Source organism: Megalops cyprinoides, chromosome 9, assembly GCF_013368585.1.
Source record: "Megalops cyprinoides isolate fMegCyp1 chromosome 9, fMegCyp1.pri, whole genome shotgun sequence".
Classification (NCBI taxonomy): domain Eukaryota; kingdom Metazoa; phylum Chordata; class Actinopteri; order Elopiformes; family Megalopidae; genus Megalops; species Megalops cyprinoides.
The window spans coordinates 11,121,577-11,265,755 of NC_050591.1; the positions used below are offsets into that span (position 1 = coordinate 11,121,577).

The window sequence follows — 144,179 nt, forward strand, 5'->3', positions numbered from 1 at the left end:
AAGTGTTTTTGTTAAATTTGCTCAAATTATGCTTGGGTATTTATTATTTGCATGGCACCTAAATTGTTTAATGCGTACAGCTACATCCCGAGTGAATATCTATTTATTATTATTATTATTATTAGGTAGATGTTGGAACAGACGAAAATGACGAAGAGCATGAGACCACAAAATGCCAAATTTTCACTCTTCTTGTAGTCATTACTGGAAAATGTTAAACACTGGAAACACTTTCTAATTCTGTTTATCCACATACCAAATAGGGAATACATTCCCAATGGTTTTTTATTGTGTCCTAATGGTTTAGGACACAACCTTTAACCTCCTGTGTCTTGAACAAATGTGTATTCAGACCCAGAATATGAACTATAAGTTATCCCCCAAAGGAAAACATGTATGGAACATTTCATTAAAACCAGAGTGGGAGAGGATAACAGACAAATAATTTAATATTAAATGACCCAGCTCACATTGTTGCAATTATCGCAGATGCCATGAATGTTTTAGTCATGTAATGGCACAGTTCCAGCTCCTTGCATACAGTTTTCAGCGTAAACCCTCATGGTCCATATATGTGGCTTTGCTACATTAAATAAGCTACTTGCTTTTTTTCTTCAGATTTTAATTGAAATTTGAATCCGTTGTTCCCATCTGCCTCCAGACCGTTGAATGCACAGCCAGGCAAGCGGTGCCATGCTTTAAGCATGCATGGCTTTAAGTACATGCCTAGCACACTGGCAACATATGCATAGAAAAAAAAATTAAAGAGTCAAAAAAAAAGTTTTGTTCATAATATTTTCATTCTTGAATGATAAACATTGAGTCTCAGTTGTCAGTGACTCAGTACACATCAGAAGAGGCATTTAACACAGTTTGTTAGCACCTCTGTGCACCAACAGCTTCAAGGCTGCTAACTATGACTTTTCCAAAGCATATATAATTCATGTGTTGACAGATTTGTTTTTTTTATTTAATTTTAATATAAAACACAAACACAGCACTTCCCCTTGTTCTAACTCTATTCTAGAAATGTAGATGATGTATAAATACCAATATGCTTGACATCTAAACCAATTGGTTATTTTAGAATGATGTTAACATAGGTGTGTCTTACAGCTCTTATTATCAATTAAAAATAATAATGTATTATTTCTAAACAATAGTTATTTAGTATTAACTCATTTCTGAATAATGTACATACTGTCGCAGCAGTAAGGCAGCCTGAGAGAAGAAAAATGGCTGCAAATAGATCTGGTTTGGACTTAAGGCAGAGACATGGAAATATATTTCCCATGTGGCCTGCAAAAGATCAAAACTGTTTTAACTTGCATGTTACTCCTAAACAGTTTTGCTATGTTTCTTTTAAAGTTGTTTGGTTAACAGTAAGTCTATAACACATGACATGAATGGATGATCCACTGTCCCACTAAATACCCCCTGGTTTATTCCAGGAATATATGAGAGAATAATGACAGTGACAAATGATGTAGTGAACTGTTCATTTTAAGCAAAGAAATTCAGTGAATCCACAGCATTTCCTTGTTGTATATCAAGGAGCCATTTTGTATAGTAGAGCCTTAGCTGACCATGAGAATGCATTGAAAGACAGCATTTGCAGTGCAGTGTAAGAGTTGGGGTGATACATATTGAATTCAAATCAATGTAGACCACAGCACTCATGGCAAGCCCATCTACATCTGCTCCCATTCGGTATCAGATGAACAAAAACTGGTTGCATCTAATAATCAATAACACAAATGAGGGGCCAGTTGGTAAGAATTGTGATGCAAGCTTTCGAGGGGTTCAAACACATGAAATTTAGTAATAGGTTTGATCTTGTGTATACTATACAAAGGAGATTTTTCTAACATTTTCATAACTGTTGGATGTCTCAGTTATGTCACACAAAACTGAGACAGGACTTCTGTTCCATATGAGTTAAGACACATATGAATGCTATTAAAGAAAGATGATTATTGCTATCAACTACTGACATTTTTTTTTCTGAATACAGGTACAAATAATTAAACTGGGGCGGTAGGATACACACTGGTGTTACAGGATGTTAGCTGCATTTTTTTTTTTTTTTGTGAATATGTTGTTAGCTAACAAGCCTGCACTAAGAGAGGTTAATTAGTATCAAGGCATTCTCCCATGTAAACAAGTCTGATATGTGAGGTTAAAAAAAAAAAAAATCAGACATACACCCAGGCATTATAAGGATAGGCTTCACGCTGCCCCTTTTGTGATTAATGAATCCTAATTAGAAATTGCTTCTCCGATAGAGATTAGTGCTTTAGGGGGTTGTTTCTACACATTTGAAAATCTCAGACCAGCAGCACCTAGATCATTATCTGGAGACCAAATCAATACACAGTTGAGGTTTAACTGCATTTTGGGCAATTGAAATAAAAGATAAACACGCCATCCATCTTGACTTTGCCCCTCACTTAGTTAAGTCTAAGTTTTCGCTTGCCTCATTTCTCAAAGGCCTATCTATATCGGTGATCAATACTGTGATTTCATGGTTCAGCCAGGGCTGGTTTCGCCCTCCGCCCTTTTTTTCATGTTTTTCGCGATGAGGTCTGAGACGTGGGCATGCTGGCTGTCGAACTGCAAACATCACCGAGATTGATCCCCTTTGCAAACGTACCCATGTGAAACAGCGGCTCATGCAGACACGTTCCTGCCTTCAGTCGCCGCTGTTGCTATACATCAAGGTCACGTTGCTTCTGAGTCCCTGAATAGTGGCTAAACGAATGCATAGTGAAATGAATGTTCTGATCCGGCTTGTGTGCATGCTCCTGCCAAGGTCAAACCACTGATGTTCGTGCGCATGCGTTGTTACGTTTTCTTTCTGTTTCGGATTGTCTCGTTTCATGTTCCATTTCCTTCTCTTTTGCCTGTGATTCGTGCTTCGGCCGTCCTCAGTTCTGCCCTGTGCAGCTCGACGTTTTTTTTTTAAAGCTGGCGAAAAAGGTAGTTTGCGGCAATAAATTATGTCTGAGGCATGAAGCGGTCCCAATTATCCATTATTCATGGATCTGTTGCTCTGTTTCATAGCAATGATATTTAATAGCTTCGCCTATCAAGTGAAACATCATTCTTTCCCTACGCGTGTAATCGTGCCCGATCACCTTGTAATCACCTTGTTGTACAAATTGTTTGAGTGTCTGGAGTTACAGCCACCCATAGCCACTTTCAAGGGGACACGGCTCAGTGCAAAATCAAAGTGTTTTAAGAGCAATGCGACTGACTGTTACTGACATTTGTGGAAAAATGCACATTATATTAGCTTTTTATTTGAAGCAAACACACCAGCAATCAATTACACACACAACTACACACACACACACACACACACACACACACACACACACACACACACACGCACGCACACATTTATTCATCAGCCTCAAATCAGTCCTAGAATTCTCCCAATTAAGTGCCTGATGTTCGCTATACAGTATAAATATATTTTTAACCCTGAAAATAAGTTCAGTGTAGACAAACCACACATATATACACACATATATATATATATATATATATAGATATATATATATATATATATATATATATATATATATATATATATATATATATACAAAGGACATATATATACCAGTTATGTTCAGAATGGCATAAATTCATGTTAATTTGTAAAAGATGCTTAGACTGACACAATGTGGTTCTTTTCTGGAAGCTGTGGTTGGAATTCTTCACTGGAAAGAAGAGCAGCATTAGTCAGTGCTGATGCTTGACACCCCCGGAGTATTCCTATCTCACAATCACTGAGCACTCCATCAATTAACTCAGGCCCTAATTCATATGATCGTTTGCAGAATATTACCCCTTAATGTCTAGCCTTAATTTGTGTTAGCCTGTTTGCTGAAGCTCTGTGTCTAATGAGAGGGTTGGCACGACACATGGGTGGTCTCTGGTAGGAGAACCGATTGAAAATGTTGTCTTCATCAGTAAGTTCCCTACAAGCTTCAGGCTTGGCACACTGAAGTTTAATTCATGTGGCGAAGGTCAATAAGGTGTGTGTAAATATCATCACATTGATTGAATAAAAAAAAAAATATATATATATATATATATTAAGGTGGTAAGGCAATATTGTGAGTCTTCAACCTTGATTAATCATAACCACATCAACACAGGCTTCATTTATATCCAAAAATGGTGAAACTGACTTAAAAATGTCATTTGTAAACTTATATCCTTTTTCAATAAACTCAAATCAATGTGTTTGCTCCACTGCAGGCTAAAATTCAACCTGCAGGAGATCTCACTATTAGTGTTGGGAGGTTGGAGCAAACATGACCCAATAACTTGTACCAATCCACACCAATTGACTTAATTTGCTTTAGAGAGCAAAGGTTTTGATTGGTTAAAACAAGCCAGCAATTAGGTACATTGTGTTCACTCCCATCACTGCTTGCTCCTCAGATATGTCCATCCCGCCCCAGACATAACCATCGTCTATCCCTCCCTTCCCTCACTCTTACCTTCTGCTGCTTCTCCATCCTGGGTGGGGGCATCCAGCTGTGGGTTTGGCGTGGTGGACGGGTACACAGACAGTCTGAGCCACAGGAACAGAAAGGGTGAGTATGCGCCAAAGCCGGTGGTGAAGGGGTACCAGTGTCAAGAGTCCAGTTGCAGAGCAATTGTTCATTGAGTCCTCAGATCCGTCAAAGGAGGGCCAGTGGGAGGATTCTTGGATACAGTATATGTGAAAATCGGAGGGGAGGGGGGGGGGGGGGGGGGGGGGTAGTCTAGCGGGAATGGTTAAAATGGTCCCAACTTAGTCACCTCCACGATTCCATCGGACCTGGAATGTTCTGTAAAATGACACAAAAGCCAAGGTTAGAGGTGGCTCACGTCAGCGACTGTAGATCCACTTCAATGCAAAGACAGAGTGGAAAATAACCACATATGTTTGATGATTGGATTGCCCCTGAAATCAGCTTGAAGCTGTAATGTATTGCTCTCATTTTTTTCCAATGATGCAAAGATAAGCAGAAGCGTATTTTTTTCTGGTGCTCTGAGTGTACCATTTTGACATAGCTACTGAATCTATGAGCAAGAGTGCATTTCAATTTGGGAAAAGCTGCTGCATGTGCAGATGGAGCAGGCCAAGAGCTGACTGTGGCCGCTGCACAGCTAGAGATGTTTTAGCTCTGAATAAATGGCAGCCCGCTCTGACATCATTGCCGTCGCGTCCCGGGCCGCTGCTATCCATCATGAAAGGGCCCTTTTTTTACAAAGCGGCTGAAAGGAGGGAAACAGAGAAAGGCGCCATTACTCTTCAGAGCGATGGCTGCTTCTTGTGGTGGTGTGGAGGGAGTCATCAAATTTTAAAATCACTCCAGTCCCGATGAACCTTCTTCTCGTCCCCAACCAGAGGCGTTTGAGTGTCTAGAGGAGAGACAAATGAACGTGAAAAATCACCCACTCGGTTAAGCGACAGATCGGAGCCGCCGGCTCCTCTCTCAAAGTCTGAGTCAGGGACACGGTATTCAACGGGGGATGACGGGCTGCACGCTCACGGACATGAGCAAGGGGACTTTGATGCATTCCTCCGTGTCAGTGTTACCAGAATGAATCCATTTTATTTTGCGAAGGGCAGATAGGGAGGTATTTAATTTTCCAGCCCTTATTGATTTGGAGTATAAGTGCACTGTACCAAAGGAGAAATGACTCTGTCAATAACCAGTAACGAAATGCCCAGGGTCTTCAAAAGCAGTCCTTAACAACTGCAGTGTCTAATTTTTAACTCATAATTAGTCATTCAGATTAATTATTGGGTGTAATTAGATCAAATGACAACTTGTTCGAGGAGTGCAGTATATGATAGGTTTGAGGGGTAGAATTTTGGCTCTCAAAGAACACAATTGCTCACCCTTGCTTTACACTGATTTTCTGTAGGGCAAAAGGCTTCAAATCTGGATTTGGAAGAGATACTTGCCACCACTTACCATAATTGGTAATTAAATCATTGGAATCTGAACAAATTTCTCGCTCTTGAAAAGCTGAAGCTATTCAGTGACCTGTATGATGTGCTTGACCACAGCTCTTTTTAGCTGGCTTTGAGAAGATTTACTTGATTGAAATTAGATGAGTACCCTTTTTATTTTAATTTTATTTTCAAACTAAGTGAATAGATCTCATGAATGGAACAGATGCACTGGATAAGACAGTGGACACTTCTGCAGAATGGCTCATTGTGTAAATTTCCAAAGCATTATTGAACGAGATACATTTAATTTGATTGAACTGTGAATTAGATCTGCATTGTGAATCCAGAGAACTTCACAGGAGACTTTCTCTTTCTGACTCACCTCCTAATACCTCTCCACTCTTTGCGTCCTTAGCGGTCAGTGACGGTCGTCTTTTGAGCTCTATGCAAGTCCTGGATTGCTGCCTCTGTGTGGGTGACAGAATGTCCTCGGCGGTCATCTCCGAGATCTGCATGGCCTTCTCACAATCCACCACCAAGGTCATGGTGTTGGTGTCCTTGATGGTGGTGGTTGGGGCGGCCCCCGTACTCACGCCCCCAACCCCCACTCCAGAGCAGCCCAAGGGCTGGTCCTCCTGGCTCTCCGCCCCCTTGGAGGCGGACCTGGTGACCTGCCCTGTCTGCCCGCCGTTGGTTTGGGAGCGGACGTTGGAGATGGAAGCCTTGCCTGGGTCCCCTCCCTGGTGGCTGTAGACCTTGTAGCGGATCATGAGGATGATGATGAAGACGAGTACGGACGCCACGATGATGCCCCCGATGATGATGATCATGGTGCCGCCCAGGAACTGGCTGTGGAGGGACTGGCACTGGCTGTACTCCGTCTCAGTGATAAACTGGACGCAGCCCACCTGCCGGGTGGCGGTAAGGGAGGTGATCCCGTCATCATAGACTGCCAGCACGCACAGGTCGTACTCCCGTCCCGAGACCAGGTCCTTCACGAGGAAGTCTTGGCTTGTGGAAGGAATCATCCTGCAAATAAAGAAGAGGTAATGAAATGACAATCCCTGGCAAAGAGGGACAGTCAGGAAAGAGAGGACCACAAGGTCAGCTAATAATTACTGAGTGAAGTGTGAGCATATTGTGGACGAAGAACAGTTAAATTTTGTTCACTTTGTACACTGAATGAAATGGAATTTGACACATTCGGTCTGGATTCACTAGAGTGGCCAGTGGTTTAGCCCTTTTATCTGAGTAGAATAGAGTAGAATACTTTCTCAAACTATTCCTCCATCTTCACCCAATATTTAACATTTAAGGTGTTTAAAAATCATAAGTTACCCACATCTGATGGATGAGAACATATCACTTTTTCTCTGAAAAATCTGTCTCTCTGGTCAAATCTGGTCAAAAGAGTTCTGAGGTCTGCCAAGTTATGGGTTAGCACAAGAAAATATCTCATACCTATGCAGTATCAAGAGTTGGGGCCTTTTTGGGTTGTCTTAAAGAAATAACTACATTAACCCCAAGATCTGACTCATTAGAAACATTTACCATTTACTTTTTTGCCTTCTCACCTAATTTAAACACACAGAATAATAATAATCTAATAATAATTAAATAATAAACAGCCCTATGTGCATGGTATGTAACTGATATGTCTTTCAGAGCACTGGAAATGCAATCATACTTTTAAGTAACTGAATTGCAATTACAATGTGTTACATTATGTTTCAATTATGGAATATATTTTAAAATTAACACTTTATGTGACCTTCTGAAGCAACATGCAAGCTCCAACAAATTTTGAAAGAAATCAAATAGATGGTGTCTGAATTGTAGCTGCTTCAGTCACAGAAATGGCACATCCAGACATGACAATAATTAATGTTAATTATTTTAATGTGTTTTTCAACAGAGTTAAAATTCATGACGGTATACACCGAACAAGGAAAAACTGCATCAGTAAAGATAAACAGTGGTTGCAAGTTGAACCTGACAGGGGTAGATGGACAGTTAATAGGATAGGTTCTGAAAACCACAAAATTGAATCTACACCTCCTCGCTTCTCAAATAAAAACTGCTGCGAGCTTCATAAGATATTTATAGCAGGCATGCCATGCGGAAACCACTTGTAAGCAAGGCCAATGAGCACTAATACAGAATGTGGTGTAATGAAAACAAAACACAGACATCTGAGTAGTGGAAGAAAGTAGTATGGTCTTATGAGTAACCTTTTACTCTTTTTCCTACATCTGGATGGGTCTGTATTTGTAATTGCCTATTCCCAGCTGTTAAACATAGTGTTGGGTGTGTTATGCTCTGGGCAACCATCTCTTGGGAATCACTGGATCCAGTTATTACTCTGCATTGTATAATTATGGTCAACGAATACAAACGTTGAGCAGGTGCTCCCTATGGTGCATCTACTGTTTCCTCAAGATACTCCTATATTCCAGTATGATAACAGCCCCATACACACCGCTAAACAGAGAGATTTCATGAACACCAGGATAAAGTCAAACACCTTCCATAGCCTCCCCAATCACCAGATCTAAAGATCATTAAAAATTTAATGGAAGTCAGCTGCCTGCTGCCCTGCACCCTTAGAAGTGAGCTCCCTTATAAGGTAGCATCCTAACAGAAAAGGAACCTCAAAAGGCAACAAATTCGGGACACACTTTGAAGGCAGGATGACATCATAGATCATTCACGTCCTTGGAGAGAAAATTAGTTTAACATTCGTGGGACTAAATAACTAGCCACTAGATCAGTTACTTTTTTTTTCAATTTAATTATCATGTTAAGCATTTCAGTAGCTGTAAAAGACTTCACCTTTGTTCAATGGACAACCAAACTTCTGCTATGTTAGGTAGATAGCTAGCTTGTTCTATTGGACAGTAATGTGATTACTAGTAAGCTAGCTAGCTAGTTCACGGAAAGCTCACCGAGGCTTAAAAAACATTACTACATTATTCCAGTGTCTTAAATAATTACAATGTATTTTTTTAGATATAACCTCAACAAATTATTGAGTTCACTGTATACAGACATTTATAATGAGCTCCTCTGCTACCACCGCATCTACCATGGTGGTATTTTCAGCCACCATTAATTTAACGGAAGTTGAGAAGCTTGAGGTAATCGCAAAGACTTATGGGATACCCTACCTGGCGAAGGATACATCGGATGCTGCCTTCAAATCTAACTGAAATAAGGCACCTTAGAAGGGCGCATTTTATGATGACCTCGGTTTGGGACATGCCTACGAAGGGCAAGTGTGCAAAATTGTGAAAATAGTGAAAATGCTCCCTTCAGATGCTGCCTTCTAAGGCAGCTGACTTCGTATTGGGACACAGCCATTGTCTGGTGTTTCCATTAGTTTTCCTACCCCTTTTTGTACATGCTGCTGTAGACTTAGGATAGAAAAGAGCATTATATTAATGTATCCACTTTTGAGCAGTGGCATTGTATTTGTTCCTGTAGGGCTATACTTATTTCCATGCATGTTTATGTAATGTGTGGTGCATACATAATGAAATTCTGAGCTCTCATTTTCATAATGTGTCTTTGCATGATGTCCACCAAGGTCAAGTCACCCCTGACCTGAATACAGACTTCCTCTAAATCAGACTGTGATCTAAATCACCAGGTTAACGGCTGGTACTTGAAGTGTTTTTTTTTTCCTTTCTTTCTTTAAATTGCACCTGTGGTGGTATATAAAGCAGGGACATCACATGACGGAGCATGTGCTTCTTCTCTCCTGTCTTTGCACAGACTGGCTACACCCTGTGTACATTTCCACACTCCACAGTGCTTTCTCGCCAGCTTCCCGCATGTCTGCTTTCCACACGTCAGCACCTTCAAGACAGCCCTCACTGTGCCAACCCGGCAGCACTGGTGAGAAACACTGACTGCAGGACTCCCATAAAACTGAAGGCATAATCCTGCCAGTATAATAATCTTGCCTCTGCAAAAGCCTTTATTTCCATTCACTCTGTGGACCAGCTGAACTCAGGTGAATGCAGACAGGTCTGTCTTTGTGCTGGGATTGCAGTTCTTACAAAATAAATGCCAGTTTGATTTAAATTTACTAAAGTGTGAATAGTGCACCACGTTAGTTTCCATCATTAATTCATATAATGCATTTCCATATGCCAGTTAGCTAAAATGAAGGTATATGCGCATGTATGCGTATCAGAGTAACAGAGCAGGCATTGTATATTGACCTAGCGGATACTACATATTATACAGCGAGTCTGTGTCCCAGACAACACGGAGTCTGTTCCGTGTACTCTGTGACCTTCCCTGACAGTGCATGCTGAGTGAAATCAATTGTGCTATCTTATGGTTTTCTTCTGAGTGCCTCACTAGTGAATAGAATGTCATTTGCGCTGACATTTTGCAATCTAGGGGTGGTATTATACAAGAAAGGTCCTGAACCTTAACAAAGAACCTTCTAAGGATTGCTGTATATTGAGCTACAGTGACGGGCAAAGTTTTGGTCAAAATCTTTGGTCTGTCATTGTAGTAATGAAGGACAAATGTAGTTCTGTAAAATATGAACTAGTTAAATTCAACAATCCACCTAGGTGCTACAGTATGTATATTACGGAACTTCAACTTATGTAACCCTTTAAGCCCAAACGTGTCACTCTGACCCCCAATTCCCTAACATCTGCTTGACGATCTTTCAGGTTCGCTGCACATTAAAGAACATTTCAGCAATAATATCATGCATCTGCTTACAAGGGATTTCCTTTTTCGCATGCAGTGAAAAGACATTAAGTGATGTAACCATATTAGAATGCATAATCTTCGAAGGGATTACTCTGAGCATTAAACTGTTATTTTTTTTCACACAAATTATTGTGTGTCTGAATGCAGTGTGCTCTGCAACCAGGGAGGATTAAATGGTGACCATTTTCATATCTCGACTGATTAAAACCAACTCCTCGGATTGCTCTCTCAAAGTGTGGGCGGGTTGGGGAGGAGTGAGCCTGTAATAAATGCATCTCTAATTGTCTCGATCGTATTTTTTACTTTGTCTTGATGGGATGCTGAGTGCTTTCTCATTTCGTTTATCAGGGGTGACGTTGCTGCGAAAGCCATTCCTGTACGTATCCATAGCCCACAGTCAGGTACGCTTTATCTCATGCTCGTTGTGCAATAGTTGTATATAACACCTTTGAACACTTTCGTGTATCTAATTGTTGCACAGATCCACAGTCTGCACTCATGTATCCTCTAACTCATGTTCATTGTGCAGTAGCTGTTCAATGTATACCTCATTCATTTCTTCCTCATTCCATGTATGTGTCCTGCACTTCTGTTGTTGTTTGGTGTATCACTACTGTTGTTTGGTATTTGCTGTTGCCACTATTGCCACATTATATGCAAGCACTACAAGAGACAACTGAACCAAACTGGAGTCAAATTCCTTGTATGTGTAGGGGCATGCTTGGGAAATTAAGTCTGATTTTGATGTTAATGTTGCTCACGTTGGCCTGTTCATTGCCTAAAACCTGTATTTGAGCCTGACTTGGTTTTGCACCGGTCAGATGGGAATAAAGTGTCTCTCATTAGCCCAATTTGCCACAGTGAAGGCACAAACAGCATTGCCTTGGTCTGCACTGCCCCTGCAATTGCCATTTGCTTGCAAGCTTTTCCCCGTGTGTTCATTAATGAATAACTCATTGGTGCACTTGTTTTGAATTGGCTATCTGACATGAGACGCTTGAGGGATTTCACAAGTTGAGCATAAAAGTAAAAAAAAAAAAAAGGGCAATGAGAGAATAAAGGGGATTAAAATGCTACCACGAGCCAGGCTTCTGAAAGGTCCCCGTGGCAGACATCTCAAATTAAATTATCCATAATCAAATGTAGCTGTAACTGTGAAGACGAGAGCGAATTATTCACTCTCTGACAAATTAGGCAAGTGCAAAACCTGAATCCTAACAAATTACTAGAGTTTGTTTAGTTTTGATCCAGAAAAAGAAATTCAAAAAAGAAAAGTAGCATGCACACAGACAGAGACACAGACACACACACACACACATTTATTCATCAGCTTAGAATCTCTGCTAGAAATCTCCCAATTAAGTGCCTGATGTTCGCTATACAGCATGAAATGGAGGAGTGCATCGAATGGATGCATTATCATTTCAAAACGCACCCGAGCAAACCGCACCAAGGTCACCCCGGCGTACCGTTGATATCTTACCGAGGCGTGTTTTATTCAGAGGGCGCGTTTCCCTGGATAGATCCTGACAGTTTCTCCGTTTACAATTGACAAACTACTGCACATAGTTATGATTTCACAAATCAACAGAAAAAAAAAGACTCTTGCCAGGATGACACGAGAGCACGATCAAAGTGTGGATCTCCAGAACTGTTTCCGCCTGCAGAACCACAGGAAAATAAACACATGGTTTATTTGGTTGAATCAAAAGCACAAAAGTGTATGGCTCGGACCACCCTTCAAACAGTGATAACTTGACCTTTGAATTTGAGATTTACACACAGGGGTTTGATCGTCATTTTACCTGTGCTGATTATGTCTTTGTCACTGAACTGGCGACAAATGGCGTCACAGAAGCATGTAATTATCATTTCCTACCTGTTAAGAGAAAAATTTTCAGAGAACTGCCAGTGAAATTATTGACTTTTAGCATTGTTAATTGAACGAACTGGTGAGGAATCATAGCATTCTCTACTCCTAATTGTATTAGTTTGTATGATTAACACTTATACTCAGGCTTCTGATGTGTAGGGGTGATGTATGGAATGTACAGATATTCACAGCCTATATTGATCTGTGAAAAACAGCAGTATCTGCAGAGGTCAAAGTTGTATGCTTCTGCAAAGCTCCCTCTTCTTACAGTCACGGATTAATTCATCATCGTAAGAAAAAAAAAATGCAGAAAAAAAGAAACAAGACCTCATGCATCAACTGTGTGTTTGACCTGATTTCAGCCTAAACTAATACATGTTTATGTATCGTATGTGATTTGCACAGCAAATTTCAGTCTATGCATTGGAACAAATATATATTTTTTTGTGGCTGAATGACAGATCTGCAAGGGAGATTCTCATGTTCTTAACATTTTGGACACTGAATAATAAGTGCCAGAACACTGCATTTATAAAGTGTCAGTTGCTAAAAATCAAGTGCAAACAGTGCAACTGTTTAAAAAAAAAAAACAGCTCTATAAATATGACAAGTGGGACCAAAGTAATTTCATTTGACTGACGGCTTGTCTTGTGCATATGGACAACTTGGCTAATTTTGCATTCAGAGAGAGAATACTCTATGACCAATGGTTATTACTGTATGTGTCAATCAATTACAGGACAGAAATTCACTTCAATCTGTGCAATGGCTCCTTTGTTCAGGAGACCAGGTGGGTCATGGTTATAGGGTCCACGTACACATATATGTACTGTCGATGCTCATTTTCTGACCAGAAATACCTTTCAACAGGAGCTTGCAGAAGGTTTTGGGGTCTCAAAACCCTTGTATAAGGCAACCATTGGACAGGGGGACACATGAGCCAACTGTACACCTTTGAAGTGAGGCAGCCATTCAAAGATGGTGTGACATTATACAGTACCTATGAAGAATTACAAGAAAAATTTCTGTTTCCAACAATGTGTGTTTTACTTTTTAATGGGAATGTTCTTATACTAGTCACCTCTAGTATTCCTATTTAACTCCTTAAGGTGATGAAACACAATGTCAGCAAAGTTATTGAGACTTCATGAACAATTTAACACTTTCATATTGACAATTATTTTGAATAAGACTGCACAAATTCAGTTAAACGGGCATGCATATCAACACCAAGAACATTCTTTACCTTAGTTTGACACACAGACTCCAAGAGATCCAAACTTCAGTGAACTCCCCAAAATACTTGTGGACATCTTTCATATGCATTACTGATAAATCAGACCTACGCACCATCTATATTTCGCTTGTGAGAAGAAATTTAGTAGTAGCGGCTTTACACTCATATTAATAAATTAAGGGCCCAGGACCATCAACTTTAATGTTTCTAATACCAATATCGTAGAAGGTCACCAATATTTCTGAACAGAATTGACTTTTGATGCATTTTAGCCTCTATGTTGTGACTTATGACTCATCCCTGTTGATCATCCTACCAAAATGTCATAGTAGGGCCATTGACTTCATGTGTGTGTGTGTCATGTGTGTCCATTATGAATCTTTTTTTAACTTAAAACATAAAATCAATTTCATGCTCCAATTGGATGTACATGTTAAATTATAATATGTAAGGTAAATCACTTCTGCATTTTCAGACAGCACACCAAAGACCTTTTTTTCAGCCCTCAAATTCCATTTAGCATGGATCAATGACAAAGTCAATCACGTGAGGATTAAATATCAAGGGTTGTCCATACTTGCAGACAGTAAATTAGAGTATCAGATCAATAGCCAAATGATAGGCTGTGATCTTTGAACCTAATGTGTCTTGCTATGAGAATTTTGACAGGAAAAAAAAAAATAGATTTATTTGAAACAGGGTAGGAATTGAGTCATGTAAACTCAATGTAAAACCCTCCAACCTGAATTTCTCTTTCAGTCCCTCCAAGGCTTCATGGCAAGTGCCCTTCCAGTCTCATCTCGTGTGCCCCCTAGTGGTGGAATGACTTACCAACCAGCATCCAAACTGTGTCACCAGTTTTACACATGTATGATTCTCAAGTGCTTACGTTGCAGGAGTGGCATGTAGATAGCCAGCTGAGAAGGGCCATTTCTTTGGCTTTGAGACCTTCCACCTAATATGTCCTGGGGACATTGCTGTGTATTACTAATGCAGTCAAAGTTTTGCTAATATCTTCTGGCACGTAGTATTCAGTGACATCTGAATTAAGAATATGTAACTGGCCCAAGACTTTGAAAACATACCTCTGAAACGCACACATTTGTAGAAGTCTGGCTGGTTAGTTTGTTTTAGTTAGCTTACATTTTAGGACAATACAGACCATTAAGAGTAAAGACTGTTAATCATGTATGATAACCATTGGGGCCAATTGATCAAGTCTCTGGCTAAACTTGGGGAAAAGGAGAGAAACAAGTAATCCTGTGTTCTGTGGTGAAGTCAAGCCTGTGAAGTCACTAACTAGCTGAGTGAAGTTAATAGAGTTGGGAGTTGGGTTAAAGCATTAAAAAGGGACTTTTATGGGAGTGGTTTGTTTACTTTGGGCTGGAATTCTGTTTATATCAGTATTTGTTGAGTTTACACTTTCAACAAAATCTGATTTGAGCTTTATTTCCTTTAATAAATGTCTTTGTGTAAAATTGCATGGCTGTCTCTTGGGTTGCACTACTCAAGTAACACACCCATCCTTACCCTGGGTTGTATTACATATGGTGGAAACTGCAGGCACCAGAGCTCATTGTGGTAACCTTGAGACAGCAAACAGACACTCCAGCACTTTTTTGAGAGGAAAATAACAAAGGCTGAAAGGCTGGACTACAAATGCATCGATGCTAAACTGGCCGGAAGCAGAGGGGGGCCAAAAACCTGTCAACACCACACAGAAGCTCAGTCGAGGCGATTTTCCAAGCCACGTCCACACTAAAGAATTCTCTTTTTAGCCAGAATGGCTCCTCATGTCACTGAGGCCATTGAAATAGACAAAGAAGAGTAAAGAAGAGACTGATCAGGTACCAGGGAAAGCCAAAGGCTATGCCACTATCTCCAGCGGCTGACCTGAAGAAGACCTTGAGCTGGTGTGAAAAGTAAGAAGTAAAGCAGTGACTGGGGCATCTCTGCACAGCTCTAAAGGAGGAACAGCACAGCCTCAGCCAGTGGCCAAAGCTGGGTGAGGGGAGCTCGCCAATCTTCAAAGTGAAGCCTCTGCTGACTGGGAGACGAATGCACAGCTTCTTCAGCAGCAGTGGAAGAGTGAAGAGGTGACTGCTGCTCTACAGTAACAAGTAAAGGTGGCAATAAAGCTCTGCATGGAGAGGGAAGCAGCCCAATTAACCCTGAGAGTCTCAAAGAGGAGGCAAAAAGGGCTCAGTGAAAAAGTCAGTTGTAAGTCTGGAAACTCAAGAAGATGCAGCAGGAAAGTCTTACTTATGAAGAAGAGTTGGCAATTTTGAAGAAAAGGATAAAGTCCCTGATCGTGCCTGTAACCAGCTATGAGGTCATTTTTTAAAGCTAAAAATAAGATTTGCAGCTAAATACAACTGGATTAAAAAAAAAAAAAAAAAAAAAATCAGTGGTTCAGAACTTCTCCTTCGAGACGAGTGCATGCTTAATTCAGTTTAGAATTGTTATTTAGTGTCTGCTGTGTGTGAGGGTTGTGAGAGAGGGCGCGAGCGCAGCCCCTTGCATCATCAGCACTTCCACTGACAGAAGCAATTGGAATTTACACACGTTGGCAGCACCAGGTGGCTTGTATGTGAACTGGCAGCATACCATTCGGTAAGACAAAGCAATGATCGTTATACCATTATCTGTAAGAAACATTCAAAACAGTAACCTGGTACAGCACCTGGAGTAAAGGCAATTGTATGAAACACGTTAAATATGCTTACTCTGGCCATGATGAAGGCTAGGCTATTTCTTTCATATTAGTAGGCTAGCTAACGTTTCATACAACGCCATTGATTAAAAAACAGCTTATGTAGGCGACGGTATCGATAATAGTAGGCCTACAAAACATTTCAGGAGTATGAAAATTAAGTGGGTGGAATGAAATGGAAACAACAAACAGCTGTAGGAGGAATGTCGGAACCAGCTTCAGATGCAAGAGGAATAAAAGGAAGCAGAGAAATTACTGAACATGGCTTACAAGCTGAATAACCAGCCAGATGGCCACAGTGAGCCAGAGTACCTGCTGCTTGACCCCATGGATGAGTTGACCTGGGACACAGAGGACCTCCTATGGCAAGGTTTGACAGTCTACTTTACCATGGTGATGAAATAATCCAAAATGTGGAGCCTTTTTCCTCTGTCCACTTGTACCAATATGGCATCCTCTCAGGCTCAGGAAAGTAGGAAACCAGTGGCTAGAATTCCAGAGCCTGGGAAGAGACAGTTAAAAGGAACCCACCAAAGAGAACCAGCTTCCTTGTAAGCTTGACCATTCACAAGAATATCAGACCTGTTACAAGGAGCAGGAGGAATCCCATGCAGTATGACAAGCTGCCTGAGAGGACAGACAACCAAGGGGTCACCATGGAGTCTGCCAGCGGAGGGAAAGTGAGTGAGAAACCCCACTGCAAAGATCATAACTCCACGCACCCAACTCTAACTAACGCTACATGCAGACAATGTCCGGGGAAAATGCTATTAAGGAGCAGCCTGAGTCATTCAAAAGCCTGAGGTTTATAACCCTGGGCGGAACGATGGCACCGGGGACAACCAGGGGAACCACAGACACCCTGCTGAGCGAGGATGCTCCTGGGGCTCATGCTGCTTTAGACCCCTAGATGAAGCTGAGGAGGAGGCTGTGTGGTGGCCATGTAGACAGAGTAAGGTAGTGGCTAAAATTCTGCCATCTCCTGGCCACTTGGACAATGTACCAGCTCCTGTGTAAAGTGATTTGCTTATTTTGGGCTGGAATTCCTGTGTTTCTGCCTGTTCATGTCAGCTTCACAGGCTAGATACAAATAATATGCATTTTTACATATTCTCTCTGTCGGCATCTGCATTCCTTATCAGCCTTTAGCATAAGATGGACATGGTTTCTCATCAGGGGAGCTGTTTCAATATATGCATTTACATCTGGCATATTATATATTATTAAAATATATATTTACATATAAATGTATATTATGATAATTGGCCAATTCATTATAAGGAATCTCGACCAGCAGTCCTCCCACTGTGGGTCCAGCTTTAAATAAAATACTGAGCCTATCATAGTTGGAGAAACAAGGTTGCTGCTGGGAGAGATACTGGAGGGTTAGCAAGTGTGAGACAAGAATGTGTCCTCAAGGCAATTAAGGAGCCCATTCCTAAGAGAGGGGGCATAACTGCGGTGTCCTGGCCGACCTCCAAATCTGGATTTTTCACCCGGCCTGACCCTGTTGAACAAGCTAAATTAAACGCTGACTCTCCGCATCAGCTATGGGACACTGAACAGCCTGCACATAAAGACTCCTGTGCATGCCTGATGATTGTGCTAGATGTTCGGCATCAGTGGAAACACGAGATTGTCTCCGTCCGTTAAGCCCTTTATAGCTGATGAAACGTACTTTTCAAACACAATTCATTAATTAATCTTTCATTTTTATTTATTTATCTTTTTTTTTGTTCGGCAAGAGGCACAGGCTGGTGTTTGTTAATGTGTGTAATGCTGCCACTATTTGCCTGCTTTGATTAATTTTGCAGCTTAGCAATCAACTGGAAAATAATTTCTCACTTCGCTGAAACGGCCAACTCTGAATTCCAGTGCAAGAGCGTCTGTATTTTAATGACAGGGATTTGAGAGGGTTGATCTAATCCATCAGTGTTTACCAAAGTGCACAGTCCACAATCCAAGGACCTGCCTCTTTCCTTGACTCATACCAGTGCAGCAGGTATCATAGATCAAATTTTCTGATATAAGGCATGATGGTTTTATGTCACAACATTATAGCAATGGTAACAGTCAGGGAGGACTACAGCAGCTTAATCCCCTGCCCTTTTGCACCTATGACTCAAAAATACCCATTTTATTCAGATAGGGCATGCAACTGGTCTCTGTTTCCTTTTCTTTGCCATAAAGTCCTTCCACGGATATCACGAGAGAATTGCCCAGTGGTTGTGCAAACCTTTTTGGCATCTGACCTTTGATGTCACCTGATTTAAAAAGTCCTTTCTTTGTTCTCAGAAACAGAAGCCTTTCACTTCCTTTTGTCATACAGAGCCCAGGCCAAGAGACAGCTTTCCTGGTACATACAGTTCCAGTCAAAAGTTTGGATGCAGTTTTTATTCTTTACTTTTACTATTTTCCACATTTTAGAATTACAATAAAAAACGAATAATAATAACACAAATGTAATTTGGATCACAATGGAAGTATGCAGTGACCAGCATGTTTCCCAATATCTTAATCAAGTGTGTCCAAACTTTTGACTGGTTCTGTAAATGGGATACATGTCAAAAAAGAAGACCCACTAGTGCCTCAGCAGTGCGTCTGGATTGCGTAAAGGTTCAGTGTCCTTGCGATTCCAATTGCAAGGTTGATGTAGCAATGTTGTGGGTTCAGTTCCCGGTCAGGTCATGCCAAGGACTTTCGTAAAGGGTGACCCCAGCCACTCTGTTCAGCATGCAATTACAAAGACAGGGTGGATGGTAAGCATAAAAGGCTGGCATCCTTGCCAGGGGCTGCACTTACACTTCAAGCCACTTTACCACGCTAAAATCAGGGGCAAGCTCCCACCCCATGAGCCACCCTGGCCCGGACCACAGCTTACTCGTTTAGTTTCATAAAGATCCAGTCGCCTAAAAAAGCAGCGGAGCTCAGGATGTTTCAATTCAGCCCTCCATCCCTTATCTGGGAGCTGAGTTGCAGCTGGAACAGCCTCGAGGTGAGTTTATGGATGGCACTTATTTATTCACACAATTATCTGGGTTGTAGTCTCTCCGTTACCTGACTCGATTGCTAATGAGGTTCCGCAGGGGGAAGGGAGCAGGGCGCTTTGCGGGAGAACATGCAGGTGCGAACAGGTGCGAAAATGCTTTCTGACTGGCTTTTGTCAAGTTCTCCCTGAGCAACTCTCAGGAGAAGTTTAAAGGGAATGCAAAAAAAAAAAATAAATAGTCCATGTCATTGTCTGCGGTTCTTTTGTACAATGTGATTCAAGTCATGTACGGCAAGTCATGTCATCATGTGTAATGGCCATTTGGTTGTGGCATGAAAATAATTAGTGCTTTTTAAACCTGTTTGCATGACCTCACTTGAGGAGCTTAGGGTGCAAAGAGTGGGTTAGTGACTGGAATAATAAAACATACACAGAAGTGATTAATGAATGCATGAGTGGCTGAAAATGTCCTTGTTTTTCATTAAGCACAAGTTTCAGAGCACTCCCTACGTACAGAGGCATCTGATTCATTTCTCAGTCACTTGTGCGTTCTATTTTTTCGATATTCATTATGTTTCTTATGTATCCGTCTGAAATTCAGGATATAGTTTTGCCTTCAGTTAACTAACTGATGCAGTTTAAAGTCAAAGAGCATAATTAAGTTACTGTCTCTCTACTGCTGCACCCATCTGTCAGAGCACTTGTTCTTGGGGATAGAAGGACCAGTTTGTGACTTATTTTGTCTGAGTTTAGGATGTCCAGCCAAGCACTAATACTTGCTATAAACACCTTGAATTAATTTGAGTTCTTCTTCTACAATTCACCTCAAACTCAGTTTGATTCAGATATCATTATGTGTCTCAATTTCATCTCTGGCCCTCTCTACAAAAACCATTAACTCTTTTTGATGGCGGAAAAAAATGCCGTCGGGGCTCCTAGATAGGCGGACACGTTACAGCGTGTAAATTAGCCATTCCCTTCATGGCGGCCAGGAGGGAGCGCCTCGGCCAATCGGGGAGGGGAGGAGCCAGTGACTGCCGCGGAGAGCACCGCCGTAGCTGCATTATTAATGCTGCAGATGAAGCCGCGGAGGGAGCCGGCTGAGGGTGCGTCCAGAGGCCTCTGGGACAGAGCTGAGAGCGGACATGATCAGCCTCTCAAAGCCATCTAAAATGCTCCTGTGCTTCCCTCTGCATGGTTCAGCGGGGAGCACTATGCACTGAGTCTTCCTCAGAGCTTTCCAGTAAAGCTAATTAGAACCACGCCGCATCAACGGTTCGGCAACTGAGCTAAATCGCATCCCCCTTGTCAGCAGCTTAGTCCCACTGATTTCCATTCATTGGGCATCGGTGTGGAATAGTGTGTGGGAGGTGGGGAGGGAGGGGCGAAGCCAGGCTGCTGTGTGGGAATCTGCCCTTGTGTCCTTGAGAGGTTTTTTTTTTTTTTGAATGGGTCAAATGAAATGGCTCCGTGCAACAGTGTACAGAGTATATACACAGAAATGCTGTCATAAGATGTCACCCGGTTTTCAGTTTTCTTTACTGGTTTAATTAAAAAATATATTGCTTTTCCTGTATATTTCTGCATTTCTTCAACACATTTCAGTAGTCTGCCTCCCCATCATGCACAGCAAATGCCCAGCCAAATTAATAAGTTAATAAATTTCCCACGAGGCTCTGCTGCACACTACTCTCTGCTGCCAACTGCTTCCTCACACAAGATCCTATTCTCCCTCATTCTGCCTTTTCTACTCCCACAATGCCCTTCTTGCTGTTCATGCAGATCATTACACTAAATAAGTTCACTGATTAGCAGAAACATGTATCAAGCTGGATTTACACAACTTTACAATTTTGAATATCACCCATTTGCAGAGCTAGATATGTACTAAACCAGCGTGGATTACAGTGGCAGCATGCTGTCAAGGATTCAAACCTCCAGTTGACAGGTGCCTCTCCAACAATGGAAGGATATTTGGCTGTTGCTGGTTTCCTCTTTTACAGTCTTCCATGACTCTATGAATCATAACAGCGTCTGAAAGGACATTCAGTCACAGATATCCATCAGCTACTTGGAGCATGCCATAAAACATACACACCACACCTCTTAAGCACGCCTGAAGATCCCCATTTGATTTTATGTCTTACTGTGTGGCACTGCCTCCCTTCGTTCGCTGCCTTATTTATAAGTCCTTGTTCTGCCCCGGGGACAGAGTATAAATCCTCTGCATCCATAATGGCTTCAAGCTGACTGACGGTATCTTCAGATCTGCTGACTCTTCTGCTAGGCCCATGAGTTTACAGACGGCAGTAGACAGAAGGAAAGTGAAAAAATAGAACCGCGCATCCAAATTTTACATTTTCCTGGCATGACGTCCTCGCAGTTTAGGGCCTCGTGACTCCCGAATGTTGATTATTTCTCCGTCTGTCATCCCAGACAGACACGCACGGAGGTCTGCCAATGCGCTAATACGTGCATGTGCATGGGAGCGCATGTGAAAGATGGGCTTTTGAGTTAGAGCAGTTTACGGGCCTTAAGTTAATTTTATCCAGCGCCAGCGCCATCCCACAAATCATAAAATACTTTAGGAAGAGTACTCGCATGTCAGAAGACAGTGTCTGCCGGAAAGGCCGAGCACAGATGGGCCAGAGCTAATGTGTTTGAGTGGGAAATGCTGCTCTTTCCTCACATCAGGTTTTCCCTCAGACTGCTGCTTTTTCATTCGCTGCCTGACGCACTACAGAACTGAACTTCTCGCTTTGCTTTTCCTTGGCACAGCAAAGAACACGCGCACTTTGGAGCAAAAAAAAAAAAAAAACCACACAAAAAACGACAGACTTGCGACAGACGCATATTTTCAGTGCCCACCTTTTGCATTAGCCAGGAATCCTGGATTGGTACCAGGAGAATCAAAGGTGTTCTGACAGACGCTTTGTTCGGTATCAGCACCGTGCGCTCAGATAACCCTTTGTTTTGGGGATGACGGTGTGTTTTCTCCCGTCTTCTACATAACGGAGCGTGGCGTTTGAAGTGGCGTGACGGGGCTTCCCGCAGAGAACGCCGGCATCCGTAAACAGTGCTTTAAGCACCAGGCGTTCACCAGCCATGGCGACGAGGCGGGAGGGAAGACTCCTTCGAGTGGAAGTCTCCCTGATTGCAGCGAATGGAGGCGTCCCCCCGGGTGACTGGTTACTAATTGCCCTCCCCTTCGCAAACCTTAAATGGGTCTATCTGCGTCTATCTCACACATGGAGGCGTAGGCATAGTCTAGCATAGCGGTGAGGAGCAGGATTAATAACCGAAAGGTTGCTGGTTTGATTCCACATTGGAGCAGTGCTGTTGTACACTTGGACAAGGTGCTTAACCCACAATTACCTCAGTAAATATTCAGCTATATAAATGGGTAACGTAAAAAAATTGTAAACTATAGAACTCGGTCTGGATAAGAGCGTCTGTTAAATGCCAATAATGTAATGTGATGAGATTCAGAGTAGTCTGTGCCCTCTGGAGCGAGAAGTGCAATGTGGGTGGTGACACCAATGCCAGTTAATCAGAAGGGCGATGGTTACAATAAATGTAAAGGCACCGCAACTGTCATCGCTGATGACAGAAGTATCGCTATTTCGAGCTTGATTTGCTCAGGCCCACATACGCACCAAGTTAACTGCATCACTTCACCAGCTGCTGCTTCTGCCCTGGATCTGAACGTGGCATCTCCAGTTGTGCTATCTTCTTATCAGCAGTCAATCAACAGCTTTCCACACCGCTGGTGTCATGTTTCCGGTACAGGCTGTGATTATATTGATTGGGCCGGAAACGCTGGAAACATAACACCACTCGAGCGATCGCCGTGTCACTGTGACTCGGAACATACTGCGGACCAAGGTATTAATCTGAGGGAAAGTGTGAAATAAATCATTTCTCTCCATTTAGATGTGAAGAAACCGTCAACCCTGTTATTGAATTACTCTTGGTCTGCGTATTGATCTTGAGCCAAGTTGTCTGCCCTTGGTCTGCTTCCTTTCAGCATCCCTACAGCATCGTGCTTTTTAAAATTTATTTATTTTTTCCACAGCACACAGACATTTGATTCCTTGTAATTTCAAACTGCATAAATGAGAGATTAAAAAATACACAGCAGGGTTAAAAGACAACAGGGGAACTTTAACTGCTGTCTTGAATTCCAAGCAGCTAATGGCTGTGGGTGGTTGTGGCAGTTCATTTCTGAAGATGCATTTACGTAATGAAAATTACATGAGTGTGTATAATCCAGCTCACGCATCCCACTTTGTGATTAAAATTTCAGCCCTGAATTTCCCTTGTTTTTTGTAACTTCCAGTCACAGAGCTTGTGAGGTCTGTGAGGTGAGCCAGCGAATGGCCTCTTTCAGCCCTGGCCAGCTAACTATCCCCTTGATGTGGAGAGCCTTTGCTCGTGTAGATAAGTACGTGGCTGACTTCACCCTTCCAAGGATGGCAGTCGGACAGATTGTTAGCGGCACTTACCCAAAATTAAAAGCTAATTACCTCAGACCCATCGCATTAATTGGTCCCGTTAAGAACTTCATTAGGCATTCGAGAGCCTGGGGCGGGGGGGGGGGGGGGGGGGGGGGTCGGTCACCAGCACCATAATGAGCAAGATGAAACAGCCGACAAGGAAGATGAAATGGCCGCGCCGAGAGGGAGCATCAAAATGGTAGCTGGACGATCGGAGCCCCGCTTTACAGCCGAACCGACATGTCTGTCATCGTCTTTGAAGCACAGCCTTGTCTCTTGGCAGTGGAGATGGACTCATCGAACATGAAGCCACGTTTGAGAAAACTCCGAAAACAGCTGTTCTGCTAAACAGCCTCTCATCCTGCAAGTTAACACGGAGTGTCCCGGCACCTCCTTAAAGCAGAGGGATGGAGAGGAAGATGGAGAAGAGCAGGTGCCTGTTTTCTCTACGCCCAAAAATAGACCGAAACAGGTGCCAAAAGGCAACGTTTTACCACAAGGAGCCAGCTATCAGGCCAACACTCAGAGAGAAGCATTCCTTTCTAAGTCAATCACCAGCTGCTTTCCGGTTCAATTAAATGTGATATACTGAGACAAATATGATGCACCCAGTCACCTCTTCGAATCTGCCCGATTACATGTTGTAGCCCACGTTTAAGTGGCTCAGGGGTAACGGTGTTGCTCAAAACACCTTAACACATGAAAGTGAAAACCCAGTTATCTGCACCGGTAAAGGGGCTTAGAAATAGGCTTAGAGTGGAAGTCTACCAAGCTTCTTATATGGATCTATTTTTATATAGTCCATGAAAATACCGCTTTTATATTTAATGCTAGATTGTCGAGAACTCAAGGGTATCAGCCTTCTTTCCTGCTCCATTTTCTTATGACAAAAGAATTTGACTGCAATTGTCTGATAGTGATGGATGTGACTGTAAGGAAAAAGTAATACTTCTCTCTGTGAATAGATACAGATGACTTGTCTTTTTTTCCTCATATAGAATTTCAATACATTACCAATCTGCACTAATTACAGAAATGCACATTAAATTACTTTAATTCTCCATTTGGATTTCGAGGAACTGTACCAAAATGAATATGTATTACATGAATTTAAAGAACTAGACTCATCTAGCATGTACAGTAGCAGGCAGTCACACAGTAAAGAGGTACTTGATTGAATGTACTGAGCTTATAAAGATTACACTTATGTGACCTTTAAATTCTTTCTAATATTTGAGTTTTCCTATTACCCAATACTTTTTTTTTTTAATACATGCCTAAAACAAGGGTACATTGTTCTAAAACAAATGTTCGGCTGCATGACAGAAAACCACAAGCATGTGATGCTGGCTAAACAACCATGTAATGCAAATGAATACCAAACATATACTCTGATGAAGCAATCATGTCTACCGTACTTCACAGCTCAGGAGACTTTGCACAGTCTGCCCTTTGTTTAAATGCTACCTGTTGTCAGCGGACATTATCATCACAAACTGGGCAACTGAGTCCCTCGTCGTCTGTCTCCTTTGCACGTCAGTTTAATTAATGCACGCCACGGAGAAGAAGGGGACAATGTTGATGCACATAATTAAAAATTGATCCGGAGCATTCGGGGGAGCGATGAAAACATCGGTTTAAGATGGAAGGAGCGTGACTGCTGTGGACTGCATCTGGCCACAGGTTGGCTCTGTGCGGCGGCGTAAGAGGTTTCAAGAAGACAATGGGAGACAGAAGGACCGTGCAGCCCCCTCACTCTGCTTACTTTAACAAGGGTCATTAGCTCTGCTTCGTGACCAGTGTCCTCTTTAGCTGGAAGCGCTCTGGTTGGACCTGTGAAACGAAAACCACCAGCTCTAAGCCCAGCAAAATAAAAAAAGAAAAGATTTTCCTCATCAAACAATCCCATACTCTGAAGTCCATAACACAACGGTGAATTTGAGCATAAGCTGTCAACATTATTGGCCTCCCAGCCTTTCTTTCCCTACACCAGAGCTCTACACTGAGACCAAACACTTACACAGTGTGTATCTGTTAGCATGTGACAAGCCTTGACATGCAGATACTACATAAATAATGCTAAATTCTAGCCACAAGCTGTGTTTGCTGTATGACTACTATGAAGTCATTAGACTGTGCTGTGATTATTACAGGTAACAGACTGAATCTTGTTGTCACTGAGAGAGAGCCTTTCCAGGGGTCTTTGTTTAATACACGTTGGTAATTCATGATGGATGAGGCATTTGGCAAGAAGAAAAGCCTGGGTCTCTCCACACACTAACAACCTGCTAAGCACTTTCAAATGTACTGCCCTATTACTGATTTCCCATTCATGTGAAGGCACCCCATGCAAGAAAATTGATTTCATATTTTTAAAGCCTTTGAGTGAAATGCAACACGTTGCTAATTTAAGTGTTAATATGACACAGGCCGGCTGGCATAGCTCACACTCTGAAATGTTACCAAATGTATACAGGTGCAGATTTTCTGAAGCAATCCAGGTTACAACAGCAGTGCCCCACCATGGAACCTTAACTTTTGAAGGTTAGGTTACAAGCCCATCTCATGAACCACTACACCACACTGTCTGACAGCTGATAGCAATGTCACCTTTTTGCAGCAACCACTCACCCAGGAAGACCTCTCTGGTGGATACATTGCTTGTTTATCTGTGTGCAATGTGCAGGGGCTATAATGTTTCCATTGACTGATTTCTTTCTTTTTTTTTGCCCTTGAGTTATGGACTGTGTGAGAATATGTGTCCTTTTTTTCCCATTCTGAGCTCTTCCCGGCGACCGATGTGACCAGGACAGGCTTAGTTTAGTATAATTCACTTTCTTAGCAGGCGGCCACATCAGGGAGACCTTACACTTAAAACATTACCATTTGCTTAACACATTTGCTTAGCAGACAGCCATCTCCAGGATGTCTTGCATGTATTACACCCTGCCCATTACCCGCAGGTAATGCAGCTGGATGTTTGCTGAGCTCTCAGGCTAACTCCCTCGCTCAAGGGTAGATGGAGAGGTCCAAGGGATTTGAAAAGGCAACCTACCAGTGAAAGTTTGCTAGTCAGGAGTGCTAGCACATTTCCCGTGTTTTCCTAGAAACAACATGGATACATATGGTGAGTGGCATATATTTAAATGAGATCTACTGAGTTACCCAAGGGCACGTAGCATAGCAATTTAGCGTAGTAGTTGCGCTCATCTGTCACCATCTGTCCTTCCAGTGAAATGCGCTCACATCAAACTGTTTAATTTTATCAAGCAGCTTAATTTACATTGGCAGCAACTGAAGCACCCATTAATATTAAACAAACTGAAATCTGCCTTTACTAATTGCAGCTGATTTCTCTCTATGTATCTGTCAAATGGACTAACAGGTTCCTCTTATCCCATTGAAAGAGCCCCTAAATAACTCGGACAAAGTGTGATTGTGAATTGCCTGCTACAAAAACATTCATACAATTAAACCAGGCTCTCATGCTGTAGTGCTGCTCTTTGTCTCTCATCACAATTTTTGTCTTTTTTTTCTTTTTTTCCCTTTTTTCTGGAATAAGGCAGAAAAAAACATGCTTTTTCAACCCAGAGCAATGGTTTTGAAAGCACACCCCTTTTACCCTCTTATGAAATTCAGAATTTATGTTTTGTTTTTTTTGTTTTTTTTTTGTATATACTGAATTCAGGAGATAATGTATTTTTAATTATTCTGCAAGGACCAATTTATACCTAGAGGGGGGAAATGTTATATAATTAATGGATATAAAAGCTACACTTCCTCACATAGTTACCTAACTTTCATTTTTTCAAACTGCTATACCACGAGAATTAGGCATTTGGCTTATGGGCTGACTACACATAAAATCATATATTTACCTCACACAGATTGTCAGAAATACCACGCTTGCATTTGCACCACATGGCACCATCAGATTTCAACACTGAAATACTTAGTGTTATTGATGAATGCCACACTGAATATGTGGTACTAAAATAAATAATGCAATATGTCACTTATCAACAGTCATTTGTGACATGGCATGGAATTCTGAAGCATGAGCCTGACATGCTGTTGTATTTGACCAGCACTGATGCATCGTCATGTCCCCTCCTTTATCTCTGGTCCTATCCCCTGAGCCAAAATGGCTGCCAGTTTTCTTTTCTTAACATCAGCAGGTTACCACCTGTGCAGATCAGTGCCTGAACCCTCTGAAATCTGCCACTTTGCATGTTTACATCTGATCACCTCTATCAAAAACAATGTCTTTCTTTTACTCACAAATAAAGATTTGTTATATGTGCTAAAGTTGTTATTTTACAACTGAGAAGGACATCATGAAATTCAAACACCCACACCCACCCACATATACACCCACACAGACACACACACACACACGCACACGCACACACACAAATACAGAAACACACAGGCACATGCATAGACACACTTACACTGTATGTTTTCACATTAGTATTATGTGTGTTCACCTCCCCATACCAAGTAATTGGTATGAAATCTGTTTCAAAGTAAATGAAATGAGAGCGCATATTAAACATGGTTGTTTTTTGTCAATAAATAGAGGCCTCATGGCTTAAATTTGCTGGCACGAGAACTTCAAAGACATCTTTGAGAATGGCAGAGGAAGTGCTTTCATTTTATATGCAGCTTACAAATATGGATATGCAAACAGATGAGTAAGAGCGATTTGAAGGTAAGAATTTAAATGCTGTTTATCTGCCTCCGTTCCCAATAGTATCATGAAAACAATCAGCCACAGCAGCTCTTTAAACCACCCTGGTGTAACAGTCAGCTTTTAGTTTTCCAGTCTTTGTTTTTATCTGCGGCTGCACTTAATTACTTACTGCAATTGTCAATACTATAATGTATGTGACTGATTTTCACTTTTACTTCACTGGCACCTCAGTTAGATTTTTCATCCCCTGACATTCAGATATTAAGTACAGCATATATTTCTCAGTAACTGGTTTAGTGTTACCATGTTTTTATGTCACCAGAATACCACGCTATACAATGTATGTTTAGAAAGAAGAATGTGACATCAGCAAAGCAAAGGCATCGAAAATCAAAGTGACACTCAATAGATGAAATAGATGAAAATTGTCTAAGTGGCAACACTTGCTTGACACCAAGAGAGTTACTTTGAAATATTCTAAAACACTTGTTTTGCTTTGTGCTTAAAAGATATATTATATGTTATATATAATCTTCCCAAAGAGATTAGCAAACCCTGAAAGTTAGCTAGGAGCATTTGCCTTCTGTTTTTTTTTTTTTACCTCTGATTAAAAAATAGATAAATAAATAAAACACACACACGCACACACACTTCATTTTTCATAGTAGGAATAGTAGGAATACATATGGAGGACACTGTATATATTTCCCTCTATCATGTATTATCACTCCTATTGATCGCCTGTCACTTCCAGGATCTTGCATAAGGCTCCTAATTAACCATGAGTGCACCTGCTCCCCACATCAATGAGCAAGCATATGAAAGTGTGAAAGCTAATTAAACGTAGCTAAACGAAGCCGCCACGGCTCCTCTGAGCTCCAGCTTGTGGCCCGTTCCCGGTGGCAGCTGTGAAGGCCTGGCATGAGAAGACGAGGGAGAAGAGAGAGTTTCCCCTCTGATGGCTGCTCACTTAGTCGCCCCTGGTGTTTTCAGACCTTCCAGAGGATTACCCAGAGGATTACCCAAAAAAAAAAAAAAAAAAAAACCACCTTCTTCACTATCCCAGCTCTGTGCTGCGCTCCCGAGGTGAATTACACTTTACCATCAAACGACATTGCCATTTTGTTTGAAATAAGAGAATGCATGTCTGTGGCTTGTTTGCCTTTCAACTCACCAGCAAACACACCACTTGAAATCTTGCACCTTTGTGGGAATTACTTCAGCGACATTGCATAAGCTGATAGACACAATCAACAATTCATACGCAATGCTTGGAGCAGTAGAGGGCATTAGGCTGTTGATAGTAGCACAAATAAATAATGAAAAGAATGACAGCTTTACTTTCCAATTTCCTTTTTCCTCCCATACTCTAAGCTTGAGAAACAGATGGCAGTCTGGCAGTGTAGTAGCATTCTCGCAACTGAGCAACTGCCCAGACATAACTTCTGGTAAAAGCCCTTTCTGGGACACTGAGTGCAACAAACATGAGTACAAAACACAAATGTCTACCACTTCCAAGGTCTATGGTAATATTTGCTTGATTCGTGTAGCCAGCTAAACTGCAGAGCCACTTAAACCACAACGAGTGTAACTGTGCTGTGTCATCATATAACTTTCGCTTCTGACATTTGCCAGTTTCACTACTAATCCCAGTAAGACATCCATTAATGCAAATTTTCCACATCTCCTTTGATCTTAACCCAAGAGGTGTTTGAAGAATTTATGCTATCAGTGCATTTGCAGGTCTGCAGGTTTCGCCTGGCCGAGAATCCTTCAGGAAACTGAATGTCAGTAATGGGCTTTTATTATGGTATTCTGTCACTCAACATAGTACCTTATATAATCACGGGAGCACTACCACTGCAGACAGACAGATAGACACAGAGACAGACAGCTGCCATATCATGCATGTCAGTCTATGCTTATTAAAAAAAAAAAAAAAAAAAATCCCACATGCTCTTAACTTACTGTGACACGGACTTTGTAAAAAAGACAAAAGATAAAGGGAGTCTAAATGGATTTTAACATATCATGTATAGGTATGCCACAAGGTAATTGCTTGCTGTTGTCATCAATCATACTATTATCATTACCTTATACCAGCAAGCAATTTGGTGAACAGTTTGCTGCTTTGAAGCCTACACATCATTTAAGTTGCAAACTACATTCGAGTTAATCAAAAGTTAATTCACCACATTTAAATGAGAAAAAAAAAAATATATATATATATATATATGCTGTATATATATATATATATATATATATATATAGGCCTTCCAAAATTATGCGGAAATCCCACTGTAATTAAATGCTGATGGCCATGTTGCTTCACATATATGCAATTGTAACTGCACAATACAAATGAATACTTTGTGGCTATTTTAAATCAAACAACTTCTCTGAGTGGTAAGTAAACTTGAAAAGAATACTAGATGTTAAATGTGGGGGGAAAAAAGCCACTCTTCTGTTTGCCATTTACCCATTTTAGGCCACAGATGAAGTACTATTTCATTAGGGCCTCAAGAAACTAATTTCTAATGGAATCTAGGTTTCACTCAATTTTTCACTCCAACATCCACATTTGATTTTGAGCACGTGTTTTTATTGTCATATCATTCAGCGACCACAGTTCTGCCCAAAAGCAATGTAAAAATGATGATTCTTCGATCCTTTATATCTAATATTCCAATATATATATATGGTTACTCTCCATTGGTCTTCACATTACCATTATTGGGCTTAGCAATGTTAAGCAATTACTTGTACTTCTCTTGGAAGTCCCTGAGTTTCTGACGGGGTAATATCATGCAGCTTGTAGGGGGCACCCATTCTTTTGTGCAAAATGTAAAACCAATACCCTCGACCCATGACGGGGGCATGGTACTGTAATGCTGCTTTTCAGATAAGATGTGAAATCAAGGAACATAGCTCTTGCTGTCATTAGTAATGGCACACTCTGGCAAGAATCAGAGCGGTGACACCTGACTGGATTCCAAGAATTTCTCTTTCATAGTGGCTACCTTGTCATCATCAAGATTCATAGGCTTAATCCCTCACTTGTTTTATCTGATGCGTGGGAGCCATTTTAGAGCAAGATCACCCCAGTAGGGGCACAATCCCTTTGGGCTGTACTTTGAAATATGCCAACAAAATGATAAACAAATGCCAGTTATTAAAATCGAGGGCACCCGATAGCCATTTGAGCTGATTAAACTATGCACAATAGTAGATTATTTTGCACATTTAAACTTTCATTAAGCATGAACAGCTACTAAGAAACACCTCAGTGCAATCCACAGCTGCTACGGCAATGTGTTTTTAATTGCACCATCACAAGAAATGACCTGCCCTGGTCCGGAGTTACCGCGGTTGCTTCCTTGATTGCTTTAGCTTATCAAAACCAGTGTTCGGGGAGAGCTCCAGGGCTCCTGGGCTTTGTTCAGATCGCACTCAGAACGTCGCACAACAGAGCTGCAATGTTCTTTTACACCTTAATCATCCTGTTTAGGGACAAGGCAGGAGTCTGTTACTTTTGACACCTTTTATAATGCGGGTGAGGCTGTCAGATGTGTTTCATTCCTGCAGTGTTTGTGTTTCTTTGTCTCCAAGTACAGGGGAGCTGCCTCCAGTTCATTCATGCAATGTTATCATTCAGAAGTGCATGCAAGCAAAAAAGAAATCACAATGTTTTCTTGCGCTGTATTTGAAGGGCTTCTTAAATTTTCAGTGATTTAATTATCAAATTAGTGCAGATTTTCACCTATTCAAATCCCTAATATTTAGTCAAAATAATCCAGTGTACTGTTAAAGGCATGTAGCATAGTAGTATATAGTATTATAAAATATGTATAAAAATTTTACATTATATACTAAATGAATGTATTAAGGTCACATGTACCCTCGCTTGAGCAAAAATGCAATGTCTAATGAATTCAACAAATCAGCTTTTTTATTCAAGGTGAATCCATACAGACGCAGAGTCTGCACAAAGCACAAAGACATAGAGTCAGCATAATAATGAATTGTTCACAGTCTAACCAGTGGCATTATGCTCGACTGATAGGGGCATAATTCCGTGACAATTAACAAGCGGCGCACCTTGTATCAGACCCGGCCGGCCGCCGCGAGGCCATGTTCATCGGAGATATGGGAAGCTGTAAAAACGGAGGCGGGGTTGGGCAGTGCAAGCCTGTCAGCTGTCTGTCTGCGCAGCGGCAAAAAGGGGAGGGGATTACAAGCGAGCTCAGACAGATCGGATCCACTGGATTTCATCAAAACGCAACCGTGCAGGGAGCTACCTGACCGGCTGGGTTAGGCCAGTTTCCACTGACACTCTGAGTGGCTGCAACATCAGTGCTATCGATCACGCAAGTCTGGTGTCTGCGCAGAATGAAATAAAGGGCCCCCGATTGTAATTGGAGTGAATTTGCAGGTCCTTCCTCTGATAAGGGCATGCTTGTTTTTAATCTTTAATTAAGCAGAGCACTGTTGTCCTACAGCACTGGAACACATAATGACAGTCAATTTCTTATGAAATGAATCTAAATGAAATGAAATATAATAACATACATACATGTATATAGTGATAGTAAATGACAGTAATATATAAAGATCAGACAAATACAGGAAAAGCAAGGCCCAGAAATTTTGCATTAGTTTTCTCTGATGGAAGGCAGCAGAGGTCATGACCTTGTTGTTAATTCCGTTCAGCGAGTCCCGAGACAGCGGCTAAACCTTTACGGCGATTTCCGAATTCTCCTGTCATTCACGCTGGCGAGCTGACACATTCATCTGTGTGGCCCAGTTCCTCTGCGCATTACGCCGATTTGCTGTTGACAGTTTCCAGGCCACTGCTTGTACTGCATGTTGAATTTGGCAGCACTCGGTAGACCCTCCTGAAGCCTAGCTTTTTAAAATTGAGAGGAAATCACAGCTTTGCAGTGCGTTGTTTATATAGCATCCTTTGTGCAGAAGGACTGCCCCTTGTTAACAGCCCCTTTTTTAAACTTTGTTTTCTTTCATGCAGAAAATGGCAGGATGCATAAATTACCTGCAACTTTGGTTAACTGTCATTTTCATAGTTAATAAATATCAGGCAGAGAGTAAACACTGAATATTATTGAATATATTTTGAAGAATGGATAGTGACATGATTTGTGCTTGGATGTTCATGTGTGTGCGCGTGCATGCATGTGTGTGTGACTGTACATGTGCTTCTGCCAGCCCTGTTAAATTGCAGGCATCAGCCAGCAGTAAATTAGGATGCAGAATCAAGGGCATTGTGTTCCATTAGGTAAGATGTATCCCACTGACTTTCGCGCATCTTTGGTAACACTGCCACAAGCTCATTTCTTAAAGCAGGAGCGGTTCTCGTTTGATCGGCAAACGGTATGAGCCACTGCCATGTTGCTGGAACAGAGGCCTCATTCTGTCTTTGTTTCCCACTCAAAAACGCCATCCAGGCATGGCTCTGCAATGAATTTGGACAATTCTGACTCCAGCGCTCACAAATGAAACTCCTGAATATTGGCTTCCAGCGTGACAGAAACCCTGGAGTCTCTCGCTCTTGAACAGTAACAAAGCTCCTAGCGCATAAGCTTTGTATGATCAGATTCTGGCAGGACTTGCTATGCCTGACAGCTGAACCACTCCTAAGAAGAAACCAGCCACTGGAGTGTGTTCGACAACGCAAAACTCTGCTCTCATAATGGAGCCCTTGAATGACTGTTAAGCATGTATCTCCTCTAACTAGGGCAACTTATATTCACAGAAGTGCAGCATAAATTTCACAGTACGCAAATATGGAAATGTAAAAGATTAAAAATTCTTACAGGCATTGGTTACATTCTTACTAACATGCTTTAAAATGTAATGCTCAAAAACTGGGGGCGTTTTACCTGTAGACGAGGGTGTCGTCCGAAGAGCTGTTGTACTGAACCTGGTACATCCTGATCCCAGGAACATGCCTCTGTGAGGGCCACTTGATGAGCGCCGAGTTGACCGTCAGCTCAGCCAACACCACTTTCCGGTCCTGAGACTTAGTTTCATTTCCCGACGTGGAGGTGGACTTGGCGGATGTTAGTATGTCCGACGGTCCTGGCTCGGGCTCCCGGACCCTGTTGGTGCTGTTGGCCAGGTGGGGTAGCGGGTTCACCACCAGCTCCACGGTGCCAGTGGACTCCCCGGCCGCGTTCGAGGCGATGCAGGTAAAGGTGCCCGTGTCCTTGAGCGAGGTGATGTTGATCTCCAAGCTCCCGTTGCTGAAGGTGACCATGCGGGACGTGTTGGAGATCAGACGCCCCTCGGGGGAGATCCAGTGTATGTCCGGGTCGGGGTCGCCGTTGGCCTTGCACTTCAAGCTCACCGGCTGCCCCTCCATGGCGAAGGTCTTCGGGGACTTCCTGGTCATGACAGGAGGGTCGCAGATGAACTCCTCCTCCGGGATGGTCCAGAAGTACTTGGCGGTCAGGTCGGGTGGCGAGGCGCACGTCTCCAGGTCGTCTTCTCTGGTGAGCCGGCGTAGCCAGAGCAGCTCGCAGTTGCAGTGCAGCGGGTTCCCCCCGAAACTGAGGACGAGCGAGGACAGGGGCGAACCCTTTGACTTGGCGTAGACTGGGATCCTAAGGAAAAGAGGGTCAGGGGGGATCTTCTTGAGCTTGTTAGAGGTCATGTCCAAGCGGGCGAGCTTGTGCAAGTTGGCAAAAATCCCAAGCGGAACGTGCTCTATCAAGTTGTGGTCCATATTGAGGGTGTTGACATTGGTGAGCCTGGCTATTGTCTCCCAGGGGATGTTAACTAAGTTATTGTAAGACAGGTCCAGGTCCTCCAGCGTCCCCAGAAAGTCATCAAAGGCCCGGGGGGAGATGTCGTGCAGCTGGTTGTTGCTGAGGATCAAGTGCCGGAGGTTGGTCAGCCCCCGGAAGTGGTCGTCAGTCACCACCGTGAGCCGATTGCTGTCGAGGTGCAGGGCCCGGAGACGGTTGAGGTCCGCGAAGGTGTAAGGCATAATCTGGCTTATGGTGTTGCGTGACAGGGTCAAGTGCAAGAGGCTGGTCATGTTGGCAAAGTCCTTCCTCCTCACCACCGTGATGAAGTTCTCCGTCAGCCGCAGCTCCACGGTCCGGCGGTCGATGACCGTGGGCACGAAGAGCAAGCCCGTCTTGGCACAGAGGATGGCGAGGGAGGGCGAGAGGTTCTGGCACATGCAGCGTTTGGGACAGAGCTGCCCCCTCACCGAAACGGCGAGCACCAAAAGGGAGAAAATCAACCTGTCCATTCTCCAGTCGTCTGTGAAACTGCAAGACAACAAAAGGCATTCATGTCAGGATCTGTCACTTCTCAGTAAATCTCAATGAGTCAGATTCCTGGCAGGACAAAATCTAAACTTGGACAGAAACAAATAAAGACATTAAATAACAGGGGCAGCACTTTCTGCACAAGCTGAAGGCTATTGGCATAATATTGTACTTCCTTCCTCAAAGTTCAATGTAATTCATTCCACTTTCACAAGGGAAGTAGGCTTTCTACATTTATCAACCATTTAAAAATCAATTCCCTCTCCTTTTTACACTATGCAAGTGATGCTGTTTTAAAGTATTTTAAGGCACTGAAGTGAAACTTGAGGTGTTTCTAAATGAATGGTGATTAAAAGGCCCAGAGATGGAACCAAGATCAAATACACAGGGTAAAAAGAAACCCACAACCAGGGGAAAAAAATGCTTACTTGCCATCATAGTAAAACTAAGACTCAGATTAGACCAGTGCCGCTATTTAATAATGATGACGTGAGCCGAGGCCGGCGAACACAATGATTGCTAATGACCAGACATGCCTCCTCAGCCCTCAGTCAGGTGGACAATTACATATAGCGGTTAAAAGTTCATTATTTCATTTCTATTAACAATGAAGTTGATGATAATGTATGGGCTGAAATGTTACATCTTTTAGCAACCTTTGAAAAAAGAATAAGTGGAACGGTCCAACTTAGAGAAATGAATGCCTGCAGATGGACTATACCACTGTTTCCCCACGACCCTGAAACAGCTACAGATACTGCAGAGAACAACAAAGGAGCTCTGTGTGCCTCCCACACCAAGCAGACACCTAGAGGTCCCCTCCTCACTGAGAGCCTGAAGAAGTGTCCATAATAAACATACCCAGGAAGCCTTCAAATGGCTCTCAGATTTCTCCTCTTAGCAAAGGGCTATCATTTGCACCAACGGAAAAGTACTGTTCTTTTCACACTGAAATTGTATGTATTCTAGTTCACCCACAAAGTCTGGGACTAAAGAGCATCAATCACAAGCGCAAGGTTTCATGTTATTTTTGCCCATCTGCCAGATATCTTTTCTCTGCTGCTGCCTCTGTAAACATGCACAGCAAACTGATACAAGGTACATACACATGGAATGCAATGCCCCATGCGCTACCAGTAACCTCTCACTAGACAGGCACTGAGGCAAGATTCTTTGAGAGAGCTGACAGTGACAAGAATGAAAACAACTGAAACAGGGCGGGTTATTTCAGTGCAAGACTACAGCTCAAGCACAGAGGAAATTCAGGCAACTTTATAAAAACTTTATTGTAAATGTATATTCTCTGAATTTATAGTAGTATAGCAGAAGGCATTTTGTCATGGGACACATTTTTTGCAGATAGCACACAGTGCTCAAAAACCTCAAGAGGGTGCTGCCTCCAGGCAGAAAATGTTCTAATCGAACCCCGGTCCTTGTATGTGGATCACTGTATCAGACCATTTGCCTGTTTTCTATGCTCAAGCAAAAAGAACTAAGCATAGCAGATGAATGAACTTCAAGATATTTTCTGAAATTTTGAAGATATTCCTCTACATTTAAAAATATCACATAGATGTGGGCATCTAGATTTATAAAGGATCTCTGCCATTGACCTAGTGCAAAACACACAGAAATAGCACTGACAAACATATCTTTTCATTGGACTTAACCATTTAGTTTGCATTAAAAAGATGCGAATGCATGTAGACAATCTAGCAACCTATATGTAGGTGTTTTCAAGAATAGTTTTCCCTTCATAAACTTTATGCCCCCAACATCGAACATTGGTTGAAATGCAGCCAGAATATGTGTATTTAATTACATTCAATTTAAGAGGACATGGATAGATAACCAATAGCTGGGGCAATTTCTGTGACTCAGAGACTTTGTCTGTAGCTTTTTAAACAGGTTCCTGTCTTTTTGAACAGTGTCACAGTGATAAAACAGGTAACATAACAGTGTAGTGTCACCACTATTCAAGCATACTATTAAGGCCGTATCCTGAGAAGCGAAGTCTAACCAAGGACATACTCCAAAAATGCAAGGAAATTAATTGACTACCTTAACCCCTAGAGGTCTCAGTGAAGACATAGATTTTTCCTCTGGGACTGTGTGAAAATGTATTGCTCCTTATTCCGCATGCATTGACTTTGCGATGGACAACACTGAATTGACTATAGAATACTGCTACACTGTTATTGAAACATCACTCTGTATTTTTCTGTTGTATTGGAGTCTTCTTTGTGATTTTACAATGACTAATTGTTTGTACTGAAGTCTTTGCCATCACTGTAAACACGTGAGACACCACTGACGCACTCCATTGCTGCATGACAAAGCTCTCTGTGTGTATGTAGCTGAACGCAGGTAAAGTTCATTGCTCTGTCTCACTATTAATTGAGAGAGAAATTCTTGCAGCCTGTAGAACCAATATTGTATGAATACTGTGCATACGATTTCCATAGTCTTCTTAGTGGCTTTTAGAGCTACCATAACAGCTTCTGTACATTGACAATATATTCAACAGCATATAGATAAAATTGCATATAGGACACAGTGACAATGCAGTACACAGTACAGTGCAAATGATCAATGAATGTTATCCTGTGCACACAACATTTTCACAAATGTTTATAGTGCATTCTATTTGGCTCCATTCGATCAGCTCAGCACTTTTGCATTCAGCAGACCACCTGTAATACAAAACTGGCAGACAAATGTCTTCTTCAGAGTTATCCACTAGAGGCACTTCCATGCAAGGGTGGTTTATCACATTTCTGGCAGCAATTCTACAGCAAAGATAAAACACCCTAAAAGCACATGCTGGCTCTCTCTATTTATGGCAGTGTTTCCATGGGTGTGCATAACAGCTTCATAACTTAATGCATGGTGCTCCCAGTGAGATTTGTCATACACCATTAAACAAGCCTTTGTTTTCTCTATGTGAATTTCATGAATTACCGAATGGAGATGTTAGCCTCAGATCTGTAGAATTTCATGTAAGGAATGGCTGTTATTATTGAGATAATTAGACTACAAAACAATGTAATATATTGTGTTTGCATACCGGTACCTTGTTGTGATACAATCCAATGCCTAGACTTACAGCAATTAAGCCTAAATTCTGGAAAACACGAGAGTTGAATGTATAAAAGTAATGTATATTGTGAAGGCCATATTCACCTTTGTGTAGTATTAATAGGACCGTGACAGAACAGTTTAGAGCAGATACAAATCAGTTTCTATTGACTTTTCTAAAACATGTGGGAATCTCATCCTGGGACTAGTTAAACACCACTACTGGATGAAATGTATAATTTTGTATGCAACTAAATGTAGATGTGCTGGAATACATATTCTTTCTTTAAAAACGAAACAAAAATTCATGAGAAAATCACATGATTTTGAACATATGTTTAAATTCTGTATTTTCACTTGGTGTCCTGTGGCAAAGCTACTGCTGCGACCTCGGCAAGCCTCTGGCTAGACACACACCAAGAGAGAGCTTGAGGGAAATACTCTCATTAGCATGTTAGCTGTTGCTCATTGACATAGTTGGCAAGGGTTTTGAGAGGAAGCAGGGTGTCGTGCAAAATGCTACGGTACGTTTGCAAGCAGGGAAATTAGTACTTTTGGGTGGAACTGGTTTGCCTTCTGCCAAGAACAAAGTGACCCCGTTTAAGAATCATTAGGAATTCTGAATGTGAATTCCAAAGTAATTTTTGAATTATAAAATTTTGAATAATAAACCCAAAATGTGTTCGGCTGAAATCTTCCACAGGGCAGCCTCGTGTGTACAGACTATATACTTATCCATGTAGTTAAATAAAGCATACTCTAGTGTTTCCTTTGGTACTTTGGTACTTCACACAGAATGAATTTCAATGTCCATTTTTAATGCAGACCTGTCCCACGATACACATACATATTCAAACGGTTGTGTATGTCTGCCATAGCCAAGGGTACTATGCAATGATCTATATAGACAGAAGAGCTGCAGACCATCCTGGTCATAAATATCGCTTTAATACGTGTGCCCTATGGCAGGAATTGATAAAAAGCACATTGGAGGATATTCTGCAAAACATATTATTTCCTTGTGTGAGAACATGTGGGGAGGCACCATATATCTCATGAAAAAGTAATGCGTCACGCCCTATCAGAAGTGCTTGATCTAACTCTCGAGACACGATTAATATCTCCTTGCTCCTTCTCTGCTGCGCTTAAGCCTTTTATCATCAGCCATGTAGCAAGAGCGGAGGGCGCAAGAGAATGGGGGGAAGCTCAGCAGCGGCGCTGATGGGGTTAAGAGCGCAGCGGCTCTGCTAACCAGCCCTCGGCCACGGCCACGGCCAAGGTTGGCTGGGTTTGAAAGCCGTGGCAGGGGACATTGTTTGGGAGCAGTGCTTGGAGCAGGAGCCTCCCAGCGCTGCACCAGTAAGCACAGCTCTGCTCCGGTCCTCTCCCCTGGGGTCGGGGGGGGGGGGGGGGGGGGGGGTGGGCGTTGGTGAAGAGGAGGTAGTTGACCCTTGAGCTTATTTACAGAATGAGCCCTGTGCATCCCTCGCGTTCTGCCTCTCTGCGGACAGAAATTCCCAGGCCCCAGGGCTCCTCTTCAATAGAGACGGATTAGGTTGTCTGCCTCTGACAGGCTCCAGTCGCAAGGGATCGTGGGTTGGGGGGGGGTAAGGGGAGAAGACCATCGCACTGATCTGAGCCTTGACGTATGCCAGGGAGGGGGGGGGGGGGCGGGTATGGGGTGGAGCATGCATCCTCAGACTGCCACAGAAGCGACCACGCAGCCTGTCAGTGTCTGCTGGAAATGCAATGGGCTTCATTTGCCAATGAGACAGACAAATTGGAGGAGGGAGGGGTGTTCGCAGTGCCACGCTTCTCCTGGTGAATGCAAAAAAGGCCCAGGCCAAGAAAATAGACCGAGAAGCAGTCTACCTGAGATCTCAATCAATTGTAAGTGCTACATGTCTCTCTATAAAGGTGCTGTCTTCTTAGCTTGTGAACCATTTGCTTCGTCTTTCTGATTCATAATCTGAACAGAATCAAAATCTGTGCTCTGTGACACAATCAGATAAAGATACATTATATTAGGAATAATCAGAAGACGACGGAGAAGAAGAATTGATCAGTGGATCACTGACCTTTCTAGTCACCAGGCAGCCCGAAACAGACTTAATGTGGCATTTAATTTTATTGGGTTTGGTGTTTTTAGCCATACATTCACATTACTTTTTCATGTGGTATGTCAGCGGGCATTTTTCGCTTGTTGGGGGCAGGGGGGTTTAAAGGGTATGGAGGGCATGTGCTTCCTGTGGGAATACATGTGCCATCTGCAGCAGTTTGGGCACGCAGCTGAGACTCTCAGCAATGACAGCCCCCTCTGCATGTTTTGCCAGCTCTGACACGATGCTGCACTCAAGCATGGCCCATCAGCGCCATGGTTTCCGTGAGAGTCCCCCCCCCCCTCCAGCACGGCAATACATGCGCCCGCTGTTTTCTGTCAGAAGGTGTGAGCGAAATAAGTGCTCCTCCACACCGGGGCATTTATCAAGGCGAGGAGCACGTTACACTCAACACTCTCTGGCAACTGAGCTGGCCAATAGCAGAGGGGGGCAGTCTCTTAGCAACGCCGGCTGAGCGGACGGGGGGGACTCGAGGAGAGAGGGATGGTGGGCTGAAACCCTGCAAACCGCAAATACTGATGCTGGTTCTTCTGTTAATATTTTTCTTTTACTTATGTTTTTCCTGAAAAATCAAAGGTGGACTTTGTCTATAAATTATTGGGATGGATTGACAGACCTCCTCACCCCACCTTGAAGAAATTGAAACCTGTCATCTGTTCACCAAGAATATTACATCTCCCTTATTGTCAGCATTGTGTCCCACTATATATCGTATTATATATATAAAAAAAAAAAAAAAACTAATGGTAACTTAATTACATTTTTGTACCTTATCTCTTGCATTCATACTACATGAGGGTTTTAGCAAGAAGCATTCAGGTAAAATACTTTGTGCAGGGGTAGAACAGAAGTTATTTTCCCGTGCAGAATCTGAACCCACTACTGTGGCCATAAGTCCACTCCTTAATCACACCACCACACTGTGTCCCCAGAGTGCAGCAGATACCAGAGGAAGGACAGGACGGGAAACGGGCGGGTTCCTCCAAACCTCACACTTCACTGTAATGAGAGAGCCCCGTTTCTGTCTGCGCCGGGGCACCGGGTGTTAATTTCTCACCAACAGTTATTCGGTGAAATGTCATTTCTTTTTTGTCGAGTCATCGGCTGGCACGAGTCGAAGCTGGATGCTTGCTGTGTGTCACACGTCACTCCCGAGCTTCACGTTCAGTCGGAAAAGAAAAAAAAAAAAATAATAAATAAGCAGATGTGTTCTCACAAGGTGGGATCCACAAGGCTGAGCTGCACAGATTTTTTTTTTCTCCACATTTCAGAGTCCTACTTGGTATTCAGCAGCTTTGCTTTGCTTCATTCATGATTACTGCATGCCTCTCCCCCTGTGGGGCACTGTCTTTGAAGAGATTGTTTAAAGACACACGCACGCTTTTAATATGTTTGCGTGGATACATGTTTGTAGGAATAACCCCCCCCCACACACACACACACACACACGTCTGATATTGGATATTGCAAATGCTTGAATTGTAGTTGTGTGGTTGTGAGCCAAGCTCAACACTGACTGACATATAAGAATTGGCCTCAGGATCACCATCCATTGTGTGCACTTATTTAAGTGTTGTTAATTTTACTGAGGGAGAAAATCCATAAATGTTTATGTGATCATTTTCATAGTTTCTACTCCCTTTCCCTTGATCATTTTCCCACATCTCACCTTATTAAAATGTATTATTTATTATTATTTTAATTAAAAAACATTAAAATATATACTCATTATGACATTCTCAACCTACAAACATCTCAAATAACGGGTATTTTCTTACATTTTTAGTGCTGAAGCATTTCCAGCTAAGCAATGGGCACTGTGCAAACAAAACTCTGGGAACAATTTCTGCAGGTATGTCAAAAGTTCTGGTTTGTGTAGCACAGGAAAGTCAGCTATGACTACTAGCATTAAGATGCATTCAGAATGAACACGTTGACTTAGCAAGACTTGTTTATTTAGGTGGGGACGCCACTTGCAACAGGCAGCAGGATATACAATTTAAGGAGACAGGAGCAAAACTTCAAAGGGGGAGCAAATTATCTCCAAAAGGATGTAAACTTGTTTTATAAAGGCCCCTGTCAAGCTAACCCAGATACTGTACGTGTTTGTGACATGCTCATCTGAGAAATAAATAAATAAAACAAAATGAAATAAACTGAAAGGATGGGAAGCCCTCTTTTTCTACAGATGGCATGTGAGCTTCAGTGCTGCTTTGTGATCAGGTGCAGCACTCTCTCGACACAAAACCCAAACAAGTCATATGCATTCCAACTGATGGTTGAAGGGGGAAAAAAAGAACAAGTTAGTTGGTGCTCTTGAAACTGCAGGATTGCAGCCCCAGTTGAACTTGTCTGAAGTAGTCTTTGCGGTGTTAAGAGAATTTGATTAAAGCGTCTGATTTAGTGTGCGCCCTGTGACGGAAACTATGCAATATCATCGACAGTACGGTAAATAAATAAATAAAGACAAATCTGGCTGGATGGAAATCAGTCGGCATCACAGAAAAGCACTTTGTGTGACACAACCCAATTTGTTGGAGGGCAATTAACCACACAGAATGATACTTATTTGCACCTGAAACAAGCCTGGCTTTTTGTCACATAGGGCTCATTTGCATAATCAGGGAAGATGAACTAGCTCGATGATTGTCTGCGGTGTAGAAGAGAGGCGAGCTGTAATTGCACGTTAAGTGTCCATGGTAATGAGTGCGTTTAAGTAAGGGGTGGGGGAAAGAGACCATCAAAAGTTTAATGGTGGACCCTCCCATTTCAGTGTAATAAATCTTAAAATCTCATGTAGTGTTATCTGAATATTACAATACAGTCTCGCTTAATGTGGTGGTGATTAAAAAAAAAAAAAAAAATGGAAAGGGGGGGGTGGGGGGTGGTGGTTTCAAGCTAGATCATTTGCGACTGAGTACGGTGGCCATGGAACCAGAGAATGAGGATTCAATGTAAAAGTCTGCATTAAAATGTTTGTTGTAGTTCTCTTTATTTAGGGGCACGGTGGGTTTTGGGCCACCCCAAAGGATGAGCACTCAGTTTCAGTTACAGTATTTCATTACATCATTTACATTTAGGAGACACCCTTATCCAGAGCCACTTACATACGTTACATTTCTTTTTTCATGTTGCCTATTTATACAACTGGATATTTACTGAGACAATTCTGGGTTAAGTACTGCCCAAGGGAACAGCAACTGTGCCCCAGCAAAGAATTGAACCGGCAACCTTGCAGTTACGAGTCCTGCTCCTTACCACTATGCTACACTGTCACCACAGCTATCTGGTGAGGTGCTACTGCCCGATGTGATTGAGCCCGATTCCTGAGCTTGATTCTCTCCTGTCACAGCTTCAGAGCGAGTGAGAGCATAATCATCGGCACCATACAAACCCGCTCCATTTCACGCCCGCTCAGAGTAAATTACCTCGGAATGCGCCGCCGCCCATCTCCGCGGCTCCCCGCCTCTCCCGTCTCCCTCCGGCGCGGCCTGATGGGGGCCGGACTGCTTATGCTGTCAAGCTTCTCCCTGTCTATCGCACATCAGTACGGGCCTCAGCTTATCAGGCCCCTCCGGTCTGACCTATGCTATTTTTTTCATGCTTCCTCTAATTTGATAACCTGGCTAAGATCCTTGCACATATAGCTCGACAAAAGCATGTATGCTTGTGCTAAATCCTTCATTAAAGACACCAACAGCCCAGAACGGAGTTGTCCAAAGATGGTGCAAGGTCGCAATGACCCCACGTCCGACTAGCGGTTCAGCTGCCCTGGGTATTCTGCGAGGAAAGGAAGGCTTGACGAATGAGCACTCATTAATTTCCCTCTCTGGTCTTTCTGTTTTGGTGGATAAGATGCTTCGTCTCCTTTTATCTGATATTAGGGGGGAGATTGGATTGAGGTTAGCATTGAACAAAGGGTTTGATCTGCTGATATAGAGAATGCAAAGTTGACGTCACGCTGTGTTGAATTTTCTTTACGCACCATCTTGTGAGGATTCCGCTGTCTTTCTGCTCATGAGTTGGAGGTTGTGTTTTGATTTTCTGTCGTGATTCTGAAAAACGTCGCCATGGTACGTCAGTGCTGCTGCATCAATAACTGCCATAGTAGGTCACACCATCATTCAGGGAGAAAACTGGACAATGGAATACATTTTTTCGCCTTTCCTACGTGGAAAAAACACGAAGGGAAGCAGGTTGAGGAGGTGACAAGAAGACACCGTATGGCTTGGGTAGCTGCAGTAAGAAGGAGGTCCGAGATTATAGCAAATCTTTTTTGTTAATAATGCGACTGATCAAACCCACTGCCTATGACTCAAGAAAACAATTACATTGCTGAATGTTTTGAAAGTTTTGTATTTTGTTTGGTGTAATAATTGGGCAAAAAAGGCTATGGGCTATGATTGTGCTCTCGCAGTTTGCTGGCTTGTAAATTAGCAGATCTTGCACCCAGCCACTGCAAAACTTCATGAGCTTCTAGGGATTTATAACTTTTAAACTCACGCAAAGTGTATGCACTCAGTCCAAAAACGAGATAATTCACAATGTCCGCGTATATGAGTGGAGGCAGTGCATTGGGGTCTGTAATCCAGTCTTGGGCTGCCAAGTCATATGGATCTATGTTATTTATTTTTATTAGTTTGTCCAAATACCGTCGCTACCGTCAATTTAATTTCTCCCGGTAGGGTCCCTTTTCTTTCTCTTTCCCCTTCTCCATCTCTTCCCTTCTCCATCAGATTTGAATGATTTAAACAACTTTTTAGCCAAACAAAACAAAAGGTATGCAGGTAACCACCGTAGCAGGCACAGGTAAACAGAGCGCGTTCCTCACAAGATGGCGCCCCCATCCCAACATGCAACACGGCGCGACGTATCTTCACATTCTCTGTAGAGCTAGAGTTTTGAGATGTAAGGCTTTCAGATTCCATATGGTAGCATTGATTTGTCTCATTTCAAAATAAGTTTCAACAAGCATCAAAAGCTGTAAGAGGTTTATATTCATTCTATTGCAAAATTACATTATAAAAAGCACTATTTAAAAAAAAAAATCTTAGAAAAATCTCATGATAAGAAATGTCAGAGAGAACCCTGTAATTCTAACCCATTGTGTTAGATGTGATTTCTTTGTTGCGTTCATCAGCAAACATTAATAGTCTCTGAAGTGTCACAAAAGAAACAATTTGTTACCATGGCCCAGAGGATATCTGAGCTCTAAGTTCCCTTCCACCACAATACGATCTCAGTCTCATCCATGGAGGGGCAATTTCAAAGCTCAAGATTGCTTCCTTTTGAATTTCCAACTCCAATACACACAATAACAGGCTATGTGATTTCCAGTAAAAATCACAACACCAATTAAACAATTAAGAGCTGAATTCCTGATGAGGAAAAGCAGACAACACAGCCTTTAGGACATTGTCTGCCTTATTATATTGTAAATGTTAGCATTTTCTGTTGGAGTTATCCTGATGGTTGACTACATGAACATGTGCATTTGACTCTTAACTAAGGAATTAAAATACACCGTACAGTGTAGAGTTTTATGAAAACATAATTGAAGGCTCAAACTGAAAGGCATTATCCTTACATTAGCGAATGGCTTTAGACCTGTGTCATGAGCAAAGCTCAAAAAACATATTTAGTCAGGTTTACAGTGGAAGCTATTGATGTTTCAAGGGATCACTTTATCTAAAAGTATTTACACATTGTTTACATTACATATACAACTAACTTCAAAAGTATTTGATCATTGACACATTTTTGTTATTTTGGCTCTGTACTCATAAACCTTTGACTTGAAATGATACAGTGTGAAATGTGTGCTCAGTTAGACTCATATCAGATGAATTTAGCAATTTTTGGTCCTGAAAAACTCCTTGGTTGCTATGCAGTGTGTTTAGAGTCACTGTCCTGTTGCACAATGAAGCACCATTCAGTGGGCTTGGAGGCATCTGATTATATCTGAGGAGACACAGCGTTCCTCTGCACTTCAGAACTCATCCTGCTCCTACTGTCTGCAGACACATCATCAAAGAAGTCAGGTGAGGCAGTTCCAGTGGCAGCCATACATGTCCAATTCAGAACACCACCTCCACCACCTTTCACGGATGAGGTGATATGCTTTGGATCACAGGCAGATACTTTTTTTTTTCCTTCTGCGTTTTTCTCTTTTTTTTGCAGAGCGCCTTAAGCCGAATGAACGTAAAAAGGCTTTTAGGTAAATGTAAAATGTAAGATCTTTAAGTCTTCTTAACTATCTAACAGTTGATTTTGGCATGCCTAATGTCTCGTCTGTGGGTGACCTATTCTGATTTTTCATGATGGCCAAGTTTACTTGCACTGACACTTCTTTAGTCCTCATGTTGTCAGTCACCAGCAACAGACTGCAAAGGCAAAATCAAGGCTGGAAGTCTGAAATCAAGGCTAAACATTAACAGCACTCTTATGCATGCACTAATGATGCAAACAAACACACTCGGCTCATAAAAGACAGTTGTGAAACCAATTGTTTGAATCTTGGGGCACCCTAAAATGTGGGAATATGTACAAAACCTGCTCTAATTTCTAAATGGTTCATCCCATATGGATGACAACAAAGGTCACTACAGGGCCAAACAGCAAAAATTGCAACACTGTCCAAATATTTTTAAGTGCACTATATATTCATTAACAACAATCAACTTTTATACTGAAGTCTAATGCTGACAACAGTCATAAAAGACGGTAAAGTCACAAAATAACCTCTGCATTAAATTTAGCCTATGCACTGCTAAGGCTTTTCAGCACACTGACTTGATACATGCTATGATACTTTAGCTGTGTTGGGTTAGCCCACAACAATATGTACTCACTACTGCGCAGATTGTTGAAGACTCAAGCTTAATCTCAAACAGCACAATATTTCAACCTCAGAGGAATAAATGGAAACAATCAGGTAAGTTTTTGGTTACTATATTTATTTGTAGTTACTACATAAAAAAATTACCAGGAAATTCATTCAGAAGACTATCTGAGCAATTCTGCCATGAAGTATATGTTCCAGGAGATTTCAAAAATCCCTCTAAGGCAGACAGGCACATCTGTAATTCTAACACAATCTTGTACAGCTATATTAAGCCTTTATAAACTATATTAATAATTTATAATGATCTCTTCAAAGATTATAGCAAGAGACAATGTAGTAAGTAATTTAAACATCTTTCATTAATTATAACCCAATATAAAATCTTATTTGCTGTTTAAAATGGCAGGAAATCTTCCTCTTACAGTTTTGTGTTTCTTGGAAATGACAGTGTGGTTGGGATAAGGCAGTAACAATGAATGGATGAGACAGATTAGAAAGAGTATTGAGAAATGAATGTCTGGATATAGTACAACACTTGATACTGACACAGGCCCTGGGCTCTTCTCTAAAACTAAAGCCTCAGGGCCCCTGCTCATTTCAACATATCTCCACACATGAGTGTTTCTACCAGGGAGATCCAAGCCTAAGATAATGTTGCTTGTAAAAGAAAGCTCCAACAGCAAGCATTAAAACAAGTGTTTTCAGTAAAAAAGTTAATTATTTATCAAACTGAATATATTAATGACAATGATAGATTACAGAAAAAATGTACTCTGTGAATGGAACATATACTTGGCTTCTGTCTTTATTGATTAGAGGGATCAGGTGAGTCAAATCTGTCTCGACTCGGCTCAAAGCAGGGGGGCTATGAAAATCAAAGAGTCTGAGTCTCGACTGAAGTAAAATCAATGTCACATGTTGTGCCTTAGTTCTGCATCACTTTGTCACATCTGTGAGGGGGCTCGGGCGTGAGTATGTGAGCCTTCTAAAGAAGTTGATGTCGCCCCATTGAGTTAGAAAAAGAGTACTTTTTTTGTTTATTTATTTTCTTTTCTGACAGCAGGGTCTTTAGCTCCTATATATAGAATATATATATATATATATATATATATATATATATATATATATATATATATATAAAATATGAAAATGAAAATGAATAAATGCCACATATTTAATGTCATCAGAGTCCATTTTCCTCAACTGAAATTAATATTAAAAGGTATATTTAAGTCAATGCTTCAAGTTATTTTGTACAAATATAATGCCAATCCTTTCATGAATGAATAATCTTGTTGTGGAGTTAACCAGTGTGACAATACCATATTTACTACCATATTCAGTCTTGAATAAACTGCATGCTAACAATTGGTTATGGAAATGTTTTACTGATTTGTTTTTATTTTTTTTTTTCTACAGAAAGAGATGAATATATGATTGTTACTAGATTTATTATGTATCCAAGGAGAATTCACAAGGATTGAGGTTAATGGTAGTACAAGTACATTTTTTTTCTTCATCTTCTTTTTCTGTGAAACTTTTTCATCTGAGCGAGAAAACCGTTTAACCACACTGTCCAACCTAGCGATACCATTACACTCACTAGCTCAAAGACCATTTTGATGGTCTATGGTCTGGGACCATAAAAGGGCTACCTGGCCTACCTATCTGTGTGGTGTTCCCTCTCTCCTTTCCAGCACGCATTGGACGTCTGCTTTGCTTTTGCATCTTACTGCTACATTCATTTAATACGCTATTTTATCCTCTTGAGTAATAATAAACTACTTTAATAAACTACTTTCTTTATAAATTATCCTCTTTCTATTGTCATTCAAACTGGCTCATGTGATTTTTAATTCAATTACACGAAAAAGGAGCAGAAAAGTGGCCAATTAGTTAAAAGTGGACGAGAAGGCCACAACGTAAACCTTGCATGGCCAAAATTTGTTATAACAGCTCCAATCTGCCATTGGGCTGCTTCATTGTTAAGAGTGACGTTACAAATGATTCAACTACGTGAATCTTTTCACTTATCCAGCCTATACCCACCAACTGTATGTTTAATTGGACTTCTGTTGAAAGGACTTTCCATAATTAATTCTGTTTCATGGTTTATTTCATCATGGCTGACCGTGTTCAGTTTGCAGTTAAATTACTTGCTACATGTAATGCAGGTTGGGTAGGTCTAAGGAGATGACACTACTTGGCTATTTAACAATAACAGAGCACACTGAAGGGCCTAAATGTGCTGACAATGTGCTTAAACCCTTATTGCAGTCTTCTATCAGGGGAGACTGTTTGAATAACTAGCAGCTATTTATGTTCAGAGGCACTTTCCTGGGGAGACTGGAAGTAAAGAAAGTTATGAGGGCTCTGTGAAGAACATTTATGTTTGATTCTGAGGAATATTGTCTGACAGATCCCTCTGTGATCTAAGTTTTGTTTCAAGCAAACATTAATCGACAGCACTTCCTCTGCAGTAAAGCCTTCTTCAGTGATCAGGTTTAGGTAGCCTAATGGCTTACTATAAAGCCAATTGTCAATAGAGAATCTCCGAGGGCTTTCATTACTTGCATTATTCATTTATTCCTGTTTGGATATTGCTGCTGGAGGAGTGTTGTCTCTTTGTAATGAGACTGTAATGTTGTTAGAAATGTAGCATATAATTAAGCCAAGATCAGTGAAAGGAAAACTGCTAATCTGAGCTCTATTCTTAGCATACTATTGATGCCTACTATTTTGTACTCAGTACTATTAGAACACAGAGTAATGTCACAACAATATTCAAATATTCACTTGTGGCTTCCTTGAACCGTGGCCTACATTTGAGATCTAGAACTGTGAAACTGGAAACTGCAGAAACTATCACAATATTTACCAGTCTATGGAAAATTAAATAGTGTTCTTTAAGGAAAGGACAATATTCTTTGATCAATTCTGCATTACACTGTAATTGCATCATCTGCTAAATGAAGTGTTTTTTTTTTTTTTTTTTTCAGGGCACATTCATAAAAATTAACCAAAATAAGTGTCAGAAGTCCAAAGGAAACTGAGCTGAAATATTTCTGTTAAAACTTGATTTATCTGGCCAATCCTACCTTCTTAATAATTCAGTTCAGCTTCACTTTGCATTACAATGTCTGATTCCATTCAGACTTTGCAAGGCTAAATTAGAACCAGTGAATATAAACTGGACTGCAGTTGCACACATCACATGAAGCCACATTTGACTTGTATTACATGTTCTGAGGATTCATCCAAGAACTTGGAAGATTTAACTGCTATTGTAAACACTTAGAATTCTCAATTCAAATAAGCAATGAATACCTTTTTTTTTCTGCGCACACAGTTGAGTACTTCAGAGCGAGTAAAATGTCTGCCAAAAATACAGGTTTTAGTCACTCAGATGGGTTAATGGAGAAACCATTAAGCTCCTGTGCCAATATAGAGACTGCTTGTCCAAGATACAGCAAGTTTGAGCAAGCTCAGAATCAGCTGGATACCCAGGTCTTCCGTTGGAGGTAATCATCGGCATCTATGGACCTTAAGGTGTGGGACTTTAGGCTGTAAAGGACTTGAAGGAGTATCTCTATATGCCTTGATACAGTGGCTGCAGGATGCAGTGGCTATTGAATTTGAGGATGGGGTAGAAACAGACCGATACAGAGTTGAAATAAATGCACAAAAAGTCCTTTCACCAGACAATATGTGCCATTTCCTCAGTGGTTCCACAGTCCTTTTTTAGATATGCAAAACATCCCCACTGTTGAGGGACAAGAGTTCTACTGTCCATACTATCATGTTTTTTTTTTTTTTTTTTTCATTTAAATCACTACTGTGACATCTCTATTAATTAATTCTCTGCTGGGGAGAGAATTAAAAAAAAAAAAAAAAAAAAATCCAAAATGTCAAAATAGATTTCTTTGATTCCCTGCGGTTTGCATTTGGTAGCCAACAAATGGAACGAAATCGTTTGTTCTGGTGGTTTTTTTTTTGTTGTTCTTGTTTTTTTTGTCTTTGCAGCGTCCAAATGAACTGTGGCTGAACCCCCTCTTGACAAAATATGAACAGGACAGAGATCTGTTGATGCAGTTCTTAAGACTTCACAGACCACAGCAGGTGCAAGTTGCTGTCTGAAGCTTACGTTCAGTCCTCAGCAAAGCTGCATTTATATTGTCGCAGTTTTACATTTCTCAGTACAAACACCTGCAGGAGTGCACGCTCAGGGTAACACTTAATTACACTGGCAGACAGCCCCGCTCTAAACCTTTTTAGATGAGGAAAGGGCGGTCCTGTAGCACACAATTTGGTTAATTAGCGTGATCAGTTGCATCTGGGCTTGAATATAGCGAAGGGGGAAAGGAACAGAAAAGTGAACCGGGGGTAAAATAAACATGTCAGCTACTTGCTCACGTGAGCCAAATGCACCAGAGGTCCTAAAAGAATGGTGGCTATATTTCTGAAGCTGCATGCAGTGTACCATAGAATCCTATTTTTGATTAGTCAACCACTGGGAGCCTTTGAATTTGAGCCTGTATTACCTGCATGTTGATATGATAATCCTGATGTGCAATGACAAACTGCCAATGCAAACTGAAAATATGACATCTGGCTTTCAGTGCAAACTGATTTGAACATATAGATTTTTTATGCCTCAAATGGGACTATCATTCTCTTTTTGGAGTGTAAGGCACCATTCTCTGACCTTTCTTCAGACAACGATAGAGTAAGTACTGAATTTGAATCGATATGACCCAACAAAGCAACCTAAGATAAGCACGTGAATGGTTAGACTCTCAGTATGGAGCAAACTGTTTCTAAAAAATGAAAACTGGGAAATACATGATCCTTTTCCATGCAGTGGTGACTGTTTGCAAGGCACTGCCATTTACCAGCAAATCACAGTGAAATTTATAGTATGTATGTTGCTAAAAATCACTGATAGAAATGTCCTCTGGAATATTGTAATGTATTTAATAAATGCGACAAGCATAGTCCTGTATTTCATAAATGCAACTATGAGTTTCCCTTAGGGGACAGTTAAAGGTTCTGATTCTACTTTGTGTTGGTCACAAATACCGGGACTCATCAACTGTTAAGGCTTCAAACATGGCCTCATTACGCCTTTATCTTCATATCACAAAATCCAAGCTCTGCCACCAACACCCCCCCCTTCCCTTCATTTGCGATTTGTCATTTGGCTTTCCTGTGTACTCCACTCCGATTGGTCGGGATCGTGCAGTACCTCTATCCGGTGTGGTCTGGCTCGGTGCTGCACCTCATGAACGCCCCGCTGGCAACGGGCGGCAAGTGGAGAACAGTAGACACGAGCAGCTACATAGGGACGGAGTGCCAAACCACAGCAGGTGACGACGATGGCCCAGGAACATCAGTGCTGGCACGGGCTGCTAAGAGTGGGACCGCTGGGAGGAGAGGGTATCCATTGACCTGTATGTGAAAAGAGAGGCAGACATGTGATGCTTGACACCAGGCAACCATAGCTTCTTTGACCGACTTGGACTGCTTAAAAGTGAAATCCACTGAATCACAAAAACATGGTTTTATGAAGTCCAAATAACAGACCTGTGCTTAACAGAGGCAGGTGTCTATGTGCACTCCATGTTCAGATCAGTGAAGTCAATATTATCGTGCCGCTGGTGTGATGATATTATTTGCTATGACATGGTGATGTACAAGAACACTACTGGACAATTGTTGTTTCTAAATGGAACAGTATTACAAATTACCAATTTCCTTTTTCATGTTTTCTTAAATATGAGGAACATCCCTCATAAATTTGAAACTTAATTTTGTATGATATGAATAATATAACCTCTATGTTTTCAAAGACGTAGGTTAATTGCATGATAACTTTGTTTTCATTTTTAGAGTTGGTTATTTATATCCATTAAACTTGCAGAACTAGGAAATCTAAATGGGAATTTCTAAAATTTACATATGCCATTGATACATTTATAGATGGCTAAGAAAGCTGTTACAACCTTAACCACAAGTACTCACATGTTTACTGACTGCAGTACTTAATATGCATTGCTGAATTACACTTATTCCCAGTGTCGATTCAATGACAAACAGTTGCTAGAGGCAGAAGTAGATTAGCATGACTATGCACAAACTAAGATTGTCCACAGCATTGTTGGTGGACTCTAACAGGTTTTTTGCAGACTCAAGAGAAAGGCAGATGATTTAAATTCCCTCCTCAATTAACCTGCGCTCACGGAAATGCCAGCCGAGATCTGACACGGCAGACGAAGGATTCAATTACGCCATTGAAAATATGGAGCACAAGCCCTGAGGAGGAAAAAAATAAAACAAAAAAAGATGCGAAGCAGGAGTTCTCATCTCAGGTAGTTAAAACAAGGCAAACTGTAAAACAGCACTTAAAAGCAGGGAAAATGTCAATGGGTGTGATAATAGCCTCAAATATGTAACGTCAGAACAGGCAGATGCAATAATAAGCAAAACCACAAAGCACAGCCTGGCTTCAGCATGAAACATCCGCTCATCCCAAGAAACTCTGCACATAATGCAATGGTGAGTGTCAAATGCTGGAAATTTTGTGTGTGTGCTTTCAGAGAAGCCAGTTAAGTACTGAAATGAAGCAATCTCATTTAAAGCAATATTTCTGCAAAAAAAAGCCTGCAGTTTGGTAATATGACAGTACTGAAACTTAAAAATTCTTTCTTGCAAAAGTAGTCAACAAGCATTGTTTCGGTAGCATTGAGATGAAAACTGACTTGACGATGAAAATCAATGCTAATATACTCACTGTTATATTAGTCATTGGGATTAATGAAGCTGTAAGCCAAGCAACATGGCTCTTGAGGTTGAACATGCCTTGAGGTTTGCATATACACATCCATTTTCAGAGAATTAACATCTGATGTGTAACAAAACCCGCCCTGATCCATCCCTCTTACGGGTGCCCTATTTGTGGTAGTACTTCAAGAAGCTCTATTTGATATCTATACAATTCAGCGTAGGCTGACTTTGAACTGCAGTGCTGCAAATATCCCAGAGGACTGGATTGCATTTCCATTTCAGGAATGAATAAACACATTCAGAAGGTAAGTCGTTAGAACAGCCAAACCCACTCTGAGGGGGTAGGACAACAACAAAAAGACAATGAAAAACGAAACCGAGCAACCAATCGACAACAAGGTTGGTCTGGATACTGCCCTCTTGTTTTCCTTGCTTCAAATGAGCAGTGCACCCCCCCCCTCCCCCCCTGTCTTCCTCACAAGCCTAATTAAGGATTCTGAGCAACATGCGGTGTGAATCCTAGCATTTATTCATTGGAAGTTTATGTGCACTCAAACGTGTGGCCCAGAAAGCAAAGTGCTGGTTGTCCCTCTCGGGCTGGCACTATCAGGAAGGGCCCAGTTCCGAATCTGAACATTTGCCAAATCACAGGAGGTCAACATCTTAGCTTGTGGGTCTCTTTTTTATTCGTACCGAATGGACAGAAGGTTGCTTTGCAGCGCTCCAATATACCCTGCATCGGCCCATGCCTGGCTGAGGCTTAATCCGTTCTCGTCGTGAAAAGTGTTAGCGCAGTTACAGTTTCTGCTCCTTGTGTGACACACAGTATGCCAGCAAATGGAAATGGACCACGAGTCTGGCAGGTTCTAGTAGCGCCTAACAAAAGAGGTACAGACTGAATTTGGCTTATTTGTACATTTGAATGAGATGGGGGTAAAGCACATTTGGAAGGTGTTGAGACCAGAGACATGAAATGAAACCCAGACTTCCTGAGAATTACCAGTCACGACATGACATTACATGAATTTAGCAGATGCTGTTATCCAGAGCAACTATGAGCACAACAGAAAATAAATTCATGCATTAAATGAGCAATAGTGTCAGACCAGGCTAACAACACTCTCAGATCAGTGAGGTTAAACATAACACCATTCAAGCCCTATCACAAGTTAAGTAGTGTAACCTGACTAAGCAATGGCTTAGAAGGCGATGTAGAAAGCTACAAACTATATTTGCAAAGCACAAGAGAACACAAGTATAAGATGAAAATAATGTTGTTTACACTAATCAGCTTTTGTGAGTGAAACTAACCTGGTCTAGAAGAGCAGTCATTCAACAACAAATGAAATACACTCTTCTGACCAGCGCAAAGATAAGACAATGGGAGGAAAAAACAAAGAGAACAAAAATTAATCCCAGACGCAAACACACACTGTTGACTCATTCCATCATTTGTAGTTTTAAAAGCCTACCATTCCAATGATTTATTTATGAACTCAAAGCTGTAATTCCTTGTCAGCAATGTGAGTAACATGAACAAGGATAACTTCTTTCCCATTTTCTGAAAGACATTGTTTTTTTTTTTTATTTGATTATTTTTTTTTGTGAAGCTGCTAGTTGAGGAGAGTTTTGGCATGGTGAGCATTAACCATGAATGCCATGAGAATTCCTTAATCCTCAAATGAGAAATGCAAAGACGCTATGTAAATGGAGCTTTTCATTCCTTTATGTTCTCTGTAATATTTCATTTTTCATAATGCCCTTGAGGTTTTAAAATCCTTACAGAGGTTTGTTAGCACTGTACAGTAATATTGTAATAGGGCCCAGAATTATTACACATTTCCTTAAAAATCAAAAGCCCTCTGGAAGTAGTCAAATACATATTTTAAATTAAACCTTTTAGCTTTGCTTTTTCATATTGCTGATGTATATATGTCCTAAGGAGCTGCTGAATGAACAGAATCAAATTAAACTTGAAAACATATTGAAAAATGTTCTTTGTGATATTTTGTGGTAGAAGTTTGCCAAATGCGCAAGTACTGCCACAGACATGAATTCCGTAATGCATGCACAAAAAAAACATTAATAGTAGTGATTTTTTTTTTTATTTATTGAACAAATTCAATGATCAGATCAGAGATGATGAGCTGAAATTTCAAATCTTGCTTGTACCCAATGCAGAGCTGTTGCATTTCAAATATTATCCACTTAAATGTGCAGCAGGCAGTTATGATAGCTGACATTCTGAAATGTTTCCAAGGGAAAAAAAAAATCTCCCTGAGGTTACCATAAAAGCTTTATGATTAAGGATTTTTACTTATTTATTTATTTTCAGCAGAAGTAGTTATCCCTTGCCTGTTAAACTGTGGATCATGGACTTTTTAAAACATTTCAAGCTTAATTTCCCTCCATATTCTTTTGCAAGTTTCAGGCCCTGGCAGGCAATTGCATGTAAATATGCCTAAACTCAACCAGCTGAGGTATATATAAAAATACATATTCAAACAGAAGTGTGATTAAGCTGTGATGATGGGAACACCAAGTACTAATTATCATTCTAAATTTCTATTAATATTCTGCTTCAAAGCAGGGCAACAAGTACAGCTGCACATTCAGAAGGCGAACGAGATACTTTGGGAAAAAAATGGCATGTGAAAATAATTAAATTAATCATTCTAACTTCAAGCCATGAGGCAGCTAAACTCAGCCCCCGTTATATGCAAAAGCTCAATGACAGGCTTCTTGCACGGGAGTCTGAAGCCTACACCACCTCAAGACCACTGTTCAGGGACTCCAACATCTGGCTGACATTAGTCAGATGAAGACAGAGAGCCTCCTCTGTGGGACAAGAGGGGGCGGCGAGATGCAGGCTGAGGTGGGGGTGGACGTCACTCTCACCCCCCGCGCGCGTTCATCTGAGCTGAAGGGCTCCGAGGAAAACGGTCATTAGCCAGGCGCAGGTGGCTCGGCTCCCTCTTTTTTGGACGAGGCTCCTCGTCACCTCCCCGCACCTGCCGCGCTTCCAAAGGAGCCCCAGTCACAGATGAAGATGTTCAAAAAAGGTGCCACGGGCCCGGCGCGTAAAGACCCTCCCATCCAGATGGAGCTATAACTCGATGGCAGAATGTTTTGCAGATTTCGGGACATACATGCAGCCTTGGCAAACTGCTTTTCAGCATTACATTTACATTTATTCATTTGGCAGATGCTTTTATCCAAAGCGACTTGCACAGGTTACAGTTGTTTTACAATGTTATCCATTTATACAGCTGGATATTTACTGAGGCAACTGTGGGTTAAGTACCTTGCCCAAGGGTACAGCAGCAGTGTCCCAGCGGGGATTGAACCAGCAACCTTTCGGTTACAAGTCCTGCTCCTTAACAACTATGCTACACTGCCACCCCAGCAAGTTTTGTTGGGTTTCTGCATGAAACTCCCCGAAGTCCATATTCCTCAATGTCTTTTCCTCTACTTTGCAAAGGAATTTTCTAAATTTACCACTAAGTATTGCAACACTCAGAAAAGGCTAAGCTACCCATTGCAAAATTGCCCCCAATTGCTGCCTTATGTTGCACAGTAAACAGCAAACTCGTTCACGAAGTGTCTTCAAGAACTGCAGGCTGTACACGGCCACGTAATTACCTTGAATGAATAAGAGCTTTCCACTGGACTATCTTCCAAGCTGAATACATATAATCTTGTTCACACACCAAACCCTGTGCATTTAGCTGACGCTGAAATAGGCATGCTCAGTTAGAGAACAGGTCTAATAGTTGGTGGACACACTGTTAAATTGAAGCCTGCCCTCACTGCGTACATGACTTTTAACTGTAAGCTCTGACATATCCTATGATAGCAGTTTTCTTTTTTTCCCCTCATTTATTGGTATATTCTAACTTGGGAATGAGCACATTGCACACCTGGCTAGAGAGACGATTTGCACTTTTCCTGTATACATAGCTCACAAGCTGCCTGGTCTGTTATCATCTGCATTCATTTGTATAATGCACTACGGCTTGAATATGCAAGCAAGCTTCTCACTGAATTTAGTTTACGTTATATGTGTATATATATATATATATATATATATATATATATATACACATATGTATGTGAGAACACTTCTCCCAACATAATTTTCAATGTGCAACAACACCTTTATTTCCTCTCTTGACTTTAGAAGGCATGTATGCGGTGGATCCTCCACACTCCCCCGCACCTCCAAACGGTGCAGGGGGCCGAGGCAGATTGCACCGTTCGGGGGGTTAGGGAGCGCACCGGGGGGGGCCCTCAGCGAACGCGGACCACGGCAGCTCATCCACTACGCGCCATTACCGCTTTAAGGGGTCCCGGCGAATGCGCAGCTGCGCCAGGGCGAGACAGGGCCCATCTTTCTCAGGCAGCGGTGAGTCATCCTTGGCTTGCAATCAGTGCCCTTCTGTGTCAGGAACCCCAGGCTCCTCTTGCAGCTGACTCCAAGCAGAGAAAGGTGGCGGGCGAGGGAGCCATTTTAATTCCGCTCGCTTGGAATGCGGCGACGCCGGCCCTGCGTGGGCAGGTACCCGTTAAAGGCAGATTGCCTCATTTAGAGCGGTGACCGTTTTTGGAAAACTTCGGTGTACTCCGCCTAACTTGCGGCACTTGTCTTTAAGTGGAGGGCGGCAGCACTTGCGTTTGGCGAACGCGAGGCGAGACCCTGAGTTAGAGCAAGCAGGGTTCGCATTAAGTTGGGCTAACGACTCCGACTTAACTCTTCATACATATTCAATTCAGGTGCGATTCGTGCTCACCCACGCGCAGCAGCCCCGCCGAGCTGAGAGCCCCGCTGCCGTTCGACTACACCTGAGCCTCTCCACGACGGGCTGAAGAGATGTGAGTCTCCCTCCAACACTCCTATTACGGTCAGGGTCAATACTGCTCAGCGCGGAGAGTCAGGTGGGAGTGGAGTGTGTTTGTGTGTGTGTGTGTGTGTGTGTGTGTGTGTGGTTGGTGAGAGGGGACGGTGATGGTGGTTTAAGCACAAATCAATTCGTGAGTCAGCTATGGGAGAAGCAGCAGCTTTGAATCAGCTGGTCGGAGCAGCTGCCCAAACACATCCAGGGCACACCCCCTGAGGAGAAAAGGGGGTGCGCAATTCGAGGGAAGCCTGCAAGTTGGCCCCCCAGGTTGCATATCCGCTGGTGACTCGGAGCAACATCTGCATGACCCAACCCCCCCGCCCCTGAACAACACATGAAACAACAGTCCTGAATTTGAGAAACATGAATAATTTGCACTTGTGCATTTCTAACTCACTGAGCTGGAAAAGTGGCTGCATTATCATGGCAAGTCAACCGCGTTCATATCGAGTGCTTCTACAGGTCAGACGCCTCGTTGCCATCGATGGACCTGAGCTCCCGAGAACTCAACCGGTGAGAGGGCGTTAGGGTTGCCAACTTCCTGAAATGGAAATAAGGATCAGGGGCTGGGGGTTGGACTGACGAGCTGCGACTACTGTGGACCTATAACAAAATAACGGGTCTTACTCCTGTATTACCCTTCAGTAGTAGACTTACTGTATCTAAAGATATAACATAAAAATGCCCACTTGGTTGTGAGACTTGGTTGTGAGAAGTCCTATCCATACCATACATAATCACTGCAAGGAAACTGCAATGGCTTCAACCATTTACCAGACATGTATCTATAGGCCCATGTATTAAGACAAGCAAACACACAAACCTGAATTTGATCAGTTTTGTATTTTTGAGCGATAGCTTCTTGAATCTCTCATTTTTGACAGTGCTAATGGGAAGCATGTCTTTTGCAATGCAATATGCAATTGCATTTGTGATGTCTTTGTGTTTTTTTTTTTTTTTTTGGCGTAACGCACGGTGCTGGAAAATGCTGATAAGATCAGTTGCTGCTGGGTAGTCGCACTAGGTTCTGGCCTGGTGCTTGTAGTTCATTTCTGTGCATGCTATATAAGCATGGAAAGTAATTATATTGAACATTTGTTATATTTCTATCGAGAATAATTATATCGCGACAATTATCGTTTTATCGCCCAGCCCTACTTTTGAATAAAACAGACCTGGTATTATGAAAGAATTTCAATCATTAGTGCTGTCAGGCGTATCAGGACCAATGAGAAGCACATTCTCTGTTTTTGTAGTGGAACATAACATGACAGACAGGCTGAGGGAGAGCAGAAGGGTTTCCTTCTATCTCATACAAATCGCGCTGTCTTAATAGTCTAACCTGTAATATTTCTCTCCCATAGAGTTGCACTGAATCGTTTCTCAAAAAACAAAACACGTCCCGTATGAGTTCAATACAGAACACGTCTTTTAGTTTCCAATTACGGAATGATTCTGCATATTACGGGACGGTTGGCAACCCTAGAGGGAGTATTGGTTGATGCTGCTGCAATGCATTCTGTCAAACTACGCCATTAAATGGCCCCGTCCCCTCCTTTTCACCTTACGAGGTGTGTGGCAGACGTTAGGCAGCTGATAATTGCTAGATGCAGCCACCCCGGATCTCTGAAGGAACATAGTCATTGTTGGCTGCAGATAAGGATCGGATTCAGAAAAGGGATGTTTCCAGTCACGTTTCGCACAGGCCCCGAAGCTCGCAGCCCCACAAAAGAGCGTGTCTGAGGACTCTGGCGACACGTCGGCAAAGACACTGCCACGGGCATGTCGGTCTCTCTAATTGCATTTCTTTGTCACGGCTCAGAGGTGGTCTCCCATCCCTCATTGGGAAAAACCCGCCATGCAACATTTTGACGCTCCTTCTATTTAATGAATAGAGACCGCTTTCCTGACGTTGCAGCGTCTTGTTTTCTCTCCCAGTTTCTCAATCTCCCCCTGTCGTCTCTGCAGCAGAGACGGGCTGTCTTTACACTACTAATGATTTGTGCTATAAATAGCCTCCCCCTGGCTTGTGTTCGGTGCTGCATTAGCCCGGCCCTTTGGTGCATGATAATTGCAAGCCTCGTTTCACTGGAAAAGCTAAATAAAAGCAAAAGCAGAAAAACAAACAATTCATGGGAAAAACTGGACTAAATGCACACTGTCAGCAGCTAGTAATATGTTCTCATAGCAGCATCAAAGAGGGGGGATCATTGCTCTGTGAGACAAGGGTGGCTTGTTTTGGGGTGCGGGCATAAGCAGTAAAAGAGGATCGCATTTCTGTTTCTCCTTTCCTCACACTTTCAGATTTCAGCTCCACAATTGCTGTAGGCCTCCTTGCACTGGTAAATTTTCTCTCCAATCTATGCCTTAACAGCCCATACTAAACCTTGCAGCTATTTACTAATAAATGATTCATATACTGTGTGATCATATCTTGACAATGTTCCCTTTTTTCCCTCCATCTGTGTGGCATTATCATCTTCTCTTATTCCCACCACATTTGATGTAATCAGCCTCTACATGTGACACTTCACCTCTGGTTGTATTTGAGTAAATCCCACTGACCTTTTGGTTGCTGATCAGCAACTGCTCGCTAGCTGTGGCTTTATTTCTGAGCAGGCACAGCCAGGTAGTTCTAGGGTATGATTTGTCAAGCTGGTCCCTCTCCAGGCTGATTGAGGCTTGCCCGTACCCCCTCATTTTGCCGGGCGGCAACTTTCGTCTCTCTTTTGCTCTCTCTCTCTCTCTCTCTCTCACACTCACGTCCATTCCCTGGCCTAAGCTGTCTGGTGCATTCACACCAACGCGCTTAGGAGGCCGACACACCCCGGAGGGTCGTTGCAGCGTGCTGCAACCTCAAACGACCCTCTCTGCACCCCCGCTCCCCCCCGTCCCGAGCCCTGTCTTTCATCATCTCCGCCAGCTTCCGGAGAGGGAGGCACTGCTCACCCCCCCTCCTTCCCCATCCACAGTCTCAAACACTCCATACCGAAGTTCAATAAACGCGTCGCCATCTCCCCCCATACCCCCCCCCCCCTTCTAGCCCGACCCGGGTGAAGAGCACAATTATCCCTCTAATAAAGGCTCTGATGGACGGAGGATCACGCGCCATTGTGCGGCTCCTTGTCATTACGGGGCGAACATGGACCGGGAGTCCACGGCCATTACGCGTCCCCCTAATAGGGGCCCTTGTTAGAACATCCAATTTAAAATTGTGCAGCTGGGCAGAAGAAAGGGGCACACGTTGCCATTCAGAAGCGTTACACCAGGGCACCTGTGGATTAAATGTATGTACCTCTTCTTAGCAGGACCATTACAATGCATTCATGCATCCATTTTGTTATCTCAGAATCTAGTTAAAAGCAACAGTATAGAGGGAAAGAACTTGAGAACAAAAAAAAAAAATCTCCCTGGACTTGAAATTGGCTTTAATATGTGTTGCACTGAATGGAACACGTTCAATTAAAGAAAAAAAAAATCCTTTTGATGACAGCCAAATAGCACAACCGTACAAAGTGCTTCTCTAAGGCACTGTTGTAGAAAATTTCTTCAACGGTGTAGATCATATCTAATCAAATCTAAGTGTTTTACTATGGTCATCCTCACAGTAGACCAAAACCCATTAAAAAATTTTCCAAATACAATAACCTCCTAAATGTTGGAATCGCTGTATACATTATATTAATTTACATTCAGGGAAAGGTTTGCTGATTACCACAGACATGTTACAGTAACCGCTTAATATACAATCAAATGCAACAATGCAAACAAATATATTTTAATAAAGAAAACTGAATCTGAAATGAATGCTGTGACAAATTAACCTATTGTGCCCACACACGGAGAAAAAGTGTGTACTCCCAAGCAGGGTGTCCGTTAGCTGGAACAGACTGGCGAAGATTGCTTGTTCCATCCCTGTGTCAAGTGTGCCGACTGAAAAAGGCCCTCTCTCAAAGCAATAAAAACAGTTACTTCCGAGAGGAAAAAGTTATGAAATTGACAAGAATTGCTGGCTACTCAAAGGACTTCTAAAATTCCAACTTTGCCAAGGCAACAACACACTTCACAGCTGTGAAGCCATGGCGTAACTAGATTTCCGAACTAGCAGCACCCTAGCCCCCCCCCCCCCTTTTTATGAAATCCTGTGAAATCCGAGTGTATACATCTCACCACAATAATCACTGCGCTTGTGCATAAATGCTAAGACGAGATGAATGCGATCTGCTGATACACTCACACGCAACCAGTTTTTTGCACTAAAAGTCGAACAGCGTACTGCAGTGGAGTAGGAGCTCATTGGAGGATAGGCGCTAATTTGCTGATGTCACGCAGTCAGCTTGAGGCCAGCTGATAAATCGTGGGGGTGCCAGAGAGCGGAGAGATAACCCTGCCAATACAACCCATACTCTGCCAAAATGTACTCGCCCCTATTCCCATTGGAACAGAGCGAATTTGTTCTGCCACTGTAAATTTTCGGTCATCACCCTTGGATAACATGGATGGGATCGAAGCTAGGCCGTAGAACTCAGCATGCACTTTAGCCATTCTGCTACTCGGGAGTGCCTTTGCTTTTAAAAATAGCTGCAACTTTGTTTTTTGTTTTTTGTTTTTTTTTTCCCATTAGCCCTGCATATATTTCACAACTAAATTTGAGGCAGAAAAATATGTCATTTTCATTCATTCATTCAACAGCTGCAATATTTATGTACTCATATTTGTTGGCCTATTTACCTATCTACTTCATCAATGTTAAGGCTGCAAAAGATACTGGCTACATGTGATGTTTGTTGTCGTTTAAATTGGCTATTACATGAAATATTTTTGTAGCAGAATTGTATTTGTCTTAGTTTTTACATGTGTATAAAAATGAGTTGGCATTATGTATGCAATCCATGTGTGCTATATCTGGTCGATACGTTTTCCATTTGACTGGTAAATTGGAATCTTGCCAGCCATGTTGACCAGCACCAATTACGCCTAGCAGAAACTATGCATTCCTTAGAAATATTAATTTATTTCAAAGTCACACAAAGCTGAAATCCTTATAGGAAATAAATTTTAAGCTGTTTTATAAATTGAAAATACAGCATACACAAATAGTATCAGCATGCCAGCATCATTTACTATGAAGAGTACATTGCCTTGAACATTTTGCAATGGAGCAGAACATTTTGACATCTTTTATTTAAAGAGTCACAGACAATGGATTAGTGGATTATGTTCAATTCAGCTATTAGCTGTTTCTAAAAAAACAATTTATGATATAACCCAATTCCCTCCGAGTGATTCCTGTTCATTTTCCATATGGCTTGCTACCACTACTGTGCCTTGCTATATCTGCATATACATGTAGGGAAGGATTCTCTATTGGTTAATGATTTACAAAATTCTGGCACAGAGCAGTTATTCCATGTCATTGTCTGCCTCTGTTTTTGCAAGATCATGATCATGAATATGGTGTTACAGAACCTTAGAGCTCTGGTTTAGAGCTTCTCTTTAAATCCCTACAGAACCTTTTGAAGAGGAAACCTGGTTCTCGGCAGTGACCCTAGTCGTAGCCATGTCACAGATAAAGATGCATCTGATAATGCTGTGCCTTCTAGAAACAGGCTGCTGGTAAGTCCAACATCAACTAGAAATGACACTTCCACTTTAATAAAAGTTAGATAATATTGATAGAAATCCCTTTTAACTGACTTAGTTAAATACAGGTCTAAGGAAAACTACAGAAGCTCTCCAAAACCATAGACCAATGTGGTCCAACAGACAAACGATGGCTGGTTTCATAAGTTATCCATCATATACACTTGTTTCTAAAAACGGAGCTTACCCAAATCATTAAGGGGTGATTAGATGCTTATTTTGTGCAGTGTTTCCTCAGAGACTGCCCCTAAAGCTGTGTGAAATCCAATGGGGTTTTGAGGGAAAGGATCATTGGAACAGTTTATTGCAAGCTACTGTGAACCTCATACAAAGGTGGCCCTAACTATGCACCAAATAGCAAGTTATTGCGTACACAAAAAGTATAAGCATTACTGACTGGACATTTAATGTACATGATTAGGCCACTGATCCGACAGCGAGGCAATCAAACTAAGCCAGACATTTTCCTAGGGTTTACAACTGCCAAATACTTGATTTTTCAGAGATCTTAAACTGAATTATTCATCTAATTGGAGATTAACAAAGGATAAGATCGACCATTTTTCAAAACGCTCTGCGCCTTTTTGCTCATCATTTGTTAACAGTGGAATGACAAAGCTGTTTTTTTTTTTTTTTGGCTTGGCGTGGAAAACGCGGAGCTGTGGTAGATCATCAGCAACTCTGAGTGAACTCAGAGGACGCGGCAATGATCCGGGTCCAAACGCACCCCGGAGTGCCGCTAATGTTCTCTGTGTATTATAAAAGACCTTCAGAGGAGTTGCCACCGCTGTTTGAAGGGAGAACCAGTCTTCATTAATGGGGGAGGGGGTTGGGTTGGGGGGGGGGGGGGGGATTGCATTAGCCTGGGTCTGGGGAAAAGGCAGAGCAGAGTCCCAACCCTCAACAATTTCAGAGCGCACAGAGCTCAGCCACTCAAACCAGGGCAGCAAATGATCCAGAACATCTTGCGCAGTTTCTGCAAATAACACCCATGTTTTACATAATGTATACAGCCTTTTAGTGGTCTGTATTCAGCTTGAGACACACAGGGTACATATTTTTTTTAACTCTAAGAAACCTGAAACTACAGGTTAACAAAGAGATCTCCAAGCAAGCTTCTGCCTAGGCAATAGGCATTATGCTTCTCCACTGACTGATACAGAGAGCATGTGAAAAAATCAGAGCTGCCCTAGCCCTGTGCCTCCGCCCCCTTGTGAAAGTTGGCTTCAATTCCAACTCAGATTGCAATTCCCCAAGCATAATGAGCTGTTGACAGTTCTGGAGGATAAATGGACCATTCACAATTCCTTGCGAGGCCAAACCATGTCAAACAGAGATCTGTATGTGGGTACCCTGCAGACAACTGAATAAGGACACACTATTTAAGGCTCTTTTATCCGCTGTTTGCCGTTAGACAATTCATGAATCTGTTTTATCTATTTTGTTTTCTGCAAAATATTCCAATGCATGTGTACTAGTATTGTATTACAAGTCAAGTACAGTATTGAATAAGTGTACTGAATAAACAACAATTTCACTGAACATGTTTAATCAGATTTTCCATTTACCCCAAAACAAAAAGTCATTATCATGTTTTCCACCAACTTGGTCAGGAGCAAACTGCCTTAAAATTTAGACATATTCTAGTGCTGAGGCACATTTGCAGTACATAGAAACCTTCATAGAAATCACACACATCACTTCCCTTTAAATAGGGACTTCAACTGAATGATCAAATTGAAAACATTATTGTATACTTTATTTTAAATGCTAGAAACAGCAAAATCAATGACTGTCATAATAGATTAAATATGCATTCAACATGTGGGATTAGCACATCTGTTTTGACAGATGAATGTGTAATTTGATAATTTTCACTCAACTGAATACATTACTTTGAATTAGGTAACATCATGACCCAGTAATGTAATGTTATATTTGCATAGTTTGTTGTGCTTTAATCTGGCATGATGTCTATTGACAATGAGGTTTAAATGTTCGCTATTAAAACAATAGGTAAATAAAAGGCTACTTCAAGAATCATACGTTGGCTGGAAATCATTGAATTTTCATCTGTTGAAAGTAGAGAGTTCTGTATCTCTATGTACAGTGTTTGATGCAGCAACCCTGATTAGTATATAATTTTAAACATGGACTGCATGTTGATAACTACTCTACACCAATATGTGGAATAACCTCTGAATGTTTTCATGAATTTTGTGCAGCTTTCCTGGTAATGCACACTAGTGTAACACTTGGTCTTCTAAATTCACTGAACACTGCCTGTAGGGAAAGCCACTACAAACATTTTGGAGGGTTTTTTGTGGTTTAAGTCCATTCCTAAGTACACTATTCAAATCTATTTTTTAATAGATTCACATCCCTCTTTATTAATACAAGATTAGTTTACTGAACCCAAACAACTGCATAGTTAATAGCTAGGAGACAAAGCAAACAGCAATGTTCCAGGCCGTCTGTCCATTCAAATAATTTCAAAGACGAGATGCAAGAATCTGTTTAAAGTATGTTCTGGTTGGCTGTAACCAGGAACAGGACATACAGGAGTGGGGTCTAGGACAAAGATTGGTGAGCTGCAGACAGAGCTCCTTTTTGTACGCTCCTGAATTTTGCAGAGGCTGTTATATCTGGGGTGCACAGCAGGAGAGCACAGTGTGAGCATCATCTCTCCCAGAATAGGTGTTGTTGCCAGCCATAGTGGGTCCAGTGTTTCAGCGCTGCTGAAAAACCGGGTGAGGGCTGGTTGTCTGGGACATTAAGAGACCAGCTACTTCTCCGTATCATTAGCGTGCGGCCGGCTGTCCTCCTCGCTTGTTTCATTGTCTGGCGGCTCCGTGTGGTTCATGTACGTATCACTCCCCTTTGCGCGCTGCTTTGTTCATTCCTTTTTTAATTTATTGATATTATTATTATTTTTTTCTCAGAGGTAAATCTGACAATGTAGACAAGGGAGAACCAGTCTTCATTAATGGGGGAGGGGGTTGGGTTGGGGGGGGGGGGGGTGGGAGTGCATTAGCCTGGGTCTGGGGAAAAGGCAGAGCAGAGTCCCAACCCTCAACAATTTCAGAGCGCACAGAGCTCAGCCACTCAAACCAGGGCAGCAAATGATCCAGAACATCTTGCGCAGTTTCTGCAAATAACACCCATGTTTTACATAATGTATACAGCCTTTTAGTGGTCTGTATTCAGCTTGAGACACACAGGGTACATATTTTTTTTAACTCTAAGAAACCTGAAACTACAGGTTAACAAAGAGATCTCCAAGCAAGCTTCTGCCTAGGCAATAGGCATTATGCTTCTCCACTGACTGATACAGAGAGCATGTGAAAAAAGACCAGCTACTTCTCCGTATCATTAGCGTGCGGCCGGCCGTCCTCCTCGCTTGTTTCATTGTCTGGCGGCTCCGTGTGGTTCATGTACGTATCACTCCCCTTTGCGCGCTGCTTTGTTCATTCCTTTTTTAATTTATTGATATTATTATTATTTTTTTCTCAGAGGTAAATCTGACAATGTAATGCATGCAAAAGTGTTCCATTCAGATATTCTTTTCTTTTTTTTTTGTTTGTTTGTGAAGAGAGACTACCCAGGCCAGTCCGACTGAAACAATTACTTTCCTCCCTGCAGTTCACATTCTGAAAGATATAAGGGGCGGTGGTGTTGGGGAGGGACATCACTGGATAAGCTATGAGTAAATGTACACATATGTAAGCAATGGCTCTAAAGTAGTTGTCATTGCTGATGTAGCCTTTTGGGGCTCGCTGATAAGAGCAGATCATTCTTCTTGATGTGGAGGTAGCATAAGAAAGAAGTCGATGCACAAACGTATGTGCCTTGGGATTTGGACCAAGCCCTTCTCTCAAGCATGTAATTAGACTGTCATTTAAAAGATTTATGGTGCATTTCAGTTAATACTTTCTCTTATATCATTTTTAATAGGCCTGTTACAGATGATATGTTGACAGCCCAATAGTTCGTAGTGTGTGTGTAAACATAATTTATAAAACAGAATAATGGAGGAACTAATACATTAAACTGTTGACCTTCTTGGTGAGCTGGGATGTTATTTGCTGCCCAACCCTAGTAGGCTGTTGGAGTACCAAACAGCACTGAACAGGAGTGTGCCAAAATTGAATGGATACACTTACGTTCTGGAAGTCTCTCAGGATAACAGCGTCTGCTAAATGCATGTAATGTAATCTAATGTAATGTAATGTAAAATACCTAACAAACCAGGCTGTTTACCCAACCAGATGTGGGTGAGAAATGATTTTATTATCAGTCATGTGTTGCCATTGATTTGCCAAAGCAATAGAGCTTCCAGTCACATGAACTGGGTCTGGATGCATCACCATGACCATAGTTTGCTTCAGTAGGTTGTATGACTACCCAACATTCCCAGTTATTACTCCTTTCTGTGGGCACGCCCCAAAATGGTCTTTTTTTTTTTTTTTTTTTGGGGGTAAAAAAAAAAAAACGGCAACAGTGGTAAAAACACTCCTTAACCCCAAAGAGATTGGAAATACAAGCATCAAATACTTGTGCAGATTTTCAGCTGATAACCATTACTTGATTGTACAAACCCTATGTTTTAATGTTTTCAATTTTTTGGGCTCCTGTTAGTTTTAGGCACAGCAATCCACACATGCCAATGTATCAATCTGCTCAGAACTAATTTATCAAATGCATTGCCATCAGGGACCCCCACCATGACATGAAGAATTTGATATGCCACTGTTTACTTGAATGCCCCTGCAAAACCAAATACATCAGCTCAGGTACCTCTATAGAGACTGATAGTCTAGATTGGCAGGTATACATGCCAATGATACAATTCAGACATCTTATTAGTTTATAATTTGATAAAGTATGTCAGGTAAAAACATGCTCAGAAATTTGAAATTTAGATAAAAGAGAGAAATTTGAAATAATCTGATATTTTGTGTGGTCATCTGAGCTGACTGCACTGTAGCTATCATTAGGCAGAGATTACATCTTTGTTGTATATACTCTTTTTGTTTACTGATTGAACACCATGTAACACCCATGTTTCTGGTACATAACAAAAAAAGGAAAGTGTTTCTCTGTCCTGAAATGATCTGGATGCTGAACAGAGATGAACTGGAGTTCTCTCTGAAGTAAATGCAAGAAACGCTGGTCACGCAAAATATAGGCCCACTTTGCACCACTATTGCGGAGACAGTGCTACATTTTCTGATGACACATTTGACGCATTGAAAGTGACAAGCCTCCTGTAGACGACAAAGTGCAAAATACACAGGAAGCCTCTGCATGGAAAGGTGAAAGGGCTCTCTAGCGGAGAATGAGGTAAGCTAACCTGTGGCTTTTGCGTTCTAGGTGCTAATTTCAAAGACAGAAATATCATCCTTGAGTACAGCTTGTTCATATTCCTTTCAAGACTGTTGAAATAAAAAGGCACCCTGCGCAGATTATTCACTCTAAACCCAAAGTAATTAAATTGGAAAAAAGATACATGTACATTATGCAGCATTACTTGTAGGTGCACAAAATTATAAATGCGTAATCCCCATATGTTTTGTCTTGCCTTTTGTAGACCATGAATAACAATGTTGGTGAACAGTGGGCGACCATCATGAGACTCTCAATGGGGAGAGACTAATAATCAGTGGGAAAATAACTGACTAAACAATAGGTTGGTTATGCTACCTCCTCACCTGCCTCCTTCCAGTGCCCCTAAGTCTGTGCGATATCGGGGTCCTGCGGTTCAGGCCTCCTCTCAGTCCCTTCGCCTGCACGTTTACCCTTTTTTGCGCCTCACTTCGGGCCATAATCCGATCGACAATGGAACAGAAATCCGCCAAGATAAAGTCTACTCTAATGTCACCTGCTCCACACGTGTCAACAAGCAATTTGAACTTTCGTCCTCCTCCGTTTAATAACGCAACGCTCCAGCAGCATTAGATGCTGCTAAAGCTTTTTCTTTTGGAGAGGTCAGTTTGCAAAGATTTTAGTGTGAAGAATCCAGCCAGGCTACATGAACACTGAGAGAGGATTTCTGTCTCTGACAGACTATTACTCACTCATTTGCCCTTGAACATGGTTAGTGCAGTTTGAAACACACACACACACACACACACACAAACACAGATGTCCCAAGGTGCTCCAGTTATGGCTTATAGTCCTTTTGGCATTGTACCATTATTATAGTTATTATTATTGAAAGCGCTACTGCTACAGCAATTTCTGTAATAAAAAAAATGTGTATATATATATATATATATACATAACTAGGAATTAAAAAACAAATTTTTAAAAAACAAATTGATTCCATTTAGTCAAGAAATAAATGCATTAGAAGTAATAGAAATGCAATTTAAAAGAAGGGGGCTGGGACAATCGTGCATAGTTACATGGCAATTACAAATTGTAAGCGATATACATATACATATATATATACATGTATATATACATATATATATATCGCTCCGGTAAGATTAGCAATGCATAGTTGTAAGTGGCAGTGAGATTAATGGAGTCTGAAGTGTGTGACTCTGTTACCACGGGGACCGTGAGGCAGCATAAAGAACAAAACGAACAGGTTTTGATGTAGAGGGCCATTTTTTCACTCCCTCTAACAGTGCATTAAGAGCAAGTACAGCTCCCATCCACTGATCTCCTTCAAACACAAGTTGTGCAGTGTTGGTTATCTATCTATTTATCTTAGTTTACCTGTACATATCCCTTAATGTCTCATTATATCGCAAAAAAAAAAAAAATAAATAACAAATTAGAATCCCATTGCAGGTTTCCTGGTCATCTCACAGTAAACTTACTCTATTCAACAGATTGCATGCATTCTGCTTCTGGAGATTAGTATCTTATTTCCAGCACTGCCCTTTTCAGTTGACAGATTTTCTATTCCACTGACTCAAGCAGAGAGAAAAAAAAAAAAAAAACTCTGGTTTTGCCCCTGCAGACTTGAAATATCTGCATTCAGTTAGTGTTATCATCAAGAGAATGATTCAGTCACTTACCACCTGACAAGGCAAGGCTCCCCTAACGAACCTGACCCTCGCTCTGAAAACCAACTGTCACATATAAGCAGGGAAATCAGTATGAATCATGTTCTAAATCGGTAAAATAGACTCTTGTGCCATGACTTCAGTAACTTGCAGCCTTGCATCATTCATTTTTTCATTATGCTTTTTATTTGTATTTTCAATAGATTTATTAAAAATTGAATTCAATATTTTTTTTTTTCAAAGATCTGTACATTCGAAGATTGCTGATAACCATCACAAATGGGATATAAAGAGAACAGTTGTGAAAAGGGTAAATTCAACACCGATCTTCAAACTAGCACGTTTGTTATCCATCATAGGGCTCTTTCTATTGTGTTCTTACTCCATTAAGATGTTTTTTTTTTTTTTTTTCTAGTGCAGGATGCCAAAGGCAGTGAGCACAAAGCTTTCATATGCTGTACTCAGGGCAGCAGGTTTGCATTCCACAGAACTTCCCACTGTTTGTGCGTTCGAGCAGGCTTCCCTATGTCTCCCTGCTATATGAATGACTGTCAGGGCACTTGTCTTGGAAGACGGCGCAAGCCTTGAGGACGGAGAATCGTGGCGCCCCCTCCGCACACTCAGTGAAGGGTTAATCGCCCGCTGGGTCCCTCTTGACGTCATGGCGGGAGGAAGGGAAGCTCAGCCGAAACGAACGCTGACAGATGGGAGCAACGGGCGCCGGCGGGCAACCAGCCTCCTCCGCACGCCACGCACCAGCACTCACAGAAAACGGAGCTGCTGCCCCCCACCACTCCCCCCCAGCCCGAGGGCCGCCTGCCGCGTCGCTCTCAGACGTCAGCCGCCCGTGGGAGCCGCTGCTCGTTTGGCTGCGTGACCATGCCACAGCTGTCTGCCCTCTCCACACTCTGTTAATGGACGCACGCAACCCCTCCCTGTCCTCCTTGGACCGACAGGTCAGCCGTATCCGAGCCTTGTCACCCCAAGATGGCGGTGAGAGGGAGCATCTCGGTTTCCTAGCCTCCAAGCCCTGTCACAGCATGAACTCATCTCTCCGGCCTCCCGGGCTGTTTTACTATGAACATTTGGGGACACACTTATAACAGAACTGGAGTAGGCATATTTTACGTAGTGTGGTACTGTGACACTCCGCTGAGCCGGCATGTTTTGACTATTAATTCTGTCCGGCCATAAAATTGGCCAGACGTGTTCATTATTCTTTTAATCAGGTGTTTAACCAGATATAGGTTGCTATTTTATCTCACTGTGATTTCTCTGTTTTACTATGTCTTAGCTGGAATGCCTGTGCAAGGTCCTATGTGAATCTATCTTTATTAAAAAGCTTCTCATTTTTCCAGAATGCTTTATTTTAACTAAAATCACTCGTGAACTCTGGGAAAAGAAAAAAAAAAACTAAACAAATGACTAAGAAATTAATAAAATAATATATTCCTGCCCTGTTCCTTTGGGAAACACTGCCAACTGGTCTATTTTTGGACTGACAGATCTCATACATGAACTAGATTTTCAACAGCTAAGACCTGAATACCAATGAAGCATTTTCATATTACTATTTTTAATCAAATTGTTTTTTTTTTTTTTCTGAAGGTCATTTCACCTTATGAATATTACTTACAGACTAAGGGAAATAAATTTCAAATTACTAATGTATACAAAGGGGTTTGTGGGGTTGAAGTCAGCTTACTGTAAAAGCATTCATTGGATGGGCATGACATTTCAGTCAAAAATGCCCCATTTCCTGTTGTGACATTCAGAAGGTGAATGCTATGTATCTGAAAGGCTGTATCTAATAAAAATGACAGGACATCCAAATGCAATTTTACCTTTGTACGTCTGTACCTTGCATTCTGGATCCTCTGTCCAGTCATTCCAAAGATGAGGCATGCGTCACATTTTTTGACAAGCTGCTGCAGAGATGCATCACCTCTGACGCCCAGCACCTTACAAACACCTGCTGATGCACATATGTCATTAAACAGATCATCTTGCAACTCGGCCCACCTCAACACATGCGACTCAACTGTCCTGTTGGAGTGCCACAGTGTCTGTTCGCTTCAAGCCAGCAAACTGATCTCCTGATTCCCCTAATAATGATTCTGATTTGAACTACTGTCACCAATCAGTACCATTCCTGCAGGTTCTGAGACTGTCGCTGGTTTCAGTAGATCCAGCAGAGTCACATATTGTATCAAAGACTTTATTAAGGCTTTGATAAATGGAATGGAAAGCTGGGGTTGGATGCAATATGGGATGTATCAAGTTAGTGATAAAAGCATAAATATCTTTGGAAGTAGGACCCTTCTTTATAAAAAAATGAGTTTTTTAATTGTGCATTTGTTATAATGTTCAATTATCTATCTCACTTGTCCTTTTGAAAATTAAATATGCTTACATTCATTATGACTCTGCAGTATGTCCTTTAGATCAAACCCACCAGATGTTTTTTGTTTTAGAATTTTCAGAGCCCCTGTAAACCAGGCCTTTTTTAACACATCAAGTGGTGGCAGCTCAATTTCCACTGATGTTAGGCGTTCTCTTTTTATGGCATTGAGCAGCGTTACTCAGCTAGCTCCGTTCCCGTCGGGACCGCAGTATCTGCGGGCTGTTCCACCCTAGGCACACAAAACCACCCGAGTCAACTATTCATTGTCTTGAGTGAAACTCTGAAGTTTTCCTCCCATGGTCCTGAGAGCATTAGCAGTTCAAAGACAGGAAAGCATGCTTGAATTGCAGCCCTGAGTAGCCCTGGTGTAAAGTTTTGCCTGCAGTCCCTGAAAGCAGCTGAGTGTGGGAGCACCGACTGCCACACTGACGGCCACACTCACAACTGCTGTCATGTAGGAAACTGCAAACTGTGGGAGATGTCACTGTCTCACCTATGTAGCGGAAAAAAAAAAAAAAAAAAAACTACTCTGAGACTGCATATAACACCCTACACACTCCCTTCCCAGCTCATCACTGTAATAATTACAGTTCCCTCCACATGTATTCAAACCCCTGACTGAATGTTAAACATTTTTATATCGGATATCTTTTTGTGCTTAAAAAATGTTCCAATGTTATACTTTAATCTTAATAGCACAGTACAGAGGAAACTCAAATAATTCACAAAGGTTGCAGTTTAATCCAGAAAGTATGAGTCACATTTATTCATACCTTTAAGGAATCTTTAAGGCAATATTTGACAAAACAAACCTGCACCAGAATTTTGCTTACTGGACATTAAATGGAAGCTTATGAGAATAAACAGAGGCATGGGAAGATTTCCTGTTTGCCTGCGGTCTAAAGAGAGATACCACACAGAAGAGACTCATCAGTGCTATGCATTATCATGGTCAAAGGCAGACAGCCCTTTGGGGACTGCAAGTAAATGGCCCACACAAGTTCGAGGATGGCTATACAGGGACGTAACATACAGGAATTCACAATGTCCATTGCTAAAAAATGCCAGGCTACCAGTGCACCCACAGTTCTACCAGGAAGAGAATGCATGTATCTTGACACCATGGGTTGTGAGACAAGCCATTCAGGAGGCAAGAATAAATCCAGGCAACAGTCAGACTTCTCCTAAACAAAATGTTCTCTGACACATTGTAACATTCATGAATGCAACGTGGAATAGGATCTTCAGATTAAATTCACAGACAGGTTACAAGGAAGAAACCTCTTTTGAAGGTAAGCCAGAAAAAGAGGCAACTCAAATTGAATGACAATTCAAAGCTTGCCCCATGGGCAGATGAAAAAGAAGAAAAAAAAAAAAAACTTTTTGCATATGCTCATTAGCTTTATGTGTAGCACACAAAGATAAGCCTGTTTATAAAGGGAAATGTTCTCAACTCATCTCAATCACCAAACCTCAGGTCAGCTGAATCTGTGCTTTGTTTTCAAGAAAGATGTTCACAACAAAACCAAAACATTTGTAGGACCTACAGCAATGGGAATGGCCAAAATCCCCTTCCAATAGTGCCAGAACCTCATAGCATATTACAGGAAGCATATTATCAGTGTAATCAATCCTGTTTACTCAGGAGTACGAATGAGTATGGAAAGCACTTTATTCTGTGTAGTCTTTAGTAGTTAATTTTACGTAATGGAAATGAAATGAAAAACAATGATGTTTGAAAACTATTATATCTAACTGTTAACAAACATAATTGCACAGCCAGACAATAATAATAATAAAAAAAAAATAAAATAAATAATGTACACAGCACTAAATATGAGACAAGGCTAATAATTCTGTGGATATATCTATATTGCATATAGATTTTTTTTTTGTTCAAATTCAGATAGAGCATACCTGCTATGTAAATTCCAACCCTTGTATCAATGAAAATACTGTACATTGACCAAAGAAAATAATGCAAAACCCTGCTCTCCACTTAAGACAAATGCAGAGTATGGCCTAAAAAATAAATATCTCACTAATCTTCCAGATTCAAACTGCGAGGGTGTGGGAGCTCATACATCCTTCTCAGTATAAACTGTAAGTGCTTTTTTAACACAACATAAATTGTCAAAATGTCATATACTTAGTCATGGCTGCACATTTAATGTTGAATGGTGATTAACTGATGTACTTTTTTTTCAGCAAGTTTGAAGAGCGGCATGACAACATGTCACGTTAAGTGAGAGGATATGGGACAGCTGTCAGAATGGTATATTTTAATATTTTTAACTGCTGATTAGCAGTTAAAGGAGGAGACATGAACTGGGTTTGGGTGCCATCAGTGACCATAACAGGCAGCTGATACCCCAAGAGAACAAATCTATGCACCTCATGCATGCAACCCCTGCAAATGCTGTGAGTGCAGGGCTTCGGTCCCTCGTTCACATGAAGATTGTGCAATTGCGCGTGTGCATACCTCACGTGTATTTTAAGTGTCTTCTGGTTCTTCAAAAGTAGTCGATCCCTTTAACCACATACAGCTGAGCGTTTCGCCACATACAGTACCTGAAAGTTCACAGGTGCCGGTATGTAATGTGCCTGCAAACCCACCTGAAGATGCTTTCCTACACGCTGACCTTATTAGATAGGCAGCTAGCTATGTTGCAATAAAGTTGCTCTGAAAAGCCACGGCTCCAAGAATTCCAGTACACAAGCTGTCATCTTTCTGTCTTTCGCCATATATTGTGTTGTTATATATGTCGCTACCACATACAGTGCGCGTTAGAGACGTGTAGATACTCTCAGCTCCACTCTTTGGATCCTGGCCTGACAGACTATGCAAAATACTCCTGAGTGAGCAAAATGATCAGCCGTGATGATGCCACGCAGTACTGCACGCTGTCGTTGCATAAACATACGGTGGGATATGCATGCTTCTTTTGACATAGGCTCTCGCACATCCACTGCAGTTTCACTCCCTAGGAGCATGTTGAGGAAAGACAGTGTCTTCTGTCCTTGCATAACATTTCGCTTTTTTTTTTGGGCATCTTATGCAACAATATGAGTTTGGCAGTCAATTCCATTGCAGCAAGTGGGAATAAAAAGAACTGATGAAGTGGAAAATACAGTATTTGATTAAGTTTATTACTCAAAGTAACTGCTAAAACCGATCTCCAGTTAGGATCTTTAGAGACGTGTATTTCGGAGCTTAATATCCCACTGACAGATCCCTTTGGTGAACCTGCCTAGCAACCTTTCAAATTTAATCATCTGATCGGTGGGCAGAGTTCTCAATCCCACGTGTACACAGCGGATGATTTCTTTCTCAACATTTTCCGCAGCAGAGAATGTCCTGTACTTATCGCCCTCATTGTAGAAGAAGCCCAATGGGGATTCTGTACATTCTGGCGGCAGTGCTGGCGGCAGACTGCCAGGGCCACTGTTCGCTTGCAGAGAGTAATTGCGTTTTCGGCCCTGTGTGTGCTTTCTGTGTCTCCAGCGTAAAACTGAACACGCCGGCCGCATTCCCACATTCCGTTCCTTTTCGATGTGGTCTGTGTTTTTTTTCCGTGGAGAAGGCAGCGACACCGCTGTTGCACGGGCACCGAATGGTAAGGGCACACGCTCACCCGAGTTCCATCTTAGAAGCATGGCTTCCATTTGGAGCACTCACGTTCCCCTTTCTCCAATGACTGAACTGCAGATGTCCAATGCATGCTACTGATGATGACACAAAAATGCAGCATGTTTTATTTGGATGCATACCCAGCCTTTCATTTTGTCCAACTACAAAATGCAGTGCTTTTTACCCTACATAGCACTCAACAGAAAAGCATTCTGGTCAGACAGGAAACCAGAGTAATTGCCACATCAAAATGAATAGTTTTTTTTTTTTTTTTTTTCTAACATGAAATCAAACTACAGGTCATTAAAATTAATAACCAAACAAAGGAAATACATTTGAGTCTGAGGATTGAACTTTAGAGGTGATGTTGGATGTTTCTCAGAAGAACGTTAGCTCATTTCCGACAGATTTAGCTGCAAAACGTGCTTCTGACGCATTTTCCCTCGTAGAGTAAGAACACAGTCAAGAGGGATGACTTTTCGGAGTACATCCATGAGTGAATCGGATTGCTGTCGGAAAAGGCACGGCAAACGGGGAACATCTGTCAGTCTATGACGTCGATCCCAGCTGAAACGGGAGGCATGAGACCACGGCAGGCAACGCCTGTCAAAGCGCAGCCTCCTCCTCTCGGAGTTCTCGTGTCAGCTCATCCCGCGACGACAGCGACCGCTAGCCTCACTCGCAAGCGCGCCGCGTGACATCGACGAACGCGGTTCTCAAGCCTGTGATCCGAGAAGGAGAGAGAGACAGAGGCGCGTCTCTGAGCAGATGCGCTGTCAGCGCTCTCCCCTTTGATCTCCCGACGGCGCGGCTTTTCACCGACTGTTCCTGCGCGGGACCTGCGCGAGATCCCAACGACACCAGCCCGCGAGAGAGAGCGGCATGCTGTCGGGAAGTCGAGCGGAAACGGTGGGGCTCCATAAACGAAAAAAAAAAAAAAACATCAAAAAGAAGCTTCGTTCCTCTGTGCAGACAGGGAGTTAGTTTGCGGCTTTTCACAACCTCCACCCCCCCATCCCAGCTAGAGTGTAGATCGCAATAAAGTGTTCGCAATATCTGACCTGGGACGTCTGAGATGAAATGTTAGTGTGCAGGGTCTTGGCACTGCTTTTTGGTTTTCATTGCAAAACTACCCTGCAATTTGTCACAGTGGGGTGCTGTGGTGCAGAAATTGACTGGAGGAGTGCCGAAAGTCCCCTGTTCAACTCCCGACACTGTGCTGGATTAGAGTTGGGGGGAAAAAAAGAAAAAAAAAGTGAAATAAAATATATAAAGTGCACTTACATAACCCCACAAAAGATTGGGTGGTAATACTGACATGAAGCATATCTCATAATGTGTGGATTTGGAGCAGTTCATGTTTCACAATTTGCATTACCCACAGGATTAGATTAAACTACGTTGCCATAAGTAGAAACTCAATTTAACACAATTTTGTAGCAGATGCAAAAAGGAGACGTGACGCATTACTTTATTGGGTCAGTATTGTGTTCTGTGGTTTGTGGCTTAAATAAGTAAATGTAGTGGCTACACATGCCAGGCAGCTTCTTGGGGGAAACAGTACAGAAAAGAAAAGAATAAGGAATACCCTATGCCTTTTGGCTTGGGAGGATACACATGCAACGCAGCATTTCTGACTTTCTATCTACCACTCCTGAAATTCTCATTCGCATTATTAAACATTGCGTTGTTTGCTTAGCAGTAGCCCTTCAGCTTGACTTACATAGTATGCATTTTACACATTTTGCATGTTATAGAGCTAGGCGTTCAGTGAAGCAACACTTGCCCAAGGGCATCACAGAATGGGCCAGCCAAGCTAGAGGTGTGCACTACTCTGGCTATATGCCCAGTTTGCTAGCTGCTATGCCACACTACCGCTGGAGAGAAAAGCTATTGAAAGACTCCCAGGACAAAACCACCTTTGACACAATTCTGTCACATCCTGCTTTTCACATTGCATGCAATGGAACATTTCCGGAAAATGAACTGCATAGAATCCATTACTTCTGTTACAAACACAGTCTGGTCCCCCAGTGGTAAAATGAGCTCCCCAAAACAGTCAGAACAGGCAAGACAGTGACCGTCCTCCATCTTCATATAACTGTATATCCTCAGAAAAAATGGGTAAATCCTCAGATCTCTTCCTTCACCTATTATGGCACTTAACAGAATGTTGTTTGTTATGTAATGCCTATCACTATCAGATTGTGAAACTTCTGATTTAGTCTTGTCTCTGCTTTTGGTATGCACTTTTGTGAGGCCCTGTGGATAAGAGCGTCTGCTAAATGACTAAATGCAAAATGTAAATAAAACACAGTCAATGCACACAGTTCATGAATGTTATGAAATTCAGCACAGAGGATTACATGTCTAATATATGCTAAAATATGTGTCATTACAAATGCAAATAAAAGAAATACAGGTTAAATATACACAAATCACTGCATCCATATTATGCCATTTTATATTTCCAACATGAAGATATGGCAAAACACAGTTTAGATTTTAAATTTAAATGTGTATGTTTCCCATGAGCCATTTCTTTCAAGATGGACATAGCTTTAGGATGAAAGGTTTAACCGTGTTATGAGAGTGGGAGTAGCCTCAGGGCTATCCGTTACTCTACAGAAGTAAATCAATGGTAAGCAGTGCAAACAGTCTATTCTGTAAGGCAATGCTTTCACATTAGCAAACGCGATGCATTTCAAAGAGCTGTATGAATAAAAAAGATCCTTTAGTATAACCACTGGCATATATTATAGATGGCCTAAACACACAGAGGTTGTAAAAAGCCTTTAAAATACACAAGAGACCTGACCTTTCACATATGCGGTGACCTGGGTAAGTGTGTTTCTGTATCTTTAAAGAGGTTCACAGAATGGTGCTCTAAGATAATAAAACAATCTGGGCAGGGGATACCTGAATGAATGAAGCACTTATGAGACAGTACTGTGAGGCTGGCTTCATATATCCTACTAAACACTTTCCCTGGTTACCATTTTCCATTTTCAAGTCTTTACACTTAGGGCATGTAAAGTGAATAAAGTAGGCATTAGTTGCTACTTCAGAACATCCCAGTCTCATCTTTAAAATAGAATTTGTACCTTCCTTTCAGGTTCTATGAATGCATTTTTACCCTAATGTAACACGCTAACATACATGGATTAATGTTCAACACTGAAAATGATGTGAAAAGAACTAATGTTCACCAGGACCAGTGAGTACTGCATCAGAGAAAGCATATTCCCTGGTCATCAGGCATTAATGACAATCATGAACTGTGTTTCGTTTAAACTCATTTCCCACTAGCGCTTCCATTATTCTAGACATTCACTTTTCAAATTCACTTTTCAAATATCAATTTATATCTCATGTCCTTCATGTACAATTGTGCCCCTAAAGAGGCTCATGAGCTGCCTCCAAGCTCTAAACCAATGAAAAAAAAAAGAAAACTTGCAGCTAAAAACTTGCTTCATCTTCAGTGTTGAACCAGTAAGCAATTAAGAGAAGGCAGTGTTGTCAAAATGACCGCCTGCAATATTTTTTAACTCTCTAAGCTGCCATTGTCATGTATTCATTCAATTTCTATCCAGATGAAAACATTTTGTCTGGAAAACTGAAAACCAAAAAGTTAGGGGCTTAAATCTAACAATAAAACTCCTCTGCCACACTGCACTGCACTACTTCTGAGCCTGAATATTTTTGTGTTATTGTGTGCACCCCTCCCTTCACCCGCTGGCGCATGGGCTGCCATGATAACACCTCACCTGTTAGGCTTCACAAGCTCCGTAAACGATACCTGCTCCACTCCACCGGTAATTACTTCCCCCCTTTCATCTCAGCTCCGCATATCCCAACCAAAGATTTTACAGGAAAACAGATCGAGCCAACGAGAGTGTTTTTGCATTCAGGAATTTACGCCTCCGGTGAGATTCTTGACAAATAAAGAGCTCCCGCGGACTGCTTTGACATTGAGAGTTGAAATGTCCCACGTGTTTGGGGGATCTCAATGGAAATGGAGACTTTGATCCTCTCGCACAGGACGTGCGGTCAGCAGGGGAGCCGAAGGGTTCGTCGTGCTCAAATGGAGGGCCAGTGTAACACAGCACCTCTTCACAGGTTGTGGATTCATTCAGTTTTATGTCAGTATTGACATCAGGGGAGCGCAGTACAGCATCAATGTCAAAAGGGCTCAGAAGGAAAGGCTTGCAGATGCTGCCATGTTTGCTGCAGGTTGGCTTAGCATGGCGTGTGCTCCCTTTGGTTTTGTACCCTTCGGTCAACTCAACTTGTTTATGAAGGGGAGGGTTCCATACGCAATGCTCAGAGGGAATGGTGCTTGGAGCAGCCATGGCAGGACCATACCCCCCCACACACACACATACACACGCACACACACACATACACAGACACACACACACACGCACATACTGTTAATGAATGATGAGGCAGCTCTGACAGTGGTGAGAAAGCTCTAACACGGTCACGTGACCGATATTGAGTAACAGTGCCCGGCAGGATGTGGGACATGATGGGAGAACAGCTGGTGGCCCCTCATCCTTTGCAGCTCACTTTTAAAGCAGCCACTCCGTTTTCAGATTACGCACCGGGCCAATCTGGCACAAAGCCCTTTTTGAGGAGCCGGGGTTGATCTGATTCTGCTTAATCCTCGCCGCCAGAGACCCCCGTGACAGAGCCCCCGCCCCCGCGCCTTACCCGCTGGCCGGGGACTCAACCTCTGCCCCCTTTTCTCCTCAGGCATTAACCCCATCTCGCTGCGTTAATATCGCATTGTGCAGGCGGGACAATCAAAGAATGGGCTTAATAAATATGTGTCACCGCGGACTGCACAACAGAGAGCCGGCACTCGCCGGGGCCTGATTTTGTAATCTGATAACACACATCGCGGACAGATGCAGAAGGAAGAGCGGAACGCGGTTATTTATATCATCAGCAAAGACTTCCTGTGGCAGGGGGGAGAGCATGATTACACCGAGCTCAGATTTCCACTCAGTTCTACAGAACAGGATCTATTTCAAAGCCTTTGATTTATGTTCCCAACGGTAAGAAGGTTGAGCTCAATGTTAATCATTATTTATTTGCTTAGCAGACACCCCTATCTGGAGTGATTTATGTCTGCATTTTGCACATTCTCCTTTTTTATGCTTCTGCAGCTTCACTGGAGATACTCGGTTCCTCAGGCAGAGGTGGAACTGCAGCATCCAGCAGTGGATTTGACCCACAGTCCCTGTGATCCCCGGTCTACTATTCTTCCTACTGGTCCACAGCCATAACGCCATAGTTCTCTGTGATGCAGTCTGACATTCTCAATGGTGCAGAGGTTGAGCCCTGTGGTACCTGGCAACTTCGAAGGCACTGCAGCTGCAGCGATCAGCCCTGCGGTGTTTGAGCTTTTCCGCAGTGCGAGGGCTTTTCCACAACACACGGCCCCGGTGACTTAATTAGACTTGATCGGGATCAATTGAATAATTAAATGCCTGCCGATTGCAAAAGGTCCATTGTACAGCACTAAGCGGGATGTGTCGAGAGTGCTTAGGCTTGCACTCGGCTATTACTGGTGTCAGGTATGCGGTAGCTTGTCGGTGTGGTAGGAGTGGTTGGGGAGTATGGGGGGGGGGGGGGTGAGCACCACAGAGAGCACATGAGCTGGAACGGCAGCACAATTAACTGGGGCGTGCAACAGCTGGCCCTCACTACTGAGCATAATTAGAAATGCTAACCATCTCAGCTGCAAACATACGTCTCCCACAGTGACTAAAGAATTGGCTGAGTAATAACCTCTGGTGGTCTGACTTCTTTAATTCACTCGGAATGAGAAGTTTCACCTTTCCAGCCATTTCACTGCGATTGCAGCATACCTGACCCAGCCACTTATGTTAATTGACAGAGAATGACAGATATGTTTGCATGGCGTTCTATTTACAATGTCACACTGACAGCATTCTTCATCTCAGGTGACACAGGTGTCTGGGATAGACAGAACAACAAGAACTGCAGAGGAGTTTGTCTGTGTAGCAGTCTCCTAAAGCCAATTTCAGGTTGTGACTTTAGGACACACCAGAGAATAACACAAATTGCAACCAACAGTACCAGTGAGAGAGAACACATTTCCATTTTTTTCCTCTCTCAACATGAGTAACAATGTCAATTTTACATGATAAATAATACGTTTCATAACTAAACATAAATGGCTATGTCAGTCTGACTTTGGTGAATGTCATACCAGACCACTGTTATGGTTAATATAAATTGACACTAATGTAATTTGACAAACAGGAGAATGTCATTTTGGCATGAAAAATGAACTTCACTGTTGCTTTATGCCAGGAATGGCAATAAATGTCTACAAATGTTTATATCAGGTGTCATTTAGTGTTTATGTAGGAATTATATATACATTATACATTACTCTTCAAAGATTGTGTTACAATAACTCCTTTGTGAAACCCAAAAAGAGTGATCTGTACAGAGTATGCAGTCCTTCAACAGTTAAGTAGTATGGCACACTAATCTCTGTACAGAACATCAAGATTTGATAGACTTCCATATACATCCTGAGGTTTACAGCACCGTGGTAAGATACAGCATTGCTGTGCTTTAAAGACAAATTGCTTTGCTTTAACTGCACAATTTAGCCAAGCTATTCAATAAAGAATGACACAACCAGTATATATCGTACAACCAAAATACAATAGATACAGAAGAGAATCTGTAATCTGCATGACCATTCCAGAGTGTCTCTCATTTCTCCCTGCAGTGAGCCTCCGGTGAAATTTGAGTGTCACGATCCATTAATCCATAGACTTCACAGGGTTTTTAACAAGCCTGTTTGCATGAATGTCACCATATAGAAGGTGAGGGGACAGAGATCATTCAGCAGCTCTGTATGGCATGTTTCAGCTGTTCCATGAGATCACAGGAACATTCTGGAAGACCTCAGCCGAGGAAAGTGTACCAAAAGATCAAATGCTAACAGGCCCTGCAAACTAATCAATAGGCACATGTCCCGGGGCTTTAGCTGCGTTGCTTCAATGAAAAGCTCAGCCTGACAGCAGCGCTGCTCTCTTTCCTTGGAAAATAAATAAAGCAATTTTAAAACAATTATGTCTGAAGCCTGCGAGAAAGCAGCTAAAGCCTTTATTCAATCTGACCTCGGTGTGCTTTATTACGTTTGAGTGCCAAATTTAGGTGACTTTTTTATTTTATTTTCTCACTTCTTGCACACCTAATTTCATTGGCCATGAGCCTTGAATGTTGTGTAAAGGGTGGGGGGGGGATCTTACACTTGCTAACAAATGTTACTCAAAAATGTTACTCAAATGTATTTACAAAATCCAAAGAAAAGAGGCAAGTCATGAACATTGAAACTGCATGGGAAATATTTACCGCCAGTTACTGTCATTACTGTGTACTGAATGGATGCATTAAGAATTTTCCACTCTCTTCCGCATGATCTCACTTACACACAGAAATCTGAAAGAAAAACTTGCATTCCAGCTAAGATACCTTTTATCCGTGTGGAACCATGGCTGGATGTTCACATACAATATGCAAAGGAGTTTGATGATTGGTGAGTTGAGTGCCATTCCATTTCAATTCTAGGTGTGTATATACGTGATCATGCCTAAGAAATCCCTTTAACAAGCTTATGGGGTCTTTCTTTTCTGGGAGTGAAAAGTTTTTGGATGCACCAAACTTTCACAAATCAGCACATTAAGGCCATGGCCTTGATGAGTGCTTGGCACATCCAACTGAACACTACCTGGGTTTCACTGTCTAAAATGTCTTGAGTTTTTTTTTTCCCAGTTAACTGAATTTCAAGCTCCTATGCGTGCACCAATGTAAGACACGCAGTAACAGTAGAGTGAATGACTATGGCAGTGATCATTTTTCAGAGAAATTTCCATGATGCAATTAATTCACTCTATTCTGCTTGACTCCTCAATGTCTGTCCCTTGAAGCGTGAGGCAGGTGGGGGGGGGGGGGGGTTGATAGCCTTGTGAACACATCCAGGTTGTCAGGTCCAGGCAATGTGCCAAAAACGCTGACCTGCCATATTACATCTCACAGCGGCGTTCAGCATTCAACCTCATATCTCTACCACACAAACCCCCACCAGATGTTCCTCTGATTATGCCACTCTACCATCATTTCTAATGCCCCCTGGTACTTTGAATAATTGAAAATGCATATATGATACAGGATAGCCACAGAAAAGAACCTCTATGGGGATGGTGGGTTTTGGAAGGGAGACAAAGATGTAATCCATTAATGTTGTACTGTGAACAAAACAAAATCTGGGAAAAATAAAACAATTTTGGTAATCATTGTGTTATAAAACCATCAAGTCCCACTGCATTAAAATAAAATAAAAAAAAAAAAAAAAACAAAATTGTTTGCTTTGTACAATACCATGTATTGTATTAAACTACCATTGTATTGATCTGGACTGCAATTTAATATAACCACAAAGAACTGTGTCATAAAATTCCATGAATCACTTTCAGCAAACAATTTAATCTTACATATTTTTTCATTTATTTCAGTGACTGCTGAAGTGTACAGTATAAGACAAAAAACAGCCTTTACTGAAAGCTAATTCTGTTGTATTGAGGCCTTGTCCCCCAGTCCAATGTTTTCCTGCAGCTACTACTGATATCTGTGGTTGCTGCACTCTGTTTCTTCAACAAAATCGCATAGCATACACAATTGGGAGGAGAAGTCCCTGGGTTGATCTTTGTGGCAGCTGACACGTCCATATTCTTGTTGGGCTCTAGCCATCAAACGACATGACGAAATTCAGTCCAAGTGGAGGGATCGTGAGAGATCATCTCTGCTTGCCATCAAAGGACAGCCAGACAGTGGGAGCCAAACTGGCAGAGGAGAACAGAACTAAACCTGCACCATTTTCTTCCACTGGCCCGTGCTTCCAAAGCCAAGCTCTCTGGCTGGGACTGTTCACACACTTAAATGGCGATCTCCTGAACAGATGGCCTCGCCATGTGCCATTTTACCAAAACGTTGCAATACCGACAGTAACATGGGCTGAGCTGATGTTCACATCAGACTCACAGAATCTCCGCTAGCGACAGGCTGCCATTTTATGCATCTGGGCTAGCTCTTTCACCGAGCACAGGCTGAGCAAAAAAAGCTAGCTGTCAATCCTTCATCGCTTAGACAGCATGCCAGACAGCGTGCGTACATAATCCCCAGAGATACCGAGCTGCGTGATATGCATACAATGTGCGCCCGTTTCCCGACTGTGCAACTTTCAAACGTTCAGACCTGTCATGTCAACTCTAACCTCTGACCTTTCTAGAAATTTGACAGAAGGAAAATCGCAAAGGCGGGACACATGCCAAAGATGGTAGACTAATAGGTCACTGGTCAGTCTGAGGGAAAAGAAAAGTTGCCCCATAACAAGCTGCTATCCACTATTCACACGGCATAAAAAGAGGACACATTACAGACAAAGAGACGTATATTAAGAAACCTTTACAAGACTGATCGAATAGACGGATAAAACGGACAGCCTGCATCTTTCAGCACAGCGGGAACTTATTTTACACAGACAGGAGAGAAATGTCGTGTCACTCGCATATGTGAGAGCTCGTGGCTGGAGGAGCCGCGATCGGTACACCACAGCCCCCTACCTGTGACAAAGAATAAGACATTCTAGGGCACTGCAGTTTCATATTCAAGATCATACTTGCTGATCTGCGAGTAAAAAAAAGGACATAGGAAATTGCGTTAGTGTACAACAACAACGAAGTACAACTAACAGCTTGGTTCTGAGATACGGGCTTAATTCAGGTAAGGTAGGTATTAATTTCAAGAGGCACAGAAACTGTCATGTGGAGCAATTCTAAACAAGCTCCCTAGTATGCATACCACAAGGAACGCGTTGATGTACTAAGATAGGTGCACGGCATGTGCATGTAGCACAGGATAAGCATGTAGGGCAGATTTGTGTTCGAGATCCATAAGCGTAGCATGCTGGCTAATTCTCACGTTTAAAGAAAAGATTACCATACAATTAAATGTTACAAAGTGATCCATACCTCAGTGGAACTTCAATTATGGATGTATTTGCATCGAACTAGTAGTCATTATCGACCCCACTTTTGCCACTGCCCACCTACAATGGCAAGCAAAACGTTGTTTCACGCTTTACCCTGAGAACCTGAACACACACAACCGATATTCTTTTTGTAGCCTGTCGTGCAGTACGTTGATCATTACGAAATCATTCCCGAATACAAATTTATTAACTGACCCGGTAGGCATGTTTTAAGTGATACTGGAACAACCCCATTTTCCTTATTGCGTCGCATTTGTGATTCGTCCCTTGAGAAATTCTGAATACCAGATGGGCGCTTCATTTTGGCTGCAACAAGTATTTAATATACATGATAATATTCAAGTGTCCTACGACTGCAGTAATTTAAAAAAAGTGGGCATTTCAATGTTGAACAAACAGTGCATGGGACAGTACTGGTACTCTTGCATGAGCAGCAAATTCAAACCGAGTGGCCTGGGTTAGGTATTCACGAGTGTGCGACAGAAATGGTGAAGTTTAAAGCATTTTTCCTTCCGTTTTTGGGACATCTACACTTTTCAAGCTATGAATCCACTCTGGGTATACAGAACGCACACAGAAACCAAGTCTCGCCCTTTTCTGCTTCAAAGGCATCCGCGACTGAAAACGTTACCTCCATTTCATCTAAACACCCATAATGCAAGTAAATTCTTTATCCATGACAATGCCCTTGTCATTGGAACATGTTTCATGTCCACATTATCTGTGCACGGTTCGGACCAAATGTATAAAAACAGCAAGCTTCACTTAGCATAACATTTCTTAAAAGTCACTTACCAGTGATACCCCATTCGGGAGTCATGGGCTATATGAGACGAAGTCTGCACTCTATTCCAAATTAACCGTAAAACGGCTCCTAATAGGAAATCCACGATTTCTATACATTTTCGTAAAATTCCTCGACATATAGGCGTCACACGATAAAACAACGTTTAAGGTAGCAACTTCACCAATACTATATTTAGCAAGCCCGCTTTTTGGATCAAACCCGATGCTCAGTTTCAAATGGCCAAGATGAGTTCTTTGCATTAGATAGCTACGTTAAGCAGCACAACCGCATGATGCATGGCAGCACGGCTATTTCGACATTCTCTTCGTTTGTGTGAAATGAACGGGGCTGGGCATAGCTTCATGCTACAGTGCATCGCTGACCAATGTGCTGCAATCAGTTTGTATGTGGACTCCTACATGCCATACCCTATTTCTCTTTGCCCATCCCTCTCAATATTCTTTCATTGTGTCCCAATGTTACATAAAACTTGAGCTTTCAGTGGCGCCTCTTTGCAGAGCATACTGTTCAATGTCGCGACGTTTCTTTACAACATAGCAAGACATTTAAATGTGTTCCACACCCTTGAAAGTCGCATAATGCAAAGATTACCTGCGTGATGGTCCTTTAGTAAACAGCTTTAAATGGGGGGAACTGATGGGGACTTCTCTCTTCGTTTAGGTTCTGTTCCCTCTCCTTGCGGTCCTCTCACCTACTTTAAATCTCCGGTGCTCCGTCTGTCAGCGCTGAGGTGTAATAACGCGGACCCGAAAGAGTGTAGTAGACGGGGGAAAGCGCACGAAACCGCCACCTTGTCGTTTCCAAGTTGCGAAGAACAGACGTACGATCCACAGCCTCTTTCCGTACAGCTGCGATAGTGAGCTGGGAACTCTCAAATACGTCTTGGGGATTTATTGCATTGGAATTAGTCCCATTTAATCCGATATGTAATCGACTCGTTCAATATATAATATGTTTTCATGGCTAACGTTACTATTGGCATGCACTGGGTGTCAAAAATCATTAATGCACTGTATTAAAGCTTTTTCTCGATACCTTCTGAAAAGAAGGTATAATTCCCAGAACATGCAGCTGAAATCCAATATAAAGAATATATCCGTGCCTTGTCTCCGGTGTTGTTTCCAAGCAGGAAAATCCTTTTCAGGTGTATATCCTCGAAGAGCGGAAGCCCTGTAACTGCATTCCGTCTTTTACGTTGCGGCAGCAGCAAGCATTTAACAGCTCTCGTTCCCCTTACTCAGTGATGGGCATTGTGGGGATAGATTAACGCTGGCTTGCAGTTTTCCCACTTTTCCGTATGTGCTCGATATCCCTTCGTCCTTCAAAGTCGCACAGATGTGAAATAAGTGCCATTTATTTGACCGGCAACGGGTATCCGTCATCAGTGATGTTAGAATTGGATCCGCAAACTTATTTGCACGGGATTTCTTAAATGACAAATAAAAGGATATGATTTTACCACAGCGGGAGAGAGTATGGGATCAAGAGATCCCGCGCAGCAAACCTCGGTATGAAATCAGCTGTAATGTCATTCTTGAAGGGTGGGTGGGGTCCAGCCGTAGTTTTCACAGCAAAACGACAATCAGTCAGCCTCGACGTTAATCAACGGCGATACAGCGTCCTCTGTGAAACCAACCTCGGGAACCGTTTTAGCGTCTTCATTCCGTTTACACAAATGAACGGACCACCGGGGTTATGCGTAATTAGAGGATTAATGCAATAGCTCGTCAGCAGAAAAAAAATGAATTATGGAAAAATGGCCTTGTCCGAGATATGGTCTGAGTCAGCCTACTGGTGCAAATAAAAACGTGACATTTATAACGCCATCCACGGTGTTGCTTAATCATTTAAACACGGATGTGGAAACATTCATTTATGCGTTTTTAAAATTGTTGTACTTGTTTACGCGCGTTTAGAATTAGGCACTCAAGTTTGACGTTTTATTGTTTTCAAAAATGTGTAGGCAAATTGCTTTGAGATAAAGAAGAGGAAACCTGGATTAGTGGCCTTGAAGGGAGGGAAAGTTGTTATCCATTGGAAGAGGGTTACCCTTGTGTTTTCTTATATGTAGCTGTAAAGACATCGCAAGGAGGAATGTGTCCAGTGCTTTGGTGCTTTGGTCAGCTAGTCCTCTATCCAAGCCTTACAGTTGATCAACACCTATATTAAAACTAATTTTAACATCCCTGATAGCATTTATTGTGGGCACATAACTGTATCTAGGTAATTGGCTGACACGATAACAGGATGACCTGGAAACACTTACAGTCTTGTTGAATGTTACTCTTTACAGTACACACAGAACTGTAGAGTGAGACGTCATAACGTGTGCCTGTTTCCCGTCTTCTGTGCAGAAGCGTATCCGTTTTTATTATTTATTTATTTTTTATTACAGTTGTAAATATGAGTCTCACTTCGGAAAATGTTATGAATGAGGATCGCATTTGGAGGGATTATTTTGGAGGTTTCTTGTTTAGTAATTCATAATTTCCCAACGGCTGCCGAATGTCTCTGTAGCGCAGTATTTCTCACTGCTCTATTTGAATTGCTTTATGTACGGGAAGCTGACATGAGACGCTCCTTGCAGCGCGCATGCTCATCTTTCATCACTTCAGAACCACGGACAGCGCACTTTAAACTTAACAGGTACTGGAACATCCTTGCAGAGGAGGTGCTTGAAATTAATTGCAAATTCGGATGTTAAAAAGTAAATCTAGCTGATATGGCATTGGCCTAAATGGTATAAATATTTGTAATAACCATAACACTAAGTGAACTTCTAACAAAGTTATTCCTTGCTCTTAAGAAACTGCTGATCATGCAGCATGTGAACATGTCCCTGATAGCAGACAATAGACAACAACAACAACAACAACAACAATAATAATAATAATAATAATAATAATAAAAGATTTGTAAAACATCTGAATCAATGATTATCAGGCAGTTGATACTGTTTAAAGTGGGTTACTTTGAGGCCTTGTCTAACTATTCCTGTGCTAACCTCACATTAACATCTACATTGGTCTGCACGCTGGAGCAAGAGCAGCCTGCAATTAGAGCAGGAACACAACCTGTTGGCAGTAATTTTATGGCTTCGTTTCTGAGTTTCCTTCTTAATTTTGAATTACTGTATCATTATATATCACTAATGCCTTTGGTCATTACTTTGTAGTTATCCTTGTGACTTAAAGTTCTGTCATTCAAAAACTGTTAATAATTCAACTGAGTTGTTTCATACTTCAGGTTATATGGAGTTATGTAACTTATCCAGGTTGAGCGCACCATTATTTTGTGGAGATGAGGATGTTGAACAGATGGTAATTATGCAAATATGGAAAACTCACCTTCATAAAAATAACGCTTACCTCACCCATTTCCTTACCTGCAGTTATTTGAAATTTATTGTTAGATATTTCAAATTGTTTGCAGTGGTAGCCATGAAATCCATGGTTATTTGCCTGTAGCCATTTGCAATTACTTACCTGGACCTAAGCTTGTCCCTTGGTGTGCAAGTTTGAATTTTAATTATGTAGATGAGGCATCGTTCTGTCAGTAACAAAGCCGCTTTGCTACATCTCTGAATAGTTAACAATACTCAGAATCCACAAGATGGCAGAAAACGGAATGGCCATTGAAAAGACATTGTGAGGCAACGTAGTTACTTGTATAGAATTCAGAGTTTGTATGCTTTGTCTCAGATGGGACCTTACCTCTCTGAGTCAGAATACTTACACAGAATATGAGAGGAAATTATATGGCTCCAAGAATATACAGCTAGAACGAAAAAAAAATGAGAATGTGTAAAAGAATATTTTTTTTAGAGGCTCGAACTAGGCCAACGATGCACTGACTTCCTACAGACTTCCTACAGAGCATAATTAAACCCACGAGAGAGACTACGGCTTGTCTTGCATTGTATAAGAATGACCGATGCAAATGGATGAGTCAGACCAAGGTGGAGTAATTTCATTGCCAAAAAGAAAAAAAAAATGAATACAATTTTTTATTATGCTTCTCACCTCGCCTAGCTGCTGTTTCATTGTGGATGTGTAGACATCACCTGAGACTCAATTTGACTGAGACTGAGCTCCTGTATATTCCAGCCATGTCTTCTCCATTCAAGGACCTGACCATCACCCTGGAAAACATTATGGTGTCATCCTCCTAGACTGCTAAGACCCTCGGGGTGACACATGTCATTGAGAAATGTGCACTATATACAGGCAGTAAGACCTCCATATTCTTCCCTTACAACATCAGAGGAATCCATCCCTTCCTTACCTCCTGCTTAGCCTAGCTCCTGTCTCAAGTCCTAGTGTCCTGTGCAGCTTATTCACACTGGTTCTGCTCTGTTAGTCCATTATGTCATCAAATTGCCCCATGTCTCATCCATCTTGATCTCCCTTCATTAGCTACTGGTTAAGCCTCCCAACCGCTTCGAAACACTGGTGTCATCCTACCGAGTGGCGCGCGGAATGGCTTCCTCTTACCTTTAATTTATTGTCAGACCCTACACATCGACAAGGCCATTGTGCTCATCTCCTCTGGGGCACTTGCACTGTGTTGCACTTACATGTAGACCTAGGCACACACTTTTTATCTAAGCACTCTCGCTGGCTCTGACACTTTTTCATATGTGGTTAGTGGAGTTCTGTTTGTGTAACTTTTCATACCACTTTATTAGATGCACTATAAAAGTGGTTATGGATAAGAGCTTTCGATAAATAATTTAATGTAGGGTAATGCATTACAAGGAACAGGATTAAGTATTAGTATTTGCTCTTGCTTGTGGTTGGGTAATCCAAATTAAAATTAGGTCAGCAGCAACTTGTAACCAAGTTCCATCCACACACTAAAGATATTTACATGAGGCTAGTGGGTGGGCTAGGGCTAAGAGCTTCCCGAACTGAATGTGGAGTTGATGAGACTCGTGCCAGCTGGTCTCAGATTAGGGAGGCACAAAATCAATGTTTACAAGCGTGCCTAATTTTCACTTTGTGTTAAATGCAAATATGTTTATATGTATGTAATTATAAGCATTTAGGACCCATTCATTCATAATTACATTAATTTGCATTGAATTTTGATATATGCTCATTAACTGAAAATTAGACTCATTTTGTTATATCTGATCCTGAATATTGAATTGAATTAAATATTTACCTTTAATCACATGGCATCAAAACACATCCTGCTGTTGTTGCAGGTGTAAAGCCTTCACACACTGTCTTACACACAACTACCCAATTTTACTCTTTATTTTGATATTGTCTCACATCCCATAAATACATTTTTGCCCTCCTCACTGACTGTTTAATGCAATTACTTAAGATATAGCTTACACACACACACACACACACACACACACACACACACACACCATTACTGCAGAGTTTCAATTTGAGCTTTTCTAGTTAGAATTCTAACCTCTCTCCTACCTCTAATATTACTTCAATATGTATTTTAGACAAGCGTGGCTAGACAGAGGCTGTCAGTAAAAAAGAAAAGGAGAAGGAATAGGGAATACAAAAAAAAAAGTGAAACGAGAATATAGTCAGCCAGAGAGCAAAAAGCAAAGGTGGAAGAAGTGGGTTCTAGATATGAAAATAAAACAAATAGGAGGTTTAAATGAAAAGGAGAAGAGTCATCACAGAAGGGATGGAGACATTGGCTGAAAGAGTCCAGAGAGCACAGAAATATACAACTAGCAGACACCCCTCCAGATAGCCCACTGGACCAGAGCATAGAGTCTAGAATATGGAAGATCCAAGTTGCAGCAGATAGTACCTTGCAAGTGAAGCAGAAAGGAGGAAGATACTAATAGGAAAAATCAGCTTTGTAAGCAAAACTTAAGAAAATGAGCGAAACAAATTGGGAGCGCAAGCATGACGAAGACATCATGTTCCAGATAAATCGGCAATGAACTCACTACGGACAGAGACTGAGACAATGGCACAAGGAAGCAAACTTGGAAATCCTCTGATCAAGCAAACCCTTCTCTTCTACAGTGTTCTCACCAGACACTTTAATAAGAAGAAACTGACTACTGTCTCATAGAGTCAGGCACCTCAGGAGTAAAGGAGCCGACCACTGACATTGTCAGGCAGGATTCTGAAAAAATGTCGCTTCCTTCATAAGATCTGACAGTTTGGGTTAATGTAAAAGTTAGTGAGAGAAGAAACAGACAACACAGAAAAAGGCAACATTCCTCCAGGGTATCAGCTAGACCGTTCAGAAGTTATTCCTAAGCAGTGCATGCATGGCTACAGACAAAAATGACACAATCACAAGGAACAAGCTTAAACACCAGAGAATCATCCTCACAGACTCCATGATGAACCTCCATAGCGATCTCATCAAAAGAGTGATCAATCTATTCTGTTAGTGTTATAAATGTTAGATGAAACATTCCTTATGTGTTGCAAATGGTGGAATACAATTTCTAGTTCTTCAGAAAAGAATTTGCTAGTTGTATTAATCTGTTGTCTCCTGTGTCAACACTGTCAGTAATGGCCACCACTATCAGATGCAGTTTTCAGTTCAATTTCAAAAAACTATTATTTCTTTCAGTTAATATTGTTGATCTATTAAAGCACCAACGTATCTACATCTAAGGATGTCTTCTCTCCCTAAGAATACTGTTTCCATATTCTACGTATTAAAAACAAAGAAACTTAGGAATTTGGAAATTCCAAGAAAAGAGTGAAATTGGAATACTTGATACTTGAGGGCATGGAACTTTTTATTGTGTCTGACAGAGTTGACACAAATCAAGCTGTGAAGTAAATTATGTTTTTCTTACTAGAAAAAGCGTTGTAAGCGTTGTTCCTTTACATCACGGTTTGATAGCTGAGCTATACTGTATAATATATATTAGTATGTGTGTGGGCTATACATGAATTATTACAGTTTACAGTCACAGTTGGGATAACCTCTAATCTCTGAGGTGTAATAAATTGCTTCATTGTGACACGTCCTCAAAGTGTTGCGATCCATTGGTCCCTCCACATCAATTTGATCCAAAAGCTTTGTTAATAGGTGAAAATACTGTTTAAACACAATACACATAAACCTTCTTCAATCTGTACTGTTATTGTACAGATTCAGCCCCTAATGTATACTACATCTGTTTCATTCCTTACAATTCCTCCTTCAATAATGAGCACAGGAACAAAAACATCTCTTTACGGACTTTACAGACAGAATGTTATAAATTAATTAAATGGATCAGCCATAAAAAACAAAACAAAAACAAAAAAAAACAGTAGTTTGAGTCAGAGTAACATCTGCCTGCCCTACACTGTAAAATAGCTCTAATAGCAAGTGTTCATTATGTTATTTCGTAATAAAGTTTGTAATGCCTGTAAACGATGCATAATGGCAAGATTGCATTATTCTTTACCACATTTTAATGAATACTATGTCTAGATGTTTATTTTATGAACACAATGCAAGGAACATGAAACTGATTTACTGTATTGGCTCTTATGTGGGATTTCCTCCCTAATCTAGTCTCTGTAACAACAAATTAACTGCACCTCTGAAATGTGTTATTGCCCAGTAAAAATTCTTATAGAGGGAGAGAGAGAGAAAAGAGTTTATTTATAAACGGTGCCTGTCCTTGTGTCCACAGGGTAAAAATACAGCTGTAAAAGAAGACGGTGTAACACAAGAGTTTTAGCTTGACTTGGGTGTCCACCAAATTGGATCTGCCAAAATGTCTAAAATGAAGTCGTAAGGAGTAGGTTGTGACCCCATAGTTTGCTGGTTCGATTCCCTGCTGAGGCACTGCTGTTGTACCCTTGGGCAAGGTATTTAACCCACAATTGCCTTAGTAAATATGTAGCTGTATAGATGGATAAAACTGTAAGCTACGTGAATTGCTCTGGATAAGTGTGTGCAGAATGACAACAATACAATGTAATGAAATGTATGTGTGAAGAAGTGTTGGGCAGTGCCAAACTAGAGGTATGGTCTCCCTCTTTTCTGCAGTAATGGAGGTGTTGCAGCACCATGGACAGCACCCACTCAACCTTTGCTTCAGCACCACAAAGAGACCCAGCCTTTCTCCTGCATGAGCATCCAGCCCAACCACTTATTGAGGGGAAATAAAGGGCTCTTCTGAGCCAGCCTCCCTGGATCTGTGTAAGATGTCAAAAATGAAGAGGTAGGGAGTAGATTGTGTAGGTTTCAACCATGCAGTAGATACATGATTGGAACTACAGTAGAGATTTCCATGATCTAAATAAAGTAACAACAACCATGATGATTATGATAATAATAATGATAATGATAATAATAATAATAACGGTGTGTAGCAGCTGCCTGGGTGATGTATGGCAAACATTTTGCCCACCGCAGGGTGTTCACCACACATTTTGTAGGGTAGAAAATGAGAAAATGATGGAATGATGTAGACAGTTCACTTGAGGGCTTATATAAAAATAATAATAATATTAAATAAATGAATTAACAAATAATAAATACATGAATAAATAAACAAAATTCAGATAGTAACCCCATATTCTGAGCATCAAGTACCATGGGATGTTTAATGGCCACAGTAGGTCAGAACCACAGTTTAACTTCTCATTTGAAAGATGGAGTCTCCTGTTGCACAGGGTCCCTATCGATGTGCCGGGGCATTGATCTCCTGTTTGATTCAGAGGGAGACAGCCACCTACTTACCTACAAACACCACTTCCACCAGCAACCCACATTCCCAAGAAAGTCTTTCATTTAACTACTAACCAAGCCCACAGCTGAACGGCTTCAGTCATTAAGGTAGGGTAGCATAGCTGCTGGCTGAAATAATGTTAACAAAATCAAGTCTTCGTCACTGAAATGAATGAGTACTGTGAAGTCTAATTCCCATACGCACACTCATCTGGGATATTGCGATTCAAAGAGACAATAGGTGCCAGACACAGGTTTTCCACGACACGAAAAAGAAAAAGGTTTTATTTTTAGAGTACAATTTCTAACTCCTACAGTGCTGTAGGCAACTTTATGCATCAGTGTCAAGCTTACAGACAATTTACATAAGAATCAAATTTACACCAGTTGTTTACCTTGGAGATGGTTGCACTCATTTGTCTTTGATATAGTTTTAGGCAATATCTTTGGTACGAAAGCACATAGGACAATGCAGGTCATGTATCCATCATTAACTGGGTGTGTGGGCTCATTAACAGCCACGGCATATGGAAACAATGCTGCAATTTTTTTTTTGACCAACTTGCTTATTGTATAACATTATGATTATTATTTTTTTCTTTGTTCTGAACGAAAGAACAGCTCTCTAGCAGCACAATCAGGTATTTCAAGCATCTATAAAATAACACCTTTTTAGTCCAATTAAACATTTTAATCTTAAAAGATCTCACATAGCTCCATCCTAAAGTAAATAATTTATAAAATAGCATGCAGGCAAAATGCGTTGTTGGACATACCAAGCATTTATAGAAAAAAAGGTCAAAAGCAAAATGTATAATTAGCAGAGGAATAATGGAAACAGTCAGAATGCAGTGATACATATAATTGGTGAATTTTATGTGGAAACCAACATCTATGTACATGTAGTAACCAAACCAGTCTTCAAACCATATGTACCGCCCAGATCACTACGCTCTGCAACCATGGGGAAACTAACTCTCCTTTCCCAATGGGAATGCTCCTCTCAGACATGATGCTTGTCTGTTCTGTTACCTTAGTGGGACCATGGAGATCAGGACAGTGGAATCACTGGCTGTCTTCTAATGCAGTCTGAACACCCACCTCTTCAGACTGCATCTATCTCATTTCCACTTCATTCCCCACCCCCTAACACCTACTACTTGTATTACTTGTATTACTTGCTGTTCATATTACCTGTACTATCATAATGTATTTCAGATTTTGTAATATAGTGACCGTGATGTATGGTAGTGTGTCTAGTTGGCTTCCCTTAGTTTCTAAGCTGTCTCATCAGGTTTGTGCAAGTTAACTTGTGGTAGGGCTTGAATAGTGTTATGCTCACACTCACTGGCCTGGGAATGTTGGTTGCCTGGTCTAACATTGATGCTCATTCAGCTTGAATGGATACACTTCTGTTCTTTTGTGGTGGACATCACTCTGAGTAACAGCACCTTCTAAATGAATGTGATGTAACGTAATATTTCTACCCAGATGAGTTGGCCTTAAAACAACAAAGCTAATAACAACTGTGCTACAAGGTGCAATGAAAGTAAGCCTACCATGAGGTTGAGCTTATAACTAGTTTTATTAAAATTGAGAACTCGTTGGCTCAAGACAATGTCCCCAGTGCAGATTGGATTAAAACCTCTCTGTATTCTGTGTCTGTAACCTGCAAGCAACTCCTGAACCATACAGGTAACAAGGGAGACAGAGATTGGAGGGAGTGACAGTGACATACTCACTGGCAAATCCTAAACTTGTAGCCTAAGCATTTTATTTCTTTCTGTTTGATCACATCAAGTTTATGTGTCTTATGTTTAGGTGCAAATTCAGAGCCTGTGTGTGTGTGATGCATTATGAAAGCAATAATATATTTGAGGATGTGTGTTGTGATTATTGGCATGGTGATGTGGTTGCTAGGTATCTGGTGAAGCCAATTACCATCAGCATCACTGAGTGCAAGTAATCACAAACACTTAAATCTCATATAAGAGATACAGAATTCATATTAAGATTTATTGATTAAACAAAAATGTTTATATTACACAAAAAAGTTTGATGAAATACCAGTTATGCCTAGTCTTATGATAACTTATCCAATCTTTATAAATTGTTCACAACAGAATAGATATCTAGTAACGATACTGAAATGTATTGGTTAAAACATGACTTTAACTAGCAATATCTATTCCACTGTCAACAACTCATAAAGGTTGAGTAATTATTAGGCAAGCAATGGAGCTAGCCAGTCAGCTGACCTTTTAATTTCCATTATTAGGTAACTCTAAACATGACACATTCCATCTGTACCAGCTAGCTAATGACGCAACTGATTTGGCTAAATAGGTTAATTCTCCCTTTCACACAAGCTTATTTGCACACTACCTTTAAAGGAGTACTTTTTTAAAATATGAAACCATTTCCTGGCGAGACCCGTTCTGTTCTTTGGATGGTATGGATTTATCACTGTTTGTTTCACCAGCGGTTAGTACATTGCTGCACCATTCCAATTGCTCTGAAGGGAGGTCTCTGCCTTGTGGCCATTCACATATATGATGACTCTTTCTTGTAAGCCAGCATCATAGATTATAGATGCCCCCAATTTTTACAAATGCCGGGCAGCATAGTGTCCAGATAGCTTATGCCGACTTTATATAGACTGTATGAATTCTTTGATTTGTGGTAATCACCCCCCTCTGAGTGCAGGCAGAAAACTTTGAGATTATTTGGTAGTTTGCTGACATAGTATTCAAATGTGTGTAGAAAGTAGACATCATTTCCAGGTGTGTTGAACATAAAGGCTATTCTGGTGATCCCTGCCATTGCCTTTTGTGGTTCTTTGTCTCCGCATTATAGGTCATGGTCACATACTTTGCACGTATTTGACAATGAACAAAAAATTTATATTAACGTTAGCTAGCATATTGCATCATTTTTTTTCATAATTTACTGAAATTGGGGATATCCTGTATGTTCATATTATAGTGTAAGGTATAGCCCTACTGGGTGTGACCAATTGGCCCTTTCCTTGAGTATGTGGGAGAATATTTGGGGTGGAGGTTAATGGTGTGCTCCCTTGAGAAAAGGGACAATGTGGACTACACAAATGATTACTGTTGTTATACAAATGACAATGACATGGGAGTGTAAACTCAACATTTCATTCATTTTATTAAAATCTACAGCCACAACAATTATTCAGCTAGGCACTAGTACTCTGCATGGTACAAATCATTAGAAATTTTAAGAGTGTACTAGTCAGGAAATTGCTGGGCATTTGAGAGCAAAGTTTGCACTGATGAAAATGCTGAAGTATTTGTCTTGTTTACAAAATCTACTCCACAGAATTTTATACCAGTAGTCACAATTTTTTGCTTGTCATGGTTGGAGCAAATGTGCTAAATCTTGGCAAAAATTAAATGGCTGAGATATCTGATGTTGAATTTTGCCAGTTTGAATGCAAGGCTGGTTCAAACTTAAAATATATTGAAAGTTATTACTATTAGCAACTATAACTACAGCAAAAATGATCAACACAGACATAGAAACTGTACAATTTACACTCTGCCTATGTTATGGTGAAATATTTCCTTTCACTCGGTCCTGTTCACTGTCTTTGTTGGCAATTTTTGTTTGACAAATTGGTTTACAAATGGATTACAGCTCCATATGTTGTACTACATTTCCTGATAAGGTAAGCGCTCAAGAATAAAAATGGTTGGCTTTGCATGATGAAATAAAGCAAGAACATTGGTTGGCACTAGGGAAATTTAGGCTCTGCCTTCTTTTTTATTCAAAATCATGTGTTCCCTCTGCCCCAACATTTTGTAGAAAAATGACACCCCATAACTGTGCCATTGATTTTAAATCCTTATAACAGTATATCCAAATGTATCCGTGCCACAGAACATATTCTGTCATGAAATAAAGCAGGACATAGTGTCAGGAAATGCAGCAGAACCACAAGAGAGAACAAATCTTTGCTTTGAAAAAAAAAGTATAAAAAGCACAAAGAGTGTTTTCTCTTAAAAGCTTGACTGGAACCCACCCCAGTGGACTGTGGAATTAATCTCCTCAGTCTCTTTTTACACTTTTGGACATGTGCTGTGCTTCACCCTGTGGGGTACAGAAGTAGGTCACTGTCTGCAAATCTTTAATAGATCACAGTTTCTATTTTGTTACCTGAGTTATTTTAATAACCCCGTGTTGGTTTTGGGAACACACTGTATTAGGTATGAGAGCCATTTTAGTTACAGGGCAAAAAAAACCTTACCCATCACCATTGTCACTAAAATTGAATCACTAAAACTGATAATTGGTTTTGGTTGGACATCCTTTTTCGGCATGTGTACTTGTGTACATTCTAATTGCACAATCTATGATGGATGTAAAAAAAAACATAGGCCATATGCATAAATATTCATAAGTGTTGCACATAAGTATAATCAAGTCTGAATAACTGGCAGCTCATTCTGTCTAAAAGCATGTCAGTTCTGTAACATTTAACAGCACCCTTTACTTAGAAAAAACACTAGGCACCAGGTCTGTGTGCACCAGTACAAATAATTTCTTAACACAGTGATTTATGAAGAGATTTTCATTTTTAATGCTGGTCTTGGTATCCTTCCATCCTATCTCTGCACTCTGCTAATGTATGGAAATTGGGCCTGCAAGCTTCACTCTTAGAAATGGTTTCTTTCTCAATGGTACCGCGATGATGAAAAGAGCCTTTGAGTTTATTGCCCCACAGTCCTAGAACAACCTCCAAAGCACCTTATAATTGGGTGGTTTCATCCTTCTGGATAACAACAAATTCAGATTATCAAGCAGCATTTTCTTCTGAGGTGTTTGCATATGGTTATATCTTTTACATTTTACATCTAAGTGATATATTTAAATCATCCATCATCAAGATGATTTTAGTGTTAAAATTTTCAGTCTGCACACATCATTTTATAGACATAATTATTATTTAGTTGCAACTCTTGTCCCACAGATGTATAGTTTTTTTTTCTCTCTGAGAAGCTTTAACAGTTATTGCCTCCTCAGTCATGAATGTTTTTAAACGAGTGCCCTGTTTTCAGCCACTGTAGACTGTAAATCCCCTCAACAGCAGGGGTGATGGGTGGGCCTGGATGAAATCCCTTAAAATGGTAATGCAGATGGAAAACGTATCACAGATCAGAACAGAATTCCAGGTAAAGTAAAACAGCCAAATTTAGAACCTTACAAGGGTAGCTGAACTTGTGAACTTTCTGTGTTCATTAGGTGGAAATATGGGCTAGCTATCACACTTCCTTCAAGTTTCAGGTTAAATTGAGAATACCATTAGCACACAGCCATATTTCCTCTCTTTTCAAGACAATCCCCCTTTCCCTTCTAATGTCTACCTTTTTTGTATGCACATTTAACTCTAAAGTAGACTGGTGAATATATTATCCATGCTCATTTACTGCACTGTTAGCGTTACATTTAGCTAAGATGCAGTGTCTTACTGTTACCCACAACTTATTCACTGCCATTACATTTACAGTTAAACTTTAAGTGTAGCTGTAGTTCTGTTAAAGTACTGTAGATATAGTATTAGTTTGGACCAGTGGGAACTGTAGTGTTTGCACTCTGATGCATGACACAGGACGGATGAGGCTATATTTGTGTAAGGCCTATTAAAGCATAGAAGTTTTAACATTAGCACAAATGTTCTTATCCCTGTCAATTAGCAAAGCTTGGGTATATTTGTAAAGCATGCAAAACTGCCAGGGAACTTGAAGCTCTTCTTAAAACTGCTGCATTCAGTGTTGATGTTTAGATGTGTCAACACTGCTCTCTGCATGATGAACTGATGGGTAGTTGTTTCATGCATGGATATTTGCCCCTGGATTAGATAAAATCACCTGTTCAGCTGGATTTGTAGCATTTGATATATTTGTACCATTCAGACTTTTTACTTTCAAGTGAGACAATGGCACACATATAATAGTATATGTACTATTTTAATATACCATATATACCATGCATATATTATTATAAATATGCATTGGAGTCGACATGGGCCAGCATCCATGTGCCACAGTTTTGATACCTTGCTGAATCCATGATACTCTGACAAATCCAGACTGTTCTGGGGGCAAAAGTGGATCACCTCGCTATTATATAAACGTATTCCATAGTCTGTCTGGTAAAATAACTATGTTTATAAAATGAAAAATTGATTAATTGGGACAGGGGTAAGTGTTTTTGTGGCCTATACCAGAGCCATCTTGCTCACATGACTGCAAGGATGGGAGATCTGCCGTGGCGGCTCCTTGATGGAACTGAATATGCCAGACTGATGGCAGACTTCTATCACAGACGCCATCGCAGCTCCATTTCCTCTTGACCGCCTACTTTTTATCACTGAGGGGAAGAGGGACCTTTTGTATTTCAGACTCTATTACTGTTAATTATCACCCTCCAGAAAAAAAGAGAGAAAAAATCCCATTAAGGAGAGCTTTCACCTGCACTGAGAGAGAGAGACAGAGAGAGAGAGAGAGACAGAGAGAGAGAGAGAGAGAGAGAGAGATATTTTCAATCTCACTCCTAGTTTGTACAAGCAGTGGAGTGCTGAGGCTTTATCCAGTACTGTTATCTCTGCAGCCTGTGGATGGGCAAAAAAAAGAAGAAAAAGAAAAAAAAAACAAAACACTCTGAGGCAGAAGCTCTCTCATCAGGTGTCTGTGGTTAAAGAATGGTGGAGGTTATTCTTTGCAATGTGCACGTGCAGCAGGCCAAATCTCTAAGCAGACCAGGGTATAAGTGAAGAGAGGAAAAAAAAATATGAATTGAGCTGCTGTCTGGAGAACAGAAATTTGAACACTGGTAGATAATTTCAATACTTTTATATCTAGTTGTTCACTATGTGTAAAACCATCTGAGATGCAAAGTACATGTTTGGTTCTCTCTCCATGTTTGCTGTTTTCTCTGACTGATGCAAAATGTATATTATGCCTATAGACATACTGACATAATTATACACATTCCTGCCTCCATTATTGTTCAACGCTTCTATCTTTTAATTGGTAACACTACATTAAGTTAACCTTATGCCAGCGTAATTATACTGTAATTACTTTAGGAACGAGTGCTCGTAGCACATTGTAAGATAACAACCACATTAACTAATGGGAACCCGGAGTCGTGTGGATTATATAGAATCACATAAAATGGCTCATTAAATACTATACTAAGATGCGCAAATGGAAACAGAAATGCTATGAAGAGTACTGAAGTAGTACATGGCAGTGTAGCATAGTGGGAAGGAGCAGGACTCGTAACTGAAAGGTTGCCGGTTTGATTACCCACTGGGGCACTGCTATTGTACCCTTGGGCAAGGTACCAGAATTGCCCCAGTAAATATCCAGCTGTATAAATGGATAGCATGTTACAAAAATAAATTAATAAAAAAATTAACCTACATAAGTCGCCCTGGATAAGAGCATCTGCAAAATGCCAATCATTTAATGTAATACTAGTAATGTACAGGTATATATGTGTTTGTGTGTGCGTGTGTGTGTGTGTGTGTGCGCATGTGTATTCCAAATGTGTGGCTCTCAGAATCAAAGACACCTTTAATACAGTTTATCTTTTTTTCATTAATACTCTTTGGGTCTGATTAATACAACCAAGCATGTTTTTTCATGGTAAATGTTACTTAGAAGAAGTCACATGTATTCATGAAATGTGCAGAAACAACAGAAATTTTGTTCTTACCTTTGATGATGATGAATCCCAGCTGTTCTTAAATCAGATTCTCATGCATGTAACATGTAATTAGCATAAGTAAATGGCACTAAAATCCCATGTGGGGACATTCTGTCTTCTGAGATGCAGGTGCACTCAAAATGTTGCCAAAATGGAAAAAATAAAAATATTTAATTGGATCGAGTCAGAGATGTAAACAATTCTCACAAAAGTGGATGCAAAAAAAAAGACAAAAAAATTACATCAGCAAATCATTGGAAATAAATCATTGAAATAAGCACCATTTTCAAAAGACTACAATTTCTAAATTAATTTTTTGATCAAAAGGCCTGCCCTTATATTGTCTTGTCCAATGACATTTGTATCCAACAGATAGAAATTACGTGGGAGTGGCCTTTACAGATGAAGCCTGGGTGTTAAAAGGTGCATAGTAACATGTAATCCATACCTGGAGCCAAAGACACTCATTAATTTTAAGGGAGACTGAAGCATGGCCCTTTTCCCTGCAGTGGCCTGGGCATAGCCATATTGTGGTGTACACAACAGAATTGCACGCATTGTTTGCTGTGTACAATAGCATGGCGTCTGCTGCCCCAATCTTCCACAGGAATTGTGATTCTGACCATGTAACTTTTAGCTGAAAATGTGTATGTTCCTATATGTGACTGTGTAAAGTACATTACATATTTTGGTCTGCCCTGTCTATGACCTCCTATGCTCCGTGGCTCAATGGACATTATGCAAATTATGACAGTACGGAGAAGAATAAACACCATGAGCTGGAATTACTTAACAGTTTGTCGCACTAAGGTGGGAAAGCTAAACCCAGCAAGTGAATCTCACTGTATATATCACAAAGTTCTGTGTTGAGTCCTAGGAGCTGTGGATAGCTTCTTTACTCCTGGGGAATGACGACTGACAGCAAATCCAAAACACCGTTCAGAATCTTCTCCAATTAGGCACAATACACTCCATTATACCTGTATTTTTAGCTTGCATTTGATGAGGGAAGTCAAACAAACAAAACAACAACGACAAAATCCCATTGGTGACACTTGTTTAGCCAGATCAGAGCCACAACATACTTTAAACATACACAGCCAGAGAATGATTGACAGACACAAATGACTTTATCAACTTTAATGTGAATACACCGTAAACACACAAGTTCAGAGCTGGTTTATGTTTACCCAGACATTAGCATGGGCATCCATACCAAATTATTACTGCTGAGCACTTAGAGGAGAAAAATCAGCAAGCCATTGCTCCTTAATGTAATGTCAGTGATTCTGGAGGGTGTATTTACCCAATTGATGTGCTCATGCCATAGACATTGGGCTTAGCTTTTAGCCTATTGATGCTATTTTAAGAAACACAAGAATGTGCTATTCATGACTTAAAAAGTATAATTTAGCTATCTTAATTGTACATGACCAGATTCTGTGATTGGAACTTCTGAAAAAAAAAAAAAAATAAAATAGTGTTATTTTTGAATATTGTCAAAACCTTAGAGACAGCTCCGGTTTTATTTTATGTTAACCACATGAACATGTGAAGTACCATACCTGAGTGCATTTCAATCATTTAAATAAACAATATAATCGTACAGTAGTTCATTAAATATCCTCAAAGTGTTACAAGCAAATTAGTAGTCTTAAAAATTGATCCATTAATGATCTGGAGATGATAATGATACTTTTAACTAACAGAATGATTAACTGAGATATGTTTTCTATGGGAAGATTGATGATAATCAATCAAACGGCAGCTTAATGAGGACACTCTATTGGCATCTTGAGGCTGGAGGAATAAAACACACCCACAAGACATGCAAAACGCAGGGCTGTACATATATAGTGAACTACTTAGAAAAAAAAGAGAAATAATGATTTTATATGTAAGTAATGATTTTTACATTTTTACAACATGTGTTATGCATTTTACAGGCTTGTGTGCCTTGAAAACCCTAATGTTTTCATAATCCTGACTGTAAAATATGTAAGCTCTCATTATTAGAATATTTAATTGACATGAACTGTGAGCTTTAAATTTCAGTTTGAACAGTACTTTCCAGAGATCTCCTTGTTTCTTTATGCTGTCAGGGAGAGCCCCTGGACCTCAGGACTAACCTCAAAGTCAGTTTTGGGTTATGCATTGCTTCCTGCATGATAATGTCAGGGGTTTGAGTTTGTAGCTAATCCTCCTATAATTAAGATGGAAATATGAAAGGTTTATGAGGGATGTCTTGAACTGATACCTGGCCTCAAGTGTGCTTCAAATGTGCTTCCAGGAGGCCACAATGGGTAGGATGCAGTTCATACTATGGGAGCGTCAGGAGTTCAGTGCTCTCAGGCTAGAATTGTTGAGAAATGAGCCGTGATCTCCCGTGCCACAGGCAACTGATATTATCACGTCCCTGAAAGGTCCAGACCCATTAGCAGGTTCGCTGTCGGCCCCTGCCTCACACTACAATATGTTGACGGGCACCTCATCATACCGCTGGGGAGCTGAAGGAGAGAGACAGATTTATTAATGAAGAGCTGGCAGAGATAGTGTCTGCCAGGAGAAGATCACATCAGGGACAAGGGAATGCAAAAATGAAATGATTGATTGAAGATAGGGAACCAACCAATCAGGGCAGAATAAAAGAAGAACATGGGTTTTTGATGCAAGTTAAAACAGCAGCAGAAAGCTGATGAGGGATATTGAGCAAGGAACCAACAAGAGAAGTGTGGAAGAGAGAAGGCATGTGGAGCAGCAGACTCCTGTATGAGCTCGAACAAACAGATAATTTAAAAGGATGGACCATAAAGACATAGTGGGTAACAAAAACACATTATCACTTTAAGACATGACTTAAGGGTAAGAAAGCAAGTTTGCAGCATATAAATAGGACGTGTTCTGCACATAATAAGTGCAAAAACAGCAACACAGCTGAACAAATATTAATAAAGGGTGTGAATGAAATGTGTAGAGGGAGAAGCTGCAAGTCAAACTTGTTAAAACTTTCCTCTTACACTCTTCACATTTCATCTACATACTGTATGTAATATCATTTGCTGTCTCACTTGCTAGTCTTGCTACATAGAAACAGGTTATATAGGTTAGTAATATCCCCCTTATACTTTCTTAAAGTGGAGAGAAAGGTCTGGCTGATCTTTTGACAAAGCCAGGCAATTAACACCCTTTGAAGGGAGGCATCTAGAACCATATGACGACATTTTTTGGATCATAGTTTTATGAAAGACCTCAAAACACTCATCTTTCAAATGTTTGAATGGAAATTCTCTTTGGCGCAAATTGCAAAAATTAACAGCTGCCATGCAGTGATGGTGAATCTCTGAAGGTACATCTATTCACACTTTTCTCACTCGGTGACACGGCATCAACTTTCGGGCTTTTTTGCTGCAGGAAGTAGAAAGTAAGCATCACATTTTGAAATGTGAACGATACATTTCACCTGATCAAAGCTCCATTTTCTCAGACATCTCAGGTGCAAAGTAATTTCAACACTTTAACAATGACAGACAAAAACCCAGGAGTATGGCTACAATACAGCACTCTTCCACCTCTGTCACAGTACACAGCATATTGCCTGATATTGTGCACCCTAATATAGCCTTTCCATCTCACTTTATGGAGATGGTAGCTGGACTGATACTTTGTAAAAACCCAGACTATAACAGGGCTAGGCAATCTGACTCCTTTAGGGGGCATGCTTTCTAATTTTGTCTTTTTTTTTCAGCTCCCTTTGTTAAATGGCTTATGACCTTGAGTCATGTTTTGGACAAAAAAAGTAACTTAACTGATGTGCGGGGCATAAATACATTTCCTAATTGAAAGATGGCTTAAAAACCAGCAGGACTGAGGTCATTGAGGACTAAACTGATGCAGTGAATGATGGCGATGCTGTTATGGCTAGATAAAGATAAGAGGAAGGCATGAACAGCTTTTTTTTTTGCAGGAGTACTACCATTCTAACTGAAACTTGCTTTATTTTTGAACCCGTTAAATCAATTCTATACACTGTTGCTCCCACTAGAAGGGTGTAAGCAGCATGTTTCACTCTGCTCTTTAGTAGGTGATATTAGCACTATAAGCATCATCTTATCCTGACCACAACCTACTGTTAATATGGGCGACGTGGCTTTGACCCTCTGTTTTAAGTTAGTTTGGCCAGAAATCAAGCCAACATCCGCATTCAGCTCTGTAGTGGTGCTGCAATACAGTCTTGAAATAAGTTCATAGTTGTCATATTGCATGGTTTCCTAGCATGATTTAAAATATATATTACAATTACAGCTACCTGTTAAGGGGTAGACATTATTAATGATTCATTTGTCTTGGGATTGTTATGCGAGCAGTTTGTTAAGGATGAAGGGGAATGATGCCATTAATAAACAACTTTATCCAAAGACACTGTTGCCTTCAGGCTTCTGAAAGACTCACCTTGGCCAGCTCCTGGGACACAACCTCATATTGTCTCCACGGAGGGTTTAGAGTTCGTCACAATTAAGTCATACACTGTGTGTGTACCTGCACACATTACAATGGTACTCAGCAGTGGCTTAGAGACCATGATTAATTGACAGCATTAAAATTCCATTTAACGTCTGAACAAACAGGAATTGCCTCTAAAGTCAAAATGCTAAGGTTTTCTCATGTTACTGCAACGAACATTGTTTGCATTTATGCACAATAATAATATTAATATTCCTGTAGCACATTAATTATTCCCAGCAGACTTCTCAAGCATGAACATGGATGTTAGTGGATGTACTGGCTTCTGAGAAAGATAAGCAATAGTACTTATGAAGCTAAGACAGCATAACAACAGACTCTGTGGGCAAATGGGCTCAACTTGCTCTGCTAGTACTAAATAAAACTAAGACTGCTTTATTTAATACTACTCCGACTACTATGGCTACTACTGCTAATATCAATAACAGCAATATAAATAATGGAATAGATATTGGACCTGTAATTTAAGTGTATCTTAATAGGAGTGTCTTATCTTTCTCATCCTGGAGTTATTGAGATCTCAATAAAATGAATAAATGAATAAATCCAAGCAAGTACAAAAGGGTACTCTCTATAACTTATTGGAGTTGGTATAAAAAAAAAAAATCACAAAAGAAAAGAAGGAGATTCTGAACTATTAAAAGGTAAGTTTTTTTTAAAAAAAGTGGGTTCTCACAACACCTTTAAAACTGGCCACAGCATCTGCTTCTTGAAAGTATCTTGTGAAGGAGTTCCGTGGATGAGGTGCAGCACTAAAAAAAGCCCTGTCTCCCCAGGGGCAAACTTTGATCTTAAAAGGCACAAGAACGCTGACATCAGCTGACCAGAATTTGCGGGCAGGAATGCACTCCTGCCCAAGGTCAGACAGATACAATGGGGCCAGTCCATTCAGAGCCTTGAAGGTCAGGAACAGTGTTGTAATCTATTCTAAATTTGACAGTAAGCCAGTGTAGTTTCCGAATGAACAGGGTTCATATGCTCCCTGGAATGGGTATGGGTGAGAACCTGGGCTGGAAATCATGGAAGTGGAATTTGGAAATCATAATGCAAATACCCTAAACTTGAAGTGATAAAGCATGGATCAGGGTTTCTGCATCCATAACAGACAGAGAAGGCCTCAGGTAAGCAATGTGATGAAGGTGGGAGAATGGACCTTTCCTTGAAGAAATGTGCATATCCTGAAACATTTTTTTTTTTAAATGGACAAACATAAATTTTGTTTGGAAAAAAAAAGTGTACTGAGAAGGATGTCTCTACAGGGAACAATGTCAATGTAATGTGAAACATTAAGATGTTATTCATCAATTAGAGCATTAATTATTTTATTGAGATCTCAACAACAGGGCATCTTTGATGTCATTATTGAATTAGTATTGTTGTGAATGATGCTCTTATCCAGGGCGATTTACACAGTGCATCTTAATGAAGTGGCTTGAAAAATTGCACAGGACATACATGAGCAAGCATCAGTGCTAAACATAGTGCTGAGATGACAAACATGTGCCTAAATTGTGCAAAGCAATATGTAGAACTTAAGGACTATATCATTCCCAGATATCATGCTAACACATACTACTTGCCTGCATGTAAACCTCCACATACCCATTTATGTTAAGCTGTGAAATACACTTCCACATGTATAACTGCACTTTACATTTACTTGCACAGAGGGACAAATGATCACATTTGGGTAGAGAAGTTGAGATGTGGCATGAATGGGTGGGTCTTCAGTCTGTGATGAAAGATGGGCAGTGTGTCAGCAGTTCTGACCAAAAGGAGAAGCTTGTTCCACCATGTAAAGGCCAAGACAGACAGTGGATGTGATGTTACGAGATAGAAGAACAGCCAAGTGTCCTGAAGAAGCTGAGTGCATGGTCTGGTGGGTATGTAGGGCCAGGCAATCCACTTTAGTTAAGAGGGAGTCATTCCCCTTCACTGCTTGGTGGGCTAACACCAGCGTTTTGAAGCAGATGCAAACTGTCATTGGTAGGCAGTGAAGGGAGATCAGGAAGGGTGAGACAAGGAACAATTTGGGGACATTGTGGACCAGTCGAGAAGCAGCATTCTGTATAAGCTGCATGGATCTGATCACATGCGCTAGGAGGGCTGCAGGGAAGGAGTTTCAGTTATCTAGATGGGAGAGAATCAAGGCTTGCACCAGGAGCTGGGATAAATACTGTAGGTTGTGGAGTGGGGGGGGAATTGTTCTGTTGTTTTAAAGGTAGAATCTGAATACCTTGCTGACTGTGGTTATGTGGTGGATGTATGTCAGGTCACTCTAAGGGTGTTACTCTATGAGTTTTGACAGGCTGACACTGTGGTGTTTTCCAGGGTGATAGTTCATTCAATGGAAAAGGCTTGGCTGGGTTGTCCAGATGTATATTAGAATACACAGGATGTGATAATTGACTGAGTAAATGTGAGTTGCAAATGATTATTTATGGTTCCCAAGTGTCTCAGCTGGTTAAAGCATTCATTCTAAGTCTGAGTCTGAACTGTGTCAGTCACCAACCATCACAGTGGAGTCCATAGGAGAGGAAAACAATTGGCTTTATTCTGCCAGGTTTAGGTGCATTTTGTGCGGGGAAATGCTTCCTCTTTGCACTCTATGATTTCATGGGCATTTTGGGGAGATGTGCCTATCTGTGTTTAGTTGTGTAGGTGTATTGGAATATTCACTATATGCCCCAGTGCTCCTGCGCAAGGATAGAGGATATTATAATCAACAATAAGATGGGCAAAATATGCAACTGCTTATTCAAAAAGTAAGGAATGGGGAATGAGGACAAAATGCAAAAAAAACCAAAAACAAAAAACTTTGTTTACACACACAATCACTCACAATCATCTGAATGCTTTGCAATATATATATGTGTGTGTGTGTGTGTGTGTGTATGCCCGATTTGTCTTGAAGACAGTCTGCAATTTGCTATAAAGAATCATTCGTCCCATTTCAATGATAGGATGATGGATAACTTGATACATTTCTACACTTCACTTATACAACAGAGCTGTCAATACCCACCTCAGTAAAGACAAGTAATGTATTATTATTTGTATTTATTTATTTCATTCATTACGAAGTTACCCTTTAAGTAGTGAACCCATAGACTTCCATCACATTTTTTTTCCTGTCCAGTACAGTCTGAAATTGCTAGAAGACAAGCTATTAGAGGGAATTGTGCAGAGCAAATCTGATCTGTGTTTAGCTCCTTGCCCTTGGTGTTCACTGCCAGCTCTCCTCCAGGTATAGTAAATGCTTTTCCACACAAGGCCCGCATGGACTTCGCTCCCATTTTAACGGAACACTCCATTTTTCTCTACCCATCTGATATAAAAAACCACCAGAGAGGTCTGCATTTACCCTTCTCCTATTTGATATGGTGCAGCCCCCCTGAACTCCCCCTGACTTGATGTGAGTTGTATTGATTTGAACGTAGGAGGAAAGGGGGGAGAGTAGAGGGCAAATCCAGGCCTGTAATCTTACTGGTAATTGCGTTTTTTGTGACAGTCCCTTACCTGGAGGGCTCCTGTGCTGGCGTGCATCTGTGCAGGGGTGAGGAGGTGGCTGAGGACCAATCAGATGGGTTAGCCAAGTTACTTCTCTCTCCCGTATTTGAAAAGCGTCTATCCGCTAACCTAAGTTTAAAATGTGTGCCCCATATTGCTACTCTGCTCATGCCCCCCTGGCACAGCTTCAGAATGAATAATGTGAACAATTTAGAGAGGGGAAAAAGTTTTCCAAAGTTTATTTTAGGCAAACTTTAAAATTGACGTGGCCACTCTTGGAATTCTCAGAGAACACATTTTGTGGGCAATATCACTCACATACTGACAATCATCCTCCCTGAAGTCAGGCACTTTCAGGTTGAAGTTCATTCTCAGTGCTGTCTTGTTTTCGGTTTTTGGGAAGTTGGTATTTCATAGGAGAACCTTCTGAAGGATTTAAAGCTCGTTGTTGGCTTCACATCCCAACTTTGCCGTTTGACTCAACTTTTGGAAATAGCCTGTTAACTGTTGCCATCACTAAATGTGCCTTGAGCAGTACAGGCCTAAGGGCACAAAGTTTTTGAACAGTTTTTGAAGCTAAAAAACACAAGCAGCTGTTCTGTCGTGTACACTGAAGCGCAAAGGCAGACACTTAAAAAAGGACACATTGTGTCTGAGAGCAGTCATGGTTTTGCATCAGAGAGAGAAATATTTGTTTCGTTCTGAGTGGCTCAGCCAGCTCCTGCCTCTCACGCTACATCAATATTTTAAAAATTCATGTCTTTTTAAATTATGCACAAGCTTCCCCCCTGATTACAAAGGTGGCACGATCCAAGCAAGTGGCAGTCAAAACTATTCCTTTTATTTATTTATTTATTTAAATCCAGGCTGAAAGTAACTGGAAGATCCGGTGTTGTTTTCGTAGGTGAGTGCACATTGAAATGCCTGTCATTCTTGGGTAGTTCTGAATAATTTTAAAGTATTCTGTGCTCACAGGACCTGGGGCTTAGATGTTTATTCTACAGCGATTACTTTTTCTACATGCTTCACTGTGCATTCTGTAACAATAACGATGAAATATTGTCCCTTGGCTGACATTCAGTATATCCTCATTATAACCATTATCGAGTGCCATTCATAACAAAACTGTGTGTGTGTACATAAAATATTTGTAAAAATACAGCGCTGATGTACACTTTACAGTTTTTCTGGCTTGTTTACCCTGTTTAGACAGTGACCATTGAACATCATGGGAAAGGACAATGACTCATAACAAAACCTGCTCCTCTTACCCTGGTCTAAATACAAGGCAGGAGGAAATGATACCTCCATTAGTTTATTTCTCCCCCAAGCTAGCAGTGGTATTTAAATGGCATTTTGATCTCTCTAGCCAGACAGGCATTTTTCAGCTATGTATTTATTAAACACACAGTAAGCTACAGCTAAGAGCAGGGGTCGGGCATTTTAACTGGCTGATCAGCACGACTTACGAAGATGGAAAGTTTGAAATCGCACATGTCTGTTTATGCTGGGAGTTACAAACAAGTAGAACATCCTTTAATCAAACACAGCATTTTTTTTCCCCATGATTGAATCATACTAGATTTTCTACACTTGAAGTAATGTGTTTATAATTGTATCCACACCTCATTGTTACTTGTGGATACTTGGATACCTGGGTAGCCATGCGTATTTCTACAGGTTTTATTGGACCTACTTATTAATGAGTCACACTATATGAGGATAAGTGAACCTTGGAACTGAATAATTCCGTGGTATGTCATCATTGTTGCATGGCTTCCTGTGTTACAGGTTATAGATTTTGTGCCCTGCAGTGATTTGTTAAAATGTTAAAACACTGAAGCCCTTGACTTTCCTCCCCAATAAAAGTTGCTGAAAATATACAAAGAAAATGTTCTCACACACAGTTGTTCTAGTTAACAGTTTCTTGTTGGTTATTTTTCATGATCAGACATTGATTTGTTGTTAATACAACAATCTTTTTAAATTGTGCTTTTAAATTGTCTCTTGTTGCCGCCTTTACCCTGACGCTCATTGCGCCGTTTGAAGTTGTCGAAGTCCGCCGTTTGAAAGTGTATCGTATTAGTTGCCCTATGGGCTGTAATTGTACAAATCTAATAGTACTGTGTCCTCAAACAGACGCTGCTCTCAGCTGAGAACTGTCTCATTGTGGAACTGTACACATCCTGTCCCCGTACTGTCGCTATACTTGCTGTATGCACTTTTGTAAGTCGCTTTGGATAAAAGCGTCTGCTAAATAAATAAATGTAAATGTAAATGTAAATCTTATTTATGTACTACATACATGCTATGAAGGAAAAAAAATACTTTTCCCTTCAGCCTCTCAAAAAGAGATGTCAGAGGAGATGCATGATAATCCAAACAATATTTCAGTGTCATGCCTAGCATAATTCTAAATGTTACAAGAACTAAGGTTCCCTTTGGTGTTACACTAAACTGGCCTCAGCGAAGTGAAGTGCATTATTAAATTACGCATAAAGTGAACAGGAATGCATTGAATATACAGTATGTTGATGAGGACATATACCATTGATTACCTATAATTTCATGCTCCATTTCTTTACACATTATACACATGTTCCAATTTTACTCCCATATTATCCTGTAACTCCTGTTATGTGCATTATCTGGTTGAGTAACACACCATTGCACTGGCCCTGAGCACGCCGTTATCAGGGGTCGAAATTGTGGCCTATCAATAAGAGACTGCATCCTTGGCATTCAGCTGTCTGGGCTCAAATTCGGCAGCCTGCGCTGGTGGGGTTATTGGATGGATGAGCTTTGTCCGTGAGGGTTAGGGAGATTGAGAAAACGGGTTGTCTGAGCATCCAAAGGGCTTCCTGGTGTCTCTGTTACGTGTTCTTGTCAATATATCCTTGACATTGATCTGACAGGTCTTTGATTCAGTTAATCTACTTCCATTCAGAGCCCTCTCTCTGCTTAAAATGCCAAATTATGGGGGTGATGCTAGAATATAGCCCATTGTGAAGCACATGAGCATACATGTCAAAGCTTGGTAAAGCGTTAGCATGGCTCTTAACCAGGAGCTGTCATGCACATGTAAATGATTTGGAGCAGTTTGTTACTCAAGTAATTCTTTGGTGGGTGCTGTGACTCGATGAATTTTCAAGATAAAATGTACTATTATGCAATTTGTCGCAAGGACCCCTGTGGAGACATCTCGAGTGGTCTCAGGGCTTTGAGTCCCTGTCAAATCCACCGCCGGCAGATCCTTCCTCACTTACACCTTAAAATATGCCATTCAGTAATATCAGCGTGTGGCTGCCGCTGAGCTGTAATTTTGAACGAGAGCCAGCTATTTGTCTTGATTGTGGGAGTAACTTGATATACCATCATTGCCAGGGCTGACTGGCCTAGGAGCTTCCCTAATGTGTGCGTACATGAAATGTCAATGGAGGATGTGGGTAGCGGGCTGGTTTAAAAGTGCAGAAATCATGTTGAAGAGCTGAAGCTTTCGGAAAGGTGTTAGAGAGCACCCAGACATACAGATTTCAAAGTGCAAGTGGTTCTCTTTTTAATGGTGGCACCGATTGTTTTAATTAAACTGACATCTTTACTTTGCCTTAAAACAGGGTGGTGCAAACTCCTAACATCTGTATGACTGATGCAGCTATTTGTGATTGACTGTTATCTCTCCGGATTAACAAAACTGTTTTCTGAGACGGCACTTTGCCACGTACTATGGCATCCTAATGCACACATTCCGTACTGCCAGTGGAATGGGAGCATTTTTCAGCCAACTTAATCTGTCAGAACTGAGAAATGCAATAATGGTTTTCTGTAGAGATACTTATAGATGTTTACAGATAATAGTGAACTTTGGGGCCAGAGCATTAGAAGGAGACAGCGGCTTGCTGGCTAACGAGAACAATCAGCCTAATCAGTGTCACTAAACCAAAAGATATATCGGTTATTGCAATTAGAGATGTTTGTCATTTAAGAATCTAATTAGCATAAACATATGAGACGAGAATTGCGAAATTAGATGGAATTAAATCATTGTTTCGCAAGGGCATGCAGATTGTTGATAAACTAATTAAAATTAAGTATCGTGGCAACCATTTGTTTTCAGTTTCAATTTGGAATGTGTGTCACCTGTGGATATTTGTAGCATGGCATTTTCCTGAACAACTTTAAGTAAATACGATAATTAATTTCATACTGTTGCCTGGTACTTACGAAATAACAATGTGCGTGACAGGAGGCATCTACATTTGTGCAGATGTATTGGCCTCGTAGCAACCCAGAGAGTCTGGTTGAGAGCACTGGTTGGCAGCAGCTGTATTTTTTCTTTTCTGCACCGCACTTGATTAGGTTGGACTATGGGCAGACAGGCTGATAACATGCTGGCATCATAAGGTATCTGTCCTTTATCCATAAGCAGCTCAATCCACCGGCCACTCCAGACAACATACCCATTACACACAGCCTAGGTATCTTGTAGCTAATAACGACAAAAAAATAATAATAATATTACTAAAAAAAATGCTGCTGTAACTTCACAGCCTGGGATAAGCAAGTGAACCAGTTTACACTGGTGATATAGTAAGTCCGCTATGCAAAATTCTATCAGAAAGAGCTTGCAGTGGATGGTGGATGAAAAGCGGTCTGCCTCTACACACAACATTCAAGGAATGCCTAAAACATTTATGTTTATGCATTGCAATTTAGCTATTTAAAAATCTGCCACTTCACACCATACATAATTAAAACAATTTCAGACAGGGTAGTTCAAATTCAAATGTCTGTCCCAGATTACACACTCTCTCATATGACATATATATGGCATTTTGTATATACAGTAACAGCGCCATAATACAGACTCTTCATCACTGCACGGGAACTAGAGGGAGGAAAGGGTTTAGGGGGTGCAATAAAATGTAATCATATGTCGGTAATATTTGTTCTTTTGGCAGGACACAGTACCAAAATATGCATAAGTGAAATATAAATGGAGACATAAGATACCATATAATGGCATGCATCAAGAGACATTTTGCATCATATAAGGGCTTGTGAATAATTTAGAGGGGACACATTTGGCAACAAGCTGCATTTACAAGCCTCAATTTCACAGATGAAGCAGAGTGATAAAGGAAGAGATGGAATAACAGAGGGGCCACATTTTTCAGTAAAGATCAGTTTGATGCCTGGGCCTCACAGATGAGATGGATTGATGAGGTGTTTGAGGGGTTATATTATGCAGTGAGGATGACTCTGAGGCCCTGTCTTCACAGATGAAGGCCAAATTTAATGTGAAAGGGGACAAGGCATTAGAGGGGGATGCTATTTGGCAGCAATGCCCACTCTGGAACCTTGCATTTGCAGATAAGGAAGAGGAAGAATGACCTTGGAGCAAAAATGGAGAGCATGTTCACTCACACAGAGCTCCAGTCTACTCAAGACACTAGTGGTGAACAAGGTTCAAGGATATGGAACTAAAATCAGTCTTGACCCCCTGCTTACAGGACCAGCACCTTGACCACCACATGACACTATTGATGTGCAGTGGTAACTGACATCCTAAATTGTCGCTCTTTCCAACGATGCTGGCCCTAGCCACATTTCAGGTTTTATGGAAAGAAATTACATCTCAAAATATTTGCTCTGCCTTTCAGTATAGAGCAAACCTGGGTGCTTGAAATAGTGAGGAAGTGTGCTTTTTATTACCTTTAAGTGACTCTTTCCTCGTCCTCTGTGAGCATTGCTTTGACAAACGGTGTCACTTGTATGAAGCCGACTTTATTATGGCAAGCCAACCAATCACTTGGGTTTCAGGTGTTTTGAACATCGGGGCAACAGTAGGCCCCTTTTCCTTACCTTTTGTCTGGATGTTTCTGTTTCCCTTGGTGTAGACATTATTTAGAGGCAATTAGGAGCAGAGCCCGCATTTGAGATCTACAAAAAAGCAAAAGAATATAGCTTAATAATCCAGGACTCTTCTTTTGCAATGTGTCAAAGGAATACATTGCCGAAACATTACTGCAACCTTTTTTAATTTCATGCTTCACTGCACTTGGTTTCAAAGCCATAGTATACAGCTCTGGATCACGTCAGAATGACAGGGGTTCCATTGGGGAGGGGACTGAAGGATGACAGAATAGATTGCCGCTTATAGATAAACTGCAATAATTAACCACGCAGGGGCAAGGCAGAGCCATAAACAAACTGCCTATAAGTGGTTTATCTTTTTCATTATTGTTCAGAACATTTGCAATTAGAGCAAATCCCAGACACGCATTAAGATGTCTTCGCTATGAAGGCGTAAGCTGTCCTTCGCATCCATGTTATCATAATACTTTGCCATTTCATATTATACACAGTAGGCTTTAGAGCATAGTAGACTGACCTACATGTTTAAATCGGCTATCTTTACTAGCAATGAAATGTTTTTCTCAAAGTAAGAGGATTTCCTCCAGATGTACTGTCATGAGTCATGTGTGTTTTATTTTTAATTCCATATGATAACTTGAACAAAGCTCTACATAAGCTTTGGATATATGGATGAGAATCCTCAGTTACCACATCTTCAAGCTTTATTGTTCCTTTTCTTAGCAGTATTGTTGCATTTATGGAAGACACAGCCACTCCCTATCGTTCCAGTCTGCATCTCCTAATTTACTCTACCTTATTATTATTATTAAGATGCAGATTGAGCTTTACCTCACATTGTAGCTGGTGTAATATTACTTGTTGTTCTTTAATTGTACACTATCTCTCCCTTGGAAATTACCAAGGAACAATGGAGAATATTCTACCACATAAACAACTTAAAGGTGCAGTATTTTGCAATGTCGAGGTTCAGCTCTGATAGATCCCTGTTGATAATCACATGTATCGTCATGCCTGATCTGCATTACAGAAGTATACTTTACTAGATGATATACAGTACCTCCTCTGTGTGCAAGTCAATTACGGTAGCTGGGAAACAATCAAAGTGTAACTCCATGGTCATATTGTATCTTAATGTGGAAATCTCACTGGTATGTACTGAGCCTTCGAAGGCAAGACTCTTGCTGTGGGTGGAGTCTAACATTTGTCTAACATTCAAACTAATCTAATACATCTCATTGACTTTTATCACATAAATTAAAAAAAAAAAAAAATCAGAAACTCAGCAGATCCCAAAGGCATTATATTTCTATAAAGCTTTGAGTTAACCATTGTATAAAGCCAAGAGTTAATAGAGGAAATTATAGTGGTCAATGATAGTTTTTTTTGTCTGGATGATATGGTAAAGTAATCTTATTTCGAGGCTGGAAAATGGCTTCCAACAAAATGCAAAGACTACACTTGGGTCTAGAAACAGACTCCAACAGCAAATTACTTTTGTTATATGACCAAAGAGCCTAGAAATGTATCATCCATCGTTCTCCATCAGAAAAAGGCAGCCACTGAGGTGTGTAATGCAGTGTGATGTGGCTGCCACAGCAGCATAGGTTGAGAACTGATTTCTTTCTTTAAGACAAACTATCATGCATGTGTGCACATTGGTAAATGCATGCCATGTATCATGTAAACAATGCACACATCTTCCTCTTTTGGATTCTCACACATACATTGGAATCCAAAGTGTTCCTAATTTGTATGGTAACAGATATCTTCTGAGGAAATAAACAGCTTTTGAGACGTTTTCTATCTGCTCTGGAAATAGAGAATTTTGGACAGCATTTCAACTCCAGATCACTTTGGACAGTATTAGCTTTGTATTTAGACCTTGGCTTGCTTTCCACAAAGCTATGAGACCGTAGAGATAATAGTACCTCATATAAATGTGTAGCTACCCCATATCTGTTTATATCCTATCCTGGAGTGATTGATTTGGTTCTGAAAACACCATGAAATTCTCAGTTCTCAAAGGGTTAGCTAGCTACCTCATCTTAGCTTGCGTATGTTGTGCTAGCCTGATTGCTTGCTAACTATTATACACCCTGCAAATTGTCAGTTAGCTGGCTAGCTAGCTCATTTAAATGATATTTGGATCAGTTTGGACCAGTATCCAATGAACATCATACTGAAGTAGTTCCTTGCTCTAATCATGCTAATATCCTACTGTGCTGTTTGCTACTACAAGTGTTGGTGCTGTTGGCAGAAGTCCATCACCTTAGAACAGTGTCCAGAATGGCCAGTTTAGGGTGCAACAGTGAGAGTTTTTTTGCACCCGTCTTGTATCTCAATTCATACCAATGTACTTGAGCTAAAGGCAGCACATCTGGCTTTCTCTGCAGTGCTTCATACTTGCTCTGGTCTGGACAGACAGCATAAGTTCAACAGCCTTCACCAATTGCTAAGGGGACTCAACTATCTCATCAAAGGCACTGTCTCCCTCCAACACAAACCAGTCCACGTTCATGCCTGCATTCCATCCTTCTCCTCTCATGACTCTTGCCCTGTATACATGATGACTATTATTATGCTCTGAATCTCTGCCTTGGAAAGTATCTGTGGAACTTTGTGAGACTTAGTCCCTGGAGGATTCAGGAGCAATCTGTTCCAGGAGGGTCTCACTCCCTAGTGAGTCTGTATATAGTTTATTTGCCCTTGGCCAATGCGTCTGGATGACTCATTAGTGTGTTGATATGGGACTAAGTGCAGTCCCAGAGAACCTTTAAATTGTTAATTGGTCCCTGTGTTGTGCCCTTCTTAATACGCAATTTATAGGATGCGAGACTTACAATCACAAATGGACACACATATGCATGTTCATGTGTTTTACTGAGAGTAAATAAATGCATAAATACATTTAGAATAACTTCTCATCCTGTGCCGACAGTATGTGCACAGCCAAAAACTGCCAGCGGGCCGTATGACTGCTATGAAATAGTTTAATGAAATATGCAAACAGAAAAATAACCGCATGCATTATTCAGATAAACTGAGGCTGTGTGTAAAGTTGTGTTCATGTAAATATATAATGCATATTTAGTATAAGTGGATAGTCAGTTGATAGAATGTAGGACACAAAACCTAATTTAACATGTAACAATATTATAATTGTTTAATTGGCTACAGTGACAGACAGAAAAGACACTTACCGTTTACAAAAAAAGTTAACTTTTTGCTGTTGCCATGGTTGTGTATCTACTTAAACATAAATGGGAAGAGACCAACTTGTCTGTAAGTCCAGTTTCAAACCATGATGTCCTTGCAATGTTCTGGAGCTTATGTTGGTGTGTCACTGCGTGGTAATGAAAAATTGCATTTCATTTTCTAGCCCCTAATAACATTTAAATAGTCACATGCTGGTAACAATGATTTTGAATATAAATAAATAAATGAATAAATAATCACAAATACAGATTTCTGTAGTTATTAAAAGGTAATTCCAAATAATTTATAAGCTCTCAAATTGACAAACCAATGAGGCCCCACTGAAAATTGTGTAGCTCGGAAAAAAATTCAAGACACAGCCCCCCACTATACGTAAATGGTATAGCAGAGAGAATGTTCACAGATAACAGCTTAAACATTTCAAACTGTGTCCTGAATCTGAATAAGATCACAGCGAGCTGAAAATCATTAAGACAGTAAAGCACAGTTTGTGGCTGAAAGCCACCTACCCCGCCCCACCTCCCTTTCTCCCAACACACATTCCTGTCACACGGGACCTTCGGATCCAGTACACCTTTTGATTCGAAGATGCGCATCGAGAGTTGGTGTGATTAACTTCGGAAGAGGGTGTAAGCAAGGAGGACAGGAGGCGAGCATCCCTCAGAGGAGGTCGATCGGCGGTGCAGTAGAATGATGGGAATGCCAAGTCTCCCTGTCAATAACTGTGCCGAGGAGCATGGCTGAGCGCAACTGCATATTTCAGGCATCAATACACACAGGCTCTCTGAGATGTATCTGGGTGTCTTAACAGGATAGGCGTTGTGCCTTTCAAATGTTTCTTTTTAAATATCTGGTCTGCTATGATGATGCCTGATTAAGCAGAAAGTGAAGAGTGTAACCTGCATGGAAAATGAAACAAGTAAATTGTAGTGCATGCTGCTGGGATTTTTTTCCGTAATGAGACTTTGTTTGGTCAACAAGAATGTAGTCTTGTAGAATAGTATTTTCATTGACAAAACATATTAAATGCAATTATGTAGAAACATCATAGAAGCAAAGCTCTTACAAAAATGGATGCTTTCCTGGAAAATAAATAAATAAATAAATAACTTGCTTAATAAACCATAATCCGTCATTCGATGTTCAACAGACCCTTTGAATATCTTAGAAGGAACCCTTTGAATCGTGCCTAATGTGTCATAATCCAAGTTCAAGGAACCCTTTGAATATTGCATATAAATGTTTGTATAATCCCGCTTTAGTATAGCTATGATCATTGTGGACCATTTAAAAGTCTCTTTATTTCAAATAGTGTCTGCATTTTGCAGAATGAAGTTGCTCTCTGTTCATTGTAAATTACAAATTTGCATGACAATGCATTACGTGGCTATTTACAGAACTTTTCATATGGAGTGTGAAGACCTAACACAAGGGACACAGAATAACCTGCCACACTAACACTTAACGCATGGAAATGTTAAACAGATTTGTGTTCCACTTGCAAATAATTTGCACCTTTTTTTCCATATCCAAGTTCTTGTCCTGAAAAAAAACTGCAAACAACCAGTGTATAGTGCAGTAGTTTAAAACTACCAAGCAATCAATGTAATCTAAACATGCATGGGTATACAGAACAATCAATTCTGTCTCTACCAATCAGGAATTGGTAAACAGATGTCAAGCAAATAGTAGTGATGTTTTTAAACACTTGATTTGTAAAATTTTATTTGAAAACTATTAGATTGAAACAGTGATTGAATTAGATTTATTATTAAGTACAAAGAATGCATACCAGTATTACCTGACTGAATTTAGTTGAATCATTGTTTAAAGCATTAATATCATTTGAGATGAAGCCTTGATATGACCCTTCCCAAAAACGGATGTCACTTTCTACATCTGTGTGCAACAGAAAAGTTAGAAAGTTGCACTGTATCACACATTGATGTTAATATTTTGCATCTGCACTCTGTATTGTTTAAGAAAATATGGTGCAACATGCCTTTTTCACATTATACTGTTACACCATGGAGCTTTGCTGCAATCCAGAGATGTTAGTTTTTCAGGATAGTCTATCCCGGTGTGACAGTAAAATGCCTGCTCTGGCATCACTGTTTTGAACCAGATCCTGTTTAGCCATGTTATAGCTCTGCACATCACATGTAGCATACTTGCGCCACTTCAGGCATCAGATTGTGTAGAATGGCAAGTGTGTCACATACTGCATACATACATTGACAAAGCCACAAATGGATCACTTGTCTATTATGAAACTGAAGGTAATCATATCTGAACACGGATGTTTTGTAATGATGGCAGCGGTGGTTTGCATTTGAAGAAACCCCAATGACATGCTAAATGAGATTTGCAGCTATGTGGCAGTGAAAGAGAAACACGATGAAACATGAAATTGGCTGAAGAGTATTTTTAAAGAATTGAATAATCAACTTGGGACAGCAGATCAGCTCTCATATCAACAGAACGGGACCACAATGCATGTAATTGCCCCAAACTGCACAGGAGTCATCAGGGATATGGAGGAGAAGTATTCACGTCATCTTCCCTGTCATCAAGGTGTTAACTGAAGATGTTTGCCGCACTTCTATGTTCTTCTTCAAAAGTGTACGAAATTGTTAGTTTCATATGGAGAAAAATTCAAAACGGATGAGGCAGAAATTTACCTGGTCACGTCTGCTAATGGCATTTTCCCCCTTTTCACTTCATTTGACATTTAATTCAAATAACTTTGTTATGGACATTGTTTTTTTTTTTTCTTTTAGGTGATGGAGGAATGCTTATTTAAATGGGTCTTTACTGCTTAATGACTTTTACCATCTCACCAGTGGCTGATCAATTCCATTAGCATGATAGTAACTTTTTTACATGCGAGGAATGGATATGGGGGAATGGCCAACCATTGGATATTGACTGGATTGGATAACACACCTGCATAATTAGTACTGCTCAAATACAGATGCTGCAGATGCTGAATGTAAGATGGTAGAGTTAGCAGTTTCTCTTTCTCTGGCAAAGCTGGTTCCTGATTTGTGTTGAATTTTTGAATATAATATTTACAAACGATTTGCTGTTTTGGTAAAGTTCTTACTGAATTATATATGTGTTTGTGTAAGTGTGTACTAATCAGGTTTGTCATATTTAAGTAGAAAAATTTCTCAAAGCAATGCAAACAAAATCACACAGAATCTGAACACCAATTGCTCTGCAGATGCTGTATGTGAACATTTTAACCTGCATCACACTGGTGCTTCCAACCAACTATCTAAAAGAGCTCATAAACAGTAATACTAACCAGTATTACAAATCAGCCATCAACATAAATTGTATTTAGTTCCAACAATGATGGCATGTACTTAATTATTCAGACTGAGTAACGCTGTTTTCCGATCGTTCTTTCTGTTCCAATAGTTCCAGCTGTAATCTGTGGATTGGCTTTGAAACAAGTGATGGACTGATATATAGCACGCTTGTCTTGGCAGAATGAAAAGTACTGGAGGACATGGCAGCATTGTCTGTGTGAAAATAACGGACATGCACTTAATGAAAAGGAAGAAGAGGCAGGACAGGGATATTAAGTGACTTTTATTTTTTTCCCTGTTGAAGTTGTGCGAGTTTGAAAAACTGCCACTAAAAATCAGTCCCTGCAGCAGCTAAGGTGCTTGTTCCAAATGTAGCCTGAGCCCTGCGGCCTAAGACCTTTTAAGGCTGAGGCTGGGCTGCGCCGCGCCATTAGACAATGAAGACTAGGTGTCTGCAGTGATCGTAGGGTGGTATTTACATGAATAAAATGAATATAATTGTATAAAGTATAAAATAAATGCAGACAACTGTACATTGCAACAATAAGTAACTATGTACTGTAATGATTTAAAACCAATACAAAACAGCAATACACAAGTGTATACATTTTAAATGATTTCAATCAAATAGATGCAATGACAATTCAGTTACTATTTCACATATATTACAGATACAAAGAAAAACTGTCTTAAATAGTCATTGAATTTGGTCTTATGTATGTGGTCAATTGGGTTGAGAGAGAATTGCGTCTGAATACAACGCAGCTATCAACAGGCAGAGATTGCATCTTTGTTGTATACCACCCTGTACATACTGACATGTGATTAAACACCATGATGGACCCATGTTTCTTGTATGCAGCAAAAAAGGAAAATGCTTCTACATTCTGAAATGACTGAGATATTGAACAGGATGCACTGGAGTTGTTTTTGAAGTAAACAAGAGAATCGCTCGTGATGTATTGGCAGAAAATATTGCCAGACTTCACACTGCGTTTTACTGGTGATATATTTGACCAATCGAAACTGACAAAAGCTATGTACATGGAAAAACAAATAGGCAGCTTTTACAAGAAAATATGAGCTAATTATTCAGTGGAGAATTAGGTAAGTGCATGTGGCCACAATTTGTGACTTTCAGGTTCTAGGAGATAATGCACAATTGCCAATTCCAAAAACCTGAAAAGGGGGAAAAATGAAAAAAAAAAAAACAACTAAAATGCCAGCAAAACCAAGAATAGTGTTGAGAGTATTGATATTACAATATCAATCTATGTGTAGCTCAGAAAATGTGGATTATGAAATAATGAGAACTTTGCTTGTAAGGTGCTTTTTACGGATATGTGAGGAGGTTATGTTTATAGTCAAAGAACAGTAAATGTACGACTCCACCTTTAGAAATATTGAAGGTGCAACTTATATTGGAGATGCTTTTAAAATGTGAATTTACATGTGAATGTACATGGTACCAATGAAAATGGCATTGAGCAGAGTGGCCTGCTGCTCTGTACCCCTCATCTTGACCAGACTCCAGCCTCGTCATTCTATTTTTATCAGAATGGCAATTTCCCACTTGTTTCTGAATCTTGTGAATAGAGCTGGATAAGCAGCTAGGTGGTTAAGTGTTTGACTCCTGCTCACCGTGTGCAATTTCTCCTCTTTTATAGACATTTTGAGAGCACGGCAGGCCGCAATAACTCCATCTCTTTCTCCCCATTCCTGCAGGGTCACAGACCGGTGGCATTTTTTGCTTTCGATTTGAGTGGTATTGATATTGTTTTGATAAAGAAGCCGTTGTGTTGCCCTATTGTTTCAGCATGAGATGTTATACCAAATTTTGAATTCTGAAGAGTGCTCCATTAATTTTAAATTACATGAACACCCATTTATATTCTTCACTATGTAGTGTTGCTGGATACCATTTTTGTCTGTTTTGTTGACTCAAAAACCTTTTATTTTTAGCATGCCGATGAACAACCACAGGTGTGTATTACAACCCACACAGGGACTCCATTCAAGAACCATAGCTGTCCACAGTCAGCCTGGTACAACATTAGTGAGCTTTTCTAGCGTGTGTTGTCACCACAAAGCCGATCATTCCATGAGGGGAGAGCACATGTCTTATCGACTGGTGGGAGTGGAGCCAACTAGTCATGTAAACACTTTTACTCATGTCAAGATTCAAAGGGTTTTCAGCAACCGCAAGGTGTCCAGTATAGTTGCAGAGCAATTCAAAATGATTTCAAAGAATTCATCACGCCAGACTTTTCATGTGTCTATTATGTAAATGGTGACATGCCCTGAGCAAAACACAACTAAACCAGTTATGGGACATAGGTTAGGATTCATTGAACGCTGTCATCTAAAGGAAAAGTGAAAGTCTGAAAGCAAAGTATCGCTGAGAATCAGAGTTACATATCTCAATAAAGTGACTTTTATGACTCTTTGAATTTTACGACTATTTAAATTAACATTGAATGCTTAATTAAAAAAATAATAAAATAATCAAATAATAATGTATGAATCTGATATGCAATTACTTCGGACAGCAAAATCTGAGACAGGTAAACTGATTTTTGCCTGCAATTTCAAAAACTCCTGCCTGAAGTCCGGCCACCATTATTTTTAGGGCACACATTTTCCTGTTTCCTGGATTGTACGCCCTTATGACCCTATTGGCATTAGTATGAATCCCATCTGTATTTGCAGTATGAGTGAAGATTTGACTGAGTGTGAAAACACTTTCAAAATACACTTGTATTTTGCCTCACTTTGGGCATTGTAGTGGTTTTAATTTAATCCCAACTATAATGTAAGCCACATCAAATGACTTGAGATAATTTAAATATTAGAGAACTGAAATACTTTTCAAATAAACAGGAAACATGTGGAGAGGAAACTGTGGAGAGGAAATTATTTTAAAAAATGGAAAAAAAAAACATTTAAAAGTGGATAAAAAATTATAAAGGAATTATACAAACTGTTTAAAAATACAATGCAAGTCATTTTCAAAATCAATTACTTACAAACTTGCAAAAATAAGTACAACATGGTGAAGATATTTTATAAGATAATTATAATGATCCAACAGAGCAGACTTCGAAAACTGAATTAGAATACCGGCAAATTGAAGCACATCTGCAATTAACACAGGATGGCTGTGATTCAGACCTCCATAGTTCAGTTTAAGCACGCTCTAGGTATTGATTGCACCTCTGGGAATGTCACAGGTCTTTTTCCCACAGGTATATGCAGCCAGGGTCACTGTTGTTTAATACTGACACGTCCCTTAATTTAGGAAAATCATTAGGGAGGCATTTTGGTATTTTAGAGATGTATTGGCATTTTGGTAGGCACTGCATTTTGGTCAAGATGCAATGAACTGTTCAAATGTAAAGGATAAAATTCTGCAATATGAGAGCTGATTTTGTCCAATCCTCTGAGTGCTCACCTGACTTTTATATGTATTTACCCTAGCTTTTTGAGTAAATCATCTTGTTAGTCGCTCTGGCGTCATGCCCAGCTGCTACTATGCATTTTACATGATTGCTGAGACATGTAATTAATCTAAATAAATTATTTTATGATGCTGGCTGATTTAATTACCAGATATTCCTTGGGCCCAGGTCATGATTTGTCCATTTTTTTCACACTCATGATTAGCCTTGCCTTACCTAATTGGCATGTTATATTTTATATGCAGTTGATAGTCACACCTTTGTGCAGTTTTGTAAATACTACATCAGTCTGTCAGACAAGCCCCTTTGGCCAGTGTCTGGTGACACCATTTGCCTTAAATTACAGAAAACAAGACTTTGAATAGCAACTTCTTCGGCCTGGGAACATATCAGGGTTACCCTGTTTCTCTTCTGCTTAGTGTAGAAGAGTAAAGTAGTCCCTGCCAAGATAAGATGGTCTTTGTCGTTTTTCTTTTAAGGATTCCGTTTAATAATCATTAGCATAGGATGTCTACTTGCCCTTTGACCTAGTTGTCTTTGGAGAATGTCGGCTCACAGTTCTCCCTGAAATTGCTTTCAGTGATGCTTTGCCAAATGTTGTACATATCTTTAACATCCATCCAATAGCTACTGTATATATACAAATGTCTAAATCTCATGCAGGGGGCTTACATCTTTGATAGGCAATAAAAACCAGCATGAAGCAACAAGAAACTAAGCACCGGCTGTGGAGAATAAATAGTAGAGTCTACGATGTAGTGAGTAATCTTCCTCATCTTAATTCAGTCTTCAATTATTGCATTTCCTTTTAATTGATTCATTTCAGAAGAGAGTGGCAGCGACAGGGAGAAGTAATTACAGCTCTTCTGTGCTTGGGTCATCAGCTCACATTCATGGCGGGAACTGAATATGCCTCCCTCGGGGTGGCACCATGTGTGAATCAGTCCTATCAGATAAACGGCAGTATGAGCTTTGACAGCTCACTTAAAAATCACGCAACATTTTTAAATTTTTTGTACAATATAAAATGTACAAGTCTTTTTGAAATGGTTGTGTTTCTAAAGACGCCTGAAAGGCCGTCTTAAGAGACACAACTGCAAAAGCCATCAACATTACTGAATAGCAAATACTGAATTTCGACAGACGAGGAGTGCTTCACAGAAAGTCGGCCTGCTGTCCAAAGGAAGCTCTAATTGTCGACTATTTTTTTTTTTACCTCTCAAACATCTCTTCAGCACATATCACTCATGTGAGCAAATTGGATCTACAAGAATACATTTTGAAACAACAAAGGCATTAGAATGCTTTCTGTAAGGCATGTCAAATTATCATGAATTCACAAGTTGCAATTACAATATTCTATGATTGGTTTTAGGGTGGGATATCACTGCACATCAAGCATGTGCTTCCATCCTTGGTCATATTTTCCATGGATTGATTTTTTTTTTTCTCTCATTGTTCACTATCGTGGACAATGTTTGCTGTTTCACTGTCATAATCAATGCTTACTGTAACATTTCACTGTCATAGACAATGTTTGCAATACCGTTTCATCTTGGCTGCGATGACAGAACTAAATTTGAGCTGTGACATTCAAATTCAGAACGCCTTTGCTGTGGCTTGCCAAAAGCACACATGATATCACACATGAGCAGCAGTGCAGGACTTATAACACTGCAGTTGTAGGTTTGGGTAAGCGAGGTACTTAAAAACCTCAATAAATATATGGCTGAACATCTGGGTAGCTTTGTAGCATGTGCTATGCATAGTTAGGTCACATGGTTATGTCACTCTGTATCTAAGTAATTATATAAGTAATAAGCGAGCAGTGTTCCTATATATTTGCAGCAAGCTGCAAATAGGAAACATTGCCCAAAAGCACAGCAGGACCTAAGGGTATGGAAGCCTCATATACACCTCTCAGGCTAAGCATGTCTTTACCTTGTTACAAATGGAGATCAGAGAGGGAATGAAAGATCTTAGTAAGAAATCTCTTACACACTGTCACCCATCACACAGAATTGTCTTTGATCTCTAGTGCAAGACCTGTGTTTGAAGATCAAGTTGTGTTGTCCTCACATGTGACATGTTTCAGTAGCAAGTGTAGCTGAACAGAATAAATAGTCAATGTGAAATTGTCTTCTAGCAGTTAATAGTGTGACAGAATTATTATGGAGGCCAATACCAGTAATACATGGTCACTGATTGCAAACAATGGCACAAGGCACCCAAGCGAAGAGGTCTGTAGGTCAGTTAAGGGTAATAATAATAAATGCATTTGTTATTATTCACATAATGAAGTAAATGGAATGACTAAGGAAAAGGGGAAATAAATGGAAAAAAAAGACTAAGAAGAGAAAAAGTGAAACATTAATGCAGCTACATATTCTTAGGAGCTGTACACACATTACCTCAACGCTACATTCATCCAGAGACCAGAATGGCTTTTTGAATTCCATCATCATCAGTTTGTTATCACAGAGACATCCCAGACAGAAGTTACATAAAGTTTATGTGCACCACAATTTTTCATCACTTCTAATCTGAGGTTGTCTGTTAGAGATGTGATATACAATTTAACTGTAACTTTTACAGGTAACATTTAAGTTTCTGAAGTTACATTTTTAAAAATTTCCCACCAGCCCTGCCCATTCCTGTGGATGTTAAATTAATTACTATTTAACCAATGCATTCTCTCTGGTATTAGAAACAGTCAGAACAAGGGGTAGCATGTGCACATTTTTTTTTCATTGATTAACAGTGATTGGCCCTAACATCTTAGCAGGATAGGAATCACAGCCCTGACAGTGAGAAGTGGTACATTGATTTCATGTCCCATTTTCAGCATGCCAAATATTCACAGGTATTGTTCTTGAGATTTATGATCAGAGTTGATGAGCTCTTTTCTTTTTTCATTTTTATTCTGTGATTTCTCAATGGCTTGGTGTTGAGAGGGTTATATTACCTTATCAGACCAGCGAGGCAATGCAATGCAATCTGCTACAGTCAGTTGATGTGGCATCACAATCTGTCAGTTGTGAATGATCAATGCATTGAACAAAATCCCACATCTATCGCAGTGTGTTTTTCTTCAAACCCTAATATATGACAAGCTGAATTTTCTTTGATGTTTTCATACTCGGCATATTGAAAGAAGCACGCTCCTTCAGCATGACACTGTTTATATGCTTCGCTTCAGGAGGTCAAATGGATATCCATCCCATAATCAGATGCAGACATCACTCTCCAGATGTGCACTTCACATTAGCATTGCTCCCCAAAGCCTGCTCAAAAACAAACACAACAATGGTCAAGGCCCACTTGAATGTGCAGCTGTAAAACTTAATCTACTTTATCGTCACAGAATACATTTATTGTCATACAGTTGTGCTATAATGTGCCTATTCACCACGGGACAGAGTCTAGATGCAAACTGGGACTCACCATAAAAAAAAAAAAAACATTTTATGACTACTTGTATTTTCCATGAGGTGTCCTTATCTTTGCTCTGCAAGGCATCTCGAGGCCCATTAGTGCTTTCCCAGTGGTTGAAAAACTAGTTTTAGGTAATGCCCGCTCTGTGGAAAATGCAATGTTTACACAAAAACTCTGTTTGTTCCCTGCCTCTGCAAAGACTTAAGCATGCTTTGTGTGGTGCAGTTGATAAGACACCGGAACACAGCAGCATATGGAACAATGGATAAATAGCAGAACCTGCATCCAGAAGGTTACATGTTTCAGTCTTGGGAAGGAGGATGCTCTGTGCCCTAGAGTCCAGCACCTAATCTGAACTGCCCCAGTGAATATCCCGCTGTGGATGGATGGATATGATGCGAGGCAAGTAAAATATCCTTGATGGCGGGTGCCTGCTAAGCGGGTAAATAATGCAACATGTTTGTTTGCGTGGTTTGTGTTTGCATTTTAAAAGAACACCACACAAGCTGCTTGAAAGGCAGTGATTTCTCTCTTCAGCTTCTGGTTGAAGTCCAAAAGAAAGTAAAAAAAAAAAAAAAAAACAGAGGAGGATAAAAGGTAAGAATAAGAAATGAGGGAGAAAATAATCACTTTTGAGAGAGAAAAACAATCATTTCCAAGTCTGGATGGTGAAAGGTGAGAAATGAACAAAAAGTTCACATTTATGCATTTTCTTTTTATGAATAATTTTGGAATGCACAAGCTTATTGGGGTTTACAGGTGTTGATTTTGTACTTGTTTACTTTCTTTACATAAAATCATGAAAGAAAACTGTACCTACATCTAAACAGCTTAGAAAGCCTCTTCATTTTGTGACCAAAACTGAAAATAAAATATCCAGCCATGCCTGTTGAAATGATATGATAATGAGAAATTTCCCTATACATAAGTCATCCTCAACACAAAACAATTAAAACAAATAAAATTCCTTCTCACTGACCACCAGTCTGCCTCAACTTCCCAACAGGCACTATGAAGCTGCCAATGTCCCCTCTGTCCAGTTTTGTTTTTTTTTTTTTTTTCTGCCTGTTAATGCACAGGTACGAATATTCTCAAATGGATATAAATGCAAATGAGATGAGACCTAAAACAGCTTAGCACAGAGGAAGTAGACAATATGTACAGCATAGCCAAATGTTTGAAGACCTTAGAAGACTTTAGTTGAGGCCCTCATAAGTTTTTAACAATAGCACTATATTTCAAGGATGGCACTAATGATTCCATCTCCGTGTAGCTGCTTGCCAAACCCTATTAAAGGCACTTTCCCTATTAAGTTGCTCAGGACAAGAGCATCTGCCAAATGAATACATTTAAATTTGCCATTAATGTCCTCTCCAAATAGCGATGTCTTTTAAATGTGCATTTTTCAGGTAACAAATAACCCCACTTTGGGCTGTACTTTCTTGAAAATTTTGAATAGATTTGCATTGAAAATAGGCACCCATAAAGACAAAGGTTAGGATTGTGGGGTGGGTAAGCTGATCCTGGGTCAGCTCTTACCAGTCCAATTTTCTCACTGGAGCTCTTGATTAAGGACTTCCTTGTTGCACTGTTGTAGCTCACATTGAATCCCACAAGGAAAAATCAATACCAGCAGAGACTTCAAAACCACCTTCCTTGGAGGAGGAGGAACTTAGTACTTTCGGAGTAGTGGGTTAGCATGTAAGGACTGAGGTTGTCATAACAACCGCAGGAAATCCAACAGCATTTCAGAAAAGGTATGTTTTTGAAAGTGGACATCAAAGAGGGACACTTGTGTCCTTGTGCAGCACCCACCAAATTCCCAACTGTGATTATGAGAGAGAAAACTGGCGGAAAACTGGGAAGGCTGTTGCTAAAACATGCAGTTTTATAATGCAAAAGATTATAACTTGTCAGGTTATTTTTAAATAATCCTATTTTTTTTTTCCTTGTTGGATATGATGTTTTGTATGAATGGGTAACCATTTATGTTGGTATTGCTGACAAACAGTTTCTCAAGTCCACCGTAACAGTTTCATTATTTAGTCATCATTTGTGTGATTTGGAAAGGGTAAATCCGGTAAGTTAATTCATATGTTATTTCAATGTAATTACAGGCAGCATGAAGCTATGCTTGAGAAATAACTTTGTTCTATGAGGAAAACATACAAAAAAGTTATTCTTACTATAATTATGTACAGACATTTACAAATTTGGTCTTCCACTCAAGGTTTTGATACCGCTAACAAAAACACTTTCACCATACAAACACATCAAGTTACTCAGTGATACAAATCATGCAAAATGCATTCTCTGTATATTGGTGAATACACCACTCCAGAAATATCTCTGTCACTCAAAATACTGATACTAATGTAACATCAACTTACAATTACCAAATTTTGGCACATTACCGCAAACAGTAAAGAGACACTATTCCAAATGGATGATCGTGCTTCCTCTATTCTTTCAACTCACTTCTGTTCTGTACTGTGTAGTTGGTTCACAATTATTTGGTACTTAATGTGAGGAGGGAATAATTAATAAAAAAGTAAATTAATTATTAGTCTTTCAATTACCAGACTTCTTTATCCCAGGTGACTTACCAGCTGGTTTTTAAGTATTAACAATTTCATGCAACTGAATATGTTACTAAAGCAATTCAGATGTGCTCAAGTGCTCCACCTGGGAATTCAACCCTGGAAAGAATTAGAAGTAGTCGATCATCCACTATACCATGTCACCGTCTTTGTGTGTCACAGCTGCATAATTTTACTTTCCTTCATCATATTTTAAAGTCCATACTAGGCCTACACGAAGCACAAGGCTTAGGAATAGGTTCACCGCCTGATGCAGTAGCATTGGAACTGCCAAGTAAATATTGACTATGTCCCATTATAACGCCCCATGAATGATTTCTACTAGGACATCCCATTACAGCTTGACACTTAGTCTGTACTATTGTCACTCCAATCTGTAATTTTGAACGAGTGTGTTTCTTTCTTGAGGTGACACGATTTCTGCTGTGTAATGAGTGCAATCAATTCAAGCTTAAAACACAATTTGTACTCCAGCAAGGTTGTGCTACCTGTTCGGTGCCTGAATTTGAAATCTGTCACATTGATTCCTGTAATGGGATTCTACCGGCTCCTGGCCCATCCCTTCAAACTCAGCTCAGAGGCAGAAAATATGGAGATCCTGTGGACAGGATGTGCTCTATCTTTGCATTGATCCAACTCCCCAGTGCTTATCTGGTGTTTGAATATCCCCGAAAATGTAAACATACACTTTTGTTTTCGTATGTTGCTTTAAAGGGGCCTTTGCTGATGTCATGTTAATTGATGAAATTATTTCCCAGTGTTTTTGCTGTAGATCAATGACCCAATGGTGTGTATTTTCCCTAATGCAAGAATGCTTTGTAAACGGTTTATTGCTGAGTCATAACCAAAGACCGTAACATCAGTTCTCTGAAACACATCATATGAGATGGATCAGGGTAATGCCAGTGTGATAGATTTGTGTGAATGGTTTGGGGCATATAGCCTACTCTGCAGTGTGACCTGCAGTTAGATGTAACAATTTCTCCTCTAAGTCACAGAGGGGGAGAAAAAGAAGCACATGGATACTCTGCATACTTCATGCTCTAAACTTGTGCCAGCAGGGAGCAGTAATTGTTATATTAAATAACTAAACTGAATTTTCTGTGTCAGCAGCAAATGCAAATGACACCATGATCAGCAGATCTGTCCAGCACCTGTTCTAAACTGATGCGCTTGAATAAGTAGACAGCATTAATGCTGTCCGTTGTGTTTGCAGACATCATTCGTGTTGGTACAATTCTTTTGATTATGTAGGGTTGGAGTGACTTGAGTTCATCAGGCACACAGTCAGTATATTTTCTGCTGTAAGATGCTATGTATTTGTACCAAACCAGTCACAGTCTATTTCAAGGATTGCCAGACAACCCCCCCCCCCCCCCCAACCCACACACACACACACACACACACACACACACATATATATATATATATATTTGAGAATGAATGTCATTATTTGAGAATGAATGTCATTTGAGAATGAATGTCATTTGATTATCAGAGACGGTATATATTCATAATTTCATCAAATCATTAAGACACAGATGCAGATGACTCAACAATGATGAGTAGACATATTAACACTTAAGCCGTGTAGTTTCCATTCAAGTGGGTACATTCTACCTTTCCATGACCGACATGCATGCACAAACGCTGGCAGGGGAATTCAGACGCAGATGTGAAACCTGGGCCAGGTACGCGGAGTACAGACATAGACGGAGTAAACAAGAAGGGCCACATCATTTACCTGTGGGTGCAAAGCAGACAGTGAATTTCTGAGTAGTGCAATCACTCAAAAAAAGGAAATAAATAAAGACCCCCTCTGAGCTGCACTCTGTCTCTGTATTCAGCCAGCTGATTATCACAGCTGTGCTATGAGTTTGGGGGCTGAAGAAGAGCTTGAGCACAAGCTCTTCATATACCACACTGAGTGTCCGAAGGGCTTTGGACAAAGCAAAACATGAAAAGATTAACGGACACAACACAAAACACAGGAAAGAGAAGGTATGATGATATTCAAGGGCTGCTTGGGATGCTTCTCTTTGGTTGTTCTCCCTGTCTCTGTAGAGCCTGTTGCTGAGCACCGTGAACACTTTGTTATTTGGTCTAATTGATCTGTTGATTGATGCAATTTAAGAAAAATGGGGTGATGCAGAAACCAGAAGATGCTATGGTTCTTTGGGTTCATGGTCACAGACCCATAATCCCATGGTCCCAGACCCATGTCATTTCATTATACCTTCTTTGCTTAGTTTGCAATACCTTGCAGACACTTGTGACTTGTACCATGGTCCCAGTTTGTGAGAGCTGCTGTTCCACGTTAACATGGATCTATAAAAAGACTCCAGCTGGACCTTTATTACGATGGATGGGAAAAAAAAATGAGTTGGAATCAGCAAAAGTGGTATGCATCCAGTGACACTTTTTCCTTTCCAAGGGTTAGAGAATTAAAATATTGATGCACCAGAGGTTAATGTGGCATGAAATATGCATCCCATGTCCCCAGGATCCATCATTCGAAGGGCTGGGACCGGGAGAGAATTGATTTGATTTGATAAAGCCATAAGGTGAGGGGAGAAAGTCGCAGCTCGATAAATTGGATCCATATTCCTCACCTAGCAATGATCTGCAAATCCAAAGCCTCTGATATGACAGATCCAGCCCCTCCCCCTCCCTCCTACACACACACACTCACACACACACACACACACACACACAACCTTTTTCTGTGGTCTTGATGGGATCTGCTACCTGTTGGAAATCTATATGAAATAAAGTTTCCTGATGAGTGAAATCTACTTTTTTTTTTTGAAAAAAAAAAAAAAAAAAAATAGAGGTCTTCTTGGATTTACTGCCACAGATTAGGATCTCGTTATCAGCCTTGCTAAAAATTGAGGCAATCCTCCTCTAATCATGCGGTGACATTTAAGAATTGGTTATTGAGAAGGAGACACTGGAGAAGGATTTGCCTACGACAATGACTACATTGCCAATTGGCACCATGCTTGTTTTTAAATTTGTCATGAAAATTCTCAGTTCTGTACATTTGACAATTTAACAGAAGCAAATCTGTGATATTACAATAAATTGTCACTGGATACCTACCTGCACGAGGAATGTGTCTGAGAGAAGGCCGAGCCACACCTGGCTAATAAAAAACTACATACATACAGGTGTGTGGAGCAGTTAGTTGAGCATTGTTGTTATTTGAGCATTTGGTATTCTTTATAGCTATTGTAAGGCAAGATCCTAATTTTATGATTTAGTTATTTATTTATCAACAGTTACAAATTCTACTTCTACTATTTTCATGGGCAGTTCATGCCTCAATACCATCAGTGGTATATAAAGGCTGCCAATATAATAACAGCATGATGAAGGCTAAAACATTTTAGCATAATCTATGAAAACATGTTGAGTATGAATAATTCAGGACTCTAGGTTAACAAAATAAGATATTATTGGCATCTTTAACCCAGTTTAATCCATAGCCTTAAATAAGGCAATAGTCCACTCCTATTATGTAAGTGTCTGTTCATGTTCACAATCATGTGATCTGGAGCATGTAGAGCAAGCAGAGAGTAGGTCAGGTGCCTGTTAAAAGGCTAAAAGAGCTTTCAGTCTTTACTGACTGACTTGTGCCTACAGGAAACTGGTCACTGTTCAGATGAGCTAGAGATGGGATCGGATGGGAATGTTTTCAATATGGATTATCAAATAAAATAGAATCCTCCCTACCAATCAGAATCCTCTGAATTACATGTAACTATTCCCAGCCAAGAGTTCTGAAAAATAACACTAGTTTGACAAATCACAGTGCATTCTGGCTTTGAATATTCAAGGCCAGGTTTTTTTTTTTTAAAAGAAAGGTGTTACAGCACAATTTTATGACAGTCAAGCGTATATTATGTGATCAAAAAAGTGCATTTTAGACTGCTGACCCTCATGGTTTTTATTGAGGAGATCCTACAGAGGAAATTCACTTACTGCTTTAACCTGATGTATCTCTTCGGTGTTTAAGTATTTTTCTCTGTAGAGGCCTACAAAAGCAGTTGATCACAAAATAACCACTCTCCACAGCGTTATATATAGAGACTGATATGCCATTAGATTTTCCTGTGTAAATAAATAAATAAATAAATACAATACAATACAGTTTCAGATTGTTTCTGCCCATAACTGTAAACATGTCTCTTTAGCTTCAGGCGGCTGCCTGAGTTTTCTTATTGCTCAAATCAGCAGTAAAGGAATCTCACAAGGTCAAGTTGCCAGCCGCTTTAAACCCCCAGACAGAGTGATGCATAGTGCATATGCGGCTTCAGCATGATGGTAAATGAGTCAGATCTGCAGTCTTTTCACTGGAGACTTAAATTAGTGTTGCCAGTCTTATTTAGAATGATTGTAGGCAGAAGGACTACATGTGGTACTGTGTGTGTGTGTGTGTGTGTGTGTGTGTGTGTAATATAACACAACACACAGGTAGCTTATCAAGTCTTTGTGTAGACATACAAAAACTGTACAATGTCTAATAGTGAGAACAAGGAAGTGATATCTTGGTTGGAGAGAAAAATAAATATTTTCCCTTGGAAACTAACCATGCATTGGACATTTAGCTTCATTAAAAAAAGTTTATAATTTTAAAACGTATTCTCCCTATGCATGCTGCCCTATTTTTGGATGTTTCAGACTCCCCTCAGTTTAAGGCAGATAACACAGGATCTGTAACAGCTATCATTTTGTTCAGAATTAATTTGTCTAATGGAACATGCTATCAGGAGCCCTAACCATGACATGAGAAGTTTCATTACATTACTTTTACATTTATTCATTTGGCAGACACTTTTATCCAAAATGACTTAAAAGTTAGACAGAGTACAACACAAGCAAAAGCCATATAAGGAGTCAGAAACAGCGTTGCTTATTTTTGCCATCTGCTCCACACCACATTTATCACACATCACTTTATCTCTACATTTCAATCTGTATTGTATGGGGGCATCATTTTTCCCTGTTCCCATACTCTGAAGATTATCACTAACCCTCTAAAATGACACTGTAACTTCTAAAATGCACGCTCCAGGTGAGGCTCAAACTCACAACCTCTGCATTGCCCTGCTATGTACTGTCTTATAAGTACCACATGCTAACCGATTGTGCCACTGGAGCCCCAGGCACTTTTGCATGAGGTAAAATAAATTTTGCTTGTTTAAATGCTCCTTCAAAAGCAAGTGTACCACCGCACTTACTTCTACAGAGACTGACACCATATAAAAACATATACCATATAGAACATATAATGCATTTAAATGTATGCACATAAAAACTATGTCAGAAGACTTTCATAGCTTTGTAATGTGAAAAAGTATGGGCTGAGTGTTTTTCTCAGAAATTTTAAAATGAGATGAAACTGATAATTACTACTTGCATGCATAATTATATAAAATGCAAAACATCAACTGATTGTTTTTCATATCCAATTGTGAAGAACCGCTTTAGTATCTGTATACAATAACGATCTGGTGTTATGTCTTTACTTCCTTTCCAAAATGAGTTTCTTTTAATCACAAACAGATTGAAACTGAAATGCCTAAACTCAGATAATTCTAAGGTATACATTTAAATGATTTAAAGCATTTAAAGCATCAAGTATGCAATAATCAATATATTTCAAGGGTATTTGGTGGCTCATTGTGCATATATACATTCTTGGTTTTTAATGGAAGTGTCAAGCAGTCCATGGGAGTCGTGAGCATCTCTGTACCATGTGCATTTCCCCTGCAATCAACCCTTGATTTTTAAATTGCCCACTCAACAATATCAGTGCTCAATATTGTATTTAATTTTCTGGTTTTGTGCCCTCTATTCGAAGCCAGTTAACTAATTTACTGTTACAAATAATGGGCTCCTGATAATTAGCTTCTATGGTAATGTCCTGGAGGCTGCTGGCTGCAGTGTGCAATTTTTTTCCTGTTTTTGGCAGTTAGACTGCGTGGAAATTTCAACCGATCACTGGAAGAAACACAGAGGTCTCTTCGAAGGCAATGATTCTTTTTAATAATGCCATAGACAATCTACCAAATGGAGAACTCAATTAAGGAGAAACATGACAATAAAGACACCTGAATGCTACTCAGGTGAATGCCTCACTACTTATAGACAGGGACTTAAATGTTGTGTCACGAATGCTGTCTCATTTAGCCTTTCTCTTGCTGAAACCCTTGCTCTGTGCCAACCGCCCTAGTGATAATAATAATAACTAGAAATGAAAGCTTGAAGACAAATATTACTATGCAAGATAATAGGTAGTTACAAGTTTTGGTCGAGAGAGAGTCTGTATCTATGGCCACCGTAGTGGTCCTACCAATGTTAATCAATAGAAAGTTTTTTGATGTGAAATTGTAAATATCTCAGAAAATATTTTAAGCACAAGCACCACAATCCTTCACTAGATGAAGGTTTATACAAAGGCCTCTCAACATACAAAAGGTTCACTCCCACATGCTTTCCAGACGGTGAGTCTTTATTAAAAGTGTCTTTAATAAAAGTTCTGTACTACATCCCATCTTAAATCATTTTCATTGCAAACCTCTATCTGCCTCTTTCTGTCTAGGAGCTGCTGGCCTAAAGACCGGCAACCTCGTATTTAGTACAGCAACCTTGTATTTTCCCCTCAGACAGTTCCTGAAATTCCTCAAGTTGTGACTTTGCAGATTCTTTGATTCACTTATTTCCCCTCCCTTCATGCTACACCCCATTGTATGGGTCACATTATCGCCATGTAGCATTTTCAATATACACCTTGCATCTGGTCCTCAGTTTTGTCCTGGTCTGCCAGCACTTCTCTGGTTTTGTCCTCTATTGCAGGAATCCTGATACTCTCCCCCCATATCTGATATGCTTAAAGCCTGTCATGCAAGTCCATCTGCATGACCTCATCCGCTCATATCATGAGCCTCATTGCGCGGTAAGGTTCGCCATCTTCATTTCATTACACTTCCCTGGTAAGATCTTCATTTACCTACTTTCCTTTCCTGCCTTTCAAGTGGCATCCTTTGATTTTCTACTCTTGTCCGCATGTTGAAGTATCTCACTTGAAACAGCATGCTTACAATTGCAATGATGGTGCAATGATACTGTGAGAAAAAAGAGAATTAAGCAAAACCTTCTGGTCTTACTATGCATGCAGGTTTAAATAGGGATGCTTCTCTATTATTTTTTGATTATGTCATTGGAGCTAAACATGTGGCAGACTTCACAGATGGTTCTTTAATCCCTGGACATAGACTGCTTTTTCTTATGGGACTTGGTTCATTCTTGTTGTTATTTACTATAATTTAATTTCACATCAGTGTGATTTTAGTTTTCTAATGAAATGTATGCTAATCAGCTGCTGAGCCTCTTCCTGAAGATAACTTTTAAGTCTTTCCATGCGACACATGCACAAGATATAGACTCACAAGTCTCAACTGTAAAACACACACACACACAAACACACACACACACACGCAATCCTATTCAATGTTGTTTTCTTTCTTGCACCATTATACTAGGTCTCTCCCAAAACACACACACACACACACACACACACACACACACACACACACACGCACACATACACGCACATTCACAGACACAAATCATTACTAAAACAGTTTCCAAAATATCTGAGGTTAAAAATTCACAGCTGTATCTAGGTATACGATAATGGGGACGGAACATGGATTTTAACATTGTGGAGGTGCTTTTCACTATCTACAGTGGAAAGGAAAGCATACAGTCAAAGCAACCTGCTTGGATCAGCTGTACCCCCACAGAGGATTTCTGTCATCATTGCAGCCCTGAACTTTGCTGTCCCCCTTCCTTCATATTCTGCCTGCATAAACAGCTCCAGTCTAGTATCTGGAACACTTGGTTGCAACTGTGGGAGAATTTGATATAAGGTAGAGTAATTGTTTTAATGCTGACCTGGGGGGGGTGCAACAGCCCGACCATCCAAAAGCACACAGTTCTTTTTTTGGTGGTAATGAGGCGTTATCTTGGGAAGAAGAAGAAAACAGAGCATCTGAGTGACAGCTGGCTTACGCTGTGTGTCTTGGAGGGGAAACAAGCGCTCAGTGTAATTGCTGTCAAGCTTTGGCTATGGTGCCGAGAGCCATTCTTCGGGTCCACGCTGTCACTTCTGTTTGACACCCGTCATGAGATTGTCAAAGCGCATGTCACATTTCATTACGAGGATCACTCCCTCGCTACTTAAGGAAGGTGAGTGCTGAAGATGTATTGAGTTTATGTAATGCAGTCTGAAGGTAAACAGCATGGACACTACAGCAGTCTGAACTGAAGCATCAGCTTGTTAAGGTTAAAGTTTGGTTTGCAGTTACGATTATTAAGATAATCACTGGCATCAAGTAAATCTTAACATTTACAATACAGCAAAACCCTGAAAACCTAAATATATATTTGTTAACAGTTTTTATAAAACTATAAACTTTTTTTGGTGG

At 40.7% G+C, this 144,179-nt stretch overlaps 1 protein-coding gene across 5 annotated transcripts; it reads right to left on the minus strand.

Annotated features, from left to right (window-relative positions):
• Window positions 1–4,764: 4,764 nt before the first annotated feature.
• On the minus strand, window positions 4,765–90,377 carry zgc:172282 (leucine-rich repeat and fibronectin type III domain-containing protein 1-like protein). 5 transcript variants are annotated; one of them, XM_036537351.1, is made up of 6 exons: window positions 89,923–90,377; window positions 53,289–53,491; window positions 34,604–36,001; window positions 6,348–6,994; window positions 5,312–5,424; window positions 4,769–4,847 (listed from the first exon to the last, which is right to left on the minus strand). In XM_036537351.1, exons 3-5 carry the CDS (start codon window positions 35,980–35,982, stop codon window positions 5,357–5,359), a joined length of 2,094 nt encoding a protein of 697 aa, XP_036393244.1. In that variant the 5' UTR covers window positions 35,983–36,001; window positions 53,289–53,491; window positions 89,923–90,377; the 3' UTR covers window positions 4,769–4,847; window positions 5,312–5,356. The 5 variants fall into 5 exon arrangements, with proteins under 5 accessions (XP_036393246.1, XP_036393244.1, XP_036393243.1 ...); XM_036537350.1 differs by lacking the exon at window positions 89,923–90,377 and adding an exon at window positions 89,319–89,622; XM_036537352.1 differs by lacking the exon at window positions 89,923–90,377 and adding an exon at window positions 54,834–54,888.
• Between the last annotated feature and the right edge of the window lie 53,802 nt (window positions 90,378–144,179).

Coding starts and splice junctions, on each gene's coding strand:
- zgc:172282 (XM_036537351.1), bottom strand. CDS start 35,982: ATGGACAGGTTGATTTTCTCCCTTTTGGTGCTCGCCGTTTCGGTGAGG. Junction 6,995..34,603: donor GACGACACCCTCGTCTACAG/GTAAAACGCCCC, acceptor CTTTATTTGCAG/GATGATTCCTTCCACAAGCC. Junction 5,425..6,347: donor GAGTGGAGAGGTATTAGGAG/GTGAGTCAGAAA, acceptor TCTCTCCTCTAG/ACACTCAAACGCCTCTGGTT.